This window comes from Perissodus microlepis, chromosome 10 (genome assembly GCF_051167445.1).
Source record: "Perissodus microlepis isolate ML-2025 ecotype Zambia chromosome 10, ASM5116744v1, whole genome shotgun sequence".
NCBI classification, from domain to species: Eukaryota; Metazoa; Chordata; class Actinopteri; order Cichliformes; family Cichlidae; genus Perissodus; species Perissodus microlepis.
Genome location: NC_140470.1, coordinates 9,966,603 through 10,089,361, shown reverse-complemented (window position 1 = coordinate 10,089,361; position 122,759 = coordinate 9,966,603). Strand labels below are relative to the sequence as shown.

Genomic DNA, 122,759 nt, shown 5'->3' with positions numbered 1-122,759 from the left:
TCCTTTGACAGTATCACCTTAAAGCACTTGTTGCAGGCTGCTGAGTTTGCATATTTTGCTGTGAAGTACAGCCAGACTTTTGACCGCTTCGCCTTGGGCATTTTTAATCTGTAGCTCTGCTCTAAAAGAACGTACGTACCTGGACCCGCCTACTATCCTCGGAAACGTAAAATGATTGGCTAGAATCTAAAGTGTATTACAGCTCAGGAAAAAAAAAAGCACCGAAATAAAGCACCGAAATGTGCGCTGCTTTTCGGTCTGGTTACTACCGTTTTTGACAGAACCGGTGCCATCATGGCACCGGATACCGGTACCCATCCCTACATATATGAGATCATATGATTGTTGGAGCTTTCTTTATATTATTGTAGGGTCTTTACCTTACAATATAAAGCAGCTTGAGGTGATTGTTGTTGTGATTTATCACTATATAAATAAAACTTAATTAAATTAAATTGAATTGAACTGAACTGAATTCACGCAGTTATTTGCCATCTTTTCAGCTCTCCATGTAAATCCCACCAATGCACGCCACCAAACTTTTCTCCATCATCTCATATCTATGGACAAGAAAGGCCAGAGGAACATAAAGGCTATATGATTAAAATTATAATGGGACCAAAATACTGCCTTTCGAAAACCAGGTTATTAAGGATGAGGAACAGGCTCATGAAAGTCCTCAGAGAACTCATTTGTAAGCTGCTTTCTTTCTTCCTTGCTTAGCATTGAATTTCCATTCTAGAAGAGGGTAGTGACGTCTGCACTCTCCTCACTAATTGGTTTGGAGTGCACTTCAGTGTAGCAAATATTTTTCACAAACATGCAAGGAGAGACGCCATGGATTGGATGATGTCGTGGGGATTGGATGAAAATGGACTCATAAGGCAAGGAAAGAAAGAGCAGTAAAAATAAGACCGGGGATGAAACTAATGTGTCTCCTAAGGTGCTCGCTTTGATTTGCATGTACTTACTTTTTTTTTTGCCATAGCTTGGTGGCATGTTTGACTACTTGTAGTTGTGGCCAAAACTGCTTCCTTGTGGGAAAATGGAAAGGACGAGCACTGGAGGTTAGTTTGAAAAGTTATGGCATAGATAAGATATAATTTCTTGGTTATATAATTTCCTGACATCGACAGTGAGATCGCATAAGGAAGAAAAGATGTGAGTTAAAACCAGTTAGAGCGGTATTACAGCACCTGCATAAAATCATCCTGTATACTAGAGTGCCATTATCTGATCATTCATTTCTACTCCAGCTCTGTTTTAGCCACATTTATCTATGTTTTATTATTATCGGAAAAGCCACGTAAAACTGTAACTAAGCAGTATGGAAACAGGTTGCTGTGGAGACAGGCTTCTATTCAGGTACCAGAGAAGCTGCTCACATTTGATAAGGCAACTCGGCAGAGCCCTTCTCACAGTGCTGTCCAGGAAAATAAACTGGACCCCATTTTCAACATTGTGAAAAGGGTAATACAGTATGTTCTCTCAGTCCCACAAGGGAAAATGCTCTGACTCAGTTTACAAGCTACAAAGTCCAACAGGCCTCGCTTCAGGATGTGGAGCAGAGCGGAAAGAGGGCTAAAGATCAACTGGCCTCCTTGCACGTGATCTCAAGGGGAAAAGAGTGAAACGTTTTCCTGGCTTGAGATCGGAATCAGAATCAGAATCAGAAAGGGTTTTATTGCCAAATGTTGAGCAGGTTTACAACATTAGGAAATTGCTGCGGTACTTAGTGCAAACATACTGTCATATAACGCTTAAATAGACATAAAAATAAGAAAGTGCTAAGTAGATAGAGTAGATAGATGCTGAACACCTCAAAAAAGAAAAAGAAAATAAAAATAAAATAAAAAACAGTCAGATAGAAGCAACTTAGTGAATCTAACCCTTTAGGCCTGCTGGAAAGAGATCATTTAGATGAAACTAAGATGAGCAGGAAACAGGGAGGAAAACAGAAGCCTGGCTTTTGTTACAGAGAAAATGGATTTCGGGACTGTTAATGCACCTCTTCTTATTTGATGACTCAGGTTCAAGGCTGTGTGGGTACACACAGAAGATCAAAGCTTAGGAAGAAAACTGAAAAGAATATTTTTGGTCAGAAGCTTTTTCAACAAAGCTGCCATTTTAACATTAGCCTGAGATTTACTTTGCACCGCTAAACACACGTTTTTCCTCTCAAGGTTCCCTCCACGATACATTATCTGCAAAAAGAAGAATTTGTGTACCGAAAAGTCTTTAGAATTCGGACGCTTTAGGATTTACATGACAGTGCTGTCACTACTCAACCTCATTTTAAAATATAACACGGACTGTCCTATAAAAGCACACACACAGACACATAACATCCTGTCCCACTCTATGCTATCAAAGCCATTTGTAATGTCCTGGATCTGCGCATATCGCATCGCTTTCTCAACAAAGCAAGTCCTCATTTCAGTTTCACTCAGACTACAGTTTAAACTTCTTTCAAAAAGAACAAGCAGTTTCTCGGTGTTGTCAGTGTCACCAGGGGGCGATGTTACCATTTTCCCTGCTCTGTGTGGATTCACTCCACATGAGGCCCTTTTTCTTCTTCTTTTTTGTTAATGTTTGAAAAAACCTCACTTTACTGAAAATCCCAACCCTCTTAAAAAGAAAACAGACCAATTGCTTTTATAGTTCTGGCTCCTTAGCTGGTTAATGTGCTTAAGTGAAAAGACTGCAAACAGTATTTTGTTGTCTTTGAATCATTTTCACTTTGACAGAGAGAGCTTGGAGCCAACTCCACACTGTGCAGCTGCCAAACCTCATTTTCAACTCCCATTATAAAATTCAATTTATAGAAATAATTGTAGGACATTTCAGTTTAACATGAATTATCATTCCATTTGGATTCTGCTTCCTACATTCTGTGTCTATGTGTTTACAATTCATGTATATATGTTTAAATTAGGCTAATTTCCTTGATGAGCTGGTTGGCATTCATTTCTTGCAGCAGTCTCAATTTTGCATGCACACAGAAAAAAAAAAAAGGGGGGGGGGGGGGGATCAGACATGGCCAGCTGTGCCCTCGAGGTGATGGCTTCTACATGAACAACAGATAAACAGTTTTGTGACTCTGTGTTTGTGTTTGGCAGAATAGTGAGAAAAATCAATGGACTCCTGAGGGGGGAGGCCTTGCTTTCATAGGCCTGCTCCTCCTCTTTGCACTGCAGAGCGGGACTCAGTCAAGGATATTAATCTCAACATCAGTCATGCATGGGGAACACCCCACGAGGTGAATGAGCCTGCTCATCCATGCATCTCCTGGGGGGAGGTAGGGGCGCTTAGAGGAGGGACTCGAATGGGTAAATGCGTCAGGGTATCATCTTGGGAGATGCCATGTGGGCCGACTTGAGGCGCACAGTCAATGAAACTCAAACCGAGGCAGATGCTGGCACCATCAAAACCCAGCGAGCCACATTATAATGTCAGATAAAGCTGAGAAATGCACAGTTCAAACTGCGAACAGCAAAGAACAATATGTGTGTGGGAAATGCTGCGCTTTATTTCTCTTATATGTAAATGTAATTCCTCTGCTTGCAGCCTAATCCTCCAGCCATCCCTGAAAAGCCACACAGGTAGCTTCACATATTATAATTCAGGGTTCATTTTCTCATTACCGCCAATATGCCACAGTTCATTTTCTCCTCTCTGCCTCTCTGTTTAAGCCGTTCGAACTGCGTTATCTTTCCAAGGACGAATGCAGCTGTTGAGCTGTTTCCTCTACGAGGATCCTCCACACTGACTGCAGGGCATCTGAGCTTTCCACTCTGCAGTTAATCTAATGTACCGCAACTGTCAAGTGTGCAAACAGCTACAGAAACAGGCCAACATAGTTCATTTTTACCCGCTAATCGATACTAAAACATCGGCAAAAAATCATGGGGCATAGGAGGGGGATTTGAAATGAAACTCCCAGGGACACGGTACAGCAGAGCAGGGGGGAGCTTTCTCACCCAATCCATATTGCTGCTGTGGTATCTGTTCTACAAGATCAATACATTTCTTAAGAAAAGGTAAAGTAATAGCAGAGATTTCAGAAAAGTCTTGTTATGTTTGCTCTGTACGTCAGAGAGTAAGAACTCACTGGGTATTGTTACTGTCTGCAGGGGTTTGGTTGACTCAGAGCGGTGCAGAGGAGGGGTGGGGGATATACATGCAAGAGCATTCGAGTAAGGGCAATAGGTTTGTGTTGCCTTACAATGCAATCTCTGCATTCTGGCCATTTGATAAATAAAAGTGTCCACTCTGTTTGCATTATAAAAGCACAATTCACACACACACAAAAAGGACAAACTTTATCACAATGCTGATGATTTTCCTTTGACTTTAGCTCACGTCTCTTATGTGTCCAGTGTCTCAACTTCATTTAAGACAAGTAAACAAGGCAACTTTTCTCCAAATCAAGTTTTCTTCCCTTATCTTTCCTGTGGTCGTGACATATTTATTTCCAGCCCCGTTCCTTATAGTCGCTCACAGCGTGCAGCCACGGGGACTTTAACTCGTTTCAGCATCAGCAGAGTGCAGCATCACAAGTTAAAGCCAAATGAACAGCCTCATTGCAATCTTTAGAACAGTCCGTCTACTTTTATATGCTTGATAAATCATTCAAGATAGCGAGGCAGTCTCTTCCCAGGCAGATAAAATGACAAACCATCAAATGAGACGTCTGAGAGAGAGAGGGGGGCTACGTTTTTTTTGGAGGGGGACAATTTTCTTTATGGAAAGATTACAGTGAAATGTGTCACACACAGGCATGTAATAGAAAATTACAGCTTGTTTCATGGACATCATAGTTCAATATTATTAGATAGGACATTGCGTAAAAAAAAAAATTAATGTGTGCAGCCCATCTGACCTCTCGGAATAAGCTGATGTTTTCATGCTGTGACTTTAGCATATTGATGAAGACTTTTCATACTATCATTACTTTGCAGGGGGTCCAGGCCCTCTAAGAACATAGGAGTGAGTCAGAATTTGGCACTACTTGATGCTAATTTTTTCCAGCATATTTGCGCCCTAACGACTTATAAAGTACCGGAGATGTCCGTATAAAATTATCAGGTCTGAAGCAGGAAAGTATTAAAGAAAATTTCAAACTGCACTAGAGTTAAAGAAACAAGCACTGGTAGAAGATCAAAACGTAGGTGCAAAAGGAGACCTTTGAAATGCGGCACCTTATTTTGACAAGCCATCTATCCCAAATGGTGATATGACCCCTGAAAGTTTACCCAGAATAATATTAATAATTAAAAAACATTTTCACCAGTGAACAACAACAACTGGTAGCACCTGGTGCTATTGCAGTCATAACGTATGACATGATATTGTTGTTAAGAGGTGGCTGGTTTTCTTTTCTTTTCTTAATTTTCTTTTCTTTAATGTGTTTTTCAGCCATGAGAGTTTCATGTGCTACTAATAAAAATTGAGCCACCCATGTAAGCTATGAGGGCCTGTAACTTGGACCATTTTCAAAGGCGTAATTTAGCATGGCTTGATTGAATATACAAAATTGCTGAGCAAAAAAAAAAATCAGCTTATTCAAAGGGAATTTTTAAAAAAAGATTTGACTGATTCTTTATCAAACGACCAAGATCTAAAACAGAACTTCTAAAATTATTCTCTGGGTGATAAATCCTGGGTCTATAAAATTACATTTTCCTGTGATTTGACTGTGAAGTTAAATTAGTCCTTATGAATCAGGCTAATTCTGCTTTGTACATGCCTATCATGCCACTAAAATGCCTACTACACGTGATGCTTTTCAGTTCCTGTTATGTTTATTTTCCAAAATATTTACTGATTGATGAAACGTTTTCCACAGAACTGTTTCCACTCGCATGTTTTTTCCAGATTAGCATACTTGTTTTCTGGTAAACACAAACCATCTAACGCTCCATAGTAGAAGAAACTAGGCATGGATAGAGGCAATTCCAGCATTACTATCACTTGTATTGCAAACAAGCAAGCTAATTAACAACAAAGCTACAAGAGGCAGCCCTGAAACAGCCTTCAGGCAAAGTATCTGCCTGCAGGGTTACAGTACCTAAACTAATCACTGAAAAGCACCAAGTGCCAGCGGTGTCTTCTTCAGTACAAACCGACGAGCTGAGCTGACGTTCTGTAACTGAGAAAAATGCTAAAATTGCAAGGTGTGACTGAAGGTGGATGAAAGAAATCAAAGCTGATGTAAAGGCTCGATATTTGAGTTTCGCCTCACACGTTTTGTTCACAACCTTTTCGTAGAAAACCTACATAACAATTAACAACAAGTCTTAACAAGTCTTTACAATGACCCACTGCCACATGACACATGGTCATATTACTGTACTGTGAATTTTACATAGTATTAGGTATGTATGAAGAAAAATCTGAAGGCTAAGTATTAGTATTAGTACCCTGTATTAGTTACACCTTGCTAGTACCATCTTGGGCCTTCTTTTGGCTTTAATTCTTTGTGGCATGGAGTCAACAAGATGCTAAAAACATTGCTCAGAGATTTTTGTCCATATTGGCATGATAGCATCACACAGTCACTGCAGATTCATCAGATGCACATCCATGATGTGAATCTCCCATTCCACCGCTTTGGACTGGATGGGTTTGAGATCTGGTAACCCTGGAGGCCATTTAAGTACAATGAATGTCATGTTCCTGTCTTGTCGTCTTCAGGAAACCACTTTGACATGATTTGAGCTGTGTGATATGGTGTGTTATTGTGCTGGAAGCAGCCATGAGGAGATGGGTACACTGTGATTATAAAAGGATGGATACGGTCAGCAACAATACACAAGTAGGTCGTTGTTTTTGCTCAGTTGGTACTAAGGGGTCCAGAAAGTGCTAAGAACCCAGACTTCCAACTTCTAGCCTCAGTTTCCCTTCCTTACCTGTCAGGAGTGGCATTCGGTGTGGTCTTCTGCTGGTCTGTTTATCTGCTTCAAAGTTCAGAGATGCTCTTCTGTGTACTTTGGAATCAAGTGGGGTTTTTTGAGCTACTGTTGCCTTTTTATCAGGTCACAGCAGTGTGACCGTTTGTCTTCTCACCACTGGCATCAATGTGGCATTTTTACCCATAGAACAGCAGCTGACTGGATACTCTTTCTTTTTCTTTTTCAGACTATTCTCTGTAAATACTTGAGATGATTGCACAGATAAATCCCAGCAGATCAACGGTTTCTGGATCCAGCCCACCTACCACCAACAACCATGCCATGTTCAAAGTTACTTAAAACACATTTCTTCTTTATTTTAAGTTATTATCAATTTGATCTTCAGCAGGTTGTCTTGATCGTGTTGCCATGTGCCTGGCTGCTTAGATATTTGCAGTAAAGAGCAGCTGACCAACTGTGCCTAATAGAATGGATGTTAGTAAAGGTCAACACCAAAGAAAGTACTATACCCTATTGACAGAGCTACTTACATTTCATTCATATGTTGTTTGTAAAGTTTTTTGTTAGTAAAAGAGAAATGTCACACTGTGCCTGGTTTTCTTCTTGCAGTGGACAGTGAATCATTTTTATACTGATTGTTCCAATCCAGTCATTTTCAACAATTTAGTTCCTTTTCTGTTCCAAAGTGAGTTGCAGCTAACACCAGTCTTTGCAAAAACTAAAGTTAATACTCATGAGAAGCCACAGCTATGGCTCCAAGATAGCAAGCTAGTACCCTTTATTGTTTCAAGGCTATTATCAGTAGTAAAGTTCAATATCTCTAAGAGTGTCAGAGACACCACGATAAATAACAGTAAGGAAGATGCTGAAAGCTGATCGAGGTATGTATCAGTCCACATAGATGCTTTTCCAACCGTCTGACTGCTGTGACAGTGTCATTCCCAGGAGATATGTATTTTGAGATAAAAGTCATGCAGTAAGTCATATTAAAAAACTGTTTTTTATAGAACAAATTTGCTGCAGTCACAAACTTGGTTCACGGGCAGTTACTTCAAAAAGTAAGAAATATTTTGCTAGGTTTCCAGTTTACATAAGGATATCTATGATATCTATTCCTCCATGCATGGCTGAAGGTGTCTAATGCATGAAATTGTATTAGACCAATCAAACTTTCATGGTAATGTATATGAAGATTATTATTATTATTAATAGATATTTGTTTTACTCCAAAAAGTTGATTTCCTTACCTGGATGATTGAGCATGCATCAAGAGAAATATTTCTTTTAGTAACTCCAAAATTGCTGATATTAAGAAAAATAAGTAATGATGACACAACTTGAACACACCTAAAGGCATATTGCAACATTTTTAAACGGATTAACAAATAAAACTCATAAAATCCATAAAATTGAATAAAACGTAATAACAACAATACAAGAATATAACTGCATTCATTTCTTTCAAGATAAAGAGATAAATAATTAACCTCTATTTAGTCTGTTATTAAAAATATATGCATAATAAAAATAGAAAATAATTAAAAACATATAACATAAACTTACGCCTGTACATAAACATTTATATTTCTGGAGTTCTCTTTTGGTCTCATCTACACACCTACTGTGCAACAGACACACAGATGAAAGACCTTTTGCTGTTGAGCTAATCAAACACACTACCTGAAAACATGATTTAAATATTTAATGTTTTCACTAATTAAATGTGATAATATTATAAACAGGTGAAAAACACTGTGACATGTTGCAAGATATATTTACTTACGGAGAAGTGACATTTTAACTAGTCCAAACTAATTTATAGATATCTTTAATTCAATAATAGTCATCTGTAGGCTAATGCAAGTAGTGCTAACAATAATTAGCACATTCATTTTTTTTAGTTTTTACCCTAAGCATTTGCATTATGGATATGTGGCCTTAATTTGTTTAATCATTGCAGAGTGTTCATACTAATGAATATATTCAGCTTGGATATGTAGCCTGAAACCATTTCATCATTGCAGATATGTCATTGTAATAATCACATTAATTTGGGATTTTAAGATATGTCAACTAAATGTAGCATATTTGTGATTCATATGTTGGTTTAAGTATTTTTTTTTTAAATGCTTCAATTCAATTCAGCTTGTTATTACGCATACAAACTAGATAACATCTCATAAATGACAATCCATAGCATCAATAAAAAATGAAATAGAAACTAAAGGGAAAATAATAAACGGTCATTTTACATTCATAGCCTTACGACAAGAGTAAATAGATAAAACATATAATAAACTTAGTATAACACATTTGCCTATACTGCAAGTGTGGCATTAGGGTAAGTGACCCATCTGGTGCCATTATAATGTCTATGTTATATGTGAAAATCAGCAAGGAGGTTTTAATAAAGCACCAATTTTCCCTAATTTACTGAACCAGGCAGCAGGCAGGTCTCTGTTCCAGCCTTACTGCCCCTCACTGAGCAACGAGAAGGAAGATAACCAGCCCTGGTTTGAGTCATCTGGATCTTATTAAGCTCTTGGTTTGATACACTAGACCAGATTGCTGAACACTAATCAAGAAAGTGTAAGAGCACACAGTGTATCATGCTCAAAACACCCCTATTAATGTCAGCTAACCATGAAAATTAAATGTTGACACCCAGTAATTTGGTGTTTTTAACCTGCGTGCACCACATTTAGCAAGAGTGCAGATTTGTTTGAGATTTTAAACTCGTGGATAATAGCTTTAGTGACCAATGGAAATAATTTTTGATATCTAAAATTCAATTCTATAGATACTGCTATATTTTAGCTATCACACACCCAAGGAAATGGTAGACAACATTCAAAGTAGCAAACACATATTATTTGGTGCGTTAAATAGCAGTTGGACAAACAAAGCCAAATGTGCAGGTCCCTTTTTTCTTCTCGTGCTTCATTTTATTTATTTATTTCTTTTTCTTAAAAAACATTTTAAACCTCTTTTGCTCCCTTTCTGTCTCTCCTTGTTTGTGGTGCTATGTCCCAAGAGGCATGGCTTCTGCTGGTCACGCTGGTTCTCTGGCTGGTGCACCTGCTCTCCATTAACTGCTCACTCACCCTCTGAATTTAAACACCAGCTCTTCCACCCACTCTTTGCCAGATCTTTCTGCCAGCTCTGTGATTGTATCAGTCAGGCTCCCTGGTGTTTTGGGTTTTTTTTGTGATTCTTTGTGCTTTTTTTTAAATCAAGGGACATGTCTTGTTTTTCGCTGCACTTCAGATCTCCTTCCTGTGTGTCATCAGAAATCCTGACCTCTAGCCCCTGCATCAGGATTATGTCCACTTTTTTTTTTTTAACTTAAACTTTTGAACTCTTAATTAGGGAACTCTTGAATAGGTGTTCTGGTGGCTAAATCATTACAAATAACCAACTTGGAATAGTAATAACACCTCAAATATATCTGTATCTTAATTTAAAAAGGGTCAGTGGTTGATTAGTGGAATTAAACTAGAGATAATTCGACTGTGTGACTCTATTGTTGTAGAAGCACCATATTTTCGTAGTGTTTTGAAGATGTCTGCATTACTGCAGTTCGACTTGTCTCTTGTTTTAAACAAAAACTTCAAGGTGAGGTTGTAGTTGAATGTGATTGGTTGTTGATACTAAATCCATGCCAACAAAGGCACCTGCCTCCAAGGATGAGGTGTGCAGACTGTCAAACATTAAGCAAGCAATAACCTCTGGTGCTGAAAAATAAAGCCAAAGCACAAGTGCCAAAAAAAATGCAGTTGTGGCAGTTGCAACTTGAGGCTGTCTCAAAAAAATCATGGTTTCATCTCAGTTTCACGTACAATGGGAACACGGCTGCTTTGATCGACAGTTGGCAGCTGCAGTCCATGACCAGGTCTCACTTATACTAATTTGAGTCGCTAACTGAATGAATGGACAAATATTACAAGTTTCTGTGTTATACATTAAGTATCTGATGAATGGCGTGCGATCCAGGCTGTATTCCGTCTCTCTCCTAGTGTCAGCTCCTGTCCAAGTGGTAAAGTTGATGGATGAATGAAAGGATAAATAATGTGTGTGAAGAGGGAAAGGACACAGCTTAAGTGAGCTTGCTTGCATTAACTGATAAGATAGCACTCAACATCTCATCTAAATAACGCCCCCCACTCCAAAAACAATCAAACAATCCAAAAAAACCCCAACATGGTGCACGTTCTCACTTTAATGTGGCAAAAACTCACAATAAGTAGTGACGTGTTGTACACAACAGTATATAACGTTCTAGATTCCGGTGTGTTAAAGAGTTGGCTATTCCCCTTTTTCTGGTAAGAACACTTTTTTGTGCCTGTTTTCAGTAACTTTAATTAGCATCCCATTCAGTATAAAGCCCATTCACGTGGTTGCCGTGCCACTTAATTGAGTGCCGAATTACTCAAATAAACAAATTAGTCCTAAATTGTGAGTCAGATTGCCAATCGGAATTCTGTCAATCCTTTGGCCAGATTGTTGAACCATAACTAAACAAAAATAACTTCAAGTGTTGGATTACAGGATTACATCAGCAGAGCTGCTTTTATGGCTACTTCCTCCCTGCTTCTTGTTGCTTGGTTGTCATTATGTTTGGGTTAATGTCACAATCTTTTTATACCTTTTTTTTCTCTGTCAAGGTTAGTTTATGCTACTTCCACACTCAGCTGCACTCATTCATAGCTTCACTCGTATCTGTACTGAAGGTCATTTGCTGTATAATGGTAGAGCTTCTGAAATATTAATACAGTTTACTTAGCATAGAATAGCTCTCGGGTTAAATTTTCCATCTGCCTTTGAAGATCCAGTATTTGTTTAATTATTATTTATTTTATAAGACTTCTCCTCTTGAATAATCAGGCCTCATTTTATCTTAAAGACCTCAGAGTATCTTATCATCCCAACAGAGCACTTTTCTCTCAGACTGCAGCCTTATTTTTGGTTCCTATTATATTTGCCTATTAGTAGCCTATTTAATAGTAGAATGGGAGGCAGAGCCTTCAGCTTTCCTGCTCCTCTTCTGTGGAATCAGCTCCCAGATTAGATTCAGGAGGCAAACACCCTCTCCACTTTTAAGATTAGTCTTAAAACTTTCTTTTGGGATAAAACACATAGCTACAGCTGGACCCAGAATGATCAATTAATTATGCTGCAATAGATCTAAGCTGTTGGTGGACTTCCCATAATGCACTGACCGTTTCTTCTTCACTTAACTTTTTTTTACTCTCCATGTGTTTATACACTAATATGCATTTAATCATTAGTTATTATTAATCTCTGGCTCTCTTCAACAGTGTGTCTTTTCTCCTTTCGCCTCCAATTGGTTGTGGCAGATGACAGGGCCTCCCTGTGCCTGGTTTGCCTGACGTTTCTTCTTGTTAAAAGAGTTTTTCTTTTCCACTGTCACCAAGTGCTCGTTCATGGAGACAATCTATCAATCTATCCATCTATCTTAAACTGAAAATGAATTGAATTGAAACAAATTCTCTGGGATGTTTGGTTGTGTTTTGTTTTGCAGTGGTCACATGTCAGCTGGAGTTGTTCCTCTCTTCTACATAATCCATGTGACTTTGGTCCACTTTGTTTTTGCTGTCTTGCTGTTCTAAACGTGGTGTGTCTGGTTTCAGGCAATGACTAGGCTGAGGTTTACACAAACCCTATTAACCTTGTCCGTTGTGCATTCATATGAATCTGTTCCACGTGAGCTGGCTGGCTGTAATGTTAAGACGTGTTTCTGCACCTTTGAATTACATTAAAGTCACCCCCCTGAGCTAGCTGCATTCTCACGGTATTGTCCCTTGTGCAGAGTTGCACGTCTGTGAGATTGAAGACTCCCCTGAGTGGCTTTTGGTGGACTAGACTATTACTTGAGGTTCAGTAGCCTATTCTCTATAAAGGTTTTCATTAACTGAAATCAGACATTTATCTGACCAAACACTCAGTCACACTAGCAGAAGCATGAAAGCACTTTAACTTTATTTACTGTAAAGAACAGCGATTCCCGGACAAAAGGATGGAGACAGCTTGTCAGCAGCCCCACACAAACCCTGTGTAATAGAAAGGTGAAAGGTTAAAATAAAAGAGCTTATGCCTAACAGCTTTGCTTCACAAGTAATTAGAGATGAGCGTCCTTTACCACAGCAACCCATTTTTTTTCTTTCTTCTCTTTTTACATCAGTGAGTTCCATCCTTCATCAAACGAACTTCACGTCACAAAAAGAAGCGCATTAGCCCTATTAGCAAGTTAGGTGTTATCATCTACTGGCTTACCATAGTAACTGGTCTCCAGTTTGCATAAATTATACAATAAATTTACTGATGGCATGTGCGATCTATGCAACTTGGCATCTTACTGAAAGAAAAGCATCCTTTGTGTGATGTCAGGTCACTGGTGAAGTGAAAATAAAACTTATCTTTGATGCTTTACTCAGTGTCCTGCTAATTCCACTGGGTTCACAAAACATTTGTGTGTCATCACGTTGTTCCGAGATGTGTGTCGGGACTCTCATTTTAGCAAACGGAGTGGTTATCCCAGTGGAAGATGGTGTTCACTCGACTGAATGTGAACAGGTCTTTAGTGTTGCTGTAGTCAAAGCCTTTTTCCACGTTTGAGCTCTGGGAGATGAACAAAACAGGCGCGCAGACAATAAAACAAAGAAAAACAAAGCACTTTACGGGCTAAGAGATAGCGCGCACAATATCCTTTTAGTGTTAATGAGTAACTTCATTTATCATTGCACAAGCATGAAAACAACCTTTTGTGTCTATGTCGTGGGGCGGGGTGGTGGTCTAATTTTCTCAGGCGTGCGGTTGTAGCTAAATTTAAAGGTTGTAGTTTTACACATGACGCCGTTCCCGTGCAGTTGAAGGCACCTACAGGGCAGTCAGAACTGGACTCAAGCCAGACAGCAACAACTTTCAAAGTCTGTGGACAACAGCACAGCTGCCTTTGTCAAAAACACAAGCTAGTGTTCATCAAATGTTCATCATCAAAACTCTTGTGCTGTGCAGATTTTGCTTCATTTTTAATTCTCTGCTGTCACTTCAGTTGCAGTTACTCTTTGTAACACTGATGCCTCCCTCCCCTCTAAAAGCTGTCTGGCAGTTTTTGGCAGTTTACTCATAGTGAAAGGCTCTCGAGGGTTACATTTTTTTTTTTACTTTGTGTGTGTAATGTAATGTCTGGCTCATGTGCCTTCTGGCCAATGTGCAGCATTAAATCAAGTTTTACAGGTAACCTCCAGTGTGTGTACATCTACCAACATTTTTTTGTGTGTAATAGAAAACTGTAATTTTAATGGTCAGGATTTATGAAATGTATGAGAATAACACTGCATCTGTTAATTTGGACAATTCATTAATAGCAGGCAGCACATGTTAAATAACCATATAAATGAGGTACAACATTAAATATAGACTATTTATCATGACATATATTAAAATCGTTAGCATACACTTTAAGCCAGATATTGTGCCCTTGCTGTTTTGTCTGATTTGTGTGTAATCTACAGTGGCTATAAATGTTGTGAAATATAATAAATTTTAGGTGACTGTGCTTTGACTTGAATGTGTGCAATATATTTGTTCCATGTAGGATGTCTTCAGGCTGTAACTGAATTTTCCCCCAATGAACCACAAACAAAAAGGACCCGCATGCACAGCACAGACAATCACACAAAGGGTTAAACAACAATAGTCGTCAAATGAGCCTCTAAAGGAGCATCAGGTGAGTCCAGCGTGTTGAAAGCGTGCACCTTTGAGGCTCGGATGTCACCAAGAAGGGCCTTTTAACTCCAAGACAAAATACACGGTCCTTTTAATCCTCATTTCCATTTGCTATATCCCATACAGTAAGCACATGAATGACAGAGGGCAACACACAGAGTCCAGTCACTGAGCATATAGAGACCACTTCCTAACGAAAACACAAAGTCCACAAAGTTCCCGGAGCTGTCTTTGTAGAGGAAGTCTTTGATCTCTCAATGCGTAGAGACATGCAGTGAAATTGCTGGAGAGAGAACACAGTGTGTACGACTCTGCTTGCAGACAGCTGCTTATTCACAGTTAGGTTTGAAAAGTGCACACAAGGTACGGATCGTGTAAATAGCTCGATGAGTATTATCTCTACTGTACATCTTTATAATACCATAACACGTAGTGTTACAGAGCTCAATGTAAGACAGCAGTACTTATCAAATGTAAAAATAAATGACATGACATATCAATATTCACAAAAACTATCGGAATTAATTTCACAATATCTACAAATTCACAACTTAGTAGTACTATTCTGAGCAATTATTCTGCGCAATTAGAATTGTTGCCATTTAGTTGAATCATTTGTTTAGTTTGCCTATTTTATCTACAGCTTTCTACGCATCAGGAGTTTTGCATAAATGCTGTTGAGGTTACGTCGTATAAAACATAGAATATTTAATGCTGTACTGAATAGCATAAATATATTAATATAGTAATATAGTCTTAATATACTCTATCTCATATGGATGACATGTTTCTGCTGAAGTTAACTCTGGCCCTGTGAGAAAAGGATTTACCACGTGACTAACACAACCATAGCAGAGCCTAAATGGCAACAGTACAGTGGAGTCCTGCTCATCGAAATCATCCCAGGAATGTTCAAATCAATCAATCAATCAATCAATCAAAACGAAATAAAACAATTACCACAGGTGTACATGCAGACTCTTCAAAACACAGTTTTTTCTTACAATTTCTAGTTTTAAAAACTGCTCAGATTCTTATTTCTGCACTATGACATGTGTTGGCTGCTATGGTCTTTCCAAGCAGACTGGATGACGATGATTACGCTGTAGTTTAGCGGCAGAGTGAAGTGGTCGTGGTCTTATAGCTCCGGAAGTGTTTTACCCTTGTTTGCTAATCACAAACACACAACATATGCGGATTTAAAAAAATTTATAAATGACGAAGTGTAGAGAAGTATGTTATTCTGTAAATATTTACCTTGATCAGTACAGTCAGTACAGCTTGGCAGTCACACTAATTTCATGTTGTGAATGGGGTTAGACATGATTTTATGAATGCTGTAGTACACATGAAATTACAAAGCAAATTGATCTTTGGTTATCACATTATACCAGATCCTGACATGACAAGGGCCTTTGGGCATATTAAGTAAAGTGACTGTTTCTGCTTAGAAGTACGTACCTACAGTACATTTATCCCACTACCCAGAAGAGTCATACACAAACATTAATGCTGTCTGTCATCAGCTCCACATTTAGCAGCAGCCAGCAGGGTTTATAAACCCTCAGTGGATGTGTAAAATGGATCATTTTGTTTGAGACTAAATTCTGAAAAAAAGAAGAAATAAAGAAGAGGAAACAGGGTGTTTTAATTGAAAAGTGTATAAATCAATGAAATGTATCGGATTAAAAAAAGCTATACTGCGCCGGGATGATGTGCGGTGTTCAGAAATATTTAGAGGTAATACGTATCATTAAGACACAGCGACATGCTTCACCCTGTTTGTTATTATACATTTAATTTGCCCGATGAAATGAAATGCATTTCTATTCCTCGATTTCAGTGCAGAGGTTAGTATCACGCCTTATTTTGCCATTATAGCCACTGTGTTTCTAATGTCTGTATAAGGTTTACAAAGAAATGCACATGCTGTTGCAATTTAGCTGCATGTGGAAGAGAGAGATAGGGTCTAGCTTTGTGTGTATGTCCACATACATATGGCTTGAAATTAGACGCACTGATTTATTGTAATGGCTAAAAGAGTCAGTGCTCTACAAATAGCCACTGATTACATTTTATAATAATAAAAATGTAAATATCTTATTTGTTCTTCATTTGATTATATATCAGTTTTTAAAAAATATAATAATACATCTTGTGTTAAATTGTACACATAATATATAATATATATATATTTGATAAGAATAGCTTGTTTTCATCATGTTATATGTCGGCTAAATTCACAACTTGTTCGATGTACTTAACTGGCTTAACATTATTTAAGATGACTGCAGAGCCAGTTCAGTGTGTGCGAACTGTGCGTGTGTGACCAAATAAGGGTAAAAACACTCCCAAAACTCTGTACCAGCTGTAAAGCATAAACATTGCATTAGTATGCACAAATAGTTGGAATTATGTGTGTTTATACAGATGCTGAGTTATGAGAGGTTATGAGTTACTGGGATGAAGTACAACACATTGATACCAAGCCCTATTTCCTTAGTGACAAACACCAATATTTGAGGCCAAAGACGAAAAAACGTGTACAGACTTCATCATGCATTAAGCTATGACTGAACACTTCTACGTGGTTTGTATTAACAAACCTTTACAGGTGCCACAACATGGTTCACTCACTGTCCTAAGCTTACCACTGAAAATGGTAAGCTTAATGTATGAAAGAGTATCGAGTACAGTGGTTGTCAGAGCAGGTATTTAACATGATGAAAAACAGTTTGCTTAGCATAAAAAGCAACAGAAATGGCTTTAGTTACACCTGCATAAACGCTTAGCACACATAACACAGAGTGTCACAGGAATACAGACACCACTAAACAAATCAGAGACAAATTCAATGCACGAGCGATCATCGCTCCATCGTTAGTGGCTCTTTGGCGCGATCAGAACAATTTGTTGTTGTTTTATTATTATGAATTTTGCAATGCAACTGTCGCCAGCAATGGCAGTGTCTCCGAAATGTGTTCAGAAATGCTGCATGACTGTGACTCGACTTTTACTACAAAACACAGTATATGGAGACAATCAAATCAACACCGATCGACTTTACACGATAAAGTATAAAAGGGGAAAAAATACAGCACGAATCAAAACGCTTGTGCATGAGTGTGGCTACGGTGACCGATGGAAACAAAATAAGGGTGAAAAACAAAAACAATAAAAAAAGGTTTCAAGGTGCCTGCTCACAGTTTACTTAAAGGGCGAGTGTCTGCTATGATTTAATGTGTGAAACGTGTCACGTTATTTGCATTTGAATGGTGAGAAAAAATAATGTGTGAATTCGACTTCAGTCTGAGGTAATGGCGGTAGTTTGTAATGACTGCTCAGCTCACAGAGATGTCAAAACATGTCAAAACATAAATGGCATATATGATATATCCTTTAATATCTTTGCTTCAGCTTTTCACTAGTGCTGAAAGGTCTGTTAGCCTTCAGCACTCATGGGAAACATTTACACTTTATACCCATCTCCACCGGCGGGGTGCGTGATGCACAACCCATACTGCACTACACTGCAGAGCATGGATGCCAGTTTGTAAATGTTTGTATGTAATGTATACACACAGACCGTTGTCTATATGTGTGGAAATGCAAGTGTAAGCATGTCAAAGCCTTTTTTGCTTCGTGATGTGTGTATTTACCAAGGCACGTAGCTTCTCTGTCGTAGGACATAGCCAATTAAACCTCAAAGAGCCACTGAACTAGAAAATGTACAGGCAGCCCAATGAGACGCGAAAGCAGTTGCAGATAATACTGTATTGGGACTGTTGAACTTCACCGCAAGCTGAAGGTCAGACACTGACGATTATTAACGATGTTCCTATGGACCTACACAGGCTGCCCCCAGCTAACAGAATAACAGTAAAGCGACCAGCAAATGGCTCTCTTGGTGTCTTCTGATGCATGTGTTCGTGTGCATGTCTGCATGCATATCTCAACTCAATGCACGTGACAGTCTTATTATTGGCAATGAGCTACAACGAGAACGTTGAACGCATGCTTGCCCTGACTTATCATAAGAAAAGCGCAAACATGTCCAAATTTGGTGGAAAATGCAATTTGACTACTACAAAACAGCAAGCCGTCAAAGGTACAGCAAAGATCACCGGGTTACTCACAACAGAGAACAGGGCCAGAGCTAAGTGTGGAGGGGACAAAACTAAAAAGAAATGCTGCACAAACACAGACTGACGTGACAATGTGCTTCCTCCACGGACCACTACTCTATGTGAATCTACTGTATGGTCAAATTTGCCTTCCATCTATACGGACGTGCAAAATATCAGATGCCTAAGAAAAAACAGACACACAAAACATGCGCGCACACACGTACACACGCACAAAAAAAGATGTAATGGACTTGGCACACCGAAACCAAACCCAATCAAGCCAAGCATTTGGTCAGACTCAGTTTAGGTTGTTTGCCTTCATGATAGCGGGCTTTCTGTTGACATATGTGGCCCAGTAACCCAAGTTGAAGATGAAGAACAAAACTGGGAAAATGATGCGTGATATCTTGTCCACTTTGCTGACGCGGTTGTAGGATTTCTTGGCCTCTATGTAGGGGTCAGGCATATAGGGATGCTTCGCTGATGCTCCCGCGCTCTTGGAAATGGTCGTTAAACCTTGATCTTTAGCTACGTTGATGGCGTAGGTGGTTCCGACAATGTTGAAGGTGTTGTTCGCCTTTTTGGACAAAGTCGCAGATTCTCTTCTCTGAAAAGGAAGAAGGAAGTAAAGCAAAGGTCGTTAGGAAGGGGGGGGCACCAGACTCAACCATACTTCCATTTGAACTCATAAAGAGGAAATAGAAGCAACACCACGAGACACGACACACACAAGAACAAAACAAAAGCCTAACCATATCTTTAATCCTGGCCATGTTAGCCTGAAACGGTTCCTGAAAAGAAAAGTAGAAAAGAAAAAAAGTTTACCAATTATATTAAAATTACCCAACTTACATACTGTATTCATCAGTATCTAGCTGGAACTACTTTTGAACATACTGTCAAATCAAATCTGCATCATACAAATCTGGATTGCAGAACGTAAAGGATCAAGATCGAAAAAAAGAAAATCATGATGAAATTAAGAGTATGGGAATAGGAACAGTTCTGATTTGCATCATTGCAGAACCAGGCTGGACTGGCATCTGATACTGCTAGCAGTAGCAGTAGCAGCACAGAGCAGGATTAGAAGGAAAAGCAAAATAACAGCGCCTGAAAACATGTCTGACAAACTGTATCAATGAGAGCAGCCAGACCTCTGCAGGCAAACAGATTGCGATACAACAAACACGACAAAGGCTCTGTGTGATAAAGCTGGCTGGAGAAACTGCCGTCTTAGTTCTACTAGAGGGAAATCATTAGACTGTCTTTCATATTGAAGTCGCACAGAGAGCCAGAATTTTATTTGCTAAATTGGTACTGGCTCAAATAGCTAAACTTGCATCACTAGAGGATCCTGTCAGCCTAGCGAAGAACAGTACAGCGCACACAGTAGATGTGGGAGAGCAAGTAGGACACTAAGATTGATTACCAGGCTGAGTTTTAGTTTCCTGTGTGGCATCCAGTGTGCGAGTCTGTACTGTGGTAATTTCCTTCACACCATTCATCCCCACTGTGGCCACTTTAAGAAACTAATTCAGTGCGTCACTTTCACAGCTCCCCCTTTTCACTTTTTCTTTGAGCCCAGCTTTAATTTTTGCTCCACTTTTTTTTTTTTTTTTTTTTAGCTTCATTTAATTTTCCCTGCCTTTTTGCTTCTCTCCATCTTTTTAATTAGCATAACTAATGTCCCCTCTACCCCAAAGTGCTTCACGGTGAATCTCTTACAGCGCACAGCTCATCACCAAATATTTTGTTTGGTCTTTATGCTCAATGTTCACATATACTCACAAATGGAGGCACAGCAATGGTTTTACACGTGACAAGACATGTGCCGTGGCTATGTTCAGTGTCTCGAGTGTGTGTAAATCTCACAGGGAGTCCTTTTTAATGTCTGCCAGTAGGTTTTGCTTGGTTTTTTTTTTGACTTTGTACTGGAGGCAGCAGGATTGAGGAGGAAATATATTTACTGTCATAAGTGTGTTTCCTTGAGTGAGCAGGGCAACAGGATGAGTATGATCCTTCAACCTTGAGGAGAGCTAACAAACTTGCAGGCAGTTGATTGCTTTAAACATAGGAATGGTGAACCGGTGCTTGAAGCACCTGCTATCTTAAGTCAATTTGAACAGAAAAAGAAAGGAAGACAGAAGAGTCACACTCTTGCTCTCAGATAACCAGGTACCTTTCAATGATATTGATTCTAACACAGAACGAGCTGCTCTATTGGAAGTTTCTGTCAGCAGGAAAGGCAAATTACTACAATATCACGCATCAGGGATACATCAATTGTAGTAACAATATAGCTCAATATGGCTACCCGTCACGCATCTTTTAAAGAGCAGAAATTCAATCATAAAATTTGTGAAACTGGATCGACTGCAAAATGGATGGAACACAACAGATAGCCATCAGTCACTGCCAGTGGTGAGTGTCATGTCTGACAGTAGAATGACTTGGCTGATGAATATGTGTATCCGAAGTGGCAAACACCAGTCCTGAGAAATGAAGCCAAACCACAACTTGATTTCCTCTAATGGCCACTTGAGACTGGCTCCAAACGCAAGTCCACACAGACTCCTGTGTTTTCACAGCCTGCTACAAAAATCAGTTTTGGCCGCGATAGCTAACAGACACTCAATTTTAGCCTCGATAGCTAATGACCGCTATACCTTTTGCCACTGTACCTGTCAGGCGCTATTGTTTTAGCTTTGATTGCTAGCAGACGGTATATTTTTAGAGTTGATACCTAACAGATGCTATATTTTTGTCCTCAACAGCTAACAGATGCTAACAGATGCTACCATTCTGGCCACTATAGTATCTTCACGGAAATTGTATAAGAGGCCTACGGTATGTATGTTTGGAGAGGGAGCTTCAAATTAATAAGTATGTAGCCGCTTTGAATGACAGGTGGGTGCTAACAAAGGATTCTGTAGTTGCTAACCACCTATTTGCCTTCCCCTGAGTTAACTTGAATGGCTAACTTGAGAAACCTCTCAAATGTTCCTGCAGTGCTGCCTTTAAGAGCATTTTTAATCAACAGAAATACTATGTTTAGAGTTCTCCACCAGTCTGGAGAAGAAAGCCTGAATGAAAGTGGTTATTGGCCTGTATTTAGAAAACATAAATTGTAATTTTATGGTCGCTAAATTAGAGGTCAGTTTATGTCTGTTTATAGTGAAACTTTCAGTGAGTACTAAAAGTGTTTGGCCATCTCAATTTAACTTGCTGTACATTATGAAGGCTGTGTACCAAACTTCTAAAACCAATTTTCATACTGATCAGCGAATGTTCTGCACTTACACCTCTAAGCTCTAATAATACCATCCCAAACTGTTCAGTCTTTTAGACTATGGATGCTATCTGCACAGTAATGTAGCAAATTTTCTGTTCTTTTTTGCTGTTCCATTGTCCTTGTAGGTAATAATTTATATGGTCTAATTATTGGGGGAACAGTATGTAGCACTGGGCTGTATGCATGTTTTTATGAACCTTATGTAACAGAGCACATAATTCACTAGCAGCCAAAGATTCCTGTGTACTATTCAAAGTCATTTCAATAGCTGCAGGCAAAAATACTCCATGAATACAATGCATCTATTGACCTTGTCTTTGTAACTTCTGAAAATTGTTGCATCAGAATTTCTTGATGAGTGTGTTTAAGTGTCCTCGGGGTAATTGTGCCTTGCTGTGTCCTGCTGTTTGGAGCTCAGTGTGTGCATGTGTGCGTGTAACTGAACCTTGTGACAGTCTGTCCCTCTCTAAGACTGGAGCTGAGGTGTTGGCGTAATAAATAGCCCCAAGTATGTGAGCATGTGGGTATGTGAGTGTGCAGACTGTCTATAAGGAGCCACGATGTCCCTGTTTGTGTTCCTGTGGACATGTTTTGATAATTATGTCTCTTAATAATTATGTCATTTAGTTATGATATTATAAATAAACATGAAATAGACCTTTCTGATTTCACTTAAGGATGTGTTAATGTACACTATATGGAAAAAAAGGATTCTAGCATTTGAATTCAGGTGTTTTCTGTCCTTTTGCCACAGATCTATGAAATCAAACACCTAGCCATGCAGTCTGCCTTTACAAACATTTGTTAAAGAATGGGTCATTCTAAAGAGTTCACTGATTTCAAGTGTGGCACTGTAATAAGGTGCCATGATGGCAACAAGTCAGTTTGTAAAAGTTGCAAGCTATTCCACAAACAGCTGTGAGAATCTTGAGAACTGGATGAACTCGGGCAACGTAAATTTACAGAGTGGGGCTGCCATGTGCTGAGGTGCATAGGGTGTGAAAGCCACCAACAGTCTGCTAACTCTGGCATTAACATCAGCACAAAAATGGTGCACCAGGAGCTTCGTGACATGGGTTTCTTTAGGAGAGCAGTTCCTGTAGGGTCTAGTGTGTAGGTGGCCCATTACATTTGTTAATATAGCATCGCATGGAAAAAGCCAACAACAAGGGGTCAGCAATTTAGTGGTATTTCATGCTTGCTACATCAAAAAACTTGTACAAAAGAATGCTTCCAAGTATCCTCCTTGCAGTGAGGAACACAGCTTAACACCCAAGTATCTCTATCATTATTGGGACTGAAAAAGTACAAAAGTGCACCCCTGGCCTCCAGAAATGTCAACTCACCTTTGTTCTTTCCACCTGAGTGCATCAAAACTTCCAGAATACATTCTACTGACACGCAAGTGCTTGTGCTAATAAGAGATAATGAATTATTCTGGTAAAATGTTGATGAAGTTATTATGTACTGCAGGTGCGTAGACACACACATGCGCACACACACGCACACACGAAACTGCGATCACCCCTTGGCCGCAGCAGAGCAACCCACAGGCAGTGCTTCTGCCTCTGCTGATAAAACAGCACATGATATCCAACGTAGCAGTGTCCAATCATGTGTCACAGGGTGCCGAGAATATGCAGGCTTTTCCAACCAAACTCCCCACCGGCTAATTTCTGTAATAACCTCACCTTCAGCCGGAGAGGGGAGAGCTAATTAGGCAGATTGCCTGTCACAGAAAATGTTCGAATAAAAGAAAAGGAAAACTGCATCGATGCTCCATAACCAGTAAAGTAAATTAGTGCGCACACACTCGTCTGTGGATCATATCTGAGACCTAAAAAAAGAAAGCAGCCTAAGGGTGATGAAGTCATCATTTGGTTCCGGTAGGAGTGGTGGCTGAAACGCTAGCTCTGATGGCTGCGGGGCCAGATTTTTAAAAAAAGACTTACTAGCTAAAACTTCTCTCCTGAAGAAGAGGTTTTGCTTATGTAGCTCATGCTCATTAACAGTCATTTTTCAAAATTTGCTACAAAAAAAAGGGAAATATATGCAGTGCCTGATTGCTTTGGATTCCAGTAGCTCGTTCTAGCAGGCAGTGTGTTGGGAGTGCCACGTCTCCCTCTGTGACCCCATTCTATTCTATCTATCATGACAACTGCATGCTCAGCACAGTCCCTGAGAACCCAGTCCAGGCTGTTGCCATTAAGACGAGACATCAAAGAGGAGGGGTGGGAAAAAAAAGAAAAAGAAAAGAGAAAAAAAAACTCCTCTCTGCAGCAGTGTAACGCTGCAAATTATCCCCACCAACTGAAAAGTTCTGTGGCAGCAATATGCATTTCTGCCAATCGCTCCGAGGACCAAATGTCAAACTATAAAAAAAGTGGGAAAAGGCTGTACTGATTGTGTCAAACAGTTTGTACAATGGTAGCAGAAAATAGATTCGTGGCACTGTCTGTCACAGAAGAAATAACTTTCCCTTTATGTTGTGTCTGTGGCTGTGTTTTTATGCACTCACAGCAATACAGTAATAGCACTGCCACTATTTACCACTGGCACGGCTTCATAATGTTTCTTATATGATTCTTATATGTTTTTCCAAACACCCCCAGAAGGCTGTCCTTTTAATATAGCTTTGCTTATAAGCCACAGTTAATACTCTTTTTCTCAGTTTGAAATGGACTGTGTTATACATATATCAGGTAAACTCATTTTAGCCGCACAATTACTAACTTATATTAGTCTCTTTATGCTGGTGTGCTTTGTTTTTATTGTTCTAATGTTCAGTTCTATGTACCAGGTCTATTCCTTATTAAACTTAAGCTACTTCTTCATGCAGCCCCCCCCTTTTTTTTTAGATGAACTCACTCTGATTCCTTTTTGAGTCTAATGAGGACAGAAAGCTGTAAAAAGAATATCATGCTCATTCAGTAAGACTTGAAACTAGCTCTCATGGCTGTGGACTGCAGAAAAGTGTTTAGTGAAGTCAAAGTTTAAGTGAGCAGTAGGGTCATTTCCCCAAAGAGAGACTTCTTCTTGCATCCAGAGAAGTCGCCTCCTGCTGGCCACAAGAAAGAAACCAAACCTGAGCCACTTTAGCACTTTGATTTCACTTTTCAGACCTGGAAGCTACGTCAGTGTTTTATATGCAGTCTATAGTTCTAACTGGCTGACATGCAAAATGCTCCTCCAAGAATCTCTCCATGGTTCCAATGTCAGTGACTCACTATGTATGTTAAGAGAAATAAAGGTGATGTTCAGTACATGCTAAAGTCTTTTGCTTTTGACTTTCTAGGAGCCTTTTTAGGTGATCGTGGCTCAAAGAGTTGGCAGTTCGTCTTGTAACCGGAAGGTTGCCGGTTCGAGCCCCGGCTCGGACAGTCTCGGTCGTTGTGTCCTTGGGCAAAACACTTCACCTACCGCCTACTGGTGATGGCCAGAGGGGCCGATGGCGCGATATGGCAGCCTCGCTTCTGTCAGTCTGCCCCAGGGCAGCTGTGGCTACAACTGTAGCTTGCCTCCACCAGTGTGTGAATGTGAGAGTGAATGAATAGTGGAATTGTACAGCGCTTTGAGGGCCCCGAAAAGCGCTATATAAATGCAATCCATTATTATTATTATTTTATTTTATTTTTTTACATATGTCTATCTAAGGCTTTTGTAAAAGAGCTAAATAACATGAGGATCTTATATCATAACAGTAAATGAACACAGCCTGATTTTAAACTGGTATTTAGTGCCTGGTGAGATTGATGTTAAAAGAAAAGAAGACTATTTTGATATTTAATGTAAGTTTTTAATCTGACTTAGTTTCTTTCATTTCACTACGTCTGTGTGCCTACAATTGTTTTTGATTTAATGCTATCATTTACAAACACATCAAGCACTCGGAGAGTGCAAAAGTCCACCAGAGAGGCTCACCCTGGGCAGGATTAACTTTCAAGGGAACAGCAGAGTATTTTGTGTGGGAGTAGGTAATAGATAATAGGTATGGATTTGTAAATAATTGGATATAATTATTATATTATTATATAATATTATACTACTGTATATATTTTTAACTAACTAAGCAGATTTTGACAATACTTTAAACATACGACAAATAACTTCAAAAAAAGGCAGATGTAAAAGTGAGGTCAGAGGTCAAATGTGACATGACATTTAGATGCAAACTATAGTGTTAATATTTAGAACCTCCATATACTGGCAGCATTTCCTAAATCTTCCAATACAAACAAAGGCTGTGGAATTTTAAGCACATAAAGGACATTTTATGAAGGTTTGGCCTTATTTGATCCCCATTATTATTATTATTTCAATTATTATCAATCAGTTATTATCACTTTGACCTTCAAATCATTGAGTTAAAGAAGAGGTCAGAGGTCAAATGTGACATGATATTTTAAATCTTTCTATATGTTGACAGCAAACACAACGCTTGCCATACGTTTTAAGTTATAAGGCTTTTTGTCACTCTTCGACCAATAAATCATGAGGGTGACCATGAAGACCGTGGTGGATCTAAGACACTTTTTAATGGCTCGTGCTCTACACTACAAAAAAGTTTGATCAGAATTCATTGAAAACTTTTCAAGCTGTCGTGATTACAGACAGAATGATCTTTCCAGTAAGGTAATCATACAGATCATATTGCATTTAAAGGCTGAAGCTGTCATGAGAAACATGTGGCTTGATTTAGGTGATTTTTTTCTTTTTGAACAACAATTTCTTTGGACACATATCTGGTTGTTCCCTCAATATAAACCATTAAATAGGCTCAGGCACGGAGATCTTTTTATTTTATTTATTTTTTGTTTGCCTATTGATAATGTACAAGATGTGATTTATCTTCAACATCACGTGATTCATTTTAAACAATATACTATATAGATGTAAATGCACCATCTTTTCTGAGGAGAATAAGGCTGCACTGACTTTAGGATGAGAGTTGAACATATGCTGCCATCATAAATCAGGGCCAGCGTCTCTGGGAGTTTACCTCTGTTTTTGCTCTCACTGTTCCGCCCCACTGTCTCTGTTCCATTTGGCAATGAATAAATAAAAGGTCTCTTTACAGGCTTTACAAAGTACTCCATGCTGCATTAAGGATACTTTCTATGTGTTTCCAAACTGCAATTTCCCCTCATCACTCCTCCAGAATCAAGTGACATTTTTAGCAACTTCTTTTTTTTGGATTAATTTTGAATTTAATAAGCAAAGAAAAGTTGCGTGAGACTTTCCCCTGAACTAGCTGCCTTTCATTCTGTTTTTGTCCTTACATATTGGTGATAGTTAATGTTGGTGCGCTGCGATGAATCGAAAGAGCAGGCATCACACATCCATCATTTTTTTTTTTTGGTTACATGAAACTGTTGCAAATGAGAATCACTCACCCTTATTTCCATGCCCTCTTTTTTCCCATCCCATGCCCAGCTGCGCTTGGTGAAGTAGTTGACTGTGGCAAACTCAATCAAGGCAGAGAAGACAAAGGCATAGCACACAGCCATGAACCAGTCCATGGCGGTGGCATAGGCCACTTTAGGAAGGGAGTTTCTAGCACTGATGCTCAAGGTAGTCATGGTTAGGACAGTGGTGACACCTGAGGAGAGAATAAAAGATCAGCAGATATTTCATTATTTCTGAAATTAAACATTTGTGGTAATTCAATTCAATTTTATTTATATAGCGCCAATCACAACAACAGTCGCCTCAAGGTGCTCTATATTAAGCGTAAGCAAGTAAGCAAGTGCCATGTAGTTCCTGTGCATTCAAGAGAAGGAAATTTTCTACCAATGTCTTCAGTCACTGGGAAATTCTCTTCAAAAATTGGATAAATAACAATGTGGCAGTGAACTGTCCCTTTAAAAGAAAGTTACTTACAACTCAGTCATGGTTTGTTTGGGTTTTGCTATCCTGGTACTAAACTCTCACTTTATACTGACCAACATCTCTTTAGAGATTTAAGAGAAAAGAAAGCTGCACTGCAACATAACAATAGTCTGGACTATGGCTAGAAAAAGAAATGTTAATGTGTACTGTCTCTTTAAACCTAATATAGATTCACTTTCCTGGGTTTGGTATTAGGTGTAAGTTATAAACTAAAAATGATGGTGTAGTTCCCTGCATTGCAGAGCTTTACATAATCTACTGTATGAAATCAAAAAGTCTAGCCTCATACAGATGACATAACTCAGTGGTGCATAAACATTCAAAGTACACTGGGTCAGTCTTGCAAGTTCAAACAATGAGAATGTAGAATCTCAGTGTAATGACCCACTACGGAGGATTTTTCAGGCTATGTTCTTCTGTTCAAACCAGTCTGATGAATGTATTTTCTTACTAGACTTATCTACAGTACAACGAATGAAAATGTTGAAAGTTTCCTTTAGCTTCTACACAAACAAAGAGACATGCTATGGACCTGCATACATAAAGCACAACCTGTCTAAGCTGCAGGATTGCGTGCAAAGGTAAATCGCTAAATGACACCACTGTTGAAATTAATTAAGGCGAAAACGATGTCTTAAAACTTTCTAAATTTCGCAGATCATTTCACAACCTGGCCTTTACAGTCAGGGCGAATGGAAATGAAAGGCGGCTCGGACAATGTTCGCCCATCGAAGCGCATCGCTTTATCTGTTCCAACCTTTCTCATCTGATAAAAGACGGATACAAAGGAGGCTTAAAAAGGCTGCAACAAAAGACTGATACATGGCTATTCATGGGCTGATTGATTTGCAGGTAACGCATTTCTAATCTTGACTTTGTTCCACCATTTACATAAAATTAGAATATTCATCTGTACAAAAGGCAGTCCTTATTACAACAGCAATTAACTGGTGTCAGATGAGACGAGGACATCTGGTGCTTGCGGTAACAGTGAATAATGCTCTTATATAAAATGCAGGTATAAATCAAAAAGTATCGAGTCTTAACTAGAAATATAACTTGGAAGGTGACTGAGGATGCAAAAACAAAAAAGATAAATTAGATTACGCAGGTAATGACAGTCACATGCTCTCATAAACCAAGGGACTGTAAGCATGATGGCGAGAAAACTAAAACCAACACAGCTTGAAACTGTCCACTGAGAAAACAGCACTGATTAAAATTACTCTGATAATGTGAAGGAAATTGTCCCCTAAAAATTCAACCTCTTATGGGGCTGAAGTGATTCTTAGATGACTGTGTAAGAAAAATATAATAGTGGGTGTATTTGTGCAGAAGTGAAGGAGATGTGGTTATTCAGACTGCACAAAGGGAGCTGGAACAGTTTTTATCTTCTCAGCAACGCTTTGCCTTGCATACATTTTTAAAATCTTTTGCGCAACGTATGCTTCTGCATGTACCTGTCTAAATGCAAAAATGCTAACCGTGTTTAGAATTACATAAGACTACTCATATTGATTATGCAGCGCAATAACAACAACTGCAGGAGAAGGAAAATTACATTCCTTATTTGAGTACCTTTGAGTTGATCACATCTGACGCAATGTTCTTAGCATGAATCGAGTTGGATGGACAAATTGAATCAATTATTATTCATGGCTTAAAGGGAGAAAACACAGTCAATTGTCGCGATGGCAACTGGGAGATGTCTCTATATTAAAGAGGAATTGTTATGAATAATAAAGGAAAAATATGACATGTAAATGCTTTAAATCTTGTTTTATGTTCTCTGTATTAACAGTGAACAGTTTCCTAAGAATAAGTAGTAAGGATGTTAGTGTCTGCAGCAGAATAAAGTCAGAACTGATAAAGTAAATTATTTTCAGTGCTCGTGTGCACCTGAATGTACTAAGCTAACTAAAGCTAAAAAAAGAGAACTTTTCGTGCTGAAACCTTTTCAAACCGTTTACTTGTTTGCCAAGTCCTTAGACAGTGCCATTCTGTTACCTCATCATTTAATAGCCCTCTGATTAACTAGCTTCTTCAATGAATCATTTAATGCATTTATTTGAGCTGGATTTAAAACACGAGATAGCACTCACCGAATACTGTGCGCGCCGGAACGGATTCTCTGTTTAGCCAGAAGGAGACCTGAGACAGTATGACAGTCATGATGCACGGAAGGTAGGTTTGAATCACAAAATAGCCAATTTTCCTTTTCAAATGGAAATATGTTGTCATCACTACATATTCGCCTGAGGGGAAAAGAGACAAACAGAAAAAGATGGAGAGACACAGACAGGGTCATGATTATTAATATACTTGTTCCTCGCTCAGAGCAACACAAGGAAAAATATTTGAAAATTGATGCATTAGTGTTTGAACATTAACGTGCATGTGACAAGACGTGAGCAGTATTGAGACAGAAAATGCTTAGATGCTTAAAATATTCCAAAGATGTTGATGCACACTTCCAAACCTTAAGCTACAGACTGTATATAAAAGATGGACATAGCCACTGTGTCAACACCCATTGGCTAGTTTGGCCTTAATGCCTCAAGCTGAGAATGCTAGGTCCTAATGAGCTGAAGGACTGCATTCTCAAAGGTTTCTATACAATATGATTTGATTTTGGAACAACAGGAGTCGCCACCTGCTGGCTGATAGTAAGAATGTAAGTTTAAGTAACACGCATTGGCTCAGATGAGAAGCTATGTCCATCTTTTACTTGCAGCAAGAGTTTTTAACCGTAAGAGACAAAAAAGTATAATAATAACTAAATAATAAAGACTGTAAACAAACAGACTGGCAGATGACATCACATTGATGTCATTAATAAGACATATACAAAGTGTCACATTCTTTTAAGTGCACATTTACATGTTCCTTGGGATGTTTTTTGCTGTTCATATAAATATGTCAATTCTACTAGCAAATGGATAAACTCACATCTTCTCCAACTGCCAGCTCTCAGTGCCATGTTTGCAATCTGTGTTACGAAGATAGGACGAAAAACAGATTTCCATCCCTGAGGTGTTGTTTTGGTTTTGTTTTTTTCTGAGGAGAATCGAACCAGAGCTGAACGGGCTCAAATCCTCCCATCCCCCTAGATCACTATAGTCCATTAGGTTTAAAGTCTAAGGAAATGAGCTTTTCCAACAGCCATAAGCTGAAGCGGTTTATGAAAGAAATCATGAATCTTTGGTACTTGTCAGACTTCTGTTGGTCTTCTTCCATCGCTGCAATTCTCCTGACTTACATTCAACCCACCAAACAGCACAAACAATAAAGATACTCTCAAGGAACCCATCCTCTGTAGAGTTAAACAGGTGCAGTTATTTAAAGGAGACACACACACACACACACACACTTTTATTTCTGGGAAAACAGGAGTGCCATCTAATAAAGTGGATTCTTGGTGCTTTAGTCTCCAAAGACAACTGAAGTCTGACAGATATCAGCGACTCTGTGGCTCACCTCTTGAAAGTTTCACAAGCAAACAGCTTGAATGCAAAGGTTAAATCTCTCAAAACTGAGAGCAGCGTGGCTCGCTGGTAAGCTGTTTTACTCTTGTGATTTCCAAATGCCCCACTAAAGCAACTTTTTATTTTTAGCTTTGCCATTACAAGCTCTTTGGTACTTTATCTAGTCCTATTTCACCATTAACTAAAGCTGCTGATTGATGTTAGCGGTACATGATAGTGACTGATAAATATAATAAAAATGCAGCACATTCTTGAAGGTGTTTGAACTCAAATGATCTATTACCAGTGAGATGCTGCTGCTGTAAATATTTTCAGCATATGTGAGTACCCTGCCCTCACCGTGCTATTTCACCCCTTTATATTAAATTGCTAACATAAGCTTTAAGCCCTCCAATGGGGAAATAACAAAAAAATAGATTTTTGTGTGACAGATAAAAAGGATTCTGCAACAGTTTTGAAGATAAGATTTTAAGATCAAATGAATATGTAATCAAAAGAAAGGGCTAGATGATGGTTATTATAGTTGACTCTTGGCTGAACCCCAAAGCAAAGTGAAAAAACCAAAAAAAAACCTTTCACCTCTGGCAAACGTCTTCATATTATCTTGGTAAATATGCTGAATAGTTTCAGTCATCATTTTCTCGATGGAGCCAAACAATGCAAGATGAATTTAAAATGACAGAAACTGCTGAGAAACTGCAGACTGTTTATTATTTTGGAAGACAAATTACACATGAGCCACTATATGTCAGTGGAATAGATTATATGCAGTTTATCTTTCAAAAGTGAGAATTCGATCACTTTTGAGTACTCAAAATCAACTTTTTGCCTGTTCCAGACAAACTCTGATTTACCTTACAGTGTATTGTATGCTGCTGTCTGTACCCAGAATGGCATACCTGTGCTGGAACTGATGGTTTCTTTGCCAATAACATGTCCCAGTAAGTCATATTGGTTCAGCCTGGAGCCGTCCTCTGCCACAGCGACAGACCTCTCGTCACCCTGGGTCCACAGGTAGATCACCTCATTATTTGTGTAAGCATCTGAGCAAACAGAAGACAGCCCCCAAAAAACAGACAGCATAGGTGAGAGCTCAAAATATGGGTGCAATATTTTCTATTTTTCTCCTACCTCTGCACATTGTAGGATTATCAGCATTTGCTTTGGCAAAAAGTTAACTCCTGACTTCAGGATCTAAAAGACATTTTTCCTAAATTCCAGTAAGTCATTCATGATAATACGCAGCGTCCATCCAGTATTGATCGGGCTGATAGACCTGCGGCCGATAACGATATCAGATTTCACAAAAAAAAATTCCTTTTACTGTGTTCACCACCCTGAGATTTAATCCTCACGCGTTAGGGGATCACTGACTTTTCCTCCAGTGCCACTTTTTTAACTAAATGTATCCAAAATGAATGCTCTACCTATCAGCATCATTTTATGTTGAGAGATATAAGCATTGCTGCTAACACATCAAACTATATCTAATGCTGTGTCTGAAACAGTAAATAGCCTATGCTTGTGTATGGATGGTTACATGCCCCGCACTATGAGCATACTGAAAGTAATTTAAGCACATTAACTGTCGCTGTGGCGATGCCTAAAGGGTGCAGCCCAAAGAGGGAGAAGATCTTTATTAATAAAATTTTCTCTTAACTGCTTTTGTTATATTACCAAACATCATACTGCAGTGTAGTTTTAGCCTTTGTTTTGTTTTTCTTCTTTTTTTATAGTTCAGGAAAAGGTTCCTAACACCTGCAGAGAACCATCCCCACTGTTTCAGATGTCTGATCTTATATAAAACACTTTTGTTTTGACCATCTGGACTGACTTACAACTTCCAAACTTCAGAGGACAGGCGTGTGCATCCATCGGGAAATCCTCCAGGTGCATGGGGCACTCGGCATGAATGGTCAACCTGTGGGGGCAGAGGGAAAGAAAATGCATCACTGTTCAGTCTGCAGGATGGTTGAACAGGTCATTATAAACAAATGATGATGCATAATGATGTCAAATATTTCTGCAGAAACATAATTTGGAGCATTTTCATAGAGATATGTGAGACATGTTGGGAAGGTCTTATGCAAATTGCTTTATCGTGCATCAAAATTGGCTTTCCCACAAATCCAAATGTAGACCAAATAATGCTTTAATCTCTGAGTTTATTTCAAAACCAGGGATTTGTGTACGTGTGAATAAAAACTGAAGGAGAACAGATTATATCCTCTCTCTCTCTCTCTCTCTCTCCTCCTTTGCATCACCACCCTGTCAGTGGTAATTAGAAGGCAGACATGGACTAAATCTCCAGAGAGCACCCAAATTTGTTTCAGTTGGTCAAATGGCCAGGCCACAAAAGGCACTCTGCAAGTAAACAGAGAAATTGTGCACGTTATCTCACTCATACATGTTTAATCAACATCGGGGCTACATTTGCCGAGTTCAAACAACACAGCAACTCATTAAATGCCCTCCTTTGGTGCACTAACTCACAAATAAACCCCCCAAACTGGGTTATTTAAGCTCAATTATACCATATTTACCCTGTACACCCATTGAAAACTGGGTTTTTACTGGGTAGATTCTTTTGGTCTCACTGTTTAATGTTGCAGAAAATCCCACAAGTTTATTTGTAGCCACAGCCTTAAAATTTGTAACATCGCGGGCTGCCTCCACAGACAAACTTTCTGTTTCCAATTAGCTCATTGTGTTGTATTTACAACAATGCCAAGTCTGTTTTTTGCCTCTAACTCGCTTCTGCGCTCTCTGTTGCTGCCTCATTACTGATAAGTGGCACACTATCTACACAAGCTAATGCTTTACAACATAAATGTGAGAATCTTTTGCATCACACAGCACTTAAAACCAACATTCACGCGCTGTACTTATACTCTGACAGAAACAAAGGCTACAAGAAGACAGAATGGTTTTGATTAAAGACAAAAAGGCAAGCTGTCTTCATACAGAGCTTACAACTATATCATCAGCCTTGCAAAGAAGCGCTTGGGCATAGAGGTATCTTACACAGCATGTGTCAGCTTTATGGTACTCACAATGACAATGCAGACATGCTGGTGTTTTTTGGGGAGGTGAAGTCTGATAAACTTTGGCAACGTTTACAGAACCATAAAACACCAATGAACACACATTGAAACCTCCAAAAAAGGTTCATTTTTCTGTCAGCCACTTCTCCTTAGCCACCCTTAGTAACCTAGTAAATGGTATTTTTTATATTCTAGAAGTGTTTACATTTCAGACCCAGGATTGTAATCAGGTGAAATGGACCACATGTTCCAATAAATGATAGAGAGAAAAAACGAAAATAATAAAATTGCAAAAATAAAATTAGTACTAGTAGTTTTTTGGTAGGGTTGTCTATCATTACAGTGTGATTGCATCTAAAAATTAAGTTAAATGTATTTTGCTTAATGTTTCTTTGTTGCCTTCAAGCCGCTGAATGTCTGAACCGACATTTCTGCCTTTCTTCTCTTAACCCTTCCTCTTGCCTTACAATTTGTTCTGGCCTTTTCTCTAAAATAATATATTCCACTTTAATGTATTTAAATAGACCTAGCTTATTATACTTTCAAAGCCTTATTAAACCTGGCATGCCTAATTTTAGTTTTAGCACATATATATTAAAATATATGTATATATTTAAAATCATATGATAATTAAATATATACAGAAAGAATTGGCCACACTTATACGTGCAACCGGACTAAAAAAATAAAATGTATATATATTATAAAAAAGTATTATTTCACCCATCACTTATGCTCTGTTTCATAACCCGAGGCTTATCAAATCAAACAAAAACACTTAACTGATTGACAGTGACTGATTATTCAAATTTAATTTAACAGTATTACTCCTTCCAGTAGTATTAGTTTATTAAAGTACTGCTGATGACGGGTGACAGGAATGGCAGCAGTGTTCATAAACCAAAGCACTGGGCAATTTGAAATTGGATCTGATGACTGGTGCAAGTTAAGTGATCGTTATTACAAAGTAAATATTGATGTGCAAAGTGAATGACGATCGACTGAATAGCTGTTAAAACATGTTACTAAAATATTAGTATAATTCGAGTAGAAAGCCTCATTTGGAAAGCCTCGTTTTGATCTGCCCCCACAGAAATTCTTAATTTCTTGAAGGGCTTGAAACATTTGCAGGCATATGCAAGAACAGCCAGACTAGAACAATAATAAAGGAAGACAAAGCAAAGAATTAATGAGGCGACTGCTACCACTGTGCTCTTTTGAACAATGTGAGACATGATGGGTACCACCCAACTATTTTCTAATCCAGGACTGTGGGGGCAGCAGTCTAAGCAGAACCCCACCACCTCCTCCACTTCTTGTGTATGTGTGCGTTTGTGTGTTTCGGATATCAGAAAGCTTCCAAACCACCAGGGAGTAAAAATTTCCCAAGTGTGTCCCAGAACCCCATCGGGATCTTCTCCCTCCTGAACTCCTTTCTTAGAGTGAACCCAGACATCCTTCAGGAAAAGCTCATTGTGTCGGTCCTTTTGTTTTGCTCGCTACTGACTGGTTGTGGCCATAAGGGAGGGTCTGAACAGTTGCTGCCCAGAAAATCAACAGCTATGCCTTGTGGCTGTTTTCACCACAACAGACCTCTATAGCTGCACTGATCCACTGATCAACCTGCTGCTTCAAGGTAGAGTGATCAGTCCACCCTCTTCCAGCAGAGAACCAGACTTTTAATCCTCATACTGCTTAGCTGCTTTGCAGTGTATTCACTGTGTACAATAATACAACACTTGCCTTCACAGATACCAGTTTTTCTATTTGTTTGATGCCTGTCTTTATTTGTTCATGTGGATCACACCCACTGCCATCACTGAAGGCTTTCTTTAGTTAAATACAATTCTTTCGTTTAAGTAAAAATGTATTTCACTCTGGAAAAGGGGGGGAGACACAGGAGTCATGCTACTAGCAAGCTATAGATCATATAAAACAATCTATTTATTTAGTTTTTTCTATACTAAATATACCAAATGTTTAAAGACAAGACAAAAACTTGTGTCTTAGCAGCATTGCTTTTGTATTGTGTTGCTTTTATAGTCACATAGCAGCGTGTTAAGTGAAGCATTACTTCTCAGCTTTGGCCGTGTTGAAAGGGCTTTCTGGCATTGTAAATCCCCAAGTACGGCTGTACAGTTGTATTTGTTTTTGGTGGTCTCTAAGCTGTTAAGTCCACTTAGTAAATGATACATTCGCATACAATAAATTCTTGAAACAGCTTTTAATGACAAATATAAACCTGCATAAACCTCTCTCTCTTTAAAAAGTACACCTGAGTCTTCTCACAAATTAATATTAGTGAGGGACAGAGAAATGCCGAAGAAGAAGCAAGGAGGTTGAGTTAAAATGAGGTGAACTTTAATGAGTGACAAATGCTTTCACAAAAAATAACCGCAGCAGCGCTGGCAGACAATACCAGCTCCCTAAATTCAGAAATAATGACGCAATCCTGCAGAGCCGAGGCCTTCATAGCATTTGTCAGTTCAGATCCTGTAGACGTGCTGATTAAATGGATTTAAGCAGTTGTTTAGTGAGGAATGTCAATCAAAGCGGGGAGCTATGGTGACGCACTGTGCACTAAACTTCCCGTGAGACAGATTTATATTCTAAAGCCTAATACCTGTGCAGTATGTGGAAATTTAAGGTATCAGTCTCTCCTTGGGAGTGTTTTCCAGTACCTCTAATAACACAGCAATATTTTCATGCAGATCCCCTTCAACTAATCACCCAAAGCTTAAGATAGATGAAAGGTAGCCCTAAAATTGAGAAAGTTCTTTGCCAGTGCTTTCAAAAATACATTCCATATTAAGTTTATGATATGAGTTTTATGATAGAGTCAGTAAAAGTAGGGATGGTCTAAAGAATACTTTGCAGTTTTTCATTAGGGCTTGGCAAGATATCAATATATTTGACAGAATTTTATATAAGAAATGACATTATTGATGCTGTACATTGAGCGTGCAGATTTTCACCTACATGCATTTTAGCGGTGCAAAACAGTTAATCTCTCTCGCCGACTGCTCACACATTAGAATTCCAGATCTTAGTGTTTTTACTTTTTTGGCTCAACTCTGCAATGATAGAGGGGGATGCATATGTAAATTTGCATGAACTAAGTGTTTATTTTCTTTATTCAGGCAGTAAAGATGGTTCACAACATTTGGATTTATGTAATAACACTATTTTACTTGAACTATTCAGTTCATTTCCATTTTATTTATATAGCACCAAATCACAACAGCAGTCGCCTCAGGGTGCTTTACATTCTTAAGTTAAGACCCTTTAATAATATAGAGAAAACCCCAACGATCAAATAACCACATTTGAACATGCACTTGGCGACAGTGGGAAGGAAAAACTCCCTTTTAACAGGAAGGAGGGGTAGCCATGTGCTACAATCATTTGGGGATGATGGGAGGACAAAAAGCACACTGTGGAACTATGGTTTTAATGCTAATATTATATAATGTAATAATGTTAAGGTCTCTAATGTATAATAGTGTTAATAATATTAAAGTATGCCATACCCCCCCCCCCCCCCCCAAGCATTGCAATGGGAAATACAGAATTCCAAAGAACGAGTTTTATTTGCTGGTGTTTATTTTAGCTCCATAATACAGCTAAGCTGGTTCCAAAAATGGTTTTGGGCCTCTAAGGATTATCAAGGATGCCAAGGATTATCATACTTAATCATGCAACTTTTTCATCATCTTACAATACATTTCCCTGCTTATTTAAACATGTTAGTCCTTGTAATACTACATCAGAGCTCAGGGATCTTTGTTGGCCTTGGCAGAACCGCCACAGCATCAGATTTACTCATGTGGGAGCACAAAATGATTTTTTCACCATTTCATTTTCAGTACATAATGGTATTCAGTGACTATGACTGTCTTGCTGATGCTATTTACAGTGTACTTTACGCATGACATACACACAATGACACTCCTTTGATCAAGTGAGTATTATTCACTCGGCTGTCTGCGTGTGATACATATATGGGCCAGACTGGCTGCAAGTCAGTTATCTGACTCACAGACAGGTAAAAAGCACAATTTTATTCCTAAGATGTTGATTTTCACCCTAGTGCCACCACGGTGTTTGCATTCATGCTTTTAAATAAAATGTCTCTTTAGCTATTGAATTTGCTGATATATACACATCATCTTGTAAAAGCTAAACTAGGTTCTCTCATAATCCTCTAACTTTTCTTTGGAATCCGGGACTATAGTTTCCAATTTTCTTTCTATCAAATGTTCATGTTCTAACTGAAAAAAATATGACAAACATTCAGATTTCATTTGATGAAGGATGAGAATTTTGTAAATTCTCAACTTAAAAAATGTTTTCAATGATTCAATATTGACTATTATTGCTGCAGCTGTTGATACATTTAATACTTGATTAATTAACTACTCATTTTAAGTCTTTTTCAGGGTTTCCAGTAGTTACATTTCTCTGTACAACTCAACAGCAACCTCCTAGGCTTGGAAATTAAGCAAACCTGGAAGCGTCAGCAACTACTGTTCCTCTAATAGCCAGTTGAGGCAAGCTGGGAAAGTGAGTCAATAGACTGCCATGTTCAAATATCTGTATATAATGATTAGAGCATATGTATGTAAATATGCCTCTATGTACCCTTAACATTGGGCCAATCTGAATGAACTTTGCATGGACATTGTGATGCATACAGTAACTTCCAGTAACTTCTATATGATCTTTAAAAAACCCATTTATTATAAATCAAAACTAAGTTTTTAAAAATGTTTTAATATTGGCGACAGAATTTTGCTTGACTTGACTATATAAAAATAAAAAATAGAGGATGATGAATTTGAAAAACCATTACAGGCCTGGCAAAAACTGCCCACAGGCTGGAGTTTTGTTTTCCAACAAAACAACATTAAGAAGCATTTTTACAGACTGATACAGAAAATGGCTTTGATCTTTATGGATAGTTTTCCTTTTCATATGGTGGGTCAATTTTGTTTGAACTTACCCATCTACATAAACTACTGGTCAAAAGTTTTAGAACACCCCATTTTTTTCAGTTATTTATTGTGATTCAAGTTGTTTAAGTCCAATGCACAGCTTGAAATGGTACAAAGGTAAGTGCTCAGATTTAAAAAATAAGGTTCAACAGCTTCAAGCACAGCTTAATTGTGGTAACAACTCTCAGTTTTAACTGTGAAGAGAAGACTTCAAGCTGCAAGTTTGACAGGACGAGTTGCAGAAAGAAAGCCATTGCTAAGACATCAGAATAAGACAAAGAGGCTTGCCTGGGGCATGAAACACCACCACTGGACTACTGAAGACTAGAAGAAGGTACTATGGACTGATGACTCAAAATTTGAAATCTTCGCTTCATCACGCAGTATCTCAGTATGCCATCAAGCAGATGAAAGGACGGTTCCACAGTGTGTGGCATCAACTGTCAGACATGGAGGAGGTGGTGTGATGGTCTGGGGCTGTTTTCCTGGATCCAGGGTCGGTGACTTGTACAGAGTGAGAGGCACCCTAAACTAAAACAGCTACCACAGAATTCTGCAGTACATGCAATACCCACTGGTTGCACCTAGTTGGTCAGGGGTTCATCCTACAGCCAGATAGTCCAAAACATAAGTCCAATATATACCAGAACTACCTCAGGAAAAAAAGAACAAGATGGTAAGCTTGAAAACATGGAGTGGCCACCACAGTCTCCAGACTTAAACCTCAGTGAGATCGTTTGGGATGAACTGGACAGAAGAGTGAAAGCAGAGCAACCTTCAAGTGCCACACATTTATGGGAACTTCTGCAACAGATATGGGAAGAACTTTCTGAAAAACATTTGATGTCTATTGTAGAAAGAATGCCAAGGGTGTGTTCAGCTGTTATATCTGTCAAAGGTGGCTACTTTGATGAGTCAAAAATTAGAAAAATTGGGGTGTTCTTAAACTTTTTACTGGTAGTGTATAATACTACTACTACTACTACTAATAATAATAATAGTGTATTTGAGGCTTAATGATAGGAGAGGAATGCTGTCACAGTCAACTGTATCCCAAGCTTTCTAGCATAAGCTTATAAGGAAGCGAGTCACCCTTTCATACATATGGAGAACTTCTGGCTGTAAAAAGTGCTGAGTGCCAGTGGGTGAAATCTTTTATTATGCTTTCTTTTTTCTTTTAGGAATGTCAAAATAAGGATGCTCTCATGCCAAATTAAGACGGTTAATATATCTACTAAACAGCACCTGCAGATTTTTTTTCAAGTGATGGTGTTGACCTCCAAATCACCACAAAAAAGGCTCACCTCATTGTGTATAGAAGCGTGCCGTTGTCGACTAGTCGTAGCAGTTTGTTAGGAGTTGTCATGTTGTGGGCTACAGATTTCTTTCCGTTGTGGAAAAAAGTATCAGGAGTCCAGATCTTACTGGCCAGGAGGTTGTTGAGGGGTAAAACCTGCATGGGCCCGTCGAACTTCAGCCGCTCATCCCTCCAACTCTGGCGAAAGAAGACATCGATGGTGTACTCCTGATGGGAAGAGAGTTTGAAGAAATAGTTAGCAAGGTAACAATTCACAAAACTGGGAACATGGCTCTCATTCAAGCCTTACAATGCTCTTATTTGTGAAAGCATACAAAAAAAAGGCTACACGATGTTAAGTTGAGCCACTTTTTTTGTTCTTTTATTTCCACTTTTGCTTTTCCTGCTTTAATGAGTCAAAGTGCGTTTCCTTTTTTGTGTGACACGATTACTGCTCCGTTAACAATGTTGTGTTTCTCTCACACTTAAGGTGTTGGAGCCTCAGCGAGAAAGCTTGTAGAACATCTGTTTCATGTTTTATTAATGTGCGACACAGTATTTCTGCATCGTCACCAACACACGAAAGACCAAACAAACTAAAACAAATGCGGGAAGTAGCTGTTCAAAATAAATTTATTTCACATTATCCATTCAATGGGTCTTGGTGTCCTAGCAACTGCTTTTCCTCGCCAGCTCTGTACAGCGGCTTTGCAGACAGAGAGCTGAAGCTTCAACAGAGTGAGATGTGGGGAAGCTATGCCACAACAGTGCGCAACAAAGGCACGGTCCACGTGTTGCTAGCCATTTTTGAGCTTTTTGCTTGTTCGCTGAAACAGCTCAGGTACCGTGAACTGTAACTGGCTGCCCCCCTGAGTGACACCTTGATTAAGTCATTTCCCATTGGTTTTAACAACAGGATCCCTTCATGCTCAGTGGGAGAGGGTGTGCAGCTTCCATTCAACACAGCAACAGGTCTCCTCTAAACAGCACAGGATGGACGTCTGTTAATTGATGCGATTGACCTCCTAAAGGCCTGCAAACTTGCAATGCTATACAATAATTACATCGCATCTGTCCTCACAGCAGTGCTCTAAATAAAGCCCACAGAGAGCTTCACCGACTGATAAAAGCCAGAATGTGACTAACGTGCGCAACCCTCAATCACTTTATTTCATCTTTGCCCCATTTATTAATTAACTGCAGTCTCTGGTTCTTTTTTTTTTTACACCTACTAAAGAGTTCAAAAAGTAATTTGTGTACTGTTTTTCCCATTAATTATGTCAGACTGATTCCTTTATGCATTAAGTTCTCAGTGCTGTCATCAAAGGACTCTCCAGGTCACAAAAAAGACTAATGACCAAACACATGTGGACAGTAGGGCAACCATGACACTGATTTATTGTTCTGTCCTGTGCATGTTTAACAAAAACTTTCCTGCACAGTCTAAGAAAGTTTGCTCTATCCTGGCATACAAAAAAGGAACCCTAGTAAAACATTTAAATCCCCATCGCCAAGGTTATCCTTTTGTTATGCATGTTAATCACGTCTTTATGAGATGCCAAATCAGGCCTCAATTAGTGTAAAACATGCAGTGATGTAAACTGACAATAGTGAGCTTGGCCCAGCTGGGGTGAAGCCATCATTTGTTTGTTTCCTTTGGACAGAACCTTGTGTAAACACGGGGAATTAATTTGAAGACTGAAAGACAGAAGTGAGGAAAAGTATAGTAAATCTCCACAAGGCCAAATGGCACAAACCATTCAGATGCCAGCTGGTGTTCCTCCAGGGACTGAGTGATTGATTTCTCCTTGACAGAGGAGACAGAGCGGAGCTTCTACCCAACAGTGGCTGTCAAATATCTTTTTTTTACAGCAGTCAGAATCATGAATAGATTAACTATGGCAAACAACTCTAATTTAAAGAACCCCTTTAAACACATGACACCAGTATTGCAACTGCATTCATTATTTGTCTTCACATAATACACAGACCATTTTTACAAGATTGCTGGCATCTTGCCTTTATTAGAAAGATGAATATTTGGGGTGATTGATGTGCCCTGGATGGATTCAAAGTGAAAGGTGCAGATGCTCTGTCTTTCTTACCCAGACAGCCCACAAATAAGTACAAATTCCATAACTGTAAAAACATATTTGCTAAGGATGTATGTTTATTGCTGCAGTTAAAAAACCAATGACATCATAAAAGTGGCAACTGGATCTAGACTACAAGAAAATTTGTGGAGCATGCTGAGCTGTAAATTAAATCATTTGATTGGGCTCTGATAAAAAAAAAAAAAGTAAAGATTTGCATTTTATGGGTTGAAAATTCTTCAACAGGATGTATAAGCTCAAATTAAAACAAAAAGGTGCCTTTAAATGTTTTGTGGACATGTATATATAACCTGTGAAGGACTGCTGACCTGTACAGGGTGTACTCTCATCTGTTCACTATCAGCTGAGACTGAATCTATTTCCCTGGAATCCTAGTTGGATATTCAGTTTTGAAAATGAGCAGATGAAGGGTCACCTTGTAAAGCTAGTGCTGACATAAAGTCAGCAGCTTGAGACCAATCAGAGGTGGGCGGTCCACTTCCTTCAGCTGCCCACCCTTCAGTGGCAGGTCTGTGAAACGGCGCTCATTTTCAATTAATCCTCAAGGCTCCCGATTCACAGGAGTGATGTTTGGAGCTATAGTTTAAACTTGGACTTCTGATGTCTGTAGAAGCATCACTGTACATTAACCCTAGACATTAACCCTAACCTAGACTTTTACATGACTTGGCAAAGGTAGCAGCTGGCAGGATGGGCTCCTTGACTCATTTTACTCCTCTCTTGGTCTTGCATTGACTAAACGATAAAAAATGTCCCTGTTTTTGACATTATTGGTGATATAGCAACAACTCTAATCGATAGAGATGTAGTTTTCCGCAACAACCAATTTTTAGCCCACTGTTTGCGAGCAGATCTATTAAAAAATTCTAAAACAATTTGCATGAAACTGTTACTTTTGGAGTTGACTGAAATTTGGGTTCATGAATTTTCAGTAGGATTAATTACCGCAGCAACACAGGAAAAAATGGGAGACATTCTCTTGATGACATACTTCTGGAAGCAGGAACTCAGTTCAGGTATGATGTGGAGGGAATAGTCAGCCTTTGTGCGGGTGTGCAGTCTTGGACTGTTGTTTTTTTGTAATTTAGCAGTGGGGTGAAGTTACAGTTTAATTACTATAGAAAGTAATTATCTAAGGCTACCCTTATTATAGTCATTACTTAATGTGAAAAAGAACTAAAGAAAGGTACTTCACAACAAAATACCGTAAATGACTGCTATAATCAATATTAGAATAACAATTAAACTAAGACTAAAGTAAACTAAGATGAGCTCACTGGCCACTTCACTGAATGCCCCTTTTCCTTCAGAATTGCCTTATTTCTTCATGCCATAAATCCACAAGGTGATAGAAACATTCCTCAGAGATTTTGGCTGCAGATGTGCCAGCTGCATGTTTGCAACCCATGATGTGAATCTCTTGTTCCACTAAATCCCACAGGTGCTACTGGATATAAATCTGATGGTCATTTAAGTAAAATAAACTTAATATCGCGTTGAAGAAACCAATCTGAGATGATCCGAGCTTTGTCATATGGTGGGTTATCCTGCTGGGATAATGCGCCTTTATCAATGTGGTCATAAAGGAACGGACAACACCAATACTCAGGTGGGCTGTGGTGTTTAAATGATGCTGATTTGGTACTAAACACCCAAAAGGTGGCAGGAAAATGTTCCACACAACATTACATCACCAACAGCCTGAATCATTGATACAAGGCAAGATGGATCCATGCTTTCTTGCTGTTTATACCAAACCGCTTCAGGTGCCATTTATGGTCCTTATACACACACAATACGGTAATATTACGTTGAAGCACAGTGCGTATTACTACGCGAGGCTCCTCGGTAGCCGTAATGCTCCGACAATCCATCAAGCGGTGCAGCTCCGTAGCGCTGTCAACTTTTGAGAAAATGAAAGGATTTTAGGCTGTGCAGCCCCTCTGGGCTGCATGGCGTTAGCGTGGTTAGCTCGTTAACACGTTGACGCCGCCCAGCCCCACGCACGGGGCGACGCGCAGTAACTCGTTAACGGAGCTTTGCCGTGTTCATCTTGTCGCTGCCTGCAGGTGAAGCTATGGGGGAGGAGGGGGAGATGTGTTCAGTGAAGGAGAGGCGAGGCGGAGTAACGTTGCGTAGAGACAAAAGTGGACGAAAGAGAGGCAACCTTGTGGCTCCACAACTATAATTATAACGTATATATCGATATAAAGGATATGGTCACATCTTATATCTCGTATAAAAATATATCGATATTTTTAAAAAACTCGATATATCGCCCAGCCCTAGCCATGAGTACCACTCACAGAGAGTTGGGGAATGGCTGCAATCACAGCATTGTAAGATGGCGAAAGATGTACCCTTAGGCCCCCTCCTCGATTCAGAGATGGTCTTTCCCTTTTCACGTAAATGGCCTCCTTGACTCCACGCTCAAACCAGCGATTTTTCCCTGTCCAGGATGTGTACATCCTCATCCTTGAAAGAGTGTCCACTAGCCTGTAGGTGTAAATACAGGGAGTGCAGAATTATTAGGCAAGTTGTATTTTTGAGGAATAATTTTATTATTGAACAACAACCATGTTCTCAATGAACCCAAAAAACTCATTAATATCAAAGCTGAATGTTTTTGGAAGTAGTTTTTAGTTTGTTTGTAGTTTTAGCTATTTTAGGGGGATATCTGTGTGTGCAGGTGACTATTACTGTGCATAATTATTAGGCAACTTAACAAAAAACAAATATATACCCATTTCAATTATTTATTTTTACCAGTGAAACCAATATAACATCTCCACATTCACAAATATACATTTCTGACATTCAAAAACAAAACAAAAACAAATCAGCGACCAATATAGCCACCTTTCTTTGCAAGGACACTCAAAAGCCTGCCATCCATGGATTCTGTCAGTGTTTTGATCTGTTCACCATCAACATTGCGTGCAGCAGCAACCACAGCCTCCCAGACACTGTTCAGAGAGGTGTACTGTTTTCCCTCCTTGTAAATCTCACATTTGATGATGGACCACAGGTTCTCAATGGGGTTCAGATCAGGTGAACAAGGAGGCCATGTCATTAGTTTTTCTTCTTTTATACCCTTTCTTGCCAGCCACGCTGTGGAGTACTTGGACGCGTGTGATGGAGCATTGTCCTGCATGTAAATCATGTTTTTCTTGAAGGATGCAGACTTCTTCCTGTACCACTGCTTGAAGAAGGTGTCTTCCAGAAACTGGCAGTAGGACTGGGAGTTGAGCTTGACTCCATCCTCAACCCGAAAAGGCCCCACAAGCTCATCTTTGATGATACCAGCCCAAACCAGTACTCCACCTCCACCTTGCTGGTGTCTGAGTCGGACTGGAGCTCTCTGCCCTTTACCAATCCAGCCACGGGCCCATCCATCTGGCCCATCAAGACTCACTCTCATGTCATCAGTCCATAAAACCTTAGAAAAATCAGTCTTGAGATATTTCTTGGCCCAGTCTTGACGTTTCAGCTTGTGTGTCTTGTTCAGTGGTGGTCGTCTTTCAGCCTTTCTTACCTTGGCCATGTCTCTGAGTATTGCACACCTTGTGCTTTTGGGCACTCCAGTGATGTTGCAGCTCTGAAATATGGCCAAACTGGTGGCAAGTGGCATCTTGGCAGCTGCACGCTTGACTTTTCTCAGTTCATGGGCAGTTATTTTGCGCCTTGGTTTTTCCACACGCTTCTTGCGACCCTGTTGACTATTTTGAATGAAACGCTTGATTGTGCGATGATCACGCTTCAGAAGCTTTGCAATTTTGAGATTGCTGCATCCCTCTGCAAGATATCTCACTATTTTTGACTTTTCTGAGCCTTTCAAGTCCTTCTTTTGACCCATTTTGCCAAAGGAAAGGAAGTTGCCTAATAATTATGCACACCTGATATAGGGTGTTGATGTCATTAGACCACACCCCTTCTCATTACAGAGATGCACATCACCTAATATGCTTAATTGGTAGTAGGCTTTCAAGCCTATACAGCTTGGAGTAAGACAACATGCATGAAGTGGATGATGTGGACAAAATACTCATTTGCCTAATAATTCTGCACTCCCTGTAGACTGCAGAGTCCTGGCCTGACGAGGTAGCTCTTCTGTGTTGTGCCACCCGCTTCGCCAGAGGTTGTTTGGTTTCCCCGATGTATAAATCCTGGCAATCCTCCTGGCACTTAACAGCGTACACTATTTTACTCTGTTTGTGTCGGGGGACCCGATCCTTGGGGTGGACCAATTTTTGGCGCAGCGTGTTTTGGGGTTTAAAACCCACAGAGACCCGGTGTTTCGAAAAAATGCATCTCAACTGTTCCGATACTCCTGACACATATGGGATCACTACAGGTTTTGGCTTGGGCAGCGGTTGTCCTTCTCTCCTGGATCGGCTGGAGCTCTCTTTAGGTGCCTTTCCAGCTTTGACAAAAGTCCAGCTGGGATAACCACATTTACTCAGGGCCTTTTTGATGTGCTGTTCTTCTGCCTCCCTGGCCACTGTGTCAGTGGGGATGGTGTTCGCTCTGTGTTGTAGCGTCCTGATGACACCCAGTTTGTGCTCCAGTGGATGATGAGTTTCTCCCAGAAAACGCTACGTCCAGATGAACAGAATCAACTTTTGGAGATTTATACCAAATTCTAACTGTATCATATGAATGTCACAAGACTCAGACTCATCAGAAAAAATCAAGACTCGTCATGCTTTTCAAATCTTCTATTGCCCAATTTTGGTGAGACTCGCAAATATAGTTTCCTGTTCTTAGTATACACAAGTGGCAACTGGTGTGGTCTTCTGCTGCTGTAACATATTAGCTTCTGCATACCTTGGTTGTAAAGACTAGTTATTTGAGTTAATTTTGCCAGCTAAAACAACCATTCTCCTCTGACCTCTCGAATCAGCAAGGTGTTTTTGCACAGAGAATTGACACTTAATGGATATTTTCTCTTTTTCAGACCATTTTCTGTAAACCCTATAGACAGTATATGTGGGAAAATTGTAGCACATCATCAGTTTCTGAAATTTTCAGTTTAGCCCATATGGCACCAACGACCATGTCACATTCAAAGTCACTTAAATACCGTTTCCTCCCCATTCAGATGCTTGGTTTGAACTTCCGAACGTCGTCTTGACCATGTGTACATGCCTAAATGCACTTTTACTGCCATGTGAATGGCTAATTATATTTGCATTAAAGAGAAGTTGGACAGGTGGACCCAAAAAAAGTGGCCAGTGAGTGTATTTTATGAAAGGATTCAGTCACAGTTACAAAGTCACAAATTATCTTTCAAGCCCTTAGTTGTTTCGAGAAGCAGCAATTTTCAGCTACGGAGCTTTGATGAAGCCTCTGTACCCTCGCTGCTCACCAAAGATAGCAACGAACTGGGATGGACAGATAGATTAGACAGACATTTTTCTCACATGTTGTGAAAGGACCACAATGTGGCTAAACGGCGAGAAAATCTGGACTTTGATCTGATAAACACAGCGATGACTCCAAATAAATGCTAATAATGACTTTTGAGTTAGATGTGTAAGTACAAGCAGTTTCCATTTGATTTTTTTCTCACTATATCATCAACAGATTTATCACCAGCTGCAGACGTTTGATAATAAATGTCCTCTTTTAATGGGCTTAGATGTAAATTAAATTTCTCCTAAACTGCCTGACTCTAAGACCATAAAAAAAATGAAATTTCATGAAGTGAAAGCTTCAAAGGGCACAGCTGAGGTTATGTCTGTTTCACCATCTAGTGAGAAGGTTTACTGGGGAAATCAGATAAGGTTTCATTTTATTTGTTGCGTATAAAGAACACAGTGCATTATGGGAACAATTCTTAATAAAATCGAGCATATTTGTGTTCATGTTTTTTCTGCCTTGGGTACTGCAGAACCAAATGAACTAAAATGAATTAGGTAAAACCAAATCTCTGCCACAACTAAATGGGTCTCTAATGTTTTCAAGTTGGGTTTAATGGCTGAGAAATTTCAGTAGATACTGAAGGGCTCACCACTGCAGTAAAAAAAATAATTCACATTAGTGAATTATGGAATGAAAGGAAATTAGGAAAATATGAACAGTTGTTGAGGTAGGATGTACACGAGACTGGGCTAAATGAGTCTAGATGTTAAAAAACGAGATCGGGTGTCTGGATCTCTGGTAATGGCAGGAAGGTTGTGTCTAATATCTGATAGAATATTAATGCAGTCTTTTATCACGAATTAATGAGTTCATTAAATTCTAAACATTTAATTATTACATCCTCTTGTAATAATGTCACTACGGCTTTGTTTTAAATTGTTTCTTTTCTTTTTTTTTCCGTTTCAATGAGTTGTTTTTATCAAACGAAATCAGTTTTTAGCCAAAGCAACCTGAACAAGCTGTTTATGCCAGAAAATTTCCACTCGGTAACCCGTGCTACTGTTATTCGTGGCTACAACTGGAGACATTTTTTCTTTAGATTAGCAGACTGGTTTGACAGGTTTGATTTAGTGCCTCTGACAAGATAGCATATTGTGCACAAGCGCCGTTTCCCCAATTTACTGTGCAGAAATGGTATGCGTGGTACACAATATGTCATCATGTCTTGTTTTTGACAGTGCACAGCAGCCCAGAGATAAGATACTGGTTCGCTGGTGTGGTAATGATACAGAATTAACACAGCTTTTGGGCCCAATTCTTCTCTTCTGTGAGCATCGTGTCGATCAGTCAGAGGCTTGATTAATAATTACAATTTCGCCTTTCTCTCTCCTCTTGCCAATTATTCTGTCTCACTTGGATTCTTGTTTGCTGTTCACCTTTCCCTGCTGAGAGTAGAACCTGCGTGAGACTTGCATTGAGCTGTGAATCCCATACCAACTCCAATTATTGTCAGAGTTCACAAGCTTCTGCAGCTCTGAGCCGTAAACATGTTTTAGCACTTCACTGCATCACACTTCAGATAGGAACATTTTGTTCCACGAATATAGAGTCAAGTATGTAGCAGTAATCACATAAAAGCAATATGGAAATGGGACTCATTAGCAAATTACGACTGTTTGGAGCTGCATGCAGTGATGCAAACATGAATGAATTACATTTAGAAAGGAAATTTTGGTTTATCCATCATGTGTTATTTATCTACTACAAAAATAGAATAAATCCATGCATGCATGTTAAAAAAAATGCATACGCAGTGTCCCCTGACAATGTTTTCACAGTCCGCAGTAGAAAATGCAAGAGAGAGATTTATGAGAGATCAGGGTTTCCATCTTATGTCCAATGGAAATCACGTGATTTAGACGGAACATCCATCCATCCATTCGCTTCCGCTTATCCTTTTCAGGGTCACGGGGGGCGCTGGAGCCTATCCCAGCTGTCATAGGGCGAGAGGCGGGGTACACCCTGGACAGGTCGCCAGTCTGTCGCAGGGCCAACACACAGAGACAGACAACCATTCGCACTTTCACACCTAGTGGCAATTTGGATTATCCAATTAACCTATCCCCACAAGTTGCATGTCTTTGGACAGTGGGAGGAAGCCGGAGTACCCGGAGCGGCAACAGTGCTAACCACCGTGCCACCGTGCTCAATTCAATTCAATTTATATATCACCAAATCACAACAACAGTTGCCTTGAAGTGCTTTATATTGTAAGGTAAAGACCCTACAATATCAGAGGAAAATCCCAACAACCAGACATCTGTCCCTCTGAGCAAGCACTTGGCAACAGTGGGAAGGAAAAACTCCTTTTTAAAAGGAAGAAACCTCCAGCAGAAACCAGCTCAGGGAGGGGCCAGAACAAAGGACACACTATGGAATATATGTAAACTGATGTGTGGCATATGTATAAAAACTGAATACCATTATAGTAGATCTGCTATATTAGATTTATAGTGGCTCTGCTGTACTACTTTAACATGGATGTTTTTTTTATCCTTGAACTTCCCTTGAGTTCTAGTCCATATTTATCTTACACTGCCCTTTGGTGCAGTCCCTTAATTCATCCTGTTTGAAAGAAGGTGATTAGCTTTCCTCTATTTAACCCTCAAGCGACCAAGCACTTAAATGTAAATCTATATGAACACATTTTCATTTAATTAGAGAATCTAATGCTACTTGTTGTAAAACTAATTTTCTTTGTTTTAATACTAATAATATTTCATTTTTGAAACCTGAGGTATGTTCGAATCAGTAATGCATTGCAGTATTCTGGTATTTTAAATGACCAGAATACAGTTTTCTCATCCTTCATAAGTGCAAACAAAGATTTTTTTCTGCAGATTTAACCTATTTTGTGCAGACACATTCAAAGTATTTAGATTACTGAAATATCTAGAAATATGGAATAACTGCCTACAAGCTTGAGTAAGGTTTCACTGGTCAAGTTCACATCTTGTGTGTATTTATGTTTTGAAGGTCAATTGCATACAGTATGACTTGTTTGTGGCTTTGCTCTGGGCTGCGTTGGTGAAGCGTTGCTCTGGTCCCATAGGCAGATTCTGTGTCAGAATGGTTGGACATCTCAGGGATACTACCTTCACTATCCGGTGCCAACTCATCTCCATCCTTGAGCTGTGTTCACTGTCACTTTGTAATGTAATGTCTTGGATATGCTTCTTAGCGATGGTGGTGACATGTAAAGCAGAGCCAACGAAAACCCAGTGAGAACCGATAAGCAATCGAATGAATAAGTGATATCGATAATGGAACTGGAATAGCTAAATTCTTATCACTTCCCATCCCCATGAAGGATGTTACAGCCTTCTTACTTCTGGCTGCTATTAGAAGAAAAATATAGGCTTTTAGGTTGCAAAAAAGTCTTCCCGTTCTGCTTTCAAGTTGTTCCTGTCCGACACATGAATCATGCCGCGACACTGGGGAATACAATGACCTGTACAGTGAGTGGAAAAAAGCCCTATTTTCAGAGTAAAGTTTTTTTTTTTCACTTTTTTTATGAAAGGTGGTGGTGATGACCAATTTAAATTTGGTTTATTCTCTAAAAAGGGCATAACTGGGTTAGCAAGTCCTTGAATAAGGACAACATGATTGATACAGATTCCAGGAGTTAACCTTCAAATTTTAGCAGCACAAAGATTCATCTGTTCTCTCCAGAATTTAAACTTGTGGGGGGGTTTGTTTTTGGAGCAAATTTTTTCTGAATTGTAAACATACAAATATAGGCTGTCATTTTTTCACATAACCCAGTAATTTTTATCCCCAGAAAATTTTGCAGCCCTGGTGAGATTGGGCCATCACTGCCGTCTTTGTCAAACCGAGCCTCAGCACAGTGCATGTGACAGCCTAAATCGCTTCCCATTTCATCAGCAAAGGCCTGTCAAATCCCACCATGAAACAGGTACATGTGCTGTGACACAGCATGCATGTGGATACGACGTGACTGCATTGACTTACTGAAAGGGCAGGAGAAAGACACAAACGAAAGACAGAAAAAAATCCACCGGATCGAGTGAGAAAGGGGGAGCTCGGGATAGAGAAACACACCAACCTACTTACTAGAGATCAGCATCAAGATCGTAACCTACATTCTGTGTCTTAGTGTGACAAAGTGCAGAAATCTTCTCTTAGTCAGACACAACTGTACAAAGTGCCCTGCTACTGGCCTAATATTTGAATCAAGCACGATGAATACGCAGATGTGAGCGTTCCTCTTCTTCCAGTATGGGACACTAAAGGTAGATGTGGCGGAAAGGGGTACAAGTGACGTCTAAATGTGTGGCCCCAGGGGGAGCAGACATTTCTAGGACACTTGATGTTACGGAGATCGGTAGTTGGATGTATACAGCAGAAGATAAGATTAAGAGGTCATTGAGTGTGCTCTGACTGTGAATTTCTTGTAACAGTTTGGAGAGAGATATCTCTACAAGTATACTGTTTCTTTTTTCATGATCCCACATCAACCTATTGCCTGATCTGATTTCATGAGACTTTGTTGGTGATATTGTACTTCTTGAAATTGTTTGTTTCCCCTTATACACATAAGAATGAGGTCTAGTATGAGAACGCTTTTTTTTTAGGAGACAGCGTTGCACGATAAGATACTTTAATGGCTAATTCAAAAGATATCTTATGCTCCTATAGAGCTGGTTTGCCTTTTTGTTTCAGTGACTCTGCAGCTGCCTCAAAGTAATCAGTTAAACTGCGGTTAGCTGTAGACAAAACAAAACTCTCTTGTGTGAACACATCAAAGGAATACCTCAAAAAGCTTCTCTCCACCTCTGAAATACCTCCAAGATTAGCCGTTTCCTCTTTTTTAACTGACCTAGAAAAATGGTTCAGGCTTTTGCTTCCCAGTACTGTTTACTGCAATGCCCTACTCAGAGGCTGTCCTGCTCCACGCTCATTCAGCTTGTTAGCCTGAAAACTCATCATCCAGAAAACACGATCCCGCGACCTCAACCTACACTAGAGATGCCACCGTCGGCTCTGACGAGTGTCTTCAAAGCTCAAATATACAACCATAAAATAACCCACCCTATAGGATTATATATAAGACAGCACTAATTTTCTAAATTTGAAAGAAAAACTACGCCAACTTCCCACCCACTTGTCCTAGAAGGCACCCGTCGATGTGGAGACAGGCACCAATTTCAGACAACTCCTTATTAAAATGCACAATGGGGATTTTAACCCAGCCTACTATCCACATATTTTCCTTGTACAGCAGTTGCTCTTGTCTTGTGTTATTTCTTCCTCTGCTTAAAGGAACTGAAAAAGCTCAGAGTGCTGATCTATGACCAACATTTTATTCATGCAATGCTACACAATACCTTTGAAGACAGAATTTAGTAGATAGTGTAGGAGGAGATTACTGGAGTATAAAAAAAATGAGATGTTAATCTCCATAAAGTTGCTATCTGAACTGGACCCTTGCAATGTATGCACAACAATGCAAACACAACACTTTAAGCAGTTCACTGGTACAGACAAGATGCGAGCAAGCGAGAGGAACAAAAAGAGCGTCGGCACTACATATGCAAAAGATGTCCTATAAACACATTTGCAATGCAGATATTCAGTCACTTGACTTTCGACGTCAGTTCCATTGTGGGATGCCTTTTGACGGCTTAAGCCTGATCATCTTTTCAGACTAGGCTGTGGAAAATCTTGAAAGGAAGTACTTGGAGCCGTTATGCAGCCTTCATGTCAGTATCGAGCAAGAAAACCCAGTGTAGCCTGGGGCCAAGATGAGTCCTTCTTGGGTAATGATCTAAAACTGACAAGACAATGAAGAAATTAAAATAATAATAATAATATGTTGATGCTGTGTTTCCCAGGCTGCTACTCCACATACACTGACAGCAAGACAAAGGTGCCAGCGTGTGTGAACCAGCACTGACCTAGCTAACTGCAGCTCTGACCAAAGCATTACCACAAGTGGGCTTCTGTGTCCCGTGGTGTTTTCTGTTGATTCATGCAGCTGCCAAGTGGAGCATGTGAAGAGAATAAAAGACTGGATCTAGAACTGAGCTCTGAGAGACCCCAAAGGTGACATGTCCTGAAAAAGAGAAAGCACTGTCTTCTGTACTAATGCAACAGAGCCCTTCTCTCAAAGCAGGGAAACTGCTGTCTTTCTCATATTAATAATCATACCCGGCAAGTGTCACATGCAAACAATAAATGAGGAACATTGATATGCCATTAACTTTTAGTTGACATGGCAGTTGTTAGCATACTTATTCACATATAAAAATTTCCTCTTATTTTGTTTTATTTGTGTCCATATAGTGAACATTGATCCCAGGAAACTCTTCTAGCACTTTATTTGGTGTCTGCCAACACATGAGCCAAGTGTCTCCTTTACTGCTTAATGCTATGTTCACGAGCTAGTTACTGCCTGCCACTGGATTTGGAGCAGGCTGCGAACAGCAGGACAGATGTGTTCTGTGGCAGCTGGAATGTGGCATGTGTGAAAAGGTGGCTGTGAGTGCAGGTGTATCAAAAGGCCTGCGATAGGTTGAGAAAAAAAATGCAAAGAACGAGTCCCATATGGAAATGCAGTATTTTACATGTGAGTTTGATGATAATTGAAAAGTTATGGGCCTAGAGTTTTTGTTTGAAAGATACCGAGTTGTCAGCAGATCTGCACATGAATGTTCACTTTTGCTCTGTGGTTAATAAACAAGAGTTTGCAGATGAGTCTTCCATGCAAACTAAAGACAACTGTGGCAAGCTGCTAGCAACCAAGGAAACGGCAAGGAGGTTTTTGGTGCAAAACCCTCTGTCACTCAGCAACCTTCAGCAACAACTCATCAATTGGCCAGGGAATGCACATTTTTCCCTAGCGATCGGTTGTTGACAGGGGGCACCTGAATGGTCTCAGTGAAACTGAGGGTATTAGCGATCGATATCACAATGTCTGCCTGCAATCTCCAGCAACTGGCAGGGGAATATTTCTGTAACAGTTGGTGGTTGCCAGGCTGTTGCCTCTGATCTCTAAGCCCGTGTGACTGGAGCCATGGATAACCAAAAGTCAGTATGTTAACAAAGAGCCTCAAGCTTTTCCAAGATGTTTAGAGAAGATTTATCAAGATTTTGATGTGAGAGTGTTCCTTCTTTACAACAGTTTGTCAGCATGTTCATGTACTGAAATAATACCATCACTGTTTGCAAAATACAAAAGACACAGCTGTTGTATCAGCCTTACATGACAGTCACATAGCTCATAGAGTACATACTTATGGATATGCTTATTTAGATCGACATAGAAATAGCTCATGAAATGAACTGTGCTTGATCAGAAGCTACACTATCATTTCATCTGTCAAATAAGCAGTGTGTTCACACGTTAGCTCACATTATGTTGAAATAAATGTTGAAAGACTGCTGTTTGAACATCCAATCAATATGCTGAATATTTATATATTGCGGGGCAGCACGGTGGTTAGCACTGTTGCGGTACAGCAACAGCAAGAAGGTCCTGAATTCAATTCCACCATCAGGCCGGAGTCTTTCTGTGTGGAGTTTGCATGTTCTCCCCGTGTTTGTGTGGATTCCCTCTGGGTACTCCGGCTCCCTCCCTTCGCATTTGAGAATCAAAAGCAAGTAGCTGAAACAACCACAGTTGACTGCAGAGTTACTGAACAGGTAGCAACTGGTCTCCAAACAGTTGAGTCCCGATTCTGGTAACATTTGCAAATAACTGTTGTCTAATTTATACATGTGGACAGATTTCCAACACATCTGAATCAATCTCAGACCCCATTCAACTGATAGAGAGATAGATTTATTGCTGATTATCGCCATCTTGAGACACCAAAGTTGCTTGAAAGAAAGCGAATGACTGCAAGTGGTTGCAGGCCTGGTCTTTTGATCTAAAGTATTGAGAGTGCAAGCTGACTGCACATGATCGCAATAACTTTGGATTAGTTTGGGCCATTAGAAAGGTGTGTGTTGACTCAGGGATTGCATAGCATAGGAAAATAAAGAAGCCTCCAACCACGTAGACTAATATCATTTCTGACTTGCATGGCGGTACCTCTTTTGTCGTCGGTTGGCTGGTCTCCTCCTCTTTTTGTTCTTTTTTCTTTTCACTAATTAATTAATTTTCTGATTCTTCCAACAAATTTCTCTTTTTGTGTACTAATATTGAGATTTAATTACTTCATCTCATTTAATTATATTTCATTTAATTATCTAATTATATACAGATATACACCCACTCATTTTATTTGTGTCTTTGTTACCCGGCACACTTAACCATGACAGCATGAATATTTATGTGTCTCTGTACTCTACAGTTGAGTTAGTTAACATAAAGAACATCTGTCATATACCATTAAGGAAGTAAAGCCGTTCACCTTTAACATCCTCTGTAACCGTCTTCACACAAGTTTATGACATCCTCAGGAGATCCTCATCGACTCGTGTTCGAGTCTGACAGTGTGAACACAAGCTGCTGTAGAGGAGCTACGCTTAGAGCCCCAGAACAGAGTGAAGCAGAGCTCCAGTGAGACCGAAACACTCAAAGTTTGGCAAAAACGCACTAATCTTGCTATGTCATGCAGGCTGTCAAGCCAGCTCTGTGCTCAGTCTCGGAAACAAACCCAGAGCTCAAGGCGGTCAATTAGAGCTGCATGATCAAATATGTCAAATGCTGTACAGGGTCTCAAGACAACGCATAAAAATTCTCAGGCAATTGCTGCTTAAAGAGGGTCATCTGAGGCTTTTAAAGGCTGTGTTTTACAGGGAGACCACTTTGACAAGGAACAGCACCATCCGAAAGTTGTCTGCTAGTATATAACATAAATATATGTACACAAAACCATTACTACTACTACTACTACTACTAATAATAATAATAAAATGCATGAATAGCTAAGACCAACAAATCCAACATCCTCTAAAAGGACCTTCAAGCAAAGATGCTTACACAATCCAAATGCCACACTAAACACCTCTGCCAAACAGTAACAGGTAAAGGGATGAAAGCCTTCTTAGGTTTGATGATTCTGATCCGAGTGAGGAGGAAGCTGAGGAAACTGATACTCACCATGTCTGTGTCTGAAACGGGTCCAAAACTCGTGACATAGATGTTTGTCCTCACTTCTGTTACGCTCTCTGAGGAAAAGAGACAACGAGGACCAGAACACATTACGGTCATTACTCAGTCTGTACACAAAAAAAAGCATTGCTGCAGCTCTGTCTTTGTTAAGCTGATTGTTTGTGTGCATGACAGTGAAGTTTGCTGGTTGGATTTTAACTAAGCTACCTTAGAAAAAGCCTAGAGTATTAAACGGTTAGAGAAACACCTCAATTTGAAGGAAAAAAATAAAACAAATGCAGAAGACTTATGCATGCTCAGGGAGGAATTTGTGTCCTCCTGGACGGCTTAATACCTGGATTCAAACTGTCTTTATGGATCATTTCATCAAATCCGTGTTCTTGTAGCACAGGCTGCTGGTTTAAGAACATAATGCTACACCAATAATATAAGACATTTTCTAAAATACACACAGCACTGGCTATAACAGTCCTAAGGATTTGGCCCAGGAGTTGTTGTTTGTTTTTTCCTTCTTCCCTGACCTCAATTCGGAGGCAAAATGTTGCTGCGAGCAGCTTCACAGATGCTTCTGAAAGTTATCCATTCAGTAAAACTACCATTTGTTTGGCTCAAGTTCGTTTTTGACCACTGAAGCATAAAATTTGCTTTGGGCCACGCCCAAGTCTGTATCTTCAGAGACGAGATTCCCTTTTGACCCAAAATGATTTTAGTCAGCCTTAAAAAGGACTACTGGCTCAGGAATAATATGCAGCAGCTTAACATTAAGCATTTTTTAACTCAGATAATGTACACATGTTTTGCAGTTACACACACATACAAACACTGAGTCTGATTCTGTCATAACTCTATAAGACTTTCTACTGTGTCTATTCCTAAGGAAGATGTATTTCTTCAGTTTTAATGACATGCATCGTTGCATGTTATGTAACAATAAAAGCCCCATAATTGCTTTTCTGTCATAATGATTTATAGATGATTCCTGAATTTGCAACACCGATCACACTGATCATTATACGGCACGCTAGTGCAGACCTTTAATTGTCATATGAATTATGCGATGTGGAAGGATTGTTTCCAAACACGTCACTAATGATTTTAACATCGCATTAAGTAGGGCATGAGATGAAAGTCATGACAGATCAAAATTTGCCCTCTTCAGTGTGGGCTGAATCAGCTCCTCTGGGGTAACAGTGTAAAGCAGGCTCTTGGGCCGCTGGCGAGACAAATAGCTGCTCCCGGTGGTGCAACGACTAGAGAGTGATGAGGCTTTTCTCCAGAAGTGAATGGATCCTCGCTCTAACTGTGTCCCAGATCTAAATGGCCACCCACAGGTGAGGTCTCTAATCCTTTAGCAAAGACACCCCCCTTTCCATCCCAAGGGAGGAGATCCACTTCCACATTAATCATTTCTGTGACTCAAATAGCTCTCACAAATACATGATTATCACAACACCAAGTCAGCAGTTTGCATGGAAGACATAGGCAGGGGAACAGAATGATTTGCCCTGTTTCTGTTTACAACAAAGCACTGGAGCATAGGGCAGAGCTAATAGATGCTGCTGAAAATAAAATGAAATGGCATTTTTCCAGTTTCTGCCCAGTCTGCTTGTCTGAGATGGTCCCACATGACTGTTTTTTCAGAAGGCATGGGGTGGCCAGCAGGAGGAAGATTGGTACTTTTCTTCTTGTGCAGGCAGCAGCTTTAGACTTTAAAGCGTCCCAGCTATACAAAAGCGTGGCGCCTGGTCTGTGTGAAGGGCAGATGCTCCTAATCTAATCTGCAGATTTAAACCTGTGTCAAATAGTTTTACAATACTTTACATTTAAAATGCATTTTAAAATATATCATAAAATTATAAATTTAGAATTTATATATTTTATACATTCCGGTCATATTTTTGATGAATAAAGAAATAAGAGGATAATAAAAATCCTGTCTATTAAATACCAAAGAGGATTTCAAATATGAAAAATTCAAACAGGTCCCCATTCTGTGACTTCATAAAAAGTAATAAAGCTATGATACACCAGTGCATAAAGCAACTTTAGAAATGTGTACAGCTATTGCACCCTACTTACATACAAATAACTGACATATTTTAACCAATCGGAATCATTTCAGCTTCAGTCCTACTAATTTGCTTTGCTTAGTGACAATTTTCCTAAAGAACTGTGAGTAAAGAGGTGTTGATGGAATTGTGCTTTAACCTATAGGCAGTCACTTCTGTACAGAGAGACACCTGATCATCTGTTTTGCCTTTGGAGATGGGAATATAACACGAACAACCTATGTTTGGTTCCTTTTCCTGGTTACTGCCACAGAGCCCGAGTCATCCAGCATGGTGGGCCTGTTGCCCAGTAGGTATGCTCATGGCATGTGAATCAAGCAGTAGAGCAGAAATGGACATTCCAGCTGACTGGCTGAGAAATGGTAAAGCACGTTTGAGCATGTGGGCTTGCTGTTGTCCTTTAGGGCACGGATATTTGGATGAAATGGCATCAATTAGTGGGATTTCCACTGACGTGTGTGCTTATTTGCCATTTGGGCATGATTGAACAAAGATTTTCACCCAAGGGAACGCACTTTTCCACAAGAGTGATATAAAAAAAATGCTCCGTATTGTCCACTAGCAGTGCATAGTGTCAGTTTGGTTTCGTGAAGCCAAAAACCTTCAGTTGAGAAGAAAATTGAAGTTTCAGCTACACTAGTCTAATATCTGATATTTACACCACAAAGAAAATGTCAATAGTTTGTTTGAATATATATATTTAAAAAAGAGCAACATGAAAATTGCATAAGGATATATAAAATAACCTGCACCCCGTGCATGTTGGGCCAATGGCACCTGTAAGTATGTGTGCTGATGAACAGGAGTGTGCTACAGGCTTAGAAGTTTATAACCTTCATAAATATGTGTCAGGCACTGCTGCAGCAACTGCTGACTGTGTTGATAAGAGGCCAAATTAGCCTTCCGACCTCACCTAACTCACTTCCTCAAGCACCAGTTTGAGATGTAGAACATGACACATATCAGTTATGTAACAGTTTTTTTTAAAAGAAAAAAATATATCAATTCTATTTATAAATAAATGTGTCTCCTATGCATCTGGACTGAACCACAGTGTTCAGTTGGATCAATAAGTGCCTCAGTGAAGCATAGAAATGCTGCTCCTTAGACCTGCTCTTTTGACTAAACATAGTCAAAAGACATAATTAAGATTATTTTTTGCCAACCCTAATAATGGCTAAAGAGCCATAAATATCTGACACCTTGTAACCCATGCATTTAAGTCACAAGTTAAATAGATGGATTCATGCTTCACACACCCCTTGATTACAAAAACGCCAATAATTCAACTTCAACATTTTCTTTAACAGGACTCATATTCTATTACACAACTATGTTAAAAAATTTTGCACTATAGCACTTTTTTCCCACTCCCTTAGGAAGATGTAAGTAATTCTATTCTGAAATGAAACAACATAAACTCCTGATATTTAAATTAAATGCGACTGTTACGCTTTATTCTACTGTACGCAATGATTCATGGACGACAGCTTGAGGTTTACATCAAAGTTCTGTCTTTGCACAGCAAACATCACTCTGCAAAACACGATGATAATTTGCTACTTAAATCCAGAACTTACCCAGCACACCCACTCTATATTAACTAATATTAATGGGAAAAAGCCACAATAGTGAAAGAAAAGTATGAAAATAAGTAAAATGACTTAATCTCACTTAATCTGCAAAAGAAGTTCAACTTAATCAAAAATAATCCATTTCATTAACGCAACAGGAAGGAAATGACATAGGACCTCCAGGACGAGTTAATAGATTAATTAATGTATTTAATGATTTTCAGCATTTGGGATTACAGTGTGATTAACATTTTTGTGTATCCATCATCAGTACAGCTGTTTAGGAACTAAGCACTGCTTACCTCCCAACCCGGGACGGAGCCTGTTGTCATATCCATCCAACAGCCTGTCTAAGATTCGGGTGAAAATGGTGATGTTGTCTTTACTGTCATCAGGCAACGGCTCTCTGTGTCCAACTACTGCCCTGCAGGGAGAAACAAGGAAAAGAAAGTGGAGTTCAAGAATAACAAAAGCTGTCAGATTTAGCAAAACCACTGATATGCTGACACTGACACTGCGTACAACAGTGTGAAAGCCTGCTGTTTGCTAGTATCACCCACTGTCTCGACTGGGTGGACTCTCCCTTTTTAGAAAAAGAATACATTTATAGTAATGAGTTGTTTCCCAAAAAGAAAACACTCAGCAGCATTTTGTTAGAGAATTCATCATATGCTATCAACCATTAGTTATTAATTTACACGGCCCACAATCCCCAGCATAACAATACTGTAGTGAAATGAAAAGGCCACTATATGTGGAACAGTGATGAGTTAATGAGTACCATCTTTAATTAAGTTAAAATCCCCCTGGGAGCTGACCTATAATATAAAAGTAATCCTCGTCAACCACCCCTCCATGCCCACATGCACCCTTCCACATGCAGCCCTTCACACTTCTGTAAGGAAGGAAACGAATCGTGTATATTCCGTGAAAGATCCTCAAAGGAAATCCCAGAAAACTGGGAAACTGTGTTTTCTCTTGACTTTCTGTAGCTTAATGCCTGCTAAAATAACAAGTCAATATAAAGAGTCCACTGGAGCGACAGCATTATCCATTAAAACACTTACTGGGTGAAGGTCACCTCTTTAAATGTATGCAATTGTAATTATTATCAGCTCGGGGAGTTAAGGATCTTAAAAATGGCATTCCTACACAAAACGCATCATAATTTTGAGGCATCTGGGCAAAGTACTTCAGTTTAGCTAAGTGGCCATTATGAGGGCATGTGTGGGCAATAAAAAATATCAATTAAGCATCAGGGTTCCTTCGTGTTCTAGCGATTATTCCCTCCATAATGTAGTGGCACTCATGTTGTACAATACACCAAGCATGAATGCTTTTAAAGCTTTAAAAAATGATAAAGTGCTGTTTTTATATTAGGCAGGTTGAAATGTGTAAACTCTGCCAGTTATACTTTATTCAGTGTTAAATTAAACATTAACACCCTCTGGTTTATATAAAGGATACTGTGCTGTCAATATTACAGGGAACTTTGTATTTATACTGATTATAAAGGTAATGTAATGCGGTTAGCGCTTCTTTTACAATGTGTTTTTTATTGCTTTTAACTTTCTTTTATGTTCTGCATTAGTAGAGAGACATTGACTGTTTACTAATCGATTTCCTAACACTGTACTGGGGGCTGCGTTAAATTGTTGGCGCCTCACAGACAAAGCATTTGGGTTGGGTGGCTTTTACTGTGAAAAGCTAATGAAGCAAGATGGTTATTGCATAAAAATGCATGTATGAAATAGCATTTTATTTTATTTTTTGACAGTGGATCAGTTTTAATTATGGACGACAGTAATAGAACTTTAATGGGGTGAGCTCTTAGATGAAGAGCTGGAGGCGAAAGACGGCACACCTCCACTGTCTGCAAATTACACTTCCAATTATTTGTGATTGACTCTTTGAAACATTGTTTGTTGGACTGCACAGTAAACAGAAACAAGTTGCTCTTGTGTGTTTTAAGTATTTAACTCATCTGAAAGCTGCTCATTTTGAAATAAGAACACTGGGGGCCTTCTACCAGTACATTGCATAACTCTCACACAACACTACTGAGAAAAGTACCTGCAGCACTCAGTGATTTGTGTCTTTAATAACATAGCATGCAACATGTGCTGTAAAATCTTCCACTGAGGTCTCATACTATGTCTACAGTTAGGTCCATACTTTGTTTTCTGTTATTTTGAACATCACCAAATGCTGTGTTTCCTCCCTCGAGGCCTTTACTGCAGCTGCCTTCAGTTGCTGCTTGTTTGTGCTTCTTTCGGCCTCCAGTTTTGTATTTAACAGCAGAAAAGCAAGCTCTTTATTGGACTGAGATCAGGTAACTGACTTGGCCACTGAAGAATTTCTCATTTCTTTGCCTTGAGAAACTCTAGGGTTGTTTTTGCAGATTGCTTTGGGTCAGTATCCATTTACAATGTGAAGCCCTGTCAGTTTTACAGCTTCTGGTTGAAAAGTTCATCTTGGTTTTATCTGTCCAATGAGTTTATTTTTTTCAGAACTTTGAAATGTCTTGTTCGAGAGCTGTTTGAAACCAGTGGTTTCACTTGGGCAGCAAACAGCTTACAGCCAATTGTCCGACTGGTTTTGAGCCTGAGGCTCAAGTAAAAATGGCTCCAATTACTAAATAGTTACTAATTTGTTGTAAACCCTTAAATTAAAGCTGGAAAGTATGCACTTCAATCACATCTTGGTTGTTTGATTTAAAATTCACTGAGGTTGTGTACAAAAGTTGTGTGCCTGGGACTAACTGTATGACCACGACAGGTTCACAGGTTTGGCTGTGTATTAACAGCACATGCTCAGAAAGTCCCAAGAAAGTCGGAAACTTTCAGAGGGTTCATATCACTTCCCCGGGTGAAAACCTTCCTCAGTTATGAAACTTGTGCTGAAATGCTGCTGGTAATTTTAGCATTCAGGGTGGCAGCAGAGGGACGAGTTGAGACTTCACAATAAAATCAAATAGGGCCCAAAAAAGTTGTCTACCCAGAGGAAAAATGTAAAATGGAAGAAATTGCCTCTGCAGCAATCTCCCTTGATGGACTTGATGATGCCAAGCAGGCGCAAGTACACCGAGTTCACTAAGTGCACGTTTTGTTTGAACAACGACAGTGGTGTTTTTGTGCATTTCTGCTGCAACTGCACAAGATTTTAAAAAAATCATTAATCTTCTTCTCGTTTTGTTGACATGACACAACTGGAATTTCTGTTCATCTTTTCTTTTCATGCCCTCATAAATGGACACTCTTTTCTATGCTATATATTAGTTATTGTAACAAAATTGACTCTTCTAGTATGACTCATCATTTTACCATTAAAAAAATATAAAAAAAGACAAAATCTGATTACGATGGATTTTTTTTTACGACCGCGTCCATCAAAATGACAGAATCAAAACCTAATGCCACCTCTGCACCAAGGTGAACATGGAAAATAATAAAGAATGCAACTTCCAGAACCGAGGGCAAGTGATAAGACAGATGATGTCAGATGTTTGAGGCTTCGTAACTTGTGAGTGCACTCCACTGAGACAGAGCCTTTTAACTCCAAGCTCACGACTTGAACCCCATCGAGCAGGGCATGGTTTGATATATTCCAACTGTCAAATAAGCACCTACCTCTATAATTATGCTCTGGCAAAAAAATATATTAAAATATGACAGCATAACAGTGTACTCATAAATATTTGAATGAAGTAATACTGGATAATTCTGGATTTTCCATTCACGCAACTTATCAAAAATGGACAGGCATGTGTGTTTGAAGTAGCTCAGACACACCGAAAACACCAAAATACAAAAAAAGCTTTTAGAAATGGCTGGGAAGAGTTTAACTGCAATAGGTGATATCTCACTTAACATGAATCATATATCAAACAAAAAGCCTCTGTGGCCTCTCAGACGGCACCGATGGAAATTCAAAAATTAATGAGAACCCCTTAGTCACTAAGAAACCGTTCGAGCAACATCTGCTGCACAAATATCCACTTCAGAAAAAAAACAAAGCAAATGTGTGGCGTGTAGCATCTGCATGTTTAACTGAAACACACACACTTTCTGTGACACACACACACAAAAACACACACTCTTGTAACCTCTTCCAGTAGGCGCCAGCTGTTTAAATTCACTGATGAGGACTAAAGAAATGGGACATTCCCTCTGTATTTGACATCATTTTTATTGAAACACAGAGGTTTTATAATCGTGCCAGCTGCTGCGTTTCACTCCCTCAACCCCCTTCATTATTCACACCATCTCAACACAAGTGCATGAATCCAATTTTAAAAGAAGCACAAAGAACCAAACAGCCATTATATCTGCACATAACAGGATGTTTGAATTTCAGGGGGGGGGGGGGGGGGGAGTTGCAATAGGAGCAAAAAGACCCCCGAAAAAAACAATTACTGCTGTATGTCTTAGTTTCGTGTCAACGCCAAATTTGACAAATACTTTCTGTTATTAAACATTGATATTAGTCATAGGCTCAGCATATAAATACTGTTAATTATTAATGACTGCCAGGATGTCTGATCGCATTATTCTGTGTAGCTACTCTAAAGTTGGACTTTGATGGTTAAAAGTGAATTATGAATATTTGAACATGAGATGAGTGATATTTACCGATGCTGTGTGAAGACAGCCCGGAAAACTATCAGTAAAAGGCCCCAATTCATCATCAGATCAGTTTGCAACAGAATTGTGAGAATTAATTAATTTTCATTAGTGGCTGCATGAAGACATGGAAAGATTAATTGAACCTATTTGGAGGGAAATAACTCGTACTCTTTAATTCTTATTGACCATTTTCATATCAAATGAGTGACTAACACAGTTTTTAAGCCCTGACATTGAACACAAGTGGCTCGTGTTTTATTTACTGAGGCAGTGACTGTAAATGAAACCGATATGACTGCTCTAAAAAAGGTGCAGTGCGCTAGCGCTCGGAGCTTCGGCTTGTATTCTTCTCCAGCCTGAGCAGGTTTAATAATAAGGATAAGTGGAAACAGCTGTGTAGGTGTGCAGGACCTTTAAGCTAACAATGGGCCTTTTTTCACAGTGGGTACTTGACTTGTATCTAGGAAGAGCACAGGTGTTACAACTAACTTTAACAATGGCTCTGTTAAATCCTGCTGCAGAAAACGGCATGGCAGCAGCAGGAGCCTGAAACAGGAGCAGATAAATGGTATTCAAGTCAAAAGGATAACAAACGTCTGTGCTTTGTAGTTCTTTGTTCAATTTGCAAAATTATCCATATGAAAAATGCATCTGAAATTCTTGTTATCCATTTTATTTTCCTGGTTGCTTCACTTCATTTGTAACGTCACCACCTGGTTCTTTGCTTTGTTCTGTCTGTGGGAGTGGACTGTACCAGTGTCCGGGGGTGTCTAAACCCACTAACTTGACGTAAAATATGACGTAATATGTGCATTTGAACACATGTTAATTTATCAGCAACACTAAGGCATTAAATGTTAACTCGTGGACTGGATCCAAAGGCCAGTGAAGTATTGTTGATGAGAGGACACAGAGTAACCTTCAAAGCGCCCACCTTGAGCATGTCCTCTCTTTCCACACCGCAGAGGGTCTGAATATATTGTGTATTTAACGATCCTTATATCTGACTAGTTACAATGACTAGCTACAGCTAGTTAAATGAATTGACAGAGAAATGTAAGTAAAGACTTGTTAGTAGCAGTCTATTACTGCCTACATGACAATGGTACAGTCCATGTTTTTTTCATGTAAAATATCCATTTGTGTATTTATTTAAAAGGGTGGTGTAAGCCCATTTTTATGTTATTTATTTTGATGACACAAATTTAAAAAAGAATCGAACTGTGAAGTGTTACACTGAACGATTACTTGTTAACAACCATTAACAGGAGTCACTCTGTGCTTTTGGTCCTCTTGATAGCCGATTCCTACATATTTTCCACAAAAAGTCTCAGTTTCCCCACACTGCACAATTGCTCACTTACATGAAAAGGCAGACAGTGAACTGCTATATCTCAAAATCCAGACAGTAATTAATATTTGTACACAACAGCACTACACTCCCTGTTAAAGTGATGACGACTGACTATTTTCTATAGACAGGAAACAAACTTGCATGGACTTTTGCAGAGCTTTATCCTCGATGTTTAGGAGCAGCAAGCACACAGTGTTGCAGAAAAAGATTATAGTAAAGCACTTTACAGCCCTGAAATTAAAAACCCAACGCTGCAGCATTTGTCACCAAATTAATGATATCAAAAACGCCGACTCACTGGAGCGGCGAATGGTCCACTCCGTTAACCTGAGGTTGGTGTTACCATAGTTTTAAAATATTTAAAGCCTAAATTATAATATTTAATCACTTTAATTTAGTTTGGGTTTTTGGCTTTGATTTTGACTGAGTACTTTTGCAGAGAAAGCTTTAATTTGGAATTTAAATTGGCTGTTTTGGCACTTCCATGGTTGCAGTACAAGGCAGGAGAGCGCATTAAAACCAAACTGCTGGTGGCATATTTTCTGATGGCATCATTAGATGGGATAAACACGGGTATTAAATCAAGGGTATTCTGCCTCCTGGAGTACAAGGAAAAGTTTCTAACCTAATCATATATGCGCAAACTTTTTGGGAAGTTTACTTTCTGTAGTAGACACTATGGATTTAAATGTTATCCTGTGAAAGTTTCTTAATTAGCAATGTTCTGTAAAAGGCGTCTCTTTAATTAATTATTACTTAGTCCCATTTCTGAAGGGCATCCCTGATTTCCAATATTCCTCAGCTGAAATGAAAGGGACTAAACATCAAAGGTGTTTGATACCTTTAGTGGCACACCATATTGTTTGTGAAAGCTAACCTCGATGTGGTCACTTTCTGCTGTAGTGTTAGCGTCTTACATGGATGACTGACACCCTGAGAAGAAGCAGACTCGCTGGGCTGGTGGTGGGAACAAAATGCGTGTGGGCCCAGCAGTCTGAGTTAGTGGAACGGGCATGCACTGAGTGAGTGGACTGGCGCCAATCCAAGGTTAGTGCACTGAACCAGTCTGACAGGTGAAGGATTGCACTCTTGGCCGGGGAAGAGATGTAGTGTTGGTCTCCCAGGGCATGCTGGTGCCTGCTGGCAGCCAGAAGGTGTGGAATAAGCAGCGAGGCTGGAGGGAAGTGAGCGGTAATGAGAGCTGTTCGGGTGGCAGGAAGAGATGAAGGTGCTTCATGAGCTGACAGAGTGATGGCAAATAAACCTTAGTGAAGAGGAGTAATTGTGGAAGCTAAAGTTCAAGTGTGCTGTTGTGTGCAAATGTGTGCTTCGCTCGGTGACGGATCTGCCTCGTTTTGTGGGGCCAGTTATTTTATCCCACAGCCCCAGGATGCTGAATATATAAAGCAGTTTCAAACTATTTGATTAAATCTTCGCTGTACACACAACAGGGACTGAATTTCATTACCAGCTAAAGGAGCTCTGAGGTTACATCGGGACTGGCCAGAGGAAAAGGTAACCAAATCAGATTTTAGGGAAAAGTTGTGATTGGGTTTAAAGATTTACTGCTTATTGGTGTGTTGGTGGTCCTTGTCATCTGGGGCTGGGCGCTCATGCATGTACCGGCTCACTCCTGGTGGCCGATTGGCGGGGCCGGGCGCCTGTGGCCCGGCTGGGCTCCTTCCGGGGGGTGGGATGCCCTCAGGCCTCTGGCCTCTGGGCCTGAAGCTCGGTCCTCTCTGGCACAGCTGGCTGCCGGCGGAGCCCGCGGGCACTCCACTGCAACCCCCTCTGGCCTCTGCTCCATAGCTGCGGGGTGACCTCTCGTTTGGGGCTCTACTCAGCTCTTCCTAGGAGGGTGGCACGGTTCCCCCCCCCTTTGGTGGTCCTCCTCGGGTCCTTGTACTCTGGGGCCTCTGGATATCTGGGGCCTGGATCTCCTCCATACCTGCTTCATACCCTGGTGGACGGGGCTATGGCTCCCCACACTCCCTAGCAGATCGTTACATGGAGAAACCTTTGGAATACAAGCATGCTGATCCACACAGGTATGCACACAGGTGTACACACGGGTGTTCACAGACGCGGACTACACCTTTCTTGGCTGCTGCCTCAAAGCACATTGTGCGCTGTCTATCTTGCGTGCTGCACAATATCGTTTATTATTTAGTATCTACTGTTATCTACTGCTAGCTAGTTTATTGTGATGGTGCTGTTTTTATTATGTTGCTCTTTGTTGTTTGCTTTCTCTTCTGTTTTTTTTCTCCATACAGGTGATCCAGGCGTTTTGTTTGTTTGTTTGTTTGTTTTTTCCTTTCTTCCCCCCCTTCTCACCGTCTCTTCTCCCCTTTGGTTTTCTTTCTCTCCCTCTCTTTCTTTCATTCTTTCTCCCTGTCCTATCCCCAAGTCACGTCTGTCCCGTTTGTAGCAACCGAAAATAAAATAAATATATAATTATAATAAAGGTCAATCAAATGGACCAATATGGCAAGGCCATGATGATCCACTTGGTAAAATAAATCCGCTTGGCATCTTTCTTGGCCTTAAGACAACAATTCTGATGGCTAAAGATCCAAACGGGACACAAAAAAAAAAAAAAAAAGATTTACTGCTATACAGCTACCACCAACTTAAACGCCCCGTGAATCAGCATCACTTCCTCAGTGTGATGCATCCTCATTTCAAACAGGATGTCTGTGAAGACAGTGAGGGGCGAATCTCAAGTGTGAGGCAATGAGCTTCGGTGGTTTTATTAGAGAGAAGGGTCAGAAAGGTGAGGCCGCTGGAAAAGTTGTGAGGATTTTATTCATTGAACCTTCAGGTTACACCCACTTGTGCAGCATGAGTCACCTCTGAAAATGCTTTGTTCTCCTGAAGGTTCTCAGTAGCTTTGACCTAAACACAGCTAAACAAACCAAATCCATGTTGAACCCCATTTAAAAACAAACAAAAAACCAGCCTTTTCATTAACAAGAATGTGACTTGTCTAGCAATGAAGCAGAGTGCGCTGAAGAATACAAAATAGATGGACCTATTTGCTTTTCCTTACTGTCATCTATTCTGTTACAATGGTGAATGTTCATATTAAACACAGGCAAAATTTAAAGTAGCAGGTTTTTCCTTCCCACCTTTCCCAAATGCTTGCCCATAGGGGTTCGTCTGATTGTTGGGGTTCTCTCTGAGTCTTAGCTTTACAATATCAAGTATTGCAATATAAAGGTGGCTGTTGTTGTTTTTTGGAGCTGTATGAATAAAATCAAATTGAATTGCTCTAAGCAACTATTTTCCAACGATTTTTTTTTCTACTTTTGGCCGTGGCTGATATTAACTGGCAGGGATTTCCTGATAGTCTTGGTAGCCGGGGATCAGTCCTGGAGAGGGAGGTCTGGGCTTCTCTGCTTAGGCTGCTGCCCCCGCGACCCGGCCCCGGATAAAGCAGAAGAAGATGGATGGATGAATGGATGGATTTCCTGATATGGTTATCACAGGCACAGCAAGAGGTGTAGATATGAGCACAGCAGCTTCTTGGTTCTAAACCAAATTTCCTAAAGAGGAAGGCACAAGGCAACAGTGGACCCAGTTCCTGTTAATGGCCAAAGTTTTTGTTTGTATATTTCACAGACATCGAATTCACCCCAGAGCCCAGGAAGCAGTGTGTAGAAACATTACCTTGCTCAAGGGTACCTCAGGGTAGCCGTTCAGTGGATTTGAACCCTCGAACTTCTGATCATGGGGCAAACACTATACCTACAGAGCTATCCCTGGAATTTTGAGGTAGAAGCAACATTAAATCAGTGGATTTGAACCCTCGACCTTCTGATCATGGGGCAAACGCTATACCTACCGAGCTATTCTGGAATTTTGAGGTAGAAGCAACATTAAATCACTTAAAGACAAATGTCTTGTCTTGATATTCAAACCCAATGGTTTGGGGCTACAGTTTTAGGAAGGCAATGGATGTATGTAGTCTACAAGGTAACCAAATTTCATTATTGTACTCTTGTAAGTCAAGGTCAAGATGAAGTTCAAGTGCAGAAGTTCAAACTGAGCATCACAATGGCAAGCAAAGGTGACGTAAGTGATATTAAACGTGACTTGGCTGTTGGTACCAGATGGTCTGGTAGGGTTCAAAAAGCACAAAGCTAAGAGGTGAATGGCTGGACAACTTCAAGCTGACAGGAAGGTAGGAGTGACCCACTTATTACAACCGAGGTATGCCTCTGAATGCACAGCATTACCTTGAAAAAGATGAACTGCCACAGCAGAAGACCACACCAACTGCCGTCAGGTAAAAACAGGAAACTGAGGCTACCGTTCACACAGCGATTCCACCAGAATTGGACGATAGAAGATGTGAAAAATGTTGGTCTGATTTCTGCTGCGACATTGAGATGATAGGGTCAAAAGCTAGGTGTAAATAGCATGAAAGCATAGATCTATCTTGCTTTAACAAACAAATTAGTTGCCAGGAACAGTTTGAAACCTCCACAGCAGCAGGAAGAGGAGCCTCTTTTTCTGCAGTCAGTCAATCAGAAGAAAGTCAGCTTTTAGAGAGCTGCATAAAGGGCCAGTATCAGTTAAATAAAAGGTTTTTCTTTTTTCTATCTGCAGCTTTAAAAGTAAATTATGCAAAGCTACTCTAGTGGAGTCCCAAAATAAAAAAAATATATTGCTGGAAAAGAGCAGAACGGGTCCCCTTTAACATTTGATGGAACAGGAGGAGGCAACAACTGGAAAGATGTCACATAGATGCTCATTCCTGGTAGATTACATTGTAATAACAACAGTGCAATGCTTTTCACACTAGTACTTGCAATGGACTTCATAAATTGTGTTTCATATTTTAATCCCCAACAGTTCGTGCCCTTGGATTGTTTTTAAATGAAGAAAGAAGAGCATGATTTTTGTTCCTGTGCACATAGTGAATACATGTACACTGGAGAATTACAATATATATTGGACAGTAAATGCAGCGCTCTACAGCTCATATTAAAGCAGTACATGTGGATTTGACGCACCTATTGTAGTGCTGCATCATTCGTATATTACCGAGAGCACCCTTTTAAAGTTAGCGGCTTGAAAAGCTGTTGAACCCTGATAATAGAACAGGAGAAAAGGAAGGAACAAACAAACGGTCTCGTTGATTAACTTCCATTCCAACAAATTTTTAATCTCTTAAGCATTTGGCTGCTGCTGCTGTTACTGTTCATGCAGTCTGAATTCCAAGTGGGCACCTCAGGAAATGCCACAGCATCCTCGTCCAACTACCTTGTCTCTATCTCAAATGTGCGTCACCCCATCTGAGTTGATGTGAGAGCTGCCGGATGACTGATAAGAATCCTGATATCCAAAGTGGCCTGACGACGCACCCGCTGAACTTCTCGCTGTCTTGCCGCTGAGAGCCAAAGGCGACTCAAATCGAATGGAGGGGATTAGTGAAGCTGCTTGGAGCTTTGGGAGAAAAGATATACTGGAAGCTGATCATTTTTCTTGACTGCAGCTATGGGAGGGACTGATTAATTAATTTATTTAAACATATGAAGACAAATATTTCCATCTTCCTGGGAAGAAGGCATGATGGGAAGAGATTTCTACATTGCTGATTAATAAATTTTGAATTTAAAGTTTGCATTTATGCATGAGATAACCTTTACATTATAACTAATCTTCCTCACCAGATCCTCCCACTCATATTCTTGCCACATCTACCAACAATATATTGATAATATTATCCGGCGTGGCATTATGCAGTATATTGTCCCTTGCCTTGTATCATTCATAGCCTTTTCAATGTGACTGATTTTTCTTTGTTTGCTTCTTTATTCTGTCATCCACTCGCCTGGTTTAAGCAGATAATATGCACCGGAGAGAAGCTGAAGTAGGAGGGTGGGGGTGAACTGCTTTGGGTAATATCAAACGGTACCTTTGCCCGACTGCAAATGTCTCATCTGCAGTCATTCCTCTAGGCCAAGATTTCTCACATCTTTCACTCACTGTAGTTGAAGTGTTTGAGAGGAGCTAGTCAAAGAAGTTCAGAATCTGTTGGAGTGGAAACTGTTTGAAAATGTGATAAACAGGCGTTTAAACACATCAGAATGACAAAAGGCCTTATGGCCGTGCTAACGGTGTTCTTGTTGTCCATCACTTTCTTTGGGAGCATTTTTCTCACTGTGATGGCAAGCCACACATGGTAAGCTCCACACCTCACCGCCAGTTGATTCACTTTAGTTTACTTTGCAGTCACTACTTTAAATATATTCTACTTATTGTTCAATATTGTTTCTTTATTAAATTTATTTATTTTTCCATCACACCTTCCAATGTTTATATGGTGTGCACACATATTAACACTGCAAGGTCAAAGTTCTGTTTTATGTTATATTAATACATCTTTCTTTGTTTGAGTTACCTGGGGTTTGGCTTCTCCTCCTGTCTGGCTAAAGGTGTGGCAAAGGACTGGGAGGCTGAAGTACCACTGACAGCCTAATTGGATAGCACCACATGCTTCATTGCCTGGGGGGTGTTTCAAGTTTGTTTAATTGTTTTGTATTAGTTGGTTATACGGCAGCCATTTTGTTTCCCCCCTGTATGTGTCATTTGGTTTAGCTAAACCAGTATTTAAGTTCCCCCTGTGTCATTTCAGCAGGTCAGTTTGTCTTATGTTTGTTTCAGGGTTTGTTAATTGTTATCTTGAGTTTAGTTTATTGAGTTGACCTCTTTTATTGGTCTGCCTGTTTAAGTTTTTTGGCTTTGTTAAATATATTTTCATATTTTGGGGTCAATAAAACCCCTTTCTTTAAATTAAACACCTGTGTCCTTTATGCCTTACTGCTTGGTCCCTGATACTTATCATTTCAGATGCTGTGAAATTGTTGTGCACACACTCACTCCCTGTACAAAGAATCCATTTTACAATACCACCTTTTTTTTTTTAATGACATATTTATACTATATAAGTACCAGTCCATACCATCATTACAGTTATAAGTGCAATCATATTGTGCATCCAGTGCATTGGTTAAGATTCAAAGAAATAAGAATGTCGGACTTATTATGTGCTAAATTCCTAGACTTTTTATACCATGCAGCCTGATAAATTTCCCTCTTACAGTCCATCTCATCCAATCATCTTTCTACTAAACCTTGAATCTTTCCCTATGCAGTTTCTTATGGCGCTCTTCCCACAGGAACTCCAGGCACTCCCCTGGCAGCTGGGCTGGAGTCCCTCCAGTATTTTCTCAGTTAGCCCCCCCTAGGCCTTTTACCAAGTATGCCACACCTGGCACTCTTTTTAAGGCAGGCACCTCGGGGACATTTTTAGTACTGGACATACTTTTCTAGTGTGTGTTTGGAGTAGATGGCAACTTAGGTTATGTGTCCACTGGGAACATTTCCTCTGAGCTTTATATCACTGTATTGACTTATGAGAAACTGCTACAGATTTCATACGATGTCGGGAGATTTACATTGAGTTTTTCACTCAGAGCAGAGGAGTGAAAGAAACCTTTAGAAAAAGGTTTTCAATAATTGTTCAGCATTAATGACAGGCATGTCCAGCAATTCTTCCCAACATCTGTTTAACACTAAAGAAACAGGAGCAGGCCAATTTGGAGCCTCCTCAGCCCATTGATTACCATTAGGCTTAAAGTTGGAGACTGTGGCACAATCTGTTCAGACAGAAGAACAAGAAGAGGAAAATAAAATCAATTGAAAAATGTTAATTTCCAGCTGTACTACCATCAGATTTGTCGAACATTGTTCTGTCTCTTGTGGTTGCTGTGTCATCGGTATGTTTGGAAGTTTGCAGTCCCAGATTTGCACAGAAATATGTATGTGACATTTCTGTCACCAGAAATAAAAGCTACACGTATATTACACTATGATAGGAGTTAAAACCATTAAAATGTAATTTCTTTAAGTGTACAGCAGGTGTATGTTTCAGCTCGTAGTTGCTCATTCTTAGAAAAACTAGCTCCTCTTTCCATTCAGTACACACATTCATCTTGCATGGTCATCCCACACAGTCTGAATTCCCCAGTCCATCGCTGTAAAAGCCTCTGACTTACTTGATCTTGGAATTTAACAGTTTTCGCCTCTCTTGTTGTCCTTGATCTGTAACTAGCTTTAATTCAGTGCCATGACAACCAAGGTCGGCCAGAGGGCAGAGAAATGTCTTTCTGGTGTCCGTTCAGCTCGCAGACAAAAAACTGACTAATCAGAAATGATCGAGTTGCAGCGAAAAAGAAAAGCCAGAGAAATGAAATCTCAAAAATAATGAGAGCATGGTCAGCATAGTTCAGTATTGCTGTCATAACAGCTATTTGAGTCTAATCAGATTTGGACTCCATGCAGAGATCCACAGCAAGGTTATACCATACTGAATTTAAAGTAACACGTGCTTTAATACTCCAGTAGTGATGAGACATTGCAAGAGGAAAGCCTTGGATGCTTTATTTGGAAGTATGCCACCACAATAGATATATGCTTTGGTGTAACAACTCCTTACAACAGGAGGAAATTATCTAACGTAGAGATATGATCTGAAACGTGTTGCAACACCAATCTGCTTTGGAGGCCCAGAGTTTCACCTGCACTACTGATATCATCGGGGATTACAAAAGCTCTACCAGCACCATCAGCAGCAATGAACATATCATTTACAACTTTAACCCTCTCACATCTAAGTAACCCTAATCCCTAACTCTCTGCTTGCAAAATATGTAATATCTGGATTTTGCAAATTACTCTCTAAGAAAAAACATAAAAAACTGACAAACTATTAGTCTTCATTATGAAACATGATTACAGCAGTCGTGTGAAAAAGAGAGATCTCGCAGTCTAAGCACATCATTTCTGCTTCCATAGGAATTAAAAACAGTAAGTAGCAGCCATTGCAAAATTCACCTGAACAAATCACAAAGCTTCTGGAACAATGTCCTTTAGGCAAGCGAGACAAAGTAAAGATGTTTGGCTATAATACACAGCACTACAACTGTCAAGCACGGTGGTGGAGGGGCTATGGTTTGGGCTTATTTTGCATTCACAGGAAATGAGTCGACCATGAACTCGTCTGTATACCAAAGTGCAGCTGACTCCCGAAATTTTTGAGGGTTACAGTTATAGAGCACCCGCAGAATAAAAAAACGGCAAATTTTGGATGTGCTTCCTCCACTTCAATTCCATTGATTCATTATGTTAAATTCTTTCACAGCTGCTCCATTCCCATGTTGTTGTAGTACAGGGGTCGGCAACCCCAGGCACGCGTGCCACGGCTGGCACGCGAAGGGTTAACTGATGGCACGACCATAGCTGGGCTGGCCATCGGGCCGATGGTGATTTTCCGTTTTTATGGGCTGATGATTTTTTTTTTGTAATGGTATAAACAATGAAAGGTTGTGGATTGGCCAGATGCGGGCCGGTGTGTAAAAATAACTCAGTTGTTTGGTGGTGGCTATCGTGGAGCTTCCACAGATTCAGTAACATTAGCAAGTGGTGGAGGCCAGCAGGTGGATGAGGGAAAGGGGAGGCAGGAGGAGGAGAGACCCGAGGCGGCCACCGGTCCGAGTGTCAGGTGAACTGAATTTCAGGTAAGAGGTTATGACCTGCAGTCTATCTGGGTCAGATATAAACCAAGTTTAGGTGTAGTTTATTTTCGTTGTGCTGACTTTTTACAGTCAGTTAAATAACTCGTACTGCGTACTAGCTAGCATGATGGAGTTTCTATACAGCTGGGTCGGTGCTATGATGTTACTGATAGTGAACTTTATTTTATTCATAAGGTTAGTTAGTAGAGTTGCCAACCGTCCCGTAAAAAGACGGAATCGTCCCGTATTCAGAGAAAATATTACGCGTTTCGTCTTGACACAAAGCTGGAGTTATTCTGTGTCTTTACGCTGCACAGCTGCCTCTTCTTCTGTCATTCTCTCCCCCTCCCTCTCCTGTTTCTACTTCAATCATGAAACCGATCAATGATCAGCTGATCAGCTGATCAGCTTTTCTCTCGTTTGTTTATCGCCCACTTTTCGCCAGAAAGAGGAAACCGCTGGAGGTCGCGTTAAACAACAGCAGCACGTTTAAGCTTGATCAGCTGTTGTTAGAATTTATTTAATATTAATTTCCAGTATCAGCTGATGTTTGCTGGAGCCACAGCTGTAAAAGCTGCTGGTCATGATGTTGGTTTGGTTATCAGGTGAGAGGGAAACATAAAGATGAAACCAGGAGATGTCCTTACTGAATCATCAGAGCTGAACAGGTGATGGAGAAACAGGTTTACCTTTTAGGTGACATGAATGAGTTGAAGGGAAGTTATAAGGGAAGGAAGAAATACACGGATACATCTGTAGATTCGAGACAGAATTCACAATGTGTTTTTGGGACTTTCAGGTGTATGGACCAATGTTTTATTTTCTGATCAAACCAGAAAGCTTTAATGAGCAGCTAGACTTGTCTTGCATTAACTGGCTGAGTTAATGCCAGTTAATGCAACATCGAAGCAGCTGGAATCCACAGCTGTGTGTGTTCATGGAGCTTGCATTTTCACCTGCTGGACATCACTACCTGACAAGTTTAACTGTCTTCAGAGCATTGCAGAGACCTTATTGACAGTATTTGGCTCTACATATCTGTGTGAGCAGATTTTCTCTCACATGAAGAGTGTCCTCAGGTAGCCGTCTGAATGCTGGACACTCGGAGACCTGTGTCTCTGAGTGGGAGACCAGAGATCAGAGTGTATTAACAAACATGCCATATTGGCTCAGTTTATTTTTCTTATCATTGTTGTGAGGAGACCATAAATAGCATTTGCATTTTCTGTTGTACAGTTCATTTGGTGTTATGGAGTTCTTGTTATGGATAAAAAGTGTCTTTTTATTTTTTTTGTTTCAAAATAGCTGATAACTATTTGCTGATAGCTGCCAACATCTGCGAACAAATATAATTCTATAAAGTGGTTCTATATATTGTGTAACTGTTAATATAGAGCGTTATTAAATTTATTGCTAATGCAATCATATGGCACACTGACTTCTGAGGAAATTTTAGATGGCACTCGTCATCAGAAAGGTTGCCTACCCCTGTTGTAGTATATTAATGACTAACCTCATATTGTGGATGAATTATCTCAGTTGTTCTCCTGACTGAAGTTTGGTCTGTTTACAGCATCCTGCTATGTGATTGCATTTGCTCCTAACCCTCACGTTAACTTTTATCAAGTGGAAAAAAGCTAGCTTTCATCCTCCAGCTTCACTGTGTTTATGTTATGCTAACATAGCTGTGTCGCTAGCAATCAAGTAGCACATCATTATATACCAGCTAGCCCAACTTCAGTAACCCTACAAAAGTCACTGCTGTTTAGTTTTCTGTATTTATTTATGTTGGAAGTGATAGCAGAGCTGTACTTTTACATTTTTTCAGAAATCTCTCAGTCAGTATATCATGTTTAGGTGGAAACTAGCAAGCTAACTTCCTGCTAACGTTAACGGATGTTAAAATTAATTGTTACTCCTGCAGCAACACTGATCATTTCATTAAAGATGAAAGACTAAACATTTTTTGACAGATTTTTGACCACATTAAATCTGTTCAAGGTCAATAAGCACAACCAGAATTCATACATAAGGCGCACCGGATTATAAGGCGCATTGTCGATTTTTGAGAAAATTAAAGGACTTTAAGCGTGCCTTATAGTGCAGAAAATATGGTATTTTTATTTTATTTTTAATCCTAGATATGCGTTTGGGTGCCATCTTAGGGCTTTAAGAAGAACAGGATGAAAAACACAAGAACACTCAGCGAAACGCTTGAGATAACTACAGGCAGTAAACTGTTATGATGCCGGAATACTGGATTGCATCTGATGCAGATGCAATGAGGTGAGATTAATAACGCTCTCGGATTGGCTACTTTCACACCTCCCACCTCTGAGTACAGGCGTATTTCACCACCCCAAGCTGCTTTTTGCTCTAAGAAAAAAAATGCTGAGGATATATGCGGTTTCTGTGAAAATGCGGTGGTTATTAGTTAGTTCTAAGGAAAAATCTTCGAACAGCTATTTGAGGTTGCGAACTCTGAACTGCAATTTCGTGGAGGTATACTGAAAGAGTCAAATGTGAGGTCATCCGTCCAGCAATGAAACATAGGATAATTACTTGAAATTTCTGGTTCTAAAAGCAATTAACTAATCAGGTGTACTTCGTTTTAAATTCCGTGAAAACCTTCTTCATATGACCGTATAACCTCACAACATGTACTATTCTTCACAGAGGATATGAGTACTGCATGGTAAATAATATTCAAATAACTTGCAAGCAACAGGAAGGGTCGATTTAATACATTTCTATAGCTGATTATCACCACCTTTAAATTCAGAATTACTTCACAGTTTCTTTCTGAATATATTGCAGCTACAAGAGAATTCATTTCATGGGAGCACGCTTTGCAGTAAAGTCTACACCTAAAATCTCGGTCACACATGTCGCAATCCATGGAATTTCTAGCAAAGAAATGGGTGTCTATTTCTTTTTACGTTTCTTAGATTGTCATGATTTACTGATTAGGAATCCATCTTTAAAGAGTATACACAGCAGAATCTTGCAGCTTTTATGACCAACATATGTATCTCCATCTGACAGCGAGGTGAAATCACTGGAACGGCGCTTTTTCTCTTCCTTGACAGAAGTGTTATCCTTTCATCGTTTTCCATCTCAGAAACACATGTTCTCCCGCCTTACTCTCTTTCCAACTTGATTTCCCCCTCTCTGTTTTTAGCTGTCTCCAGCAGAAACAAACATCTTCCGACCTCTAAAAATGTAATGTTATTGAACTAGTATATACTATTCACTACTGTGTCATCTATTACAATATATCCAATCATGTGTAGAAGGTGAATGTGTGAAGCAAACATTAACCATCTGACGTGACATTTTTCATGGGTATCGGCAGAATAGCTCCTGCGGTAAAAGCCTGTGGTTAGTGAGTCAGTCACAGCAGCTACACTGCAACATCCAGGACATTCAACTGACCTTCCATGCGCACAATCGCACATCTGCAGTACTCAGATCCATTTGAGAATTAGAAATAAAATCATGGACTCTTAATTTGAAAATCAAACTAATTTGTCTTTAAGAGTAAGATGAAAACATGTCTCATTATTTTTTTCTGAAGGAGGCCATTGATGTCCTGATGTTGGCTGAACTTAAACATGTGATGCGAGTTTTCAAAATAATGCTACACCCAAAGATTATCATCGTTATCATATCTTTATTAATTAAAATGTCCATTATGTACTTTTTTTCAGTATTCAATTAATAGATCAAGTCCTGTTTTATTCAGTGTTTGTACCAATAAACTCCAACATTAGAACCACTGACAGCTGAAGTGACCCTGATGATCTCATTAGAATGCCACCTGTCAGGGAGTGTGATATATTACATAGTTTTTTTCTCATCTTTGCTGTTTCTGTGCATGAAAGCCTGCAGCATGCCACTGGAATCATGTTGGCTTGCAATGTGCCTGCAAAGTTTTGCAATCTGTCACATAAAACGGCCAAGTGGGCTGGGCAAAAGTCACGAATCTGGAAGCAAGTTGGTCTCATTTGTGTAAAATTTCTATGATGTATCAATCCAGGAGCACAGGTATTCCCAGATTTAGTGTAACAGCTGTGAAAGAGGAGATGTTCTGCAGAAAACTATAGAAGAATACCCATAATTGTTTTAGTTCCTGTTTTAACCCAAGTTGAGTGGTTGGTACAACAGAAAATCATTCCTCAAGAAACTGGTCTGGGTGGCAGCACGATCAAGCTCCTTTGGCATGTGCACAAAAAAGCAAGTTGCAGCAGTATTTATACCAACAACTTCTTCACGCCCTCCAGTTGACAACTTCACACACAACCACTGCAGACAGATAGACACACAGCTCCGCCCCTCATTAGCAGCTAAAGTTGACGTCCACAACACTGAACAACATTTTAGGAAGAATTTAAAAAGTTCAGTAACATTGAAGTGTTAAACACTTTTCATGACCTTGATGGAATACTGACCTTAGTTGTTTAACTATTAGTAATAACCTGGAGCCATATTAGTTTTCTATTAAGTCATCTTTAAGGTACTAGGTACTGGTTAGGGGCTTTGGCTAATAATAAATTGATAATGTTTGAGCTATGTTATCAAGCCTGAAAATGCTGCATATTGTCAGCTGTAAAAAAGTAATTTTTTCAGATTACTATGAAAACTTACTTGTATAGTAAGTTTCTGTTGATTAACTTATTGAATTTGTTAAGAACGTTAAATAACTATGTAGGTTAAATCTGCACTATGAGCTCATGAATGTGATAGGAAAAGAAGTTGTACATATCTTGGTTATAGAAAATATTCAGTCAAACAAAAATATTTATATCTATATGCATCTATATCCACGCTGTAACTGCACCACTATTTTCCTCCCCTGGGACCCAAAGTGAAATCAGCTGATTCTCTATAAGAACCAGATCTCGATTCCCATCCCTCTAAATGAATTATGAAGAAGTCTCTATTCTTTTCGCTTAATGCTTAAAAAACAAAAACAAAAAAGTCTGTTTCCATCTGCAGTACAAAGTAATTTGTACAGAAATATGTTACATCTGAAGAATGGGCACCAGCTGGCTAATGAGAGAATAAAAAAAATGGGAAGTGGACTGTAAACCCAGATCAACTGGCACACCTGGATGCTGTCTAAAGCTTCCAGGCAACATTGTGCTTGCCGATTTCAATGAGATGTGACAACCTGGTGGTGTACATCACACCCCCACCTGCGACACCACATGTGCTAAAGCTACCGGTACAACTGCAGCTGAAGGAAGGAAGGAAGTGCTATGTAATCGATTAATAATCTAATAGTCAGCAATATGTGTTTTTTCACTCTTTAAGGAAAAATTGCTTCCTGCTGCACAGCTTTAACTAGCCAGTCACTGTAATTTCCCATATAGTCATTGAGCCCATCATGTGGATACAAAACAGTTAAACTTGACCACATTTAAATCTGCAAGTCATTTAAAAAGAAATTCCTAAAGACATGTAGTCCCCCATAGCTAATTACAAGACATTATAACCAGAACGACACCGGCTCCCATATTTTATGAATCTTTTCCTGCTACAGTGATATAACAAGAATAAATGTGCACAGCTCTGACTGAACGGAATGTTCTCGTCTTAAATTCAATTTCAAGTGTCGTATCGTATCAGCCTTATAAACAGTCAATATATTGAGATGTCTTGAAGGTGTAGGGCTGTGGTAAAAAAATAGCACTTTATTAGTGGTAAATAGATGCAAGATTTTAAATATTACACACCTTGCGCACATTCTGTTTGTCCCCTTGTTGGCTGTTAAAACTGATTTCACTACAATACGTAGAAAAGACAGACTCAAAACACGAAAAAATATGTACATTTATAAGGTCTTCATGCATCAAGTCCAACCCACATATCAAAAATGCATTTGTAAAAACCACACACTGTTCTCCAAATATACAACTGTAATGCATAATGACAGCATAAGGCACCTTGGAATAATATTTCCACTTTATTCCAGATCAACATGACCTCATCCAAAACATTATAGTGATGCTCATGCATAAGACCTAGTAGCACCATTGTATTTTGTTCATCTTTCTGCAGACTGTGTTAAACAATTTTACCACGTTTAGACCAAAATTCAAGTGAGCTGCAGGAATATTTCAGGAACACTAAGGCTACGTTCACACTGCAGGCCTTAATGCTCAATTCCAATTTTTTGATCAAATCCGATTTTTTTGTCTGGTTGTTCACACTGGAAATAAAATGTGAAAGCAAACAGCTCTAGTGTGAACGGTTCACGTCACGGCCCTCAAAGCGGCCCCGCATGCGCAAAAGAAGACGTCACACACAATGCGCTCTGTTTACGGAAGTAAAAATGGTGGCTACAGAGCTAGTAGGTGTTGTTGCAGCAGTCTATCGATTTCTGCACAGTTGTAACCGACAGAATTTTGACAAATTAATTAGAGAAAGAAGGACACTGAGAAAAAAAGAGAGCCCGTGCTTTAACAATGGCCTTGTTTGGAGTAGTGGCTGCTACCTCCATGCAGAGGTATATATGGACACAGAGTTGTTTAGCTTGAATAGAACAGTCTCCCCATATGCTAATCAAGTCCACTGACTCGCTCCGTCTCCAGTTTCCGCCGCCATGCTTTCTTGTTTGTCTTCTCCGGCGCTGATAAATGCCTTTTGTCTTGTGTTAGTGACGTAAAAGACAGATTTAATGTGACATGACCATTCAAACAGCAGTCGCTTTCTAAAACATCAGATATGTATCGGATTCAGTACCACATACAAAAGTGACTAGGTCGGATTTGAAAATATCAGATTTGTGCTGTTCAAACTGTCATACCATGATCGGATATGGGTCGCATAGGGTCAGAAAAGCTGGATTTGATGCACTTTCGCCTGCAGTGTGAACGTAGCTTAAGTTTTACTATAAGGTAAATATCACATTAATATTACTGAGAGTAATACTTAATACGTGAGTAAGTTATGAGCTTGCTGATAACTATTTTTAGATAAGTAAAAATGATTCTGTGGTAACTGAATTTGAAAGCAAAAGATACTGTGCTTCCTTTGATTTTGTGATAAAGAAATATCACAGACATCCTCACCACCAAACTGGACCACCTTCAGATCCCTCCTGCCACCTGATCCTGGATCAAGGACTTCCTAACCAACTGGCCTCAATCGGTCCGCCCTGACTATACACCAACTAATCCAACCAATGTCATTGTCAAGTATGCCGATGACACCACTGTGGGTGGGCTCATCTCCGATGGGGAGATGGAGGTAGAGAACTTGTCCCACTGGTGCTCAGAAAATAACCTGAAGCTGAACGTTCTTAAAACAAAAGAACTCATAATGGACTTCAGGAGACACAGACAGGTTCAATCTCCTCTCATTATAAATGCCCTGGTAAAGAAAGCCCTCTGCCACCCCTGGAGGCCATCGCCAGCTCCTCCTGTCTTGTTTGCATTTCTCTTGTTTTGTATATATGTATTTCTCCTGATTGCTATTTATTCCTGCCTCGTTCACCATAAACTATTCTTTGCATTAGGTATAATTTTTTTTTTCAGTAAAATGTTTCTCTTTGACTTCCACATACTTCCCCCCTGGTAGCCAAACCCTAAAGCTGCTCTTCTTGTATAAAGTCTTTGGCTGTTGACCAAACAGCTATTTGAACCTGTTTGCTTGTTAAATTTCAAGCAAATAATGTGTAATTCAGTATGTAAACTGTAATACTTCTACTGTGCTTTCAGATGAAGAGTAAAATAAAATAAAATACAAAATAACTAAATAAAAAAACCAAAATCACTTAGAAACTGAACCAGCCCATGTACTCTGAGGAACAGAGTTCACAGATGCAGTTATGATGATGATCTAAAAAATAAACTTTGATGCATATCACTTGATGAAAAATACAAATTAGCTCATAAGATGTAAAAAAGCATTTTTATACACTTTTTTTGTATATCTACGTCTATATAGTCCATGAAAACATATTGCAATCTTTTGTTCACAACACTGGAGTCGGCGTGACAATTTCAAAGGCACCGCTACGTTTAAGTATTTTAATCTGTACGGCTTGTTTATCCATAGCTTTACTGACTCAGACTCAACTTCAGAAGGGGTCGGGGGTGGATGTTGCTGGTGGCAAAAAATATGGGATGCACTGAAAATGATTGTGCTCCACTGAAAGTGAGTCAGAGCTTTTCCCAAAAAGAAAGGAACAGAACCCACAGAGTTATGTTAAAACAACAAAAGCAAAATTGAATCCAACAAGTCTATAAACTGGTAATATCTGAGGGGCCATTTTAACAAGGATCACACATTATTTTCAACATTTGTGCATTTTCAGGAATGAGCGGTCTGTGTCTAACACCCAGCTGCACAGACACTGGGAAATCTATTCTGTCTTCATTTCATGCCTGCCGGGGATGTCAGCTAATTGGTTGCTTGGAACATTATTGACCAGATCTTCAGTATATCAATATAAAATTGACTGAAACTTCAAAGTCATTAGAGCACAGATCAATAAAATTTTTAAAGAATTCATAATGGCGGAAAACTCTAGTTTTACATGACAGTACTGCTGCCACAAAAATAATTTCTTTTGCTGCCAGACAGCTAAAGTAGACATAGCAGCAAAAACCAAGATAATTAGAACACAGATCAATACAATGTCAAAAGGATTAAAAAGCAGTAATTAATCCAAATTAAAAAACAACAAAAAACAAACAAAGAAACAACAACAAAAGTAGGTTTTAATTACGAGTTTTTTAATTGTGGAATGGAAATATGAACATTCTGGATGATCTGCAAGCTGCTTGGCAACCCATCTCCACCCTAGTGCTCCCTTTCATGCTATACCTGATCTAACTGTATATTTTGTCCATGATCCCTGTTCAGTTCTATATTAGCATCTTGCTGGTGCTCTTAAAGGACCCAGTTTGGCACGGTTTGTGGTTGAGCTGGTTTGTGGTCCAAGTGACCTACAGCCCTGCCCCTGCAATTTTCTCTCTCTCCCTCTTGAGCCACCCCTTATTACTTTATATTTTGCTAGGAAAACTGGAACTAGGTGAAGAGATTTTTTGAGGAATAGTTCCCCAGGCTTCTAGAAGGACATTCAAAACCCGTCTTTGGATGCTGTGTGCTTTTTGTTCTGTTCTCCATCTAGATGATCCACTGTGTGTTTTTCTATCTATTTATCTATGCTTTTAGTGCATTGGCAGTATGTTTGCAATCATTGTCATGACTGAGCATGTATTGTATCTAAATCTGTATTCAACATCTATTACAGCTGTAGACACTCACTTTTGTACCTCTCTTTTGACCTCCTCCACATATTTTGACAATGATTTTAAACCAAAAAGTTCAAATTTTGGAGTCATCACTCCATAAGACCTCTGTCACTGTCTGTCAGTTTAGTTCTTGTATAATTTATCATCCTTTTTTTCCCTGCTTCCTTTCCTTAAGTATGGCTTCTTGACAGCCACCCTTCCCCTGAGACTACTTTTGATGAGGTTTTTTCTGCATGTTAGATGGCTCTGCAGAAGGCCAAGTTACACCTCTCAAGTACTATTGGTGGCTGTAGCTCAGGAGGTAGAACAGGTCATCTACTAATTGGAAGGTTGCTGGTTTAATCCCCGCCTGCTCAAGTCTACATGCGAAGTATTCCTGGAGGCAAGATACTTAACCCAAAATGTTCGTCTATGCATCCATCGGAGTGTGAATGTTAGATAAAAAGAACTTCTGTGAATGATGCAAGCTGTATAAAGCGCTTTGATTACTCAGCTAGAGTAGAAATGTGTTTTAAAAGAACCAGTCCATTTATTGTACCATCTATTTCAGACTTGAATTTTTCATATTTCTTAACAACATGACTTTCAGATACCGTTTATCTGCTGTACATTGTGTTTTTTTGGCCTGACACTTGTTTGTCCTCCATTTGTACAGTTTCCTCATATTTTTGGAGGATGCACTGCATATCATGCTGAGATAAATCAACATCTGGGAATCAGCTTGGTGCAGAATTACTACTTCATGTCAAACTCTGCTATTTTTCCCCTTTTTAAAGCTTCAGCTAAAGAAATTGGAAAAGAACTTATGTGTTGCAAAAAGGCTTCAGGTAAAAAAGTGCCTGAGACATCATTGGTTCTTTGCCAAGTTTTCTATTATGTGTAGGCACAACACTGTTTCATCCCATAAGTGCCTTTTTATGGTCGAAACTTGAATGGCTCATAGGTCAGTGTTAAGTTGCTTAACAAACAAACTAAAAAAAAATCCCCTGAATGTGAAAAAGGACGTTAATGTTCAATGAAAAACTTGATTGAAAAAAGATCTCTCTCTCTGTGTGTGTGTGTGCTCTTTGACCACTTGACCAGTGACTCAATTGTTCAAATGATTGAGGCCCCTATAACACTGGCTAAGCCAAAATAACTGATAAGCCAACTAATTAAATCAAATTAGAAAGGAAACGCGGTGTATACAATTGGCAAATCTTGACAGGTAACCTATGATTTGACATTAAGTAGATTCTCAAACCTCTGACTTTCTATTTCTTTTGACTCCTCTGAGAAACTATTTGGCTGGTCATTCAATCAGAAAAGCAGTTCCGCCATGAATACCTTACCCTTGTCCAGACCCGTGAAACATTAACCTTGACAACACCACTGAAACAGAATGTTAACTGTTGACCTGGTCACTTCTCAAAGTGATGCCCCTCTCTGCCCTGCTGTAAATAATTCATGTGGAATGAGCTTACAAAGCCAGCAGAGCCCGGGCAACTTCAGAGCCAATATACAGGCAAAGTGTACATATAGCACTTTCATTCTTATAGCTATTGATTATGTGCCATGTTATCCAGAAGCTTGGCAATAGATTACAAACAAAACAGACAACAAGATGGCCTGACTGTCGACACTTGTTAAGCGTCGACTGTATAAGTGGAAGGCAGAGTGGAAGCGAGGCAAGCTGAAGGACTGATGGACCTTCGCCATTATGCAGACTTCTCATTTATATGTGGTCCATGGATTGCTGGGAATAACAGCTTAATCATGCCCTGACTTTCAGCGTGGGGTGAGGAAATTTGTTGATGTGCAGAATGACAGATCCTTATATAGAGGATTTGTCCGTTACACCTTAATCCATTAGGAAAGTCTCCTGCTTCAACTGTAGTAAAGCCGATTTGGAGCTTGTTGATAGCATCAGTGGGCATCAGGGAGGTGGCAGTTCTCAGAGAGAAACAGCTTTGCTGATATGCAGATATTCTGGGAGCATGTGCAAGCTCATGGTCTGAGGATTATACCTAAAGTTTGATGGACAATTAATATATACTTTTACTTTCAGATGCAAAAAATTCCATTTTTCAGTTTAGGTTTAGATTTCAGGAGAGGCAGCACATAAAAAAAGTCTTTATTCAAATAAGCAAATGTGAAGCCTCGTGTAGTACAAGTTAAACCAAAGAAAAATGTTTTAAGCAGAGACTGCTGTGCTACATTGCGTCTGAAATAACTGGAAGATGATTTTTAGTGAGTCCCTGTCACATGTCACATCAGGCACATGCATTAAAACTTTCTCTGACTGCTAGGGCAGTGCTGCAACAGCATGTGGGTAGGGCTGCTGTGCTCAAAGCCAGATGGCCATGCAAGGGATATGTACTCTCATATCAGATATGTTAGAAACTAAACGTTAGCATAGTCTGCAGCCTGAGCTTTTGGATCATAGAGATATGGCTGCCATCACCAGATGCTTTTAAACTGAAGTAAACCTTAAAATTAGATCAGTCTTAGCCAAGTACTGCAGATGAAGGGAACACCTTGTTTTCTAAGACCTGGGGAGTTTAGTCAAAACCTCGAGAAGAAAAGGTAACACTCTTTCTAAAAATGTGTGTTACGCCGGCGTGCTCCTGTTTGACTGAGTTATGGTACGGATACAAATTTTGATGCAAACTCTAGCTCGAGGTAGTGTGACACCTCCAGAGATCAGCTGTGAAAAACGTTCAGTGAAGTCACTGAGACACTGTTTACTGGAGACAATAAGTTTGCAAAATAAGAACTGTGTGCATGCATGTGTGTTTGGGCGGGCTGAAAGAAGTAGGCTCCAGAGCTTCATGAAGAAGAAGAATGCCTTAAATAAAGTAATACGCCTCTGGTTCTGCTGCATCTATTTAGATAAATGTCAAACTTTTCTTTATAAATACAACAATGTGGCACAAGTGCAGCTGACTGTTAGAGTTAAGTTCTGTCTTATATGTCTGGACACTTTTTCAGTCAGTTTAGTCTGTGTTCATCACTGACTAAAGATCTGTCGATCTACATACACTGTATGAACCTGGCTGAACTGAAAGCTACTTTAAGGCCAGGGCACAGGTTCTTGTAAAAAGATGTCTTGCCAGGCTTGGCCAGCACCTTCCCCTGGTCACACATTTCTATTTAATATATGTAATTACAAGCACTGTGTGCTCCTAATAAGCAAGAAGAGCCAAGTGGCACAGTGACAAAGCAAACTGGGCTAATCCCTGTCACAGTGTTCTGATTTCCTTCCCCGACCGGCTTTCTTCCAGGTTCGGCAAGCCTTTCCTAGCGTGCAAAATCTTAAAGTGATTTACACTCCGTCGCGTCTCCCTGCCATAACATCCTACCTTATCAACAATGCAAACAAGGCAACCTGTGCAATCTCTGCGTTTGAAATTACAAGGAGTATGATTAAAATGACTCCTAGACATGCTGGAGTTTTCTTTTTTCGCTGACTCGTAACACGCAGCCTGAAAAAATATGCACAGGATGCAGGAGTGAAAATGCTGTGAATGGACAATCATAGCTGTGGTGTGCTGCACAATGCAAATTAACTCAGCAGTCAGTGAAATTTAGACGAGTGGTGAAGACAGCACTAGGTGCATTTAGATGGGAGGATAACTCACTTTATGTCTGTTCTGTTCTTGAGGACACATGTCATGTATTCTATTTTAAGAGTCACAGTGCTCTGGGAGGTCCTTGGGTACAAAAACTTCAATATGTGCAAGAACAAAAGAAGATGAGTTTTTCTCTATACACTGAATTATTAAGCTCTTGCAGAACTATATACACAAGAATTGAGCCATAATTCTTAACATCTCAGTCCTACTGTCACAGGTGAATAAACTGAGCATCTGGCCTTGCAGTCTGCCTTTACTGTAAAAATATTTGGGAAAGAATGAGTCGCTCTGAAGAATTCATTGAACTCAAGCGGGGTGCTGTAATATGATGCCACTGTTGCAACATTCACTTTGTGAAATGTCTGCCTTCCTGGATATTCCACTACAATCTCAAAGTGGTAGTATTGCAAAATGGAAGCATTTAGGAACCACAGCAACTCAGACCACGGAAAATTAAATGAAGACTCAACAAGTTGCCAATGCTCTGCGGACGGAATAAGTGCAGAGTAACAAATCTCCTCTGGTGTTAACATCAGCACAAAAACTGTGCAACGGGAGCTTCATGGCATGGGTTCCCATGGCAGAGCAGGTGCAATGTATAGGTGGTTCAGTAATCCATATAGCATTCCAGTTATTGCATCTGACAGTCACAACTAAGATTCTAATTTCATACATTTCTTAAATTTTCAATGCAAATAAAAAAGTTGGTTAGGCTGCAGAAGTGAGCCTGATCAAACAGGTCCTAAAAAAAAACCCCCACATCAGCAGCAGACACCCGAGTACTTAACTTGAATGGGCATTACAGCATGACATATATATTTTTGTGTACCTGACTTCAGGAATGAGGCTGAGGAGCAGGAGGAGCCAAAAGCCAATATCCACTGACTGAGGCTTCCAACGTGCAGCAGCCATAGTCTCTGCGCAGGTCTGCAGAAAGAAAGAGGAGACATAAGTGGACGGTGTTATGTTTGGAGACTCAACCAAAATATCCAGTTTTCCATTCCTTATTTATTCCATAATTTATTTCATCTTCGCACTCTGCACCACTGCACATATCAATATAAATATGCTATACATGTTGTTATTGCGACCTGTCCAGGCTGTATCCAGCCCTTTCTCCCTATGGTAGCTGGGATAGGCTCCAAGCCCCCCGCGAATTGAACAAGCGGAAGAGAATGGATAGATGGATGCTGTTCTAGTCTGTCTACTCTGCAAAATACATTGAGAGCAAAGAAAATAACAAGGCCCAATTCCCTGTATTTGTGCACATACTTGGCCAATAAATGTGATTCTGAATTACTCAGACTTCTGAATGTATTACTCACAAAATGTTGTCTGATCTAAGTCACGATTATAAACAAACAACATGACTACGCTATGTTGAAATAACACAAACAACTGGACTAAATATAGTAACTCAGAACCTCTTTTAGTAGAAACCGTCCTCATCAGTGTTTTCTTGTAGCTGTTTAAAAGCTCCGGATAATGATGTTTTTTAAACGTTTTAATGATTAAACAGCCCTCTTTACAACAGACCTGGGCTATGTCTATGAAGAGGTAGAATGGCACCACTTATTGGAACAGGCAAATGCAATTTAACATATTTCATAGGATATATTACACCCCTTACATACTACATAAAATTGATAGTAATTATTCCCCCAGATGCTTGAGATGTAAGGTGACAGATGGCAATCTCCTACACATGCTGTGGAATTGCCCAGTGATAGAAGAATTTTGGAGACGGGCCATTCAAATAATCTCAAGGGTAATGGGAATCCAAATCGAACTGGACCCAAAACTATGGATTCTAGGTGACAGAGGTTCTATTAACGTGAATTACCATAGGTGATGCCCCAATATCTAAGTTGGGTTATGTTCAGGAGTCTTGGTCTGAATTCCATTCTTTCTCAACTATTCGGTTCTTTATTTGTGTGCCTTGGGTTTTCTTTATTTTTAGGTCCCAGACTGCCCTGACATATTTCTGTAACACTGTTTAATTCAATTTACTTTACAGTCTACTGCAAACTGTTCAGCCCTTGAGGTCAAAAAGCAGCTCCAAACCAAGTTGCTCCCTCCACCTTGCCTCACAGTTGGGGCTAGTTCTTGATGTCGGTGTACAAAGTCTCCTTTTTCCCCCCACTCCAAAAAACAAAACGATAGCAGTGAATGTATTTGATGAGGTCCACTTAGGAGAACTCTTTTGTCTGATCTTCTCTCTAATTGAGGAAATAGAGAAGAAAATAGAGAAGATACTTCTAAACTGACAAAGCTTGTCTTGCAATTTGGACACAAACCCAAATCTCCTTTTTAAAATTCTCACATGCGACGCACCAACAATCGACACCAACAAGCAAAAATATATTCTTTAGGTTTGTAATAGCAATTGACTGATTCTACTTTGAACAAATATTTTAGCAAGTTGTAGAGATTTCTGCAGGTGTTTATTCTTTCTATTCTTTCTGTTACGCTTTTAAAATTACACAGTGTGCTCTTGGTGTGCTCTTAGTAGGACGCCCACACTTATGGAGAGCAGCTCTACTGAATTTCATCCATTTGTTGACAGTTTTTCTTATTGTGGATAAAGAAACACCAAAGTCTTTAGAAATGCTTTTGGAGGATTTCCAGCTTCTTCTAAGGTGCGATGAGAGCGTTCGTGATTGAAGCATGGCTGCACGAGTCATTCTTTCTCAAGAAAAGCAGACTCAGCAACTGGGTTTTGCATGGCTGAATTCACAGGGCAGGGCACCTCTAAAACCCACACTTCTAATTTCATCTCCTTAATTTGAATGCCTGACTTTAAATAGCTTAAGCACAAAGGTTCACTTATTTTTCCCAACCTGCCTTTTGAATCATTACAATTTGTTCAGTGAAAATGTGAAAAGTTCAAAATTTTTCTTGCAACTGTAAGTACAGGATTGATTACTGATCAAAACAAACCTAAGACTGCTTTTCTTTTAAATTACTCACCTAAGCCTCAACAATAGCCCTAAACACAGTTAAACCTGCCTGTTCTCCTGTGCTCGATAAGTTATATTCATGGTATTTATGGTGTTTTTCAGTCTTAAATTCACCCCAACACATAATACTGTGAGTCTGTCTATTATGTGGGTTAAAATCAAAAGACGCTTTATGTCCACTCAGTGTTTAAATGATCAGTGTGGAAGAAAAAACTGACACATTGTCCAAATAATACTCAGAAAAGCAGTGTGTATAAATTTCCTCTGTGCTTAATGGGGATGGTGTGACTTATTTACGAGAGCTGGCTTCATTTATTCTGCGCCTTTATTTTCTTATCATAATAGAGAATTTCTTTTAGGACACTAGTGATTTGAAATGACATGGGCTTATAAGGTTCTTTTGCATCACCACAAAAACGGAACAGGAATGAAGACAAATGTGTCAAAAAAAGTTAGATTTCACAGTATTTTTGCATTTTGCATCTCCTTGCATCAGCAGGTGATCTCAAAAGACACTCTTTGTATACATGTGTAACCTTGCAGAAGTTTTGCAGTTTAATGCACCAACCACACAAAACTGCAGCTTACTGGTGCACAGAGTAAGAACACAGACAGCTGTTCCCCATCAGCAAAGAGTTCATTTTCGTCGGTGCTGGAAACAGTCCCCTCTGAGTTTCCGTTTGCTGATCCAAAATGAGCCTGGTTAGCACACCAGACACTGAAATAAGGCACGACTCTTTGCTAAAGATGTACACTTATGGAACTGAAATTGTAACCAGTAATAATTATTTTTTCTACATAATTATTTGACTACAATAGTCAGTAATAATACTGTTTATACAGCCTTCAGAATCCCTTTAAGCACATGCTTATTGTAAACTGCATGGTTTAGTACTTAATATATACTTTACTTTAATTAATGATTAGACCTTATCTCTTTAACAAGCATGCATAGGCTATATAAACAACTTCGCATACTGTGCGCTAATTAATGGTTGCCCAAGGGTTTTGGCTATCTGGGAGAAGAACTCAGGCCATGCAGTAAAACTGTGGCTGCCAGTCTAAGTGGGGCACAGGATGGGGAAAAAAGTCTTCAAGACATTGTGTGCATGAGAGGATAACCTAAACGGCTCTGTGGCAGCCTTCATCCTCTCCTTCATCTTCCTCCCTTGGGTTCTGCAGTGAAGTCACATCATCTTCCTGACTTCAGCAAAGTTTAAAATGTAGCTCCATAGGCTCAGCTGTGAACACGCAACATGCACTTGTTAGAAACTTGCTTTAAAATAATCTGCCGGAAAATGTGATGAGGTTTAGATAAAGACTGCTGTAGTAATTATCAAAGACAGTTTGTTAGCTTGTTGTTTTACCACCACAGGTTTATATTCTACTTGTTCTGCAGGTGTGCAACACGACAGAGAACAGAGTTTAACACTCAACTCAGGTTTCAAGTGTTTGCAAATTGTTTGCAACAATGCTTCACTTTATCAAGAATTGTTATTGACTGAAATTCTATTATCACAACAGTAACATTCATTTAATTTTCTGAATGTCTTTTTTATCCCTTACTCCACATCCAATTTACTTTATGATTTGAGACCTGGCTGGAGTGATATTATTGGGCTCAAGCCCATCTGTAGACAAAGAAGTGATGCATGTGCTTAGTTAAAATTCAATTCATTGTTTTATTGTTTGTCATGAATGTCTTTGGTGGCAGATATTGAAAGTAATAGTTCATAATCGCCCTTGGATTAACAGTATATAAACACATGGTTTCCAGAATGAGCAGGCCCATTAATTCGGCTGTAAAAATGTCCAAACATCAATTTTACAAGGACATGTCTAACTATATTTATCCATAGTGTTTAACACAGCACAAACTAGAAATGTACAATGACGTGAAAATGATTTTGTCCCCTGTTAATTTCTTAGATTTGTTCATATTTCTTATACATTAATGTTTCAAAATGCAGTCTTCAAATGATGATTTCATATATAAAGGAGGAAGAAGTCCATCCAAATCTACCTGAAAAAGTAACTGTAACTGTGATTAGTAAATTTGTTTTTGGAAAGCTGAGTTTAGTTTCAGCAGCCACACCCAGGTTTGATTACTGCTACACATGTTGAATCAAGAAATTACTTAAACAGCCTCACAAAGTGAAGCTGGCTTAAAGATCTCAAAAAGAAACACATCGTACCACGGCCTAAAGGAACTCAGGAACAGATGGGAAACAAAGACATCATCTGTGGTTATAAAGCCATTTCTAAGGTCATGGGACCTCAGCAAACCACAGTAAGAGCCATTATCACAAATGGAGAACTTAAAATAGTGGTGAACCTTTGCAGGAGTGGCTGGCCTACCAAAATTAATCTAAGAGCACATTCACGACCCATCAGGAGGTCAGAAAAGAACCAGAACAACAACTGAAGAACTCCATCCAAAAACCAAATAAAGGACTTGGATATGCATGTAAATAAAAGCTCAAAAATGGAGATCTCTTCTCTCTGGGCCTGTCTGTGAGGGACATCATATACACTATATAAATGCAACGTCATACTGAAATCATGCACATACTGTGACTCTTTCCACAGCTGTTAGGCTAGAGTAAAAAAACTACCCTTTATTTATGCCTTCATGTATATGTAACTATTACCTACAACTGAAACTAAATTCATAAAATTCTAATACATATTCTCAAAACAAATGATGCTGAAAACATACAAGCTATTATTACCGCTCACTGCATGACACACATGTTCAGTTTGTTGCTTCATGTTAGGATCTTCTGCATTTGCTGTTGCACTCAAACAAACAGATTAGTACATGCACCTACATAAAACAGTTTCAGTTTCCCTTATACAGTATATGCGCTCTCTTTATGATGCAGAACAACTGCTATCTTAAAATTAAAACTGTCATTTATAATGCAGCTAATAAGCAGCGGGGCAATTTACAGAAAGATATTACCTTGCATTAAAAATGAATGCATTCAAAAATTGGCAAAGCTGCTACTGAATGCAGTCTGAAAACACTGAGAAGATGAGAAACAAGAAGCCCGATGACTGAGGTACAGCAGTCACGCAGTCACATGAATGCACGCACACACGTGAAGCAGGCGTGTGGCACTTGCAAGGCTTTCATCGTGCTTTTGTGAGATTCAGCCCTCCCTCTCCATTGCCACCGTACAGAGAGAAGATCAAACCCTTTCCTCAGGGGAATCACTGATCTCTATGTTACCTTAGAGCACTGATCATTACAGGAGGAGTAAACAAATGAGTGGATGCAAAAATACAACTCGGGCTGGTGTTCAAACATGCAGTCGCATTAACAGTGTTCCAACCTGTGACTATCTTCCTACACTATATCTGCGATGGAGCTGAGGTGAAGCCGTTTCAATAAGGGTGTCTTAATATTGACTGAAGTAGCTAAGCACCAAGATAAGCCAAGATCCACATCTACTTTAAGTCTTTATACTGGCAGCTGTGCTTGCGAGAATTGGCAATTATTTTAAACCGTCTTTGATGCTTCAGATTTCCTGGCAGTTTGTCACCTAAATTTTTCCAAGACCCAAAGTAGCAAATAAAGAGATGCCTCAGTGTTGCTGCTGGTGGCATTTAGGACAAGCCTTTCCTTGTCAGATTAAATAGCTAAGACCGCATCACAATGCAAACTGCAATGAACAAACTGTTTGATAAGTAGCAAGAAATCAAGCTCAGGTCAAAGTGGCCATGCTGCACTGACAATCACCCGATATCAAGAATAGCAAAAAAGTTTTCTTTGTTCCTTATGATTGAGTATAAAAAGTACCCAAAAACTGCTTTGTAACCTTTTGACTTGTTTAGGATGCATCCCACCTTTTCTCCAGTGACACGTGGGATAGTCTCCAGCTGGTTCAGAACATCTCCAAAACTGACCACTGCAGCTCTTGTGGGATGTTCCCGGTCTGCAGTGGTCAGTATCTATCAAACGTGGTCCAAGGTAGGAATAGCGACAGGGTCATGGGAGACCAAGACTCACCGATGCACATGTGGAGCAAAGGCTGGTCCATGTGGTCCAGTCCAATAAATGAGCTACACTACCTCAAATTGCTGAAGACCTACAAAAACTGCTGGTCTGATAGAAAGATGTCGGAATACAGTTTGTTGCCTGCAGAAGAGACTGCAGACCAAACAGGGTGCCTATATGACCTCTGTCCAGTGACGAAAACGCCAACAATAGGCACGAGCATCAGAAGTGACCCCCAGACACATGGAAGAACATCATGTGGATCGCCAGCTGCGTCGCTTACCTGGGGAACACCTTGCACTAACATTGCCACAAAGCAAGAATGGCTCAGGGATTGTCTGAGGAGCACAACAATGAGTCTGAGGTGTTGACTTGGCCTCCAAATTCCCCAGATCTCAATCCTATTAAGATGACAAGATGCCCCACCTTGAAACTTACAGGACTTAAAGGATCTGTTACTAACATCTTTGTGCCAGATACCACAGCACACCTCCAGTGGTCTAGTAGAGTTTATGCTTCGACTTCTCAAGGCACCAAAAGGGGGACCAAAAACAATATTAGGCAGGTGGTCATATATGCCTAATCGATGTATGCTTACAGTCTCTGTTATAAACCAGTGGCTGTCATTGTTAAATAAAGCATCACGTATACCTTTGGATGAGAAATATTACAGTGGGGCTTTTTTCTAACATGGAAATGCAATCCTGATGGTCTCTTTAAAGAAGAAAGATACGGGATCTGAACATGTTTCCATGCCCACCTATCACATAATCTTATCAGGACAACTGAACCAGAATTCAAGAGCACTCTCATTATTTCACATGAATTCACCTAAAACTGGGTTACTTGAGCAGCCACATTAGGAGGTGAATTGTAAATGTAGCCATTTGAATTGAGCATGGTTCATGCAAATCAGCTGAAATGCTACTTTTAATCATTTCAACACATGTCATGCTTGAGACCATGCCAAGACCCAGTGTCAAATTATACCAATCTTGTGCTTAAGAAATGCTGGTCAAACAGAAAGCTGCAGTCTGCCATGCAAGATTTTGTTTTATTCTTTACACACATCACATTCGGTTTCCAGGCTCTGTCTCTCTCTTTCATTCCCTTCTGCGCTGTGTTTTTGTTAAAAATAATCCTGGCTCATTAGCCATTAAAGATTTTATGTTCCCATAAAAGCTACTTGATGCCCTCTGGTACCAGAGGTATCATTTCCTTGTCTTCTAACGTCTGTCTGAAAATTGCATTGCTAATTTCCTGACATATATTACCACCAATTCGAGTCACTTCCACTCATACTCATCACTGCATATGTGTCATCTTTAAGGCTTCAAATGTCCGGGGTGAATAAATCTTTTGAAAATATGTAGACATTTCTGTGCCCTTAGGCTCAGTCATAACACGGTTTCACCACAAGTAGTCTTTGTAATTTGTGGCTGAAAAAGGGGAGTATTTTCTAGTTAAAAAGATGAAAATACAGAATATTGACTATTTCAAATGACTACGTTAAAAAAAAAGAAAAAAAAAAGATGACCTAATTATTTTCATTAGTCAGCCCAAAAACTCCATAATCTATCTGTTAATTCATCTAGAAAGCATACGAGACAGCACTCTTATTAAGTGTCCTTAAGTCCTTTCCAATAAAAAAGGCAAACAGGCACTAAAAGGCTGGCTTCTATTCACTGTATACAATTCTGCACCAGATTTACCAGTACCTGTCATGTAAATGAGGGCTCCAGCCGTCCCTGGGGCTCAGATTGGGCTTGAAAAATAGAAAACGAAGGAGGGGGAATAAAGACATGGTGCTTTTGTTGGCAAATTAAAAATAGCTCGCCTAAAGTGACAGTAGACCTAAACCACTTTCCATTTCCTGCTCTTCTAATGTTTGTTTTCAATTCTGCTGTCAGTCTATTTTTTTCCTGGGGATAAAAGCATATGTTATGAATAATGTAATCACATTTTACAGAATTAAAGGCTGTAAATGCCTTTGACGCAAAGGAGGTGAATTATCTGACTGGGCAACTATGCTGAGTGATAATAGGTGGTAAAATAAAAAGTGTCAGGGCCTAGTTTCCTACAAGCGAAATGTCACTCTGAGACAGATTTGTTTATTGTTCATAGTTACACTGCCAGTTGGAACATAAAAGAAAGTGAAATTCAAACTGAAGGTATTATACAGGCCATTTCACGGTGTGCAAAATACTACCGCTGCAGCTACTGCACAGCCGGGACGACGATGAACATTTAATAAAAACAGCCAATAAATACCAATCACTCCAGTAATTGTTGAATTCAGGGCACAGCTCTATAGCTATCAAATCCATGTGGCTGTTAACTAAAAATAGCCCCAAATCCTGTCATATTTGCTTTGATGCAATGATTATGCACTGTGCATCTACCAGCAGTCTATTATTTACAACATACATCAAAAAGGACTCATTGCTTCAAAGTTGAGGGAATCACTAGTGTTCAGGATAGCAGGACACATTAATATCGTGGGGTTTGTCTAAAATCATATTAAAGCACAGAGAATTAAAAGCGTACATCCATGCGGAGCTACTTCCTGCTGCAAAACCGAGTGACAAGTTAGGAATTGAAAATAGCTTCATTCAGTGTAGTTAATACAGAGAAACCCACAGATTTAGAGTCGTAAGAAAGCACAAGTACTGAAACGGAATACGTTTCTTTCTCTTGAAACAAATCATTGACTAAATAAAACAGTCCTAAAGTAATGAAACAAAACAATCATGTCATTGGTAATGAATAGTAATAACATGAATACAAACACAAACAATAATTAGAAAAGATCAAGAAAAAACACATCGATTGGTTTGCTGAAATAACTCCCTACAGTCAGACCAGGGACAACATTAAGTGGTTATCAACTGCTGATATCACCAAGTGCAATGAACTCATGAGGGGGACCAAGTCTGCACTCACTTTCAGTCTGTGACTGTTTTCAAAGTTGAAAGGGGGCTGCCAATGTACTTTTGCTGTAGTGTGACTGAGCTATTAAGAAAATAAATGAACAGCTAAAATAGCTTAAAGTAAACAACAGGTGTTTAAGTAGCTTAATGTAGCCTCCTGGATAAGGAATTCAAATAGCAAATGCTAGTAGAAAGTTGGAAAGTTAGCAAAAATAACTTGATAAATAGTTCAAAGCGTTAGCTTAAATAAGAGCTGAAACAGCGTGGTCATTTAAAATATTAATGGTAAAACTTTCAAACATTTATGCTCTTTTGGCAGCTAAAATACTAAATAACGATTAACTGTATTTGCAAAATATAATGAATGGTTGAAAAAGTACAGTGAACAGTGAAAAATGGGTTTTGGTTATTATTTGCTATTATTAAAGTGGCTTGAGAGTATGAATCCAGCTAAATGCAAAATGTGAAACTTTATTAGATATTGTGAAATATGGCTGAAATTTGAAACTGGAAAAACAAAAATAAAAACCATAAAATGCTTGAGAGTAAACTTTGCTGTCCAATCAGAATCAGAATGCTTTATTAATTCCTAGGAAATGATGTATTATGTGTATTAATGATATGTGGTCCAGTTCATAATAATCTATTTGGAACGTGGAGTGAGTTCATCTGTCTGTGGCCATGTCTGACAAATAAAAAAGTCTGGGAACCACCATTGTAAATGATTCCTTCTACAAAGCAGACAGGTGGAGCTCTAATAAGGGAGGAAGCACGATTTTTCTCTCTGCTTTGGGACTGTGTGTGATATAATGATCATCAGACTGTTCTCAACCAAATGATCAATGCATTGGGCTGCAAGGCAAAACAGTTTCTACTGGGACCCATCACGATTATGTTACACCAGAGATAATTTGTCAAGATTTGGGTTTCTTCCTCACAGACATGTAATGAGAGTAAAATGAATCCATTACGAACACAGCGCCACATGACAATAAGCCTATGTTGCTGTTTTTAGGGAGGAGAGAGAACGATATATTTCATTCAGTTATTTCCATCTCACCGTGCTAAGGCTTGGCTGACTCATTTGCAGAGTTGTTCACAAGTGGTGAAAGGAATGATAAAATTATGGCGTGAAACAGCTAAAGTGGCCTGATGGTCCAGTTTAATGAAAGCTAAACATATTTAATCGTGTCTGAATATAAAGCAAAGTGACTTCGAATAGGTTTTATTAGAAGTCTCTCACTTCCTGCTTTTACCGAGATCTACTTAAGGAAACATCCTCTCCTGACTGAATGTTAACAGGGCCAGAAAAATGTATGACATCAGTGGTTTATTAGCATAAAGGACATAATAAAAAATATATAACAGATGGAGTTATTTTTATAGAGACGGATTTGGACTTTTCATGCCGAGCGCACACATTTACATGACAGCAGAGAGGGAAAAACAGAAATCTGGCTTCCAAAAAAATGAGACCAAAGTGGTTGAAAGCAAAACACTGTCACAGCCCTTAAACCTTTGTCATTTGATGTTCAGAGAGTACTCGAAACTTTTTCGGAAATAAAATGTACACAGTGTGGTGACAGTACGTGCATGTGACATCAAATGAGATTTGATATTCCACAAGGCAAAGCTTTCATGGGATTTAGCTTCTCTCGAGGAAACAAGTGATAAAACAGTGAGAGAAAGTGCAAATTCCTGTACATACTTGCAGCTACCGCACTGTTCAGATGCACCAGTGAGCCATGTAAGGCCGCTCCCCGGCCAGTTTGATCAATTACGACCCATTTTTACTTCCCCTTTCACATGTAAGAGTGAGAGAGCAGAATACATTCACAGCCAGATTGATCCAACAGTCCCTTCGGTCTGAATGAAGCCGATTTGGCTAACACCTTGATTCAATATTTCTATACGCCATCAAAAGTTCTCACCTGTCAAGCTACAAATGGGAAAGATCTGCAGCATAATGCTTACCCAGTTGAGCACATTTGCACACATGGAGCACAGCTTCTCTATAAATACTGTTGAGTCGACTATATTTGAGATCCATTTATTAAATCTGCAAAGCATACAATAAAGAAATGGCTGGAATTTGATTCCAACAGAGCTCAACAAAATGCATTCCCACTCTAACCCAGAAAAGTGAAGAAAGCTAATATCTCATAGAGAGCATCCCATTATTCACTAAATATTTTCCAGTCACTATCAATTATTTGTAAAAGTAATTCCTATTATAAGAGTGGAGCTGAGAAAATAAATGCTGAAATCAAACATGATTATAAGGATACTGTAATGGGGCAATTTTGCCTGCAATAACATTCATTACTCTGCTGGGAGGAAGAGATTTCATCAGATAAATAGAATAATCATGTAAATCAGTGTGACTTTTACAATTATAACTAAACTAGTGCGGCTCTGCACACAAGTCAGCGCCGCCACGGCTTGAAAAACTGGAAAGCAGATGTTAAACCGGAGACAGGGTGGCTGCCTCGTAGGTGTAATCTGTCAGAGTTCATCAAGGACTCCTGGTGAAGAGCATTACCTTTTCTAGCACCGACCACCTGTGCACATGCGTTAACGCTGGCCTTGTTACACTGTGTGCAGCTCAAAGCCTGAACAATCCAGAATGAAGACCTTGAGTCTTGACATTTCCATTCTGCACCTTTGATAGAATCTCACCGATACGTCTGCTCTATCACAGATATATTTATCGCCATATGTTCTCCAGAATCTGCTGTTTATGTTTTTTACTTTTTACAAAAGACAAAATATTTCTGTCGTCTATGGTATCGTTGAGGATGTAAATGCTTTGTGTGAATAATAGAAAAATATGAATCACAGAAAAAGTTAATCAGTCATCCATCCAGCCATTCATCTTCTTAACCACTTAGCCGATTCAGGGTTGCGGAGAGGCTTATCCCAGCTGTCAGCTGTTGAGAAGCAATCAAGTAATTTTCTGCTAATGCAGTTTTAACACCATCATAAAATAAATAGAAAAAAGTCTTCACAAAGATTTTTGGGCTAACTAAACCAAGTCCCTGTTTGTCCAAGATCAGAGGTTGTTTAAGAGAAAAAATAACCTTAGACCACATAAAGAAATGAAATTTCCATCTGGTGTCCTTTCAAAAATGCATGAAATGCTACATGTTTTGATCACTAGAAGACTGATTGTCGACTAATATTTCCTTGAGCATTAATTTATCAAGACGAAAAAAAGAAGATTTTGTCTGAGGCACAAATTTTAGATCTACGAACAGACATCAAAAGTACCACATTTGGATCATCTATAGTTCCTAATAAAAGCCACAAATTTTTTGCATGCTACTGGAAACGAAAACACGCGAGCTTTAAATGTGCTGCTCATTGTAAATAAGAGATGTTTTTTTTCTCTGACCATTAGCACAAATATATTCTTAGCAGAAAATAGATGTCAAATTTCACACGGCTTAAGGAGGCAAAATTCCTTCAAAGCTGAAAGCATTACATGGCCAGCAAAGCAGGTCCCCACATGGAGGGAAAATTAATATCCCAGTTCAGACTGTGACAAGTTCTGCATCTCCTCAATGGATTATGGTTACAGCTGGAACAAAGTCTTTGCCCAGTAGGAGGCGAATCAAATTGGCTGACAATCAGAAGAAGTAGGCACCAGAAGGAAGGGATTGAGAAGATGAACAGTTTAAAGTATTGAGTGTTTACAGAGTCCCCCCCCCCCACTAATGGTAGATTTCTATTAGGCTGGAGACACTTTGATCATCTGATTTTTTGTGTGTAAATGCTTTATTTTGCGGTTGTGGAATTCTCTCCCACTGTCTCTTCGCTGCACGGACTCCATTGATTCTTTTAAGAAACAGCTGAAGACATTTTTATTTAGAAAAGCATTTGATTAATTTCTTCTTATGCTGTTTTTATAGTTTTATTGTTTTACATTGTTTTATTTACTGTTATATTGTTTTTATATTCCCATTTCCTGAGTTGTAAAGCACTTTGTGATTTTTATCTGTGAAAAGCGCTATATAAATAAATTTTATTTACTTACTTACTTACTTATTTTAAATGCTGCTTTTTCTTTTCCTTACATATTTCTAAATTTTAAAAAATGGTCCAGTCGCAAAAATGGAGGAGACTGTGTACGTCTTCTACTTCAATTAAAACATCCTTGCAGAAGCCATTATTGACGGTGCAGTAAGAAAAAAAAAACATATCTCTTTAGATGTATGTGAAAGCCGGACTGATAGATTTGCCGTCATCTTACTCTGAAGCTATATTGATGCTGCTGCACAGAACTAAGGCTGAACACAGTGAGACATGTTTAGCCAATCAGTTAACAGTGACATTGCTATGGGAATACAAATGAGCGTTGCCTGGCAAAGCGTGCAATAGATACGCCATGTACTGGCTCGCCAGAGAGAAAGGACATGTGAATTCAGATATAATGAAATGGGGAAGACAATGTATACGGTAGAAGATAAATTACTCTGAGGCAACTCTGGGCTAATAAAAATAAGCAATAAGGCTCAAAGTCTGGACCCAGTTTCGTTACAATAAATCCATTTGCATTTAAATTATCACGTGAGAAATCAGATTTAGGTGATGATGCACCCTGCTAACTGGCCTGGGGTGGGGGTAACCTGCATTATTCATGTCACAGCATGCTCCACTTGTTTGGATGGCAGTAATTGTTATATGATTAACCTGCTGACTGCTCGCTTGATACATTTTCTTAAGTACCTCGCTGATGTCTGATTGTTGGAGCAAACCAATCCTTTTATTGCGGTCCTTTGCCAATAAATTCAGGGGAAAATGAAATCGAAAAAGCTTAGCTTCAGATACATTGAGAGAGCTCTCGCTCACCTTATTACAGTCTAAAGTGTTGGATTTCACAGCAGCCTCAACACACTTGGTACCTGGAGGGGATGCTTTCAAGGCTTTCATCACTGAAACAAATTTCACAATGAATCCAAGTTCATTTTTCTTCTCCATAACCCATATTAAAAATTACCATGCCAACAGCTGTCATTAAACATTAGAAGAAATCAGATTAATCTCATGGTCATGTTATGAACTCAGAATAATTATCTGTAAAAGGCTTTCGAGGAAAGAATATCCATTACTCAGCTATGAACAGTCAGTTGTTCACCGTCAGATGCCAAGTCACCGCTCCATCGAATACGCTTCCCAAAAGAGCAATGGCTGCAAGCCAGAACACAATAAATCATGAACAAGGAATCACTGTGTACAGAGTAGCTCACAATCCTGTTAATTTTTATGGTAAATAAATAAATGGTAAATGGTCTGTATTTGTATAGTGCTTTACTTGGTCCTAAGGACCCCAAAGCGCTTTACACTATACACAATCATCCACCCATTCACACACTGGTGATAGCAAGCTACAGTGTAGCCACAGCCACCCTGGGGCGCACTGACAGAGGCGAGGCTGCCGGACACTGGCGCCACCGGGCCCTCTGACCACCACCACCAGTAGGCAACAGGTGAAGTGTCTTGCCCAAGGACACAACGACCGAGACTGTCAAAGCCGGGGCTCGAACCGGCAACCTTCCGATTACAAGACGAACGCCCAACTCTTGAGCCACGATCGATTTATCTTTCACATCCAATAAAGTATACGGCTAACAAGACAATTTTAAGATGAGGCCAGGAGCAACAGCAGCTCAGCCTCTCACACTTTCACACCGTCTAGTTTTGTTAATGAGCTGTACCATCCATACCATATTGAAGTTTTCAGGCACTATGTAAAATGCTTTTTCCAAGTGCTACTTCAATACATTCTGAAACACTAATGATCCATTACTTTAATCTGCTGTCACATCACAGCGGATTTCATTTTGCCGAGCCAGGTGTGCTTTACTAATTGGTGAAGGGCTGAACGGCACCCAAGGCCTGGTTGCCGCAAAAAGGTTAAAAGCCAAACACAGCAGAAATCATAGGGTCACTATCACTGACACCTAAAACGAGTCACAATGTGCCACCTAGGAAACTTTTCTGCTTTATTTTTAATTATAACAATAAACGTGGATTGTCCAGTCTAATGGCTATAAAATAATGACATCGCCTGCATTTAGACTTGGCTTTAAGTCTTTTACACCAGCCTGTTTTCCATACCTGGGGAAATGAAGACTGAGATGCACAAACACGAAGAGGTAAGTGCTTTTATTTTACTCTGTAGGCTTTGTTTGGTAGCTTAAATAGCAGCTAGTGGAACAACTGGTGTACCTGTGAAAAAGAACCTCATTATCTAAGGAGACAAAGAAGGTGAAGAGGGAAAGTGAAACAAGAGTGAGTCTTAGACAGGCTTGCACTCACTAGAGAGAGGCCCTAGCCTGCAAAGGCTAAATGAAATTCAGACGGCATTAAGTTGACTAGTTATGTAAGGAAAGGTGCCTACTTATGAGCCTAATACGACTGGGTGTTTTAAAAGAGGACGTGACCTGGTCTTTTAGACAGCAATACTGACAAGTTGTCTGTTACCACTGCAGAATCATTTATTTGTTGGTCCATTAACCTAGTGCACCCTGACTTACATCAAAGCTTTCTAGGACATAAAGTGAGTCTGGAAAATGCAACAGCATTAATATTTCAACATAAAAGACCATTCATAAGACTGGCAGATAGTCCCCCAAAGTCATCAGTTAAACAGGGTCTGAAGAAGCAGGGCACGGCGCAAATATCTGTCCGACTTCATTTTGTCCGTAGAGTTGTGGGGTTCTTTCCATGTTTTCAGGTGCATGAGTGCAAAAACACGACTCGGGCTGTTTATTCTCCAGTGGGTCTTCCATGTCATTGCCATCAATCAAATGCTCTGTATGTCACTTTGAATCACTATTGTAGGAAAGACAGTCCGTGCATTAACATGTCAGGGATTCTTCACTGCTAGCTGCAGGGTTTTCGGTGCGGCAGCGTCAGTTTGTCAGACAATTTGCTGCTCCGGACCAGACCAGAATATTTCAATAACTGTCCGATGGATTGATGTGAAATACTGGACAGGCATTTGTGTTCCCAGAGGAGCGAGGCTGACTTTACACATCTTCTGACATTTCCTCTACAGCAGCAGCAAGTCAAAAGAGCAAATTTTGTACGGACGATGAACTCTAATGACTTACAAATCCTAAAGCACAACATGAGGTTGACATTTGTGATTTGGAGCTAAATGTCTATTGAACTGGTTGCCAAAAATTTTGAAAGCGTACATGCCCCGTCCTCAGGATCAAGTCCGAAAAACTGTGCTAAAGCTATGATGTAATAGAGCTGAATTATTATATTGAGTCATCAAATTTAGATGCCAAAGACAGATGGTCGTGGTGAATCCAATATCGAGATAGACCTCAAGGTAAATACTGACTTTTGCAATGAAAAGAAGATCAATTTGGAACATACATAGCAAGGTTTACAAATTAAATCCCACTCTTCTTTGTTTTTTAAAATAATTTTTGAGAGCTAAGTCTTGTAACTTAAGAGTATCATCGATCATACTGAAAGGGAAAGTACTCACAGGCAGGGTTAGGATTCAGAGTAAGTAGAAGCTATAGTCATTACTAACATGAATGACAGCTATATAGCCCAACTGTAATTGGAATGCAAGGTTTCACTCCCAGGTAATAGCCATACAAAGAGCAGGAGAGTTCAGTACACGCACTTTACTGGCCCAACAGAATAATTTGAACCATAAATCAAAAATCCATGCAGCAGTTCACCTTGAAGCTCTACAGGCTTGTCTTTGCCACTTAGTGCTAAATTGTGTTAAATATGAGTTCTTGTTTTTGTATCCTACCTAAACAAGGATATACTGTAGGGATTCTGTAGGATGTATTATATAACAATACACAATATAAATGTGCAGCAGAGTGAATGGGGATAGTTTCAAAGGCGAGACAGTTGTTTCATTTGCAGAAATAAATTGAATGTGATCTGTTGTTCCAGTTAAGATCGACCTAAATTTCAATTTGAAAAGAGCATTTTTAACATTAGAGAAAGTCTATTAATATCTTGCAAAGAATTAATTATAAAATAAGAAAGGAATAAAACATCAGTCACAACACTTTACCTTGATGAGTATTTGCAGAAATATGCAATCTTAAAAATTCAACAATTTCCACTGAAACCTGAATAATTACCTTAATCTGATACAGATTACCCAAGTGAGCAAGAAGAATATTATTTCAAATGGTAATGTATTTAACAAGCACCGTCATCGGACTGAATTTTAAATAGGCAATTCATATTTAGACTTATCGTCAGTCAGCCGAATACATTATGTAGGCTCTGGCTCTGCCATAGGCAAGAGCTGGCCACCCATTTCTCTGTATGACACAGAGAGATATTACTGATGGTGTTCTTCCATGGAGTACATTAGGCTTGCAAGAAATAGCAAATCTTATCTCAAGAGCAGATGCGCTGCATCAAAAAAAAGGCCTTACGTTGCAAATGTGGATCCCACAAATCTAAAGTTGCACACTGAGTTTCATTGCCTTCTTATTACACCACACAGATGGATGGAAAGACAACTTTACATTTGATCCAGAAACATTGCTACAGTGCACAAACGCATGTACAGCAAGTTATTTGCAGCATTTCCAGTGTCCCCTACCACTCCATGTTGTCTTTCCCCGGACTGGATAATAACTGTTTTTCTCTTCAGCTGGATGAGGTGCGTGTGAATCTGAACAGAGCTGCGATCTGTTCTGGGCCCTGCTGTGAGTCTCTGTGGATGAGCTGTTTACTGGCGCTTTTTGTGTGGCCAGTAGGATCCCACTTAGTGTGAATGATGGCAGCTGTGAGGGTGCCTCTGGCAAGTGTGACTCCGACTATGGCTGCTCGGTCTCATGTAGAGTATAACGCCAGCTGCTCAGGCTGAGTAGCACTCCAGTGAGCACGACCGATTGTGGCTGAGGTAAGCACGTCTCTGGCGAGAATGATGCTGAACGCAGCAATGAGTGAGCACAACCCTGACTGTACCTCACCAAAAACATCATCTTGGTGCATCTGGATGCTTGAGATTGTCACTGCATTAGTCCAACTGTGGCAAGTGCGACTGAGTTTCTGTGGAAGGCGTAAGTGCAGGCTGCTGCCACGCAAGCTGGCAAACTAGCGAGGGTGATTTTGTGATCAAGGCAGCTTTGACTGCTGGAGCAGCAAGTTATCACTCTGGTGGAGTTTGCTGGTTGGGCAGAGGCTGCGATGAACACAACAAGTGTGACTGCAGCTGTGGTGAATGCGACTCAGTAAAGCATGGTTCAAGCTACACTATTTCAAGCACAAATGGAGTGGTGGACTGTTGGGCTCCAGCACCTTCTGTCTGGACACACACAGTTGACTATTATTGTGGTTACAAAGGTAGAAAGCATCCATTAATTTACATGTGGCCTAAATCACTTGAATTTAGTTTTAGGATAAAACCAGAGGTTAATGTAGCTACGGCAACTGACTAGAAGATAGTTATCCTGACTTTGAAACATGTAACTTAAATAACAGATACAAGTAATTCATGAAGAACACTGGCTTTAATGGTCCTGGAAAAGAACTTATCTAATGCACACCAAGGACATCTACACAGGGCTCAGTTATCACATATAACATCACTACACTTCATAATCTTTGACTGGGACTTTAATCTTAACAGAAGTAACAGCTAACTTGTTTTAAAAAAAGGCTTATATTTTTTTTTCATATAGAAAGAAGACTCCTTGTACTCTTGCTTTATTCAGGGCCCCAAAATATACACAACTAAAACAAAAAAAGAACAAAGTTTTTCGCCAGCTTCATAAATCTTGGACAGCACCATGGTCGTAATTTCCTGACTGGTATGGTTGCCTTCTTTTCTTTCTTTCTGATAGAAAGTAAACTTGTGAGGTTACAGTCTGGTCTTAAAATAAACAGCAGCCAATGTTCCCAGCAAAGCTGTGAGTGCTTCCAATTCCCGAGGCACCGCTCACAATGACTAATCTTTTCATTCGTCTATCAGTTCAAAGATGTAAATGTTTCAAAGTTCATCTGCTTCACAGAATGCACCTGAGATATACATAGTAATCGTACTATCAGCATTATGGAAAATGACAGTATAAAACACCACTACTTCTGTCTACATTACCTAACATCATCAAAATAAAATATAGCTTCTACATGTAATTCTTAATAACACTCAAAAAACCCATCACAACAAAAACGATATCGTGATTGAGCGTGATTTTCCGCTCCTTCCTTCCTGCCTGCATTATTTGGTTACTGCAGCTTACTGCAGTCAGTCCGTGTAAGGTCACACCGCTTTAGTCTTTTGCTTTCAACATTGAGCAATCTAATTCATAAAAGCAGCCTTTTATCATGAAAAGTACTTAAAAAACATTTGCTGCAAAGTGGTATTTACCCATCAATAGAAAAATCCATCTAAGCACAGAAGCATTCAATCAATTAGTCAAGTGGTAAACAATAATTGTAATCATTGATTACTTGGCATTTTTTAAATTATAGTTCAGTAGCTGCATTTGAATTGACGTGCATCTTGAGTACATACAATTTATTTTTGTGCCCTCTCTCTGAATAGACTTCAAGGCCAGCAAAACTCCCAACAATAGCTTCCACTGAGTTTGTGTTCACTAAAGCTCCCAAGCTCTTTTTTCCTGCTTTCCTCATCCATAATTGAAAACTTTTAGACTTACTTCTTGAAAACTCTGACCGTAACTCGTCACACAACACTACACACAGACCACTGGGCCGTTCCAGTTTATTGTGTGTGTGTGTGTGTGTTGCAGGTAAAATTCAAGTCAACTACATAAAAAAAAAAAAAAATAGGAGTGAGCTCATGAGGGCAGGAACAGGCAATATTAAGAGAAAAAGACGGCATTCTTTTTTATGATACACAAGCTTCAAATTTCACTTCATCCTCATTTTTTTCTGAAAAATGTAATAAACCTGACTAACATCTGAATAAGCATGTCATGTCATCCAAATACTTGTGTAATACACAAATGTATAGAATAAGAGACGAAGCCTTTGTTTCAATAATAATTACGAAACTATAGTCAGTTAATAAATATCAAGATGATAGCTCAAAAGGTCTGAAATTTGAAAATGCAGGTTTAAAAAACATAAACATTCTGCATTAAAATCTACAATATACAGCAAGCTATGGGTAGAGAGAACCGGTGAGGCGATACATTAATGATTGACTAGATGACTCAAAATAGCCAGTATATCTGTGGTTACTATGTGGAAAGGACCTGGCAAAAAGGAGCAGTATGTTATGGAGGTTATGGGCTTGTTCATAGGCATTGGTATTCACAATGACGAGGAAAGACAGACCTCAAAAGGTTCTGTAGCTTCAGTCTTGATGCCAGATAACACAGTGCACCTTTAGAGCTCTTTTCAGTCCAGACTTAGGCAGCGTGTTGACCTTTCACATGGAAGCATGTGAAAGGTCAACAGCACATCAGATATGGATGCTTTTGGCTCACTGGAGTATGTGATTCATAGAACTTCATGGCAATAAAACATAATGTGTCAGAGGTGTTCTATTGGATTGAGGACAGGTGAGCCTGGTGGCTAGTCAATGGTATCAATTCCAGGAACTGTTTGCACTCACCATAAGAGGGCAGGCACTGTCGTGTACCAGGAGGACCCCGGGACCCAGAGCACCAGGTAGGATGTGTAGGGACTGACAGTGGATCCAAGATTATATCCCAAAATGTAATGGCAGTCACAGGGCTGTGGCCCAGCCTATAGAGGTCTGTGTCCCTTCATGGATATACCTTCCCACACTACCACTGTCCCATCATCAAACCGGTCATGTTACCACGTCCTCTCTGGACCCTTTTTTGTCTGTCACATGTGCTCAGGGTGAACCTGCATTTATCTGTGAAAAGAACAGGGCACCAATGGTGGGCCTGCCAGTTCTTGTATTTTCTGGCGAATGCTAATTGAGCGTCAGGATGCTGGGCAGAGAGCACAGAAACCAATGGAGGATGTTGTGCCCTCAAGTCACCATGTTTGTGATTTTTTTTTGTCAGACACATTTACATCAATGGTCTGCTGAACATTGTTGTGTAGGGCTCTGACAGTGCTCATCCTGTTCCTTTTTGTACAAAGGAGCAGATTCCAGTCCTGCCGATGGGTTAAGGACCTTCTGTCCAGCTCTCCTAGAGTGACTGTCTGTCTCCTGGAATCGCTTCCATGTTCTTGAGACTTCGCTGGGAGCCACACCAAACCTTCTGGCGATGGCATGTATTGTGCCAGACTACCTGTACAGCCTCTGTACGGTCCAGGTATCACCTTATGCTACCAGTAGTTACACTGACCCTAGCCAAGTACAAAACTAGAACAGTCTGAACAGTCAAAAAAGATGTGGAGGGATATAATGTCAATGGCCTCCACCTTTAAAACCATTTCTGTTTTGTGATTATTTCATTGTTGCCCCTCTAGTGGACATGTTTTTAATTTCATTAACACCAAAGTAGCTGAAACTGATTAACAAACCCCTCTGCCAACTCTATCCCACAAGTTTAACTGACGTGATGCTAAACTGTGAATATGTATCAACAGCCCCAATTTGCTTAGACAATATCTTGAGAGGAAGCTGTACCTGGAAGAAACCTTTGCAGGCACAAGGAGAACAGGAGAAAAGTCCGCCTGGTGGGGTTTGAACCAGGAACCCTCTAGGGATGAGGCAACAGTCCACTCCACCACTGTGCCACCCAGTTAAGACAACAAAATCATTGAGCTATATAATTCCACTGACAGAAAATGTACTGCATCTTTGCAGGACTGCCAGCTCTTCCTATTTTAAACACGTAGCAGAAATGACCACGTTATCTGGGGGTCACTTGCGACAGGTTTTACAGGAGGACAGAATCACCACAGCAAGTCATTCTGTCCTCCCAGGGAACTGCGTTCACATTCTTGGCAAGAAGTCAGGCCTATTCAAGGTGGGCGTCTCAATCCAGCAAAGTTGTCACCTTGCCTGTCTGCGGTTTTTATGGATATGTGTCGAGGCAAAGCCAAGGTCTGACTCCACAGCTCAGGGACATTACAGTGATATTCTTGCTGATTACAGAAAAACATCATCTTTTCATCATCTTTTCCACAGTTGGGTTTGCTACTCACATTTGTGCACATCGTGTGTTAAAGGCTTTGTTTTATATACATATCACTACCCTCCCATCACTCTTAGAGGACAAACTGACACTGCTGACAGCTGTGATTGCTGTTTGTATAGCCCTAGTTTCACAGTGAATAACCATTCACAGGTCTCTCCTTTGGCTCTTGTATAAAGGTTTCATAAAAGTGTTTTTAGTGTAGTATATATTTTTTATGCAAGATGCACTATCACATCAATAAAAGCTTGTGGCAGGTTGCAACCAAACAGCGAAAACCTTAGATATAAATGATTTTGTTTTTGATGTATATTGTGTCTACAATGCACTTTCATGGGCAAATACAAAATCTAATAAAGTGACTGTCTCTTGATAAAAGTGCTTGTGAAGCCATAACATTTTAGAAAATCCATGCTTGCTTTTTTGTTGCCTCTCAGTAAGTTTTGAATATTTATAGCTGCAATAAAAAACACAGTAAAATGATCTTTCAAATATCTAGGTAGCATTTTAAGTGCTCACAATGACTGCTTTAATATTGCAGCGCCTGCTTTGTCTAAGCTGCTTGAAAGCTTTTCACTAAAGTGAAAAGACAGGAGCATCCCCTCTGTTTTACCATCTCACTGGACGCCTGTTTTAGCATTGATTTTTTTTAGAGCTCCTAATGTTTAGTAGTCTTTGAATGACCTAGCCCTGGCTTGTCTCTGAACTTAAGCTGCCTTATGGCTCGGTGTGCAGCCTGAAATCCTCAGACAGGAGCAACCTGACAGTTTTTCTGTCAAGGTTAAAGACTAAAGGTGACCATGCTGTTGTTGTCAGAGCTCCGAAAACTTATGAGCCACTTTCCAGCAAGATCGCGTCACAATTAAACATTTAAAAAAAAAAAAAAAAAAAAAAATCATCTTTGATATTTATTCTTCTTGCATCCCTGCTGCTTTGACGGCTCTCAGGATGTCGCATTTCTTATCCCTAAATGACTCCCTTTGTTTAAGGCATTTATGTTTGTCAGGCATTATAACCTAGACTAACAAATTTCCTGTGGCGAATGGCGAGAAATCTCATAGTCACAGTTGTTGACAGGAACACTTTATGTTGTAATATAAACTGTAAAATCCCCTTGTGCATCTTAAAGATATGTTTCAGCAGCTATAATGACACCTACTCTATGTTTGTGCACGGCAATGCAACAGTGATGTAAAATAATCTGTGAAGAATACATTTTTACTGTGCGGTACCTGATGTAATACAGTGTGGGCTGAGATGACATGAAGGCGGCCAAAAGCTACACACATTAAAAAAAAAACAGACACAATCATCTGGCAGCTTGTGATACAAAACAATAAACACTATGGTCTCAGAGAGCAAAAAGACAAACTGTCTGCATGCAAATATGCTTTGAATCACATAGAAATCTTTACAGTACTTTGCATAGACTATGTCTTAAAGGGACAGTTCACGGTGCCAAAATGATTTACATATTTTCCCCTCGCCTTTAGCACCATTTATCCATCGAGATTGTTTCGCTGCAATTTGCCCAGTTTTGGGTCTATCTGTTGTACAGATATAATGGGATGTGATGGCAGTTGCTTGGGGAGCTCAAAGCACCAAAAAGTTACATTTTTAAAAACTCAGCAACAACGTCTCTTTCTAGAAATCTTGACCTAGTTTCTCAAAAGACCACAAAGTTGCAGTGAGTACTTTCATGTATAAACTACTGAACTACAACACTTTTGCAAACCATATTGCTCTGGAGAAGAAAGCAATCATCAACCAATGACAAGATGCTCATGCTTCGACTACTCTGACAGGATGTAAATGATGAGTGTGTCGCCTTTGACTGAGCTTTAATGTTAGCTAAGTGTAAGCTCTGCTCGACTGCCAGATGTAGCTCCATTTAAATAAAATAGTTCTCACATGAAACCACTCATGGAAAGGTTTGTGGACTTTTTGAGAACCTTGATCATAATTTCTAAAAACAGATATTACTGCAGTTGTTGCTGCCTTTTTAAAAACTTACGAACACCACAAAAACGTGCCACCCAGTTCCATTATAGTCAAGAAAGATCCTTACAGCCACTGTCTCCTCAATAGGGCAACACACACCAAAACAAGCTACAGAGACAGGCAGAGACAGAGACAGGCTACAGAAAAGAATAATGTATATTGGACAGTGAGATGGCTGTGTGAAAACGTCATGAAAACTTTTGAAAATGGACGATAAGTAAAGATTTACTCTTCAACTTTGTTATGAGTTTTGATTAGTCGCTACCTAAATAATGTTTTACATATTACTCCACATTTAATGCAATAAATTACTTAATTACTCAGCAGAGAAAGTCATTTGTTACACTAGTCATTGGATTACTTACACATTACTGCATTATTTAAGTATTAGTTGATATATCTGATTTTTTAAAGGACCAAATATCTATATTTATATATATATATATATATAATATATATAACTTATATCAGTCGGGCTATATATTCTTGATAAATCAAATTTTAGTGACACCTGAATGAAGCACGCTGTATCTTAAAGCCCAAAATGTCATCTTAAAACTGCTTGTTCTGCAACTCGAAGGTATTTTACTACCACACTAAACACAAGCAAAAGAATTAAGTGAGAGGATAAAATACTACTGTTTTCCATGCTATTCAATATTCCAGCTGAGGCCTACAGTAAGTGTTATCTTAAGGGCAGTGCCAAGCCTCGAGTCAGCGAAGGGTTAGATAAAACGTCTGTGGGTCATTTGCATGTACACATTTTTGGTAGATAATATGAAGCCATTTAAATTGGTTCAAAGCCCAAACTCAACAGGCACCATCTAGATGAAAGGGCACAGTCAGATTTTGCCCTTGCTCTTGTGTGTTTGATTATTCTGCTTTTATTTTTTATTTTTTATTTAACAGCTCAGTCAAAAATATGCATAAAAGAACTGCCAGTAGAATTACAGCAGCAAACACCAGGATGTTACAGAATAATGAACAAACGTGCATGCCCCTCACATTGATCTCTTGTATCTTGATGTTCCACACACAGTCCCACTTAATACAGTAAAAAAATAGTCAAATACTTAAATATAATACTTAAAATAAATAAATAAAGAAAGAAAGAAAGAAAGAAAGAAAGAAAGAAAGAAAGAAGAGACAATTAAAGCATCTCTCTCTCACCCCTCAGGACCTTTGGTTCCCAATAATCCCCACTATCTTCAGCCGAAAACACTATGTTACCAGGGCAACAGCTGCATTGATGGTGTAGCTTCATGAAAGCGTGTGTGACAAAAGCGGTACCTGAAGCATCACACTTATAATTGCAATCAAGGCAGACCTGTGGCAGAGATGACTGGGGCTGAATTATTTCTGTGTCTCTAAGTGTGTGGTTTAAATTCCATACAGGCACGACAGGAGACAAGAATTAGTGTGCAAGAAATTTATGTAGTCATGTAAATCTTTGCCTGTGTGCCTCCACTCCCTCTGCACACATTACACTTCACTGCATTTTTTACCAAGCACCTTGATTCATGAAAAGTACACTTGCCGTCTTTGCCAATAACCTTTAAGCAATGTTTCTCAGCTTATCTGGATCATAACCAAAAATCAGGCTACTCAATGTCTTTGCTTTAAAAAGCCAAAAATACCTTTTAGTCGACTGCCAGTCTCGATCAAAAGCCCCGATTTAATACTTTAAATCCCTTCCACTGATAGATGATGAAATAAATGCATGACTTAGGTAATTTCTTAGCGGACACAAGCATTTTTAAAGTTATAAAGAAAGAAAGTATCCTTCTTTAAACACCATTTCAGATCCTGAATGTCTATAACAATCGCTGACATTTTATGAGTATCTCAGGACCTGCAAAGACAGTCTGCCTCTCAGGAACAGGCGGTCCCAATATGAAGCTTTAGGCTCTTAGAAGATTCTGACATTTGAAAGATTTGACTGTCAATCTTAAAGGTCATTGACAGTGTGAAACACGCGTGGGGTTTTGAAGAGTGGGTGAAAATAAGTCTGAGCAAGGTGACGCTATATGTTATACAACCTTCAGCTTCTTATGCATTCAAGTCCCTAAATGACAATTTTATTCCAGGGATTACAGCATGCAGATTTTATAGAGACTCCAAAGCTGAAGAACGTTTCATTTAACTGTAACCGTGTGCCTGACACAGACTTTATTTGGGTAGACTGCTCAGATAAATTAAAGATCACTCATTTGAATGTTTTGTGTTTTTAGTATTTTCTCTGTCTTGTTGGCCGGGTTGCTGTTGCAGCTGTCCTGATATCATTCGAATATTTCCTCAGAGAAACATACTCCAACTTCAGCATCTTTGACTGCAGCTGGTGATAGCGATCCTCCACTCATAGTTGGAGAGCCACTTTAAGGCCAACCTGCAGCAGATGGGTGAACTGTGGCGAATATCATCACCAGCTGCAGTCCAACATGGTGGAGGTGGAGTCCATCTGCAAGATAAGAGACTCATTGGAGAGGTAGCTGATTATATTGATTTGTTGTGTGTACATCTATATCCACCACCCCACCCCACCAGTACAAATCCATTCAGCTGGAAACACTGAAAAAAATAATGAATTCATTAAAGATAGAAGTGTACCGAATCCTGCAACATGCTGAATGTTCGTCTAAAGGTTATCTTAGCCTTTATGAAAAACGGCTCAATTGAAAGAAAAAGAAATCATCCAAAAAATAAAACATCAAGTCTGACCTCTGATGATCTAACAAGAAGAATTGGAACTGTTGTTGGCGTGTTGCGCAACTACAGTTCGGGCTCCTGCAGTCTTTTATCAAACAGCAGATGATAATTTGCTCTGCTCATAATGCACTTGTTGAAAATGCTTTATGCAGCCTTGGCAGGCGGTTCTCTACTTCCTAAATAAATGACTGGGATTTGCGTTCCACACATGATCATCCTCGTCAGGACTGTTCTGTCTCAGCCAAAAATACAGTAATAAAAGTCACCGCACTGGCGGAGGCTTTAACATAAACTACATTTAAAGGAGCAACTGCTCGCAGGGTGAAAATCAGTGACAATTATGGGAATTAGCATAAATCAGCGGGCGTCTGGTGGTAACGTTATTCCTGTGTGAACGGAGCTTCTGTGATTAATCGTCTCTCATGCACAGAAATGGGGAAATGATTGGATCTCACATTAAGGGAAAAAGACTAAGGCAAGTGCAATTCTTGGAAGCTCCAAGTATGCAGACAAAGAAAAAAAAAGTTAAGACAAAAGAAGTCAGCAGCTTCAACATATTGCATTTCTTGACTTCATCCAAAACAACAACATTAGGCTTTTCCTGGATGAGGAGAGCATCCAGAATCTGTGTGCTAACCCTGCTCTGCCTTCTCATGGTCCTGCTTTGCTCCACCTCTCATCATCACTGTCACTCTGTGGAGCCAAGCTGTAAAATTTCCCCTCAGAGCTTATTGGTCGTGACTAACACTGTCCTGGTCGAGGTTTCGGTGTATGTGGAGGGCTCTGATGATTACCTCTTGTCAGCTGTTATCATTATCATCCTCTGAGCGTTGCATCATGCCTGACTCCTGTGCGCACTTGACCCGTGTGGTGGAACCTCAGAACATACTGCCATCTCAAAAACAAGACTACCTTGTACGGAAATTCAGTGGAGGGTAATGCCATTATTTATGCAGGAATTATTTTCTTTCTGCTCACAAAATACAAACTCACAATTATATATATATACACACACACACACACACACTTATACTACTTTTCCCTGGGAGCCATTACCCCCATTTATTTTCTAATCACTCAAGATACTTTGCATTTTTACTGCATCACGTCTTACGGTGCCTCGAGTAACAATAATGCAAATCCCTGCAACAGTCTGCCTCTGTCTTTTATTTGCCTGCATCTGCACGCTGAATCCCAACAATAGCAATTACAAAACAGATTCTCTAATCACTTCAGATGCGACGGGTTCACACAAGTCTCACACAAGCACGGCACATCCATCTGTAGGTCTCGGATGAGACAGCACCTTCTCCTTCAAACAAAATCTGCTCTGGCTGACACATTCCCTGCTGGACAATAAATCTGAGTTTACTTCCTTTTTCACCACACACCCATGCACTGCGAAAAGGGTTGTGTGTGTGTGTGTGTGCGGAGACTCTCTCTCCGTATGTCTCAACAGATGAAGAAACTGGCTGAGAAAAGTCATTTACTTGTGGTCACACTCACGGGCGTCATCGCATTACAAGCCCTGTAGCGTGCAAGACTGAGAGCCGGATGACTGTGCATCACATCAAAACATGAGGTGTGGTAGGAAGAAAAAAAACATTCATGCATGATGTTGCAGAGGAGCAAACGCCTGAAAAAACGTGGCAACATCAGGGTGAGGGAGGGAAAGGATGAGCACCATTCAGTGCTGTGCTTGAGCGACGCCTCCCAGGTCTGGCAATTAAAACCAGCTCCTGGCCTCTGACACAGGCTGGATTCAAGCGTGGAAAAGATGAATGCAAGGATTCATGCAGGTGTACCACAGCTCTTCCTGACGTGTGTCTGCATATGGAGCCTGCTTGTTAACCTTTTCACCGTGACACTAAAAAAAAAAAGACATGCAGGAGCAGATGTCTGAAAAGGTACCACACTGTCTATTACAAAAAAAGAAAAGATCAGAACCAAAGGACTACCCTGTCAGGGACTCCATTCAGCACTCTGACAGCATGGATACCATTTGTTGTCACCCTTGTCTCAGGCAGCAAACAAACAAGAGATGCAAATTCTCTAATTGTGTCTTGTTTGTGTGTGTTGACCCAATTTCACATGATTTTAAAGAGGGGTTGGTATTGCTGGATTTTCTTGTGCACTTGGGAAGCTTTCAATTGCTGAAGCTGTCCGGTGTCATTATTACATTTGCATCATTCCAGCTGGACATCGCTCAGCATGTGCGCCCACTGACACTATAAGCTACACCACGCGTGGCTAACTGACAGAGAGGATGACGAAAGAGACAGTCGTGTTCCCTCTCGTGTTGCGCTACGGCAAAACACACAACTACGCCGAATTTAAATGATTAAGAGCAAGAAATCGCTTAAATAACAAATAAAAAACGCGCATGCACATGGAAGTGTTTTTCCACTGTCGTCATCTCTTAATCTGCTTATTTTTTGCGACAGGTAAACTTGTCAGTCCCGGTGAATTAAAGAAAAAAAAAATACTGATATTAATAAAAGACAAACCGCAGTGGTGTTTATTTCACTGGCGGTGGAGTTGAGGTTTAAACGCAGACAGCTGCCAGACCCTTCGCTTTAACGGAAGACGGTTTTTATTCCAAGGTTAAGTTAGCCTGTGCTCAACAGTCTTGTCACAGGTTGCGGTAGCTCGTTCCGAACACGATTCCCAGCACGCGGGGTCAAAGCACGAGCCCGGAGTTCGTGTGCAGGTGCGGCTTTTTTCTTCTTCTGTTTTTTTAATCATTACCAGAAACGTCTCGCGCGTCTTCACCGCTAATTGCCCATTAAGGGAAAGTAACAGCCGCTCAAGCAGTAGTGTCGCATTGTGCTGCTATTTTGACTGTCCTTAGAAGTCGACCTAAGCTTTTAAATAAACAAACAAATAAATAAAATTCAACCACCCCTGTGACAGGTGTATCGCCTCAAAAACAACCCCCTCACATTTGTTGCTTACTACTTTAATTCGCGGGCGAAATCGTCGCGGTTGAGCAGAGCCAGAGCTAGTCGCATGCAAGCCCCGCATCCCCCTCACCGTGCATCCTTTCCACTTCAGCATGCGAGGGGAGACCTGTTAAACCATCAATTATACTGCGGTAGCTACACAAACAGCAGTTGTTGCATGTGAATGAAACATTGCCGCTGAGCCCATTTGCAACCGTCTCCGGCAATTATCCTGCCGGCGACGTGTGCGAGATCTTAACAACAAGAAGAAGAAGGAAAAAAATCGCATCACAGAAGACACAGCAGAGGTAATGACTAATAATAAGAAAAATAACAACACTCTCACCAGCAGCAATGAGGATGATGTTCCTGCTGTTGTGTGTGTGTGTCTTCTCTCTCTCACTCCTGGCTTTCCTTGGAGTTAATGAGGTTCTGCCGTTTGGTCCGACTGATTTCTCCCTCAACTGTTACCGGCCACTGGATTTGGATAATTTTTCTCTTTCTTTTTTTTTTTTTAATCCAGCGGTGAAATAACGGGGGGAAGCGGCGTCCTCTCGCAGAGCTCTGCCCTCTTCAAACTAACCTTCCCGCCCCCTCCTTCTGCCCATCTCAGATTGGCGCTGGGCGGGAGGGGCAAACCTTGAACCCGGGGGCTCGTTTAAGAGGGGTGATCTGTCGCGCTGATCAAATCCCGCGTGGATGTTTGCGGGAGGGCTCACTGTTAACTGATCAGCTCATCACTGATGTTCCCGACAGCTGGAAGGGGGCTCTCCCCCCAGCCCCCCAAAACACACACCGCCCCCCACCGCCCCTCTTGTGCAGTTATTGCACAGCAACCTCCCAGGCGAGAGACAGCAGTGAGTGGGCCCACTTACTCCGGCGGATTGAGCACTGACGCAGGTGCCCAAGGTCCAACCGCGACAGACAAGAGATGCCAAGCCTAAGAGCTGCTGCTGACAGTGATACAGCAATCTCATCTGAGTCATTGCAGTGGTAGGAAATGGGAGCAGATCATCCCCACTCTGTGACCTTGGAGGGGGGATGTTGTGGTCTGATCAAGGAGTGGAGATGGGAAAAATCTGGGCAGGGCAGTAGGAACACAAGACGTCTCAACCTCTGTTTGAACAAGGTGCCCTTTTTGCATGGCGCGTAATGCCACCTCTAACCTCTGCTCAGTCAGCAGCAAATAGTACAAGACTGCTCTTGTACTCTGCAACTCCCGGGTGTGCCGTGCCATACACAAATCTGTCAAGAACAGACAAAACTGCTGCAAGTGACCTGCCAGTGATGCCTGCATTTTAAGTCTGCAGTCGATATAAGAACCTTTTTTTTTCACAGTTCACAGTACAAATCCGCACACTTCTGTATTTCTGTCAATAAAAAAGACCACAAATTGTGCCTCCTGTCAGTCTTTATCTACTATCTGTTGCATACATCAACAGTGCAAAATGGAAACAGTGCAACACCAAGTCAGCAAATTGTTATTATTATTATTTTTTAAACTAAATACACTACACAAACTTTCACTACATCCACCACTTCTTTCCTGGAAAGAGGGGAATTCCTCGCTGTGTGGTCCAGCCTAAGGCATCTCGCATCTTGTCCCTAATTAGGTTTCGTTGAAAGGCTTTTCTCCCCGCTCTCACTGGGGGTCTAAGGTTGGGGTGGTGTGCCTTTTTCATTTATCATTTTCATTTATTGTTTCATTGTGAAGCCCTTCGAGACTGTAATTGTAATTAGAGGCTGTAATAAACTTGATTTGCTGAGAGCTGCTGTGGGCGAGGGGAAGGAGAAGGAGAGAGAGGTACTGGCCAGTTCTTCAAAGGAGCATGTGAGCTGAGGAGCGAGAGCGCTGGTACAGGATCCAGGCTGCTTCTCAGACACGCACCCCAGAGCTATAAGGTTCCCCACTCGGGTGTCTACATCACGGACGCCACAAGCCGCGGAAGCTTGTTTGCTTGTTTTATGTGCACGTAAGAGTCGACGCCTCGCATAAAAGGGGACCAGCCGAGAACATTTCACATCTGCTTCACTCTTTCCCACGGCGATAAAATGAATTGAGCACAATGTGCCATTTCCACGCTTTCTGCAGTTACCAAGTGCTTTATAGTTTGCTTTATTTCCCTCCCCCCAAAAATTCCTTGAGCCAGCATAATCTTGTCCTCCAGCTAATAATTATAAACTCTGGAAAGACCGACACTGAGGTGTGTGTGCGTCTGGGCTGCTTTTCTTAATTAGTCGGACAAAGATGAATCAGCCTTTTTTTTTGGGGGGGGGGGGGTTATGCAGAAATAGGACCACAGTGTATTTAAAAATAGATTTGACATGTTTTGTGTCATTTAAAGAGGAGTCACTGTCCAGTTTCTCTGTAGTTTAGTTGCAATTTTGTAACTCTCATTGCTTGATAACAACAACTTCTGGGGTCACCCTGAATGAGGCACTTGTGCCTCAAGAGGTGCTGCCAGCCTAAAAGTCTGCTCTCAGCATCCCATGTGAAGGATGTGAATGTACATAGCCAATATGAATATGTTGTTAAGCTGTCTCATTGTTACATCCAACCCTTTGCCCTCCCCCCCCCCCCAGCACCTAATGAGTGTGACCTTTTAGACATTTCATATTCTCG

At 39.8% G+C, this 122,759-nt stretch overlaps 1 protein-coding gene across 2 annotated transcripts; it reads right to left on the bottom strand.

Annotated features, from left to right (window-relative positions):
• Positions 1 to 12,895: 12,895 nt before the first annotated feature.
• gabra3 (gamma-aminobutyric acid type A receptor subunit alpha3) lies at positions 12,896 to 120,910 on the bottom strand. 2 transcript variants are annotated; one of them, XM_084941838.1, is made up of 11 exons: positions 120,483 to 120,910; positions 90,327 to 90,424; positions 61,357 to 61,478; positions 57,400 to 57,467; positions 40,799 to 41,019; positions 33,295 to 33,377; positions 32,356 to 32,499; positions 30,074 to 30,226; positions 27,476 to 27,681; positions 19,543 to 19,581; positions 12,896 to 19,397 (listed from the first exon to the last, which is right to left on the bottom strand). In XM_084941838.1, exons 2-11 carry the CDS (start codon positions 90,407 to 90,409, stop codon positions 19,089 to 19,091), a joined length of 1,428 nt encoding a protein of 475 aa, XP_084797964.1. In that variant the 5' UTR covers positions 90,410 to 90,424; positions 120,483 to 120,910; the 3' UTR covers positions 12,896 to 19,088. The 2 variants fall into 2 exon arrangements, with proteins under 2 accessions (XP_084797964.1, XP_084797965.1); XM_084941839.1 differs by lacking the exon at positions 19,543 to 19,581.
• Positions 120,911 to 122,759: the final 1,849 nt, after the last annotated feature.

What these genes read in the sequence shown, in the direction of transcription:
- gabra3 (XM_084941838.1), bottom strand. Translation starts at nt 90,409, where the DNA reads ATGGCTGCTGCACGTTGGAAGCCTCAGTCAGTGGATATTGGCTTTTGG. An exon ending in TCCTCTGAAGTTTGGAAGTT is followed by an intron (nt 32,500 to 33,294) that starts GTAAGTCAGTCC and finishes CTGTTTGCTCAG; the next exon opens with ATGCTTACACAAATAATGAG. An exon ending in AAGAGGGCATGGAAATAAGG is followed by an intron (nt 19,582 to 27,475) that starts GTGAGTGATTCT and finishes TTTTCTTTTCAG; the next exon opens with GAACCGTTTCAGGCTAACAT.